At 38.3% G+C, this 144,179-nt stretch overlaps 6 protein-coding genes across 10 annotated transcripts; 3 read left to right on the forward strand and 3 right to left on the reverse strand.

The window, feature by feature from the left end:
• The first annotated feature begins 6,685 nt into the window (after positions 1-6,685).
• On the forward strand, positions 6,686-12,401 carry synpo2b (synaptopodin 2b). Its single transcript, XM_051705037.1, has 3 exons — positions 6,686-6,776; positions 8,277-8,315; positions 9,031-12,401. Exon 3 carries the CDS (start codon positions 9,401-9,403, stop codon positions 11,438-11,440), a length of 2,040 nt encoding a protein of 679 aa, XP_051560997.1. The 5' UTR covers positions 6,686-6,776; positions 8,277-8,315; positions 9,031-9,400; the 3' UTR covers positions 11,441-12,401.
• A 14,873-nt stretch (positions 12,402-27,274) lies between these two features.
• Positions 27,275-44,948, forward strand: myoz2b (myozenin 2b). Its single transcript, XM_051705076.1, has 6 exons — positions 27,275-27,423; positions 30,081-30,193; positions 33,601-33,767; positions 40,679-40,790; positions 41,648-41,831; positions 42,782-44,948. Exons 2-6 carry the CDS (start codon positions 30,109-30,111, stop codon positions 43,005-43,007), a joined length of 774 nt encoding a protein of 257 aa, XP_051561036.1. The 5' UTR covers positions 27,275-27,423; positions 30,081-30,108; the 3' UTR covers positions 43,008-44,948.
• Positions 44,949-46,725: 1,777 nt separating this feature from the next.
• Positions 46,726-80,346, forward strand: usp53b (ubiquitin specific peptidase 53b). 4 transcript variants are annotated; one of them, XM_051705008.1, is made up of 18 exons: positions 46,726-47,052; positions 51,773-52,454; positions 52,743-52,835; positions 53,477-53,611; positions 55,687-55,800; positions 55,983-56,065; positions 57,364-57,469; positions 60,127-60,273; positions 60,889-61,038; positions 61,126-61,294; positions 67,342-67,455; positions 67,590-67,712; positions 70,390-71,041; positions 71,125-71,189; positions 73,265-73,331; positions 74,709-75,520; positions 78,120-78,204; positions 79,279-80,346. In XM_051705008.1, exons 2-17 carry the CDS (start codon positions 52,278-52,280, stop codon positions 78,194-78,196), a joined length of 3,084 nt encoding a protein of 1,027 aa, XP_051560968.1. In that variant the 5' UTR covers positions 46,726-47,052; positions 51,773-52,277; the 3' UTR covers positions 78,197-78,204; positions 79,279-80,346. The 4 variants fall into 4 exon arrangements, with proteins under 4 accessions (XP_051560968.1, XP_051560965.1, XP_051560966.1 ...); XM_051705005.1 differs by having other exon boundaries at positions 79,295-80,346; XM_051705006.1 differs by having other exon boundaries at positions 46,726-47,048; positions 79,295-80,346.
• A 220-nt stretch (positions 80,347-80,566) lies between these two features.
• fabp2 (fatty acid binding protein 2, intestinal) lies at positions 80,567-83,396 on the reverse strand. The gene is made up of 4 exons (XM_051705100.1): positions 83,191-83,396; positions 82,842-83,014; positions 81,012-81,119; positions 80,567-80,830 (listed from the first exon to the last, which is right to left on the reverse strand). The coding sequence occupies exons 1-4, from the start codon at positions 83,255-83,257 to the stop codon at positions 80,780-80,782; spliced, it is 399 nt and encodes a 132-aa protein (XP_051561060.1). The 5' UTR covers positions 83,258-83,396; the 3' UTR covers positions 80,567-80,779.
• Positions 83,397-86,483: 3,087 nt separating this feature from the next.
• On the reverse strand, positions 86,484-121,193 carry gucy1b1 (guanylate cyclase 1 soluble subunit beta 1). Its single transcript, XM_051705036.1, has 13 exons — positions 121,020-121,193; positions 120,535-120,608; positions 119,409-119,509; positions 117,917-118,035; positions 113,885-114,082; positions 110,963-111,193; positions 110,742-110,858; positions 110,474-110,607; positions 108,786-108,983; positions 102,260-102,497; positions 97,208-97,348; positions 87,507-87,661; positions 86,484-87,311 (listed from the first exon to the last, which is right to left on the reverse strand). Exons 1-13 carry the CDS (start codon positions 121,020-121,022, stop codon positions 87,194-87,196), a joined length of 1,827 nt encoding a protein of 608 aa, XP_051560996.1. The 5' UTR covers positions 121,023-121,193; the 3' UTR covers positions 86,484-87,193.
• Positions 121,194-122,577: 1,384 nt separating this feature from the next.
• gucy1a1 (guanylate cyclase 1 soluble subunit alpha 1) lies at positions 122,578-136,744 on the reverse strand. 2 transcript variants are annotated; one of them, XM_051705031.1, is made up of 8 exons: positions 136,104-136,744; positions 135,835-135,893; positions 135,371-135,459; positions 134,554-135,269; positions 130,124-130,609; positions 129,034-129,177; positions 124,027-124,181; positions 122,578-123,839 (listed from the first exon to the last, which is right to left on the reverse strand). In XM_051705031.1, exons 1-8 carry the CDS (start codon positions 136,335-136,337, stop codon positions 123,668-123,670), a joined length of 2,055 nt encoding a protein of 684 aa, XP_051560991.1. In that variant the 5' UTR covers positions 136,338-136,744; the 3' UTR covers positions 122,578-123,667. The 2 variants fall into 2 exon arrangements, with proteins under 2 accessions (XP_051560991.1, XP_051560992.1); XM_051705032.1 differs by having other exon boundaries at positions 135,843-135,893; positions 136,104-136,167.
• Positions 136,745-144,179: the final 7,435 nt, after the last annotated feature.

Here is a 144,179-nt window from a genome sequence, read left to right on the forward strand (position 1 = left end):
GAAGTGTTTCTGTGTTGTTTTGACCAAGCAGCACAAACGTTCCCACTCCGGAAAAGCCGGTCGCTATACGTGACTCAAAGTGATTATTAAACCGTAAAAGGCTGCTATTTATTTAAATAAGTATGTACTCTGTTTGTGCCTTGTGTTACAATGTGAATTTGCACTCTGTTTACTACCATCTGCTACAAACAAAGCACACGATGCTCATGATGATGTTTGAGCCTTGGAGGAGCCTTAAAAGGTACGAGCAGCTGACGTCAGCACAACACTGTCTCCACACATTCACAAGCGCTCACATTTAAATTACATGCAAACTATATATTTATCTCATTAAATCGCAGCTTTTGCGCTTAAATAATCTGGGACATAACGTGATTTTATTTTGTGTTTACGTAATGACATTTGTACGTCAGATGGTACCGGTTTTTGGTATCGGAGCATTTTTACGAGTACGAGTACCAGTACATGAGCGCAGTATCGCACCAGATACCAATACCAGAATTGGGTCCTTCAATAACGTATAACGTGCGAGGAAGGGAAGCTGGTAGAGTTTCTGATGCCCACCTTAGGGTAAGATGGTGCCCCCCTAGGGATTTGGTGCCCAAAGCAGACTGAGTAATATGCATATAGGGAGTGGCATTACTGATAGCAATGTTTTGTTTTTGTTTTTTTGATAATGCCTTCTCTGCCTTGCTGCTGTTCTGAGTGCTGTTCTCACTTTCTCAAAAGTTTATATATATGATATCATTATTTATATTTGTAACACCATGATGTGCAATGTGTACATTTCTGTTGAAAACTCAAATCTGTTTTAGGATTTTTAACATGGACAAATGTCCAACAAATGGTCTGGATACGACTGTAGCCCAGGTTACCTGAGGGAACGAGATGCTGCGTCAGTTGCTGAAGCTATGGGAAACTCCTCCCAGAAGTGCCGATATCTGAAGCCCTTTAAAATCATGCTAATTTACTGACAGACAGCGTTTGATGCCTCTCCCCTGATGCGCACATCACCGTGAGCATATAAACCGGAGAATGACGCCATTTCATCAGGATCTTCTGTTGAAGGGAAAAGAGCGCATATCTCAAACCCTTAACGAGATATTCAGTAGTGCGGCAAGCATACGCAGCATCTCGCTCCTTCCTTTCAGGAAAACAGAGTTACAGTCTTAATGAGACCATACCCATTGCTGGGGGAAGAGCATCATGCGCCATTTGAGAATAAATTGTGTGATTTTAAAGGGCTTCTCCTGGGAGGAGTTTCCCATAGTGTCAGCAACTGACGCAGCATTGAAGTGACCGATTTGAAAGGAACCTGGAGCATTCACTGGAAAAACTTGTGGTCCTGGCTATGTGTGTGTCAATTCATATCAAAATATCAGATAAAATAGGCATTTGGTCAAGCTCGCTACAGGAGGAGTAAATGACTCAATCAGCATATTTACTCCTCTGAGCAAAAGGTCAAAGGGCAGCCTAAAAAAAAGACAGCTACAAAGCTGACTGTCAGAGATAAGAGTAGAATGAAATGTTTTTGTCACATGAGATGAATGGGAATTAAATATCATGTGTCACCCCTGGTTCTTAGAGGCTGTACCTAAGCAATTCTCTATTATTGTAGTATGAAAGACAATGCATAGCATATAACAACACAGCTTTTTATAGAAAATGCTTTGGTCATATTAAGCAAAATGTAGGTGGTGCATGGTGCATACTTATACAAACACTTGGACTTCCATTAATGTCTTTTCATCTCTTCCATGCTTGTGTATGCATAATGGGACATAAATGGTAATGAGACAGGTCCGACTCTGTCAGAACAAACAATGTGGAAAACAGCCACCCCACTGTTTTGTTTGGCTTCCAGGACACAAACTCTAGTTTAATGTTTAGACCCAAACAGTGAATACCATTCCTTCTAGAGAGAGCAGGGGAGCTGAGGACTTTCCATACAGTGTCTACTGTGGACTCCCTATTGAGGAAGAGGAATGAATTCACTCCATTTGTCTCACTGTGCTTTGGTGAACTCAAAGGATATTCTGGAAATCTCCAAGTGTATGTGTGCATGCCCTTGAGTCACTGGATTTTGAACACTCTTTCAGCCATGACCATTTCAAGCTATTGTAGCTTTGAAAACATAAAGTCAATCTATTTATTGCACTGCAGTGGATGATTTGTGTCTTTTAATTTTGGTGAAATCTGTTACAGAAGTATTGTTATAATAATGTTTATTCTCCTGAGACCCCTACGTGACTGCTCTGTGCATTTTCCATTTCTCTTCTTGATTTGTAACTAGTAGCACCTAATAAACAAGCACCAAATAAATAAATAAAAAGAATTCTAGAACAAATAGATTTCATAAAAATTGATGTCCACATATGAGGACAGTGGTACAAAGTTGTGAAATTGTAAATAATACCAAGCTATATAAAGTCAGATTTTTTTCATAAAATAGTTTATTATGTAATAATAAAGTGTTGCTTATTCATGTTTTTGAGACGTCATAGACATTAAGCTGATTTTCTGTAAAGCTGAATAATTAATTCAGATTAAAAGTAATGTCCAGCATCATCCAATCACTGCCAACCATGTTAAAATTAAATTATGCATTATAAATTCTGAATCTAAGTACTGATTATCATTGTCACATGTCTGTCAAACATGTTGAGTGATCCAAATATCATCTGCAGCCTGAAACTGAACTTTTGATCAGATTTTAGGAGTGAATGCACTTAGCTGCATAGTGAGCTATAGGATGCACCCTTGCTCCCTATTTAGTGAATGACTTAACCTCCAGTGTGCTGTCTGTCTGCACTGGTCTCAGAACAGTTTGAAATGCACCTTATTTTCATCCTAACTCCATATAAAGCATCTGAAAGCAACATTTTTCAGCTTTTGGATGAATACATTTATTCTCAATGTGAAAATGTACAGTAAATATATAGGAATGCATTTACTAATGTTAATGAATAGAACTGTATTGTACAGTGATAACAAAATAAAACAATAACAAAATGTGGCAAGGAGGAGGGCGGGGCCGGGACCTGATGACGCATGCCCGGCCCCTAATCAGGCTAATCAAGACTGCGAGAGGGATAAAAGTGGCCGGAGGTGGCAGTTTGGCAGAGAGAGATCTACAGGCAGCTGCCTTGAACGCGTTTGTGTTATATGTCTTTTGCTTTAAGTTAACCATTAAATGATTATTTATATTGTCAAGCCGGTTCTCGCCTCTTCCTTTCCCGTTTACCCCATTACATTGGTGCCGAAACCCGGGAAGGAGGAGGGATGCACCGTAGTAGAGTCCTCGCCACTACCATCCACCCCAAAGGAGCACCCATGGCCATCCGCCGGGGGACTGAGGAGCCTGGCTGCCTGAAAGTGGAGGAACGACCGTCGACCGCTGCCAGGGGGGGTGGAGACTCCTACCGGCTGCTAAAATGCGGCGGGGTCAAAGATAAGACCGCCGTCCGCGAGTGGGGAGGGGCTCACTGCCGACCGCCTGGAACGGGAGAACAGCTGCCAGGGTGGAGGAGACCCCTACCATCCACCAAAACACAGCAGGGCGTTCCGTCCACCAGGGGCCGGAGGACTGCCTCCGATCCTCCGATCCACCCGGGGAGGAGCAGCTGTCATCCACTAGAGGGTGGAGGAGTGACCGAGGACCAGGGGATGTATGTCATGCCATGGGCTCCCTGGCCTGAAGCAAAGGAGGGAGGAGTGTGGCGAGGAGGAGGGCGGGGCCGGGCCGTGATGACATACGCCCGGCCCCTAATCAGGCTAATCAAGACTGCGAGAGGGATAAAGGCAGCCAGAGGTGGCAGTTCCGCAGAGAGAGAGAGCTACAGGCAGCTGCCCTGTACGCATTTGTGTTATATGTCATTTGCTTAAAGTTAACCATTAAATGATTATTTATATTGTCAAGCCGGTTCTCGCCTCTTCCTTTCTCTTTTACCCCGTTACACAAAATGTATATTAAAATGAAGCGAATTGACCCACAGATGTGTTAATGTTGAAAAATATTCAAAATAACTAACATACTAACATAACTAAGACTTTTGAGGGAACGCGGTCTTAATTTCAACATATGTGGACTTGCGTGGAAAAATAAACAGATTTTTTGGAGCAGCATATCAAATTAAACTTGAGATGCTACGCTTTATAACCAAATAGGTTTCAGTCAAAAAACCTAGAGGTTTCTTACCAGAGGCACCAAAACAGTATGCCAATGGAGTAGTATCTCTGAATCCTCGGTATTTATAAAACAGTAAGCGAGAAATACCCAAATGACCTACTATTTCTGGCTAGATTCTAAAGTGCGGATCGACTGGACACTTTACTACCTCATAATCCCTCGGGAGCTGAGGCGATGTCACATTCAAAACGCTTGATTTAAAAGTACAGAGGTGAACCACGAGTCGGATGGCTCTTTTCAGCTGTAAGTGAAATACTGTATATACCAAGAAAGTTGTTCCTTGTGCTTAAATGGTGCTTGTTTAACAAAACCAGAGTAAATTATTTTCACTGTTGTTGTTCTTATGTCATTTATTTGGGTCACGGGTCAATACCTATGTCCCTGAATGAAGTACATCTGGAATCTATTCATACTACTTGCATACATACCTAAAAGAACATACTGTTTTACCGACTGAGAAGTGCATCCTTCATCAAATACAGTACATACTGAGACTGTACGTCATTACTTTTTGGTAAAGCCGCACAACTTGTGTTTCATTGCCGTTCTTTTACATCTAGTGCTTTGAACGTGATATCACCTCAGCTCGCTAAGGATTGTGGGGTATTAAAGTGTCCAGCTGATCCGCACTTCAGAATCTAGCCAGAAATATTAGTACATCCAGGTATTACTCACTTACTGCTTCATGAATCCTGAGGATTCAGACATACTGCTCCATTGGCATGGTGTTTTTGGCATACTGTATGGTAGGGAAGTATGGATATTCGGACGCAGTGAAAGTGTCCGGCTTGACGGCTCTCTTTTCAGCTCTTCCCCCAACTGCAACTTGCAAATTTCGCAGATCAGTAAGGCAGGGCGCAGTTGGGGTGCTTCTCGTTTCTTAAATTGTGCATCTTCATTTCCTCACTCCTCTGTCCTCGAGCCCGTGACCCAGAAACTGATCAAAAACTCTTAATGCAATCAGTTCTCTAAAGGCACCGCGAGGATGCAAGGACTGAGGACAGAGGGAGCTTCCTGAGGAGGCTTGAGCAAGGCTGCGTAGGTGGATCCTATTCAGAAGACTTTTTTTGTCTCAACACCTGACACATGCATAAATCCTCCTCCCCCTTCACATCTGGCACGACAGTTCTATTTCATGTTTCACCTTGGCGGATTATATAAACCATAATTGTCACAAACTTTAACAGTGCATCTTAAATTACTAGGATTTATCATTAATTTATTAATAATAAATCAAGTCAACAACATAACAGTAAGTGCTCTGATGTAATGCAGCTACGCAACGATGGCGCTCTGAAGCAATTCAGTCCACTCTGCGGCCATATTTGGAATGCTCTCGGCCATTCTGGGCGGCTATTTTTCTATGTAAACAAGCGGCATATGAGTGCAGCTCCTATCTGCTTAAATGGGGAAAGACCAAAATCTCCAAAATGGTTGGTCAAGATTACGATCAAAGAACATATTTCAAATCGGCAGTAAAATCTGACAACATTGGTATCGCAATATTGTGCTTCTTTAACTCAGATTACGCTAAAAAACTAAATATTTCTGGCTTGTACAGCTAATACGCATGTGCGTTTTTGAGTTGATTGACAGGCGATGTCTGTATCTAAAAGATGACTGGATCTTTTACCTGTAAGGCAGGACTTCCTTTTCTATATCCATTGACTGTTGGGCGTTCCATTCAATTTAATAGAAGTGGCCTGTCTCTGCTAAATACTCCATGTCTTAAGTGACGCTTGAGTGAGCAAGGACATTCCATTTTACAAATACATCTTCCTTTGATTCTTACATCCTTGTTTCCATTCCTTGCATCCTCTTATGCATGAGGAGCTACTGTAGGAATCGAGGAAAGGATGCAAGGAAATAAGAAGCACCCTTGAACTCGAACACACATATCTTCTATCTAGATATTGCTTATTGAATATCCATGTGTATCTCAGTTACCAGGAATTAATAGATTGAAAGTAGCATACCTTTTTGTGTACAGATTTCCCCAGTAAGACAAAAAAATCTCAAAATTTAAATGTGGCCCAATTGAGGATTCGGATTGACCCTGGTTTGAACTGGCCCACACAATGGCATTCACTCTGCCCTTTTCTAGTATCGAGAACCCTACCAATCAAGCGAGTCTCTCTGTGGTCACTTACAGGATGGTTCACTGACAAGGTGGTTTGTCATGATTCTGATCAGAGAGCAACCTGGAAGCAACTCCCATTCCTGCTTTGAACAGTCTGATCTGGATTTTCAACCCTTCTCAAAGCACCTGTCTCCCCAGTTCTGAGCATGACACAGAATCAAGTGGACTACAGCCCTTCCAAAATGAGTCATTATTCTGTTTCCAGCCACATGTCTTCTTCTGATGTTACCTCACCAAAACCCAGAGAGAACTTGAAGCAGGAATGTTTTGACTCCTTAGTAGGTGGAGAAAGAGGAAGGGGAGAAGGAGGAGAGAATTGTGTGGGACCTCATGTATAAAGTGTGTTGGGTGGAATTCAAGCCCAGGGTGCTGAGCAGGCAGAGTGGTGGGGTGCTGCTTCCTTGTCTAAACTGACCAGACCTAGCAGACACCAAGCAAGACATGCACGTAAGACAAACCTACTCCAATTCTGTTCTCCAGTGATTCTCCTTTTATTTAAGTATTTTTCTCTCTCTATTTTGCTATTTCTTCACCTTGCCTCTCCTCTTAGGGTTTATATTTTGTTGTTATGTTCTAGGCCTATATATTTCTCTCTATATATTTAATTTCTAATGAGAGAAAAAAAAAAATAGATTGGAATACCCATTCTGAAATACATATTACCATATATGTTTATACTGTATAAATAAGAACACATATGCTTCTTTGATGCAATTATCTTTCTGTTTTGTAAAGTATTTGCTTGCATGGGCATGTCTTACCACTTAGAGTAGAGTACCTGGACAGAAATAACCTGGAAAGGGGTTTTGGCCTTCCCTTGCTTTACTAGGCAATGTATCCTCTTGATTAGCATTTCCTGTTGTTGGCATGATGTATACGTACACAAAATATCCTCGACAAATTGAAACACTCAACACTCAAGGATTGTTAATTGTTTGGTCTGGAGCTGTAACTGTATTACAGAAACTTCCTATTTTAAGACTTAAGATTTGACAAGTTAAATATACTATTTATAGATCTTAACTCAAGTCGTCATGCATACTAAAACCCCTAGTGATACTGCCCCTGGTCCCTAATGTGCTATTAAAAGAAGCTACTGAAAGTTACTTTAGATCAGAAGTTAGTTTTGCTTTTTTATCTTAAATTGCTCATCATTGGTCAATACTGGTAATGATTTGGGATGGATGAGGAAAACCTTAAAAACAGCATTTAAGAACTACCTAAATAATAGTGTGTCCCTGCAATAGTCCACAGGACACTGGTTTGACAGGCACCAGCATATGTCAGTAGAGATTTGTCATACGATCCCTTGGCGTGAAGCCCTGACTCAGTTGAATAGTGAACGCCACCTCTCTCTCTCTCTCTCTCTCTCTCTCTCTCTCTCTCTCTCTCTCTCACACACACACACACACACACACACACACACACACACATGTTGGTGCAGCTATCATTATGAGGACTCTCCATATACATAATGATTTTTATACTGTACAAACTATAGATTCTATCCCCTAACCCTAACCCTACCCCTAAACCTAACCCTCACAAAAAACTTTCTGCATTTTTACATTTTCAATAAAACATCATTTAGTATGTTTTTTAAGTGATTTGAATTATGGGGACACTAGAAATGTCCTCATAAACCACATTTATAACATAATACCCTTGTAATTACTAGTTTATAACCTAAAAAAGTCCTTGTAACCCCCCCCCCCCCCCACACGTTCTCTATAACCTGCTCACTCATTCCCTTCACAGTCCTGCCACACCACCATAGTTAGCACTGACACAGTTTGTGCAGATTCCCACTTTAGCCAAAGGGTTTTATGACCTCTTGCAATGTTTGTTCGTCTAAAAAAAGCCTTTAGTAAGTTGGGGTGCATTGGACTGTTAGTAAGCCACGAGTAAGCATGAGAAAATAACATTTTCTTTTCCTTTTTCTTTCAGAGACATGAAGATAAAATAGTAGACTGCCTGGATTTAAGTGTAAGTGTGTGCTTATTTTCTCCTGGATAGCTTAGAGGATTCTCCCATGCGTATTTCTCACTGCTTCTAAAGGCTTCTAAAGAATTATCTTATTAAAAGTTTATATTTTAATAACTTTAATATGCTTCAATTTATCAGTGAGGTATTTATAATATAAACAACTGTATTGTGATAGCTGATAGTGTTTAGCTTTTCAATAGTATTTTATTTGGATACAGCAAACAGTTATTTCAATATTAATGTATATGATTAGTGAAATTATTAAAGAAGGTTAAAGTTTAAGCAGTTTAAGAGAACTCTGTGCTGAGGCTTTTGTGGCAAAGTTTTGATGTTTTGAAGAATTTATTGAGAAATGTACTGAAAGTGACAGTGTGTTAGTAGTAATAACAATGTTGTTGTCTAGACTGTATTTTAAGAAGACATATCCTAAATTATTCAATATCAAAATACTTAATAGCACTTAATTTCATAAATACTTTGTTACTCATAATACTCATAATAACACAGAGAAAATGCATTAACTGTGTTAATTAGAAGATAACCTATGCAAACTGTTAGACTAAATGCACAATATTCCTATGTTGAATTACAAATACATCAAACATGAATCTAGCAAATTTCTGAATAATTTGAATATTAATAATGCCATGATTATACTATATCATGCTCTTCAAGCCATTTCCTCTATTTCCCTTTCCTGAATTCTCTCTCACAGAACTAAGATGAAGTGAGGGACTGCTTGAGAAACATCTGAAAGAAGCCAAGTCTAAATGTAAACATATCGCTTTGCTTTTGACTGCTGCTTCAAACTCCAAAAGCAAGGGGGTGTTGATATTCAAGAAGTGTTGACAAAGGGCCAGGAAGTTCACACTTGCTAGCTACGGTACAGGACATACAATTTCAGAATAAAAATACGATTGTAGACTACAAAGTGAAGACTTAAGATTCTCTGTCTCTGCAACAAGAGATTCTGACTTTGAAGAAGACTGCTTTGTTATTGCTCTGAACAAAGGTAGTGCTTTGAGATTCAATTACAACAGGGTTTCTAGACAAGCAGAGTACCAGCAGAGTGAAACTTGGAAACAATGGAGCATCTCCCACAGACAAAAGGCAAAGGAGTCTTGATGTTTGCAAAGAGGCGCCAAAGGATGGATGATCTTTCTGCAGAACAAGAGGAAATGACACAAAAAGGTACAGCAGTGCATGCATTTCTGGAATCTGAAGTTGAAATTGCAAAGCCTGCTCCACAAGAAGAAAGTAAACCAGCACCACAAGAAGTCTTTGTTAGAAAACAACAGCCGTATCAAGAGCAGCCATATCAGCAACAGATGTTGCCACAGTCAGCAAATGGTATGAATGGTTTGGATCCATTCCACAGTTCAGGTGTTCCCAGACCCATTGTACCCAACAGAACTGCTAAGCCTTTCCTAGGTGGTCATGATCAAGGCTCAGAAACTTTTTTGCCAGTCAGAGGTGTCTCACATCCAGCACCTAAGAAACCTGAAAACATATTTAAGGTTCCTGTTCCAGTAAACACAACTCCACAGGTTTGGTCCCCCACAACAGACATCATTGCTTCACGTGATGAACGTATTGCTATACCTGCAATTAAGACAGGGATCCTGCCTGAAACTAAAAGGAGAGGAGCAAACAAGACAGACTTGAAAGAGATGACCCCTTTTCAAAAGAAAGGTGATCAGAGGTTCATAATAGAGTTTGGTCCAGAAGAGGACTTTCTCAGTCTGGGTGCTGAAGCATGCAATTTCATGCAAGTTCCAACAGTCAAACAGAAAAACCCTCCACCTGTCCTACCCAAACCTGTCATCAACCCAGCTCACCCTCCGTGGTCTGCAGAAGGTTGTGAGTTTCGTAATTCCCTTCCAACATCAAGTTCAGTCCCTGCTATTGTGCACACCAAAGTGCAGGCAGCATCCCCAAAAAGTCCATCACAGCCACAGCCTTCTGGAAAAGCCTGGGCCTCATTGTCATCTCAGCCACTACCACATCAAGCATTGCCTGTTTGGGCTCCAACCCACCCACCAGCTCTACATCAATCTCCAAAACCACATCCAACACAAGTGAGTACTGATACACCAGACTCACTCGATGCTGGTCCTTCCCAAACTAAAACATTATGGACTAAGTCACAAAATGACGGCAAATCTGTTGCTTCCTGTCCACCCCAGCACAGGAGCTCATGCTTTCATACATCTAAGGCTCCCCCAGCTTCTCCTAAAGCACATGCATCAGATGCAGGTGCTTCTGAGGGGCTGAACCTTAAAGGCAAAGGAGCTGAACTGTTTGCCCGGAGACAGTCCCGTATGGAAAAATTTGTTGTGGATGACGAGACTGTGAGAGCGAACAAGGCCAGATACCCATCACCATCACTTTCAATGCCAAGCACCTGGAAATACTCTCCCAATGTCCGTGCCCCACCTCCAGTGTCATACAATCCTATTGTGTCCCCCTTTTATCCCCTTGCAGCTGTTAAACAGCCTCCTTCTTCAACCAGCCCAAAAATTAAGCCTAAAGCAACCGAGGAGAAAAACAAACAACCACCCAAACATCTCAATGTTCTTGATGTCATGAAACACCAGCCTTATCAGCTGGATTCTTCACTTTTCACCTACAACTCCAACCTAGAGGCTAAAGAAACAAGCCTTATGTTGTGTCCTTCTTCCACCCACTCCCCTACAAATTTGCAGGCCCAACCCCCCTCTTTTGAGCAATCTACAATGGCCTCTCCCTCCCAAAACCTTTTCTCCAAAAGTTCTCAGCCAGTTAAACAAAATCCTTCTAAAGCCACTGGACAGGTAAGTGTTCCATACCCCTTTGTCCGTCAGTCTGCATCAAATGTGGCTGGCAGTGCTCTACAGCAATCAAATGGGAAACTTCTAGCTCCACTTGCCATGCGTGATGGCGTTAAAATCAAAGGGCTCTCCGACACCTGCCTGCCTCTTGCTAGCACTAGGGACAATGTCTGTGTGATATCCCCTTCTTATTTCTCCATGAATAATGAAAATATTTCACAGTTTGCATTGCCAATGGCTCCAAGACCAAAGTTTTCAGCCAAAAAGTCAGCCTCTGGAGGCAAGCAATGGAAACCAGTAATTATGCAACATTAATTGGTTAGCTTAATTAACGATTCTTCTTTAAAATACACAAGATAAGAATTTCTTTCATTATATAACAGTTCTACCATATAGCATAAACTGATTTGATCATATAGCAAAGAATATTTTGCATAGTTTGGATCACCCTACCTTACATTCTTTTGAATCATTATAAAGATAAACTTGTTTTTATATGTTTGCAGCAGATACCTTGAAGAACATCAAAAAGGTGTGCCCTGTAAAAATATATAATTAAATCTTATCTTATCTGCTATTACATTTCTCTGCATTTTTTTAGAGACTGTGATAAATGGTTGTTGTTCCTCAATGTTCCCATTCTTGAAATTAGAAGTTTCTACCAAAACACAATATGTTTTATATGAAACATATTCTTTGTGTTTGATATTATCATTGTTTGAAAGGAATGTAAACTTATGTTATGTGCAATCCTTGTTGCCTGGTCAGAAATGCACAAATCAAATGTTTGGTATTTAAAGCATTAGATGCTGGGTTTTGGCCATAGTTTCAGATCAACATACAAGATTTCCATTTGGATTGTGCTGCTTTGTACTTGTAGCTCCTTTAGACCTCCTTCCAAATCAGTTGTTGGTGGGTTAGAATAAACTTTTAGCGGTTCTGCTGCAAAATGGTTTTCTGACATTCAGTTGTATTTTTCTTGTCTGTGTTTTCTCTTGGGCATCTCGAGTCAATTCACGTTAAGATGTAATTCAGAAAACTTTTCATTTCATTATTATTACATACTTTGCAAATTAAACATCTGCATTGTATCACTGTTTAGCAGACACTGCTGTTTAGTTACAGAGCACAATAGTTGTCTGTCCTGTACTGAACACTCCAAGCACATTCATTTGTAATAGCATTCTGAACTTTGTTACTTTCTCTCTGGTTTCCTTTTGTCTTGTTATGTCTAAACTATTGCACTTCTTGAGCCTTCCTTTTAATAAATATTTCCTACTGCTCTGTTTGACCTCCTGTTTTCTGCTTGATTTTCTGTATTTTACTGATGCATGTAACACAGTTCTTTTTATTCATGTTTCTCACATTAATTTTTCTGTTTTCCTTGTCAGGAAACCTATACAGTGAGCCTCATGTGGTAATTCTTTTTTCCAAGTCTGAATTCAAAAGAAATTTAAATCAACCAGAATTAGGTTAGGTTATACCAACGGGTCATTTTAAAGGGTCAGATAAAATGTTGAAGCTTGTGCTTGAGCACAAATTTTTTTTTTTTTTAGCTTTGTTAGAAAGCTCAATTTTAAATAGCTCTCACCCCCCATCTTTGAACAAACCCTATAGATACAGTCAGCAATGTGTCACACACTGGGGGCGTGGTTTAGTGTGGGGGAAATTGATGTGCTGTTACCACAGTTACTCACTTATTCCTATGAGAAAAACGGGGAGCGCTATTCAATAAATTTGGCCAATTTTCTCCCAATTTGGAATGCCCAATTCCCAATGTGCTTTTAAGTCCTCGTGGTCACGTAGTGATTCGCCTCAATCCGGGTGGCGGAGGACGAATCCCAGTTGCCACAGCATCTGAGATCGTCAACCCGCGCATCTTATCACGTGGCTTGTTGAGCGTGTTGCCACGAAGACATAGCGCGTGTGGAGGCTTCACGCCATCCACCGCAGCAACCATGCTCAACTCACCACGTGCCCCACCGAGAACGAACCACATTATAGCGATCACAAGGAGGTTACCCCATGTGACTCTACCCTCCCTAGCAACCGGGCCAATTTGGTTGCTTAGGAGAACTGGCTGGAGTCACTCAGCACGCCCTGGGATTCGAACTCTGGAGCAAACTCCAGGAGTGGTAGCCAGTGGGCTATTTTTTACAATTTCAAAAACATGACAAAAAGCTGTTCAGACAAAGTTAAAAAACCTGGAACTGATTTTTTATCGCCTTCCAAATGACAAATAGAGAAGCCAAAAGAAGAGTGCTGTGGCTGCAATTGGCTACATGCTGGATATGTTTTTTTTTGTGTGTGTGTATGGGAAACATTCAGAGGTGTGTTTCCCGTACACCAGTGCAACGTATGATGCATCGTTGAAGAAAATACCTGGCTAATCACAACTGTATCCTGAAAACATAGTAACTACGTTGCACATGCATCGTTCGAACCAAGTTGGTTGAGCTGTCGTTAATGATGTTACTCAGGGGGTGAAGTAATAACTCCCACAAATATTAAATTATAATAGCTCATTTACACATACACCAGAAAGCGGTTTAATGTGAGAAAGCTACTAAAGACATGAAAGCGGCATGCACTTTGTAATGCGACAGATGCATTACGCTGCAATAGTGGGGTTTCACTCTACATTAGACTTCAATGTTCCCCTGACACACTTGAGCATATACACACATGCACACTCTTCAAAAACATATTAACACCAGTTATGCATTAACATAAACACATAAAAGCCGTGTTCTTCGACAGAAACCGTGTGAGATAAAACGCTTTCTCTTTAATCCCTTAAACGGCCGCACTCGTGTTTACTTGACGTTTTAGAATGCCACTGCAAAACCCTGTAATAAATCGTTTTCTTTAACACATGTAAATGTGGTCAAAGTCTTGACAGAATGAATGATGTATGGAATGAAAGATACAGAAGCCTCAGCGTAATGTGTACACAGCAAACTAATAAGAAACTATGCTTTTAACCAAGGTGGAAAGCTGTAGTTTCAACCACACAACTTACGCTGTTTGCGAATGTTCGTTGGAACTACGGTTTCAGGAAACACCAAATCGTTGAACTGCGTTGGTAACGATGGAACTTGCGACCATTGTTGGCTAACGATGCATTTGGGAAACGCACCTTAATCCGGTGTCGATCATCATATCATCCCAACAGCGGTTCTAACAGAGACATAATGATAAATTAACACTGGAGAATAAGATACCTGAAAAAACATGACATGATCGGAGTGGAGTGCTGCTTATATTGGTGCTTTAATGAATCAAACTTCTCAGGGGATATTGTGCTTACCATTCGGTTTGGCAAAGTGTTTAATTAAAAAGATAAAGTTGTGGTAAAATGCTTAGGTACAGAGTACTGGTTATGAAAGTTTACGCATCTCCATTAGCACGGTATTTACTGCCAAATAAACTGCTTATTAAGTAGAAACGATTAGGAAATCTGCTTATGATTGAAGGATTAATTGTTGTTACAGTATATTGCATATTACTGCATATTTTGACCTTAATTTGTTTTCATCTCTATCATTAACTTCTTTGTTTTTTTATTTACAGTTTTATTTTAGGCCCACTATTTTAACCTTACAAAAGTTTAATCCTACTTGCATTGTCCGCTGAGGCTATAAATTGTTATAAAAATATAATTAAAGGTCCATCTTCCATTCATATCGTGTCAGCCATTTTTCACCTTTTAAATTTGGGCTATTTTATGTGCACAATAATTTCAAAATATCATTAATGTGTGTATAAAACACTTTAATTATCATATTAAAAGATATAAATAAAAGTGTTGATGATGATAAACAAAGCATGTAACAAAGCAGTTAAATGTTTTGATACCAATCGAATTGAACAAAACAGCAATGTGAAATTTGTAAATGTAAACTTCTGTTCTGAGACTGCTGGACTGTATGGCTCGATCTTCTTTCGGCTTCTATATTCTATATATGCTTCTATATATATATATATATATATATATATATATATATATATATATATATATATTTGTCTAATTTTTTCGTCTTGTTTTTTATGTTAAAATAGCCAAATGTATCGGATATTTATCCTCGCTATTCTTATAGGAATGTATGAGTAACTATGGTAACGGGACTTTGCTTTCTCCATGAGTGAGCAGGGCCTTCTTGCTGGCTCTATCTGTTTAGGGATGTCCATTTTGTTAGACATTTTCATAATTGATTGTCAAGAAAATTATCGATAAATTGTTAACTTTAATACTGAAAAACAAACGTGGAGGACTCCAAACACATTTGCTGTGTTACACTCGCTCACTTCAGTCGGAGGTATGACACACTTGCCGATTAAGAATGGTGGAGGGGTGACAAACATACCAACTCACCGCAACTCACTCTCTCTAATTCCCTGTTACATGGAGTTTGCTGAACAGGAGTACCGCGTAAGCATAAACAATTGTAATAGAGTGATTTAGGATGTGATTCGTGAAGTGACTTCTCCTTGTGAAAACATGTGATTGTGTGTTTATCCCCTCGAGGCTTGCTGTAGAAACATTTGACCATATGCAGCTTTCAGTGAGTGAAGAAATTCTGTTCAATGTTGTGCCTCTACTTTGTGATTTCATTAGTTATTTTAGTGTGGAAAAACACTTGGTAAGAGAATCACTATAGATTACAGTCAGCGTTTGTAATGAAAGCATTCAGATCAGCTTGACATCTTGTCAGTTCTTCAGTAAAAGAAGAAGCTCACTGGTCACTTGAAGAGAACACAAGAGCATGCCACGGTGACAGAATGATTTTTTCTGTCATGTTGGATCCTTTTTTTCCCTGTAGCTGGAACCATTAACTAAGCAGGGAGTCCCAGCAGGCAAGGGATTACTACCTCCTGCTGGCAGATGCTAAATGCCCCTGCATACTTCCTACGAAATTGAAGAACGAACGGGTGTGGTGTCATTTAGCACAAAATCTGGCCAAAACTAAGGTGTTTTTGAGTTCATTTGGGTGGTTTGTAAGAGCTCAGCTGGGCAAACTTTCAGGAAAACTTCTTTCCAGCTTCTTATCACCTTCTTGCTCCCATTGGTCCATGTCATCGGTAGGTTAGACCTGGAGCTCCACCAACTTTGAGGCCGATAGCTAATTCTGTTTACACTCTTCAGTCAGTTATGGTCAGTCAACATGAACACACCAGCGTGCAGAGTTACAGTATTAGTGAGCTGGTGCAAACTTACCTGTATGAGAGACATTTTCCAAGATCATGTGATGCGATATATTTTTTTGGTTAATTAGTCTACTCAAAAACTCCTTGCACCATCTGCAGCCGAAAACTATTCTCACATCTGCCGTATTAAGGTATGCCTATCATCATTCTTTTGTCTGTATTTTGCCCATTAACACTTAGTTATACACCCTATCTGTGCAGTAATAACAGGTTCATCATAAATTACAATAACAGAGTGTGATTGAGGCATACTAAGGCTACGTATATTGTGTTAGCTTGTTAGCACCATGAATGTACAATGTAAACTTGACAAATTACACATTATCTAGATAAATAATGATAAGACAGAACAATATCATGAAACAAGAAAGGTGAGTAGGAAAACAAATGCATACAGTATAATGTAATTGTGCTCAGTATATATAGTATAGTTGTACAATAATATTAACAATTTGCTAAACTACTGAAACAGGTGTTGCATTTGTGTTCACGTTACATCTCCTAGTTTGTGGCATTTATTAAAATGATCAGCTACTAAAGAGGAAGTGGGTCTTTCACCAAGTAAGATTTTCAGTTTGTCATTTTCAGGGATGAGCTGCTGTAATTTTGTGCACATTGAATCTCTCATGTGTGAGTACTTTTGGCAGTGAAGGAGGAAGTGCATATCTGTCTCAGCTTCACCTGATGTACAGTGGCAACACATTCGCTCCTCTTTAGGTCGTCATGTCTTATTATGCCTTCCTATTTCAATAGCCAGTTGGTGGTCACCAAGTGTGTATTTAGTTAATATTTGTCTGTGTTTGACATTTCTGACCAAGAACAGATATTCAGCTCTACCCTCTGCTGAGTTGAAGGTAACATTTTTGACGACTTTGGGTTTCTGTTCATTCATTCCAAAGTTCTATGTATGTATCAGTTTTGAGATTCATTATTTCTTTTATTCGTATATGTTTTTTGGAGGCAGTGATTTTGGGAGCTTTGCTTGTGAGTTCTGACACTAGTAGGCAGAGAGGACTTTTCTGTGGATTCAGTTTGTGTGTCTTCAGTGCTTAATGAAGGGTATCTTTAGAACTGGAATTTAAACACTCTTTTTTTAATAATTAAGTTGAGGGGTAGATGCCCTAATTCTACCCTATTTATGTTGTTAGGTGTCTTTCTGTTGACTTGAAGGACACCTCTGCAGAATTCAATGTGAAGACCTTCTATAGGATGTTTGTCCCAAGTGTTATAGCTGTAAATACTTGGTGGGAACCAGACCTCGCTTCCATTTAAGGCAATGGGTAGTATGATGCTATCAAATACCTTTGTCCAAATTTTGATTGGAATGTTTATTTTGAATCATTTCATTTTTATTGCATGCATTGCCCTGTGGGCCTTTGTAAGTAGAGTTTTAATTGCTATATAAAATTTCCAGAGGGGGTTTAAACCAGGCCGAGATAACCATATTGTGAGGTGTGTTGAAGTATTACATCATTTAAAGTAAACATTTTGTTCCAGATTTCTTGTTTTGTTTTTTTTTTTCTTTCTGAAATATCTTAATTATAGCTTTTTGGATATTTATTTCTTGGGCCCAATCTTGGCAGAACTGATTCAGGATATCCAGGCTGTTTTGGAGTCATCAGTGTACAGTAAATATTTGACTTCCGTGTCCTGTAGTTCTAGTCCTGGACTGGCGGATCTGTCCAGCAGGTCTGCTAATTCATTAATATAAATGTTAAATAAAGTCGGGCTGAGGCAGCAGTCTTGTCTGACCCCTCGATGTTGCGAAAAGTGTTCTGTTCTTTTCTGTCCAATTTTTACTACACATTTATTTTGGGTGTACATATTTTTAAGTATGTCATATACCTTACCCCCATGCATGCCACATTGAATTATTTTGTATAATAACCCTTTACGCCAAATGGAGTCAAAAGCCTTCTTGAAATCTACGAAGGATGCAAATATTTTGCCCTCTTTCTTTTGTTTTGTTTTTTGTTTGTTTTTTTGGTGTACATGGTTGTTAATTAATGTGTGTAGTGTATATATATATATATATATATATATATATATATATATATATATGATCAGTGGTTTGATGTTCAGGGACAAAGCCAATCTGACATTTGCTGATGAATTTATGTTATTTAATGAAAGTTGAAACTTGTGAGTTGATAATAGAAGAGAAGGTAACACTTTATTTTGATGGTCCCAAATAGATATTTAACTGACTATAAGTGAGTTATCAACTGGCTTGCTATAGCTAGTAAACAGTGTTTCAACAAACATTCAGTAGACTTTCAGTAGCCTGTATATAGATCTCTATTAATGACCTTTTAATGAACTGATATTCTCAACAATAGTATAAGTACGCCATTAATAGAGATCTATATACAGGCTACTGAAAGTCTACTGAATGTTTGTTGAAACACTGTTTACTAGCTATAGCAAGCCAGTTGATAACTCACTTATAGTCAGTTAAATATCTATTTGGGACCATCAAAATAAAGTGTTACCGAAGAGAAAATTTTTCCCAAGTTACTGGTCACACAGATTCCTGTGTAGTTATTAGGATCTGTTTTGTCTCCACTTTTAAAGGGATAGTTCACCCAAAAGGAAAATTCTCTCATCATTTACTCACTCTCATGCCATCCCAGATGTGTATGACTTTCTTTCTTCTGCAGAACACAAATAAAGATTTTTAGAAGAATATTCCAGCTCTGTAGGTCCATACAATGCAAGTGAATGGTGACCAGAATTTTAAAGCTCCAAAAAGCACATAAAGACATCATAAAAGTAATCCATACAACTCCAGTGGTTTAATCCATGTCTTCTGAAGTGATATGATAGGTGTGGATGAAAAACAGATCAGTATTTAAATACTTTTTTGCTATAAATTCTTCTCCCTTCCCAGTAGGGGGTGATATGCATGAAGAATGTGAATCACCAAAAACACAAGAAGAAGAATGTGGAAGTGAAAGTTAAAGTGGAGATTGACTGAGCAGAGAGGAGAATTTAAAGTAATAAAGGACTTAAATATTGATCTGTTTCTCATCCACACCTATTATATAGCTTTTGAAAACATTGATTTAACCAGTGGAGTCGTAGTTTTGTGCTTTTTGGAGCATCTAAACTTCGGCACCCATTCACTTGAATTGTATGGACCTACAGAGTTGAGATATTTTTCTAAAAATCCTCATTTGAGTTCTGCAGAAGAAAGAAAGTCATACACATCTGGGATGGCATGAGGGTGAGTAAATAATGAGAGAATTTTCATTTTTGGGTGAACTATCCCTTTAAAGATGAGAGAGAAGCCCTGACATCAGAATCACGTTAAAGTTTGAGCAATGCATATCTGTAGTTCAGAAGAGCTGTTTTTTAGCATCTCATTTTGATGATATCTTGAATAAAGCTCGGCTATTGACCAATCTGCATCCAGGACCGGAACCATCCGTTTTATCATTTCCAACTAGCCAATTACTTTTAGTCAGAGGTAAAGTGCTATTACAGCTAATTGTCAACAAGAGTAAAATATACTATGAGACAGTGTCATACAGGCACGCACATTAATGGCAATATATTTTGAGATTTGACAACTATGGAAAAATGGCAATTATATTTTAACCATGATTTTACAGTGAATGAGTGGTTGGTTTTACTATCTTTTTTGTAAATAGGCAGCATGTTCCAGGTGTGACTTGCTCTCACAGACCAACAGTGTCCAAAGGCTGTTCTCCACACAATTTTCACAATCCCAATCACAAAACCTTCAAAATCTTATATCAGTGAAGTTAGTGGGCCTGCTTAATAACAGCAATACAGAGAGGAAGGAGCCAGACAATGCAAGATTTTACATACAGTACAAGCCAATAATTTTGAATTTCATTAAGTTGTCCCTTAGTGAGTTTTGATTTATTTGATGGACATTTTAATCTATCATCTGAAAAAAGAAACTGGTGGAGCATATTGTTTTTCATTTGCAATTAATATTAATAATGTTGACAGCTGTATTTAGATTATGTGTTTATAGTGTTCTCCAAAGAGAATTTGGATTTTTTAGCTACTCTTAAAACGTAAGAATTTCACTGCTTTAGAAGCGAAATATTAAACCAAGTGGTATCCATAAACAAATCATTCTTGACCCTTTTTCAGAACTAGCCTGGTCTCAAGGTAATTAATGGATGTATGAAGTCACACAAGTACACACAGGTGTCCTATAACAGTAACTACAGGGAAGGTACATAAACTGTGACCCTAAGTTCCACAAAGTTTGACAACCAGAAAGTCTGAATACTTCTGGTCTGAATTGTGGAAAAATATATTTGAAAGCAGACTTTATTTTTGTGAAATGAAAAATGTTTTGAAAAGTGTGTTTGTGCTATATTTCAACGGCCATGAAACCCTAAAAATCAGACATTATTTTAAATATTACGGGGAGAGTGGTTAATTATTTGACAGCAACGTCACTGAATGTGGTGTTTTACTGATGTATTACTTCCAACGGTCCAACGGACCAGAGCGAACAGTTTGGCTACCCCAGCCGTGCTCCAAACTGCCATTTAAATTCCACTGGTTTGATATTTTGTTATATACTGTAATGTGAAGACATTAGTACATTTTAAAGTGTGGCTTAAGTGTCCAAATGCTGTGTTTACTCATATTGTAAGGTAGAATAGGTAGAATTCCTATACATATGTACATGTGTCATGTATAAATAAGCAAATCCTATGTCTTGACAGCAATCGGGTTCACTGTCTCTAAAGTGTACGTAGAGATGCAGTCCAGATGAGGGCAGTCTTAATGCATATCCCTTTGATTATCTGATAGATTCATGACTTAGCTAGTCTGTTGACTTGTATACATTGGATCATTTTATCAGTTCTAAAGAAGGTTAATGTCATGTCCATCTTTCATTCTTTGTAGGGACTCAGCAGGACCCGTTCTTCATCTCTTCCCCAGAGACTGTCCTCTGTCTCTTCCTTTTCCCCAGTGTCCACCCCAGATGTCCATCCCATGCATGAATCACTGAACCGGCAGTATCCGTGGGTGGAACATCCCAAAAGATCACTCTCTTCTGGGGAAGCAGTTGCTCAAAGCCCCTTTAGTCTTGATGATGCCAAGCTTTCTACCAGTCATAGAAAATCACTACCAGAAACACCAGCAGCATGGAAACACAGAGTGTCCTATGAGTTTCTTGGTGGTTCACAAGAGATGTCGCCCGTAACAGACGTTACATCCCCCACCAACACTTTTTCTGCAACACCAAAAAGGGCAAACTTATATGGGCCGCCTTTCCGTCCTGCGCAGCCTCTAGGGAGCAGCAACAGGTACAATATGGGTAGTTGTCTGTCCAGGAATCCACAATCGCATAGAGTCAGTTGGAATTTGTGAGGAGTTGTCAAATGATGTGTTATAATTGAATTATACTGTGTATATACATAGGATAAAGTCAGGTAGTCTGGGCCATGAGATCAAATAGGCCAGATAAGATTGGAGTGTCATAGTCCTTTAAGACTTAATAGACAAAGTATTGTATTTTTCAGAATGTCCAAGCTGCTGTTTTGCATACAACGAAAGCAGACAGTAATACATTTCCCAAGGCACTAAGTAGAACATTACTCGCATGTAAATTGTACTTAAACTCTACTGCTCATTTCCCAAAAGCATCACATAAAGTCTCGAGTCTCGGACCACTTACAGTTCCATTATATGCAACTTACACTTATTATCTTTCTCTCATCTTTCACAGTTTATCAGAGGGAAAGGGACATTTATTATTACTGTACTGTTTTATTACTGGCTCAGTGGGTTTGCTTTTATGATAGGCCTGAATTTATATGAGAGAATTTTACATAATGTATAACTTACCATCTATCTATTGCATTAGTTAAGCTAATAAAAGTAGGCCAGCTTTATATGTTCTTATTATTCATGCATTATTTTACAACTTAAAGAAATCGGCATAAATAATTTATTAACAAAATGTTGTTAACAATTGAGATGAAAGTGAAGGTGCCAAATGAGCATTTCCCCCTCTTTTCCTCCTCCTCCTCCTCCTCTTCTTTCTTCCTCCAATGGGTGATCCACATCTGCTCCAGGAGTCTACTCTGTATATATGGCTGTCACAAATCTGATGTTGCATAATCACAGTAAGGCTACAAGTTCATAGTGCTTAGACCTCTAGATAGGTGTGGAGTAGTTCAAAACTGATGCCAGTCATTTTAATCATATTCTGTGTGCATCTGTTAAAGTTTCCAGCCAAAGGAACAAAACTTTAGGCTACCTGAGAGCCCCTGATAATGGTTCACATTGCATGCAATCACATTATATGCATGCATTTTCTTATGTCACTTTCATTAATCACTTTGAAGTTGAGCATCGATACTGAAACCCTGTCTTACTAAAGCCATCATTATTATTTGTTTTTATTAAAACTTTCAGCACCTTTCATGCAATTTCCATGTTTGGCAGTATTTTCACATTATTTTTATGTTTGGAGGACTAACTCTCCCCCTTGGCCTTAATACATAACCGTTACCTAACTTCAAAGTAGGCGTAAACTGATGATGACCAAACTTTCGTCATGGGAACGTAACTGGTTATGTTGTAACAACCGGAAAAATTACATTCCACGAAAAAATATAATTATCGTTATCTGCATAATGTGTTTCATACCGCAACAGAACTTGAGTGCCGCTTCTCATCACAGTATTATTAGACACTGATCTTACACCAGAAACGCAGAAAATAAGTCATAATATATTGCTTTGTGGTTATTTGAGTCTTTGAGACTTACTTTGTTTAACAGATGGCAGAATCAGCGCTTGTGAAAGCATGGCTCATCATGTTTTGTCAGGAATAATCTAGGGAGGGGGCCTGGGTAGCTCAGTGGTAAAGACGCTGGCTATCACCCCTGGAGTTCGCTAGTTCGCTAGTTCAAATCCCAGGGCTGAGTGCCAGGTCTCCTAAGCAACCAAATTGGCCCGGTTGCTAGGGAGGGTAGAGTCACATGGGGTAACCTCCTCATGGTCACTATAATGTGGTTCGTTCTCGGTGGGGCGCGTGGTGAGTTGAGCGTGGATACCGTGGAGAATAGCGTGAAGCCTCCACACGCACTACGTCTCCGTGGCAACGCGCTCAACAAGCCACGTGATAAGATGCACGTGTTGACGGTCTCAGACGGGGAGGCAACTGGGATTCGTCCTCCGCCACCCGGACTGAGGCGAATCACTATGCAACCACAAGGACTTAAAAGCACATTGGGAATTGGGCATTCCAAATTGGGAGGAAAAAAATAAAAAATAAATAAATAAATATACACGGTATATATAAAATGTATAAATAAGATTACTTATTTTAAAAAGGGGCTATAAACACAAAACCTCAATATATACTGAGGTTTTGTGTTTATAGCCCCTTTTTAAAATAAATAATCTTATTTATAAAGTTTTCCCCCCACATTGCTGTAGCTACCTGATTTTCACTGATGTTTCATTTTTTATTCACTTTTGCACATATTCTGGCCAACTTTTTGTTTTCGTTGATTTTGTTGCACTAAATAAACATTTACATTATAGTTTTTTTAAACAGCATTTTGTGTACTGAAATGGGTACCACTTTACTATGTTTTATTTGTTATTATTAGTTAATTATATTAGTTAACATGAATTAACAATGAACAATACTTACTTAATCTTAGTTAATGTTAATTTCTGCATATACTAATGAATTTTTTACATCAAAAGTTGTATGTTACCATTAATTAATACAATATGAACTAACATGAACAAACAATGAACAAATCTATTTGTATAAATTAGCATTAACCAAGATAAATAAATGATGTAAAGTTATATTGTTCATAGTTAGTTCATGATACCTAATGCATTTATTAATATTATCAAATAAAACCTTATTGTAAAGTGTTACCCTGTAATTGTTATGCTTGCAGTGTTTCTATGGATGTCTTAAAGTTATGACAATATTTACAACTATTACATCAATAACTGTGTGTTGGTAAACCTTTTTATTTTATTTTTTTTACTTTGAATGAATATTCTATGGGCGGGCATGCAGTACCCACTGCATTCCTCACGTGCCTACAAATGTAAAGGCTTTTTCAACAACTGTGCATGTGAATGAGGAATGGAGACCCAAAATTAATTAAGTTCATTTATGTTGAAAAATAAAACAAAGTGAAAGTGTTGCAAGTGGGGAAAAAAAAAATGCAACAACAGTATAGGACAAAAAGAACTAGTGGCCCCAGAATTGTAACACAATTATTTCTAAAGGACATGCTCAGAATAATATTAAATTACAAAACAGTATTTAGAAAAGCTTGGCACTTACCTAAAAAAATATTACATTTGTTAAAGCATTACAGTAGGCTGTTGTGTATTTCCCATGCATCACTATACTGCATGTTTAAAAACTATAGTCTGTTCATAGGATGTTAATAACATTTGATTTGGCGAAAAGTAACACATTCTATCTTATCACTGTATTAAAACACCATATGCACAACATGTTAAATATATTTTGACTTGCCAAAAGTATCCATATATCTTAAGGGAGATGTACTTCCTATTTTGCGACTGGAAATGTTTTAAATAGTAAATTCTGGTCATCAGAACACAATAGGAGAATGCAAAGACTTGGTGGATTGGTAATTTAATGTTAATGAAATTACAGGCCTATTGCAGTTATCTTGCTAATATATCATGGAATTACCATAATAATACAAATATCATATATTAGCAAACGTAATGTGAATTGATCATTTAATTTTTAATGATTTTTATTAGGGGCCTGTGATGTTGTGGTTATGTTGCCAATTAGTAAGTCATTATGTTACCTAAAAATATTAATAAATTACACAACTGCTCTGTGGTGAATGTTTTGGCTTTAGTTCAGTACATTTACACCTGACAGCTCCCGTAATGACACACAAGTTCTACTCAGTAACGAGTGGTCTGTGCTGGTCTGGGAAACTCCATCGTAAAATAATGTACGTTAGTTAAAATTATCTTTAGCTTAAGTTGAATTGCTATCAGGAAACCCAGTGTCCAGCGGCTGTCAAACTCCAAAAGGACAAAACAGCACCTAAAATTGGACTTAAAAAGTTGTTTTTGTTAAACGAAGAATGATAGAAGACACCAGATTTAACACAAATAGAGCTCTTTGGGAAATCTGAGCATTATATGCATAAACATTTTAACGCTGGGATAGATGACTTTTGAAAATGTTGTCATTATAGATTCAGATTTTGAGCAGAATTGTACATCTTCATAATACGAATGAACACAAAAGGGTAAAAGTCAAGTTATATTCACTGGAATTAGTACTGTATGTTTTCTAGGAAGTCTTGATATAATGTACACGATCAAGTTTTGGATGGTTTCCTATATAAAGTAAAAGATGTGGCAATTGCAGTCATACCATGGACTACTGATTTAGATCACACAACAAAGACATGAGGGTTAAAGTAAAATACATATTTAGAAAGAAATACAATTTAGAGGACACAGATCCTATTTAAGATTTTTTTTTTCTCCACTTTTCTCCCCAATTTGGAATGCCCAATTCCCAATGTGCTCTAAGTCCTCGTGGTGGCATAGTGACTCGCCTCAATCCGGGTGGCGGAGGACGAATCTCAGTCGCCTCCGCGTCTGAGACCGTCAATCCGTGCATCTTATCACGTGGCTTGTTGAGCATGTTACCGCAGAGACGTAACGTGTGTGGAGGCTTCACGCTATTCTCCGCGGCATCCACGCACAACTCGCCACGTGCCCCACCGAGAGCGAGAACCACATTATAGTGACCACGAGGAGGTTACCCCATGTGATGTGACTCTACTGTCCCTAGCAACCAGGCCAACTTGGTTGCTTAGGAGACCTGGCTGATCTAAATCAATGTGAGTCATTTGGAAAACTGATGGTATAGATGAATTGAAATAGAGTGTTTCTGGTTCATTCTGAGGTTTGCTCAATGGATCTTTTAATTAGCTTAATGTGTTTAACTGTGTACACTTAATTTGACTAAGTTGAAAGCATGGACCAAAATGTTATGGTCACCGTATTGTTCAGAGACAAACACTATAGAATGTTTTCCCCTGAATGTGTAATTTGTGGCACCAATTAACATTTAAAAAAAATAAATAAATAAAATGAATCAACCTTGTCCATCTGTTTATTAAGGGAATAAATAATTACCAAAATCATTCAGTTGTTTAATTGGTTTTACATGTGAAATTTTCCATTACTGCATAGAGTTCAAATAATATATTTATTTTTATTATTTTTAATACTTATTCTAGGAACAGATCTCACAAATATTTATTGTATGCAATTAGGTCTTTTAGAAACAACACAATTATGGACAATTGTGCACATAATGTCTCTCTAGGGACAGACAAACATGTCCATGTCAATACTAATTAGTAATAATGAAAGAGAATGATAATAATGTCACTGTGGAGTGAATCCAGTCTGAGCGCTGCAGGATGATGTGTTGTGTAATAAAGCCTGTCACATCCTCTTCACTGGAACTAGAGACAATAAAGGAGAGCAGAAAGAAAAAGATGTTGAATTATTGCATTACTGCTTGGTTTGAATGAACTCATCATTAAAACTTGAGGAACAGGATTAGTTTTCATTGCCATAATCAAACACAAAATAATGTACTTTTCCGCAGAAACAGAAATAGACCCGTGTGGTACTGATCGAGGACTAGTCTTTTATAAAAGAGCGATATTGAGAAAATCACAATCTCTGGAAGTGTACATAAGCCTACATAGACTTAAAACCCCCTTAACCATTCACTCCCACAAAGTAGGCCTATCAACCCACATACTTGGCACACTGTATTCTCATATACCCCCACCCCCCAACCAACCACCCCAAACTATCTTATAGCATTGTGAGGGGTTTGAGTGCTGAACACAGCTAAAATTAGCCTATTGATGTAAGCTGGCATTCCACTAACTCCCGCACACACCCCCACGCCAGTGTAAGTCAAGAGCAGAGTGCGCGACAAAGACAAATCAGGCCGGATCAAACTACCCAGAGTGACCTCTTCCTTTCAGAAGATACAGGTAGAACCCAAGACACACTGAGGTAAGGACATAGCCTTCCTTGAGAGACTTTGTGTTGTGCGGACATGTGAATATAATGGACATAACAGTTTTAACAGTGTTGGGGGTTGTGTCTTGCAGACAATTCTGACACCTAACTTTGATAACAAAACATATTTTACATGTTAGATATGTATTTTTAGTGGCCACTCTAAATAACTTAAGAGGCTACATTTAAGGTTTCCCCTAAAAGAGTCATTTAGAGAACCGATGATGGGTTGAACTGCACTTATGAGAATGGAATGATAACTAAAACAGAAGACAGATGAACCTTAAAATTATGATTACTTAGGAAATCCCTAAATCTTGTATTGTTCTTTCTTTATATACTCAGTCATACTTAACCATAGTTTATTATGTAAATTAATTTACTGTCACAGCAATATAATTTAGATGGTTCTTTAAGCGACGGTGTATGAGAGGCCATGCTGTATTGTGTGTTTAGACACAGCTGAAGGGCATTGTTAGACATGATGCAAAGCAGAGTGTAAGCTTAGAAAAGAGGTCGTAAAAAGAGAATAAAGCACGGCTATTGACCAATTAGCATCTAGGTCTGCAACTTTTATGGTTCCCACGCATCCTGGTAACCCTGGAAAACCTGGAATTTTGCAATGCAGTTTTCCAGTCATGGAAAAGTCATGGAAAATGAGAAAAATATCTAAATGTCCTGGAAAATAATTATTTGAGCTGGAAATTATTTTAGCATATATATTTTATATATATTTTAATCCCCTTTTCTCCTAATTTGGAATGCCCAATTCCCACTACTTAGTAGGTCCTCGTGGTGGCGCGGTTACTCACCTCAATCCGGGTGGTGGAGGACAAGTCTCAGTTGCCTCCGCGTCTGAGACCGTCAATCCACGCATCGTATCAGGTGACTCGTTGTGCATGACACCGCGGAGACTCACAGAATGTGGAGGCTCATGCTACTCTCCGCAATCCACGCACAACTTACCACACGCCCCATTGAGAGCGAGAACCACTAATCGCGACCACGAGGAGGTTACCCCATGTGACTCTACCCTCCTTAGCAACTGGGCCAATTTGGTCACTCAGCACGCCCTGGATTTGAAATCGTGACGCCAGGGGTGGTAGTCAGCACCAATACTTGCTGAGCTACACAGGCCCCCCATTATTTTAGCATATTAAAACTGTTTGATCTTTTTGCTGATAAGGTTTTTGTTTCATGTATTAGTATAGTGCAATTTTTTCTTTCCAACACTGCTGTAGTGTTAATTACGAAAACATTTGAGTTGTAAACTTTAGACAATGATGAAGGTCACTCACACCCCCTGGTGGTAGCATGGTGATGGCCTTTACAGCTCGTTATGTAAATTAATTTTCAATAATTCAGCAATCAGAGTCTGCTTATACCGACATTACCCTACCATGTAGATTCCCGCAATGTGGAAAATACGGATGGAATCACTGAATGCAGACATAAAAAATTGCATTAGCTATAAAATGCGGAATATCAACTATTGTCAAAAGTACACAGAAATGTCAAAATAAAAGCTTGATTTAAATGGTTGCGTGAAATGAGAAAAAAGATTGTGTTTAATGCAATTAAATAATAATAATAATAATAATGCAATATCTCACATCTGTGATGTTCTGTTGTGCAGCACTTCTTTTGATATAAATAATGCAATGTTATGTTGAAAAATGTAATTAAAATAATTATATTTGCATTTGATTAAAGTTTGAGAAAATTCATTTGATTTGACACTATTTTGATGATGAAATTTAATTAAACTGTCGAATACGGAATTTTGAAAAAAGCAAATCGTTCAATAACCACTATTTTAATGGTCTCTCGTGTGTTTTTGCTTAAATATTACAACCGTGTAGCACATAAAATGTCCTGGAAATTTTGCCTTGAAAAGAGTGGGAACCCTGAACTATCCTTTTTCAAAACTATTTTGTAACTATTGTCAACCAAATGTTTTTTTTTTTTTTTTTTGTGGTTATTTTTTATTAAGATTACCAGTCTACATCAGTTAATTCAAACATTAGTAACAGTGTTGCAAAAGCAAGAATCCAGAGATTTATTTCTTTGAGGTTTTTGATGAGTGCTACAAGTAAATAATGTAATGACATGATCATGTGGACTGTGTTGTGCCATGAAAGTTGATATCAGCAAGATCAGGTTCAGTCCTCAGTACATATTCTACCCCCTGGACACAATGTTCAGTCACCAGCTCATCTGTAGCCAATGATTGATATCACTTCATGACATGTGACATCTTGCTCTGTATAAAGAGTTGGCGTATGTTCAGGTAAGAGTCACATTTACACTATAATGACAGGCAAATCACTCGCCAGTGAAGTCTTACAAATTTATGGATGATTCTAGTGGCTCAGAGAGCCAAAATATTTCATTAAAACTACAGCTAAAAGATTTTCTTCACTTATTGTTATATTAGTCTTCATTGAGGAGTCCACAATACTGTAGTTGTACATGGTTATCTTAATGGAAAGGACAGACATCTTCTCCATTTTATTACCTTGATTTTTCAGACAGGTTCCATATGGACTCCTTTCCAGATTTTGTTAAAATGTATTATCATTGCATTAATATATATTTAGACTTTAGATAGTGCCACTACATGTAGTATCTGTGTCCTTTATGTATTGCAGCACCGCTGGAATTCTCATTTCAGCCATCATGTCACAGTTCAGCACTCTTTCAGTACGTGAGAGGAAGATGCAGGCAGCAGCCCTTTGCCATGAGGTCCATGGTGGTGCCAACGGTATTACCCTGCAAACAACTGCCTTTCGTCAATACCTGCTTTCAGATCAGCACTGATTATAGCACAGAGCATAACTGCCAATCAGGGAGAGAAATGCCAGTATTTAAAGTGTAGTTCAGGGCCAGAGCCTCATCTTAGCCATAAATAAGCTGGTGTGGATGCGCTGCGGCCTGTAGAAGCACATCATTCTGTCAGTGTCACAGGTTATTTCTGCTAAGGCTAAAGTTGGGAGGACGGGGTAAGACAGCTGTGCTAGAGCTGAAACGAGCATAGAAGACAAAGATCATGGACAACAGGGGAGCTTTTCTGGTTTAAACAACCACTGAGCTTTTCATAGTGCTGTTGTAACAGATTTAGTGAAAATGTAATTGTTTTAAATAACATTTAAGCATTCTTAGATTTAAAAAAGCATTAGATTTTTATCAGCATATGCCTAGAATAATTCGGAAAGGTATAGCATATAATGGGGCTAAAGGCTCCTTTGATTAGATTTTCTAAATATCATCAAAAACTGCTACAGCACTTTCCTAAACACCTATTTGTCACTTAACACTGCAAAATATTCCAGATCCATGAGATCACTGCATGTGATGTCTAAAGTTTGATTTTGAGGTCATTTGTTCAAATATTTAATCATTTTAAAAATGTTGTACATTTATGTAGCTAATACATGTCCTGGAAATTATCACACTCAGGCAAAATACTTATTTGTCATTTTAAATTTAGTTTAAGGTGATTAAATCAAAAGTTTTTCAATAACTGTCCAGTAAGTGAAAGGAGCGTATTTTGGGGTAAAAAGCCCCCCTGTTGCAGTGGCTAAAGGCCCCTATTAAACACACTGTTTTTCTTAAGTGGGGTAAATAGATTTGTGATGAAGAATGTTCAAAGTGGGCTCACATTGACTGATCCAATCATAATAGAGATTAATTTGTTTATAGAATACTTGAGATGTTATGAAATGTCAAATGTGATTAAAATTAACAAGAAATGATTCACCCTTTTCTGAAGTGGTTATTTTGAATAAGAAATATATTTATTTATTAAAAAAAGCATCTTGCTGTCTTAAAAGTATTTGCATAAGTTGACAAATTGTGCCCTATAACTATTGCCCCGTTATCTACACTATATCAATATAACCCCCCTGGGAGCCTTTTACCCCAAGTGAGGAAGCCTTTTACCCCAGGTGAGGAAGCCTTTTACCCCAAGTGAAGGAGCCTTTTACCCCAAGTGAGGGAGACTTTTACCCCAAGTGAAGGAGCCTTTTACCCCAAGTGAAGGAGCCTTTTACCCCAAGTGAGGGAGCCTTTTACCCCAAGTAAAGGAGCCTTTTACCCCAAGTGAGGGAGCCTTTTACACCAAGTGAGGGAGTCTTTTACACCAAGTGAAGGAGACTTTTACCCCAAGTGAAGGAGCCTTTTACCCCAAGTGAGGGAGCCTTTTACCCCAATGAAGGAGACTTTTACCCCAAGTGAGGGAGACTTTTACCCCAAGTGAGGGAGCCTTTTACCCCAAGTGAGGGAGACTTTTACCCCAAGTGAAGGAGCCTTTTACCCCAAGTGAGGGAGCCTTTTACCCCAAGTGAAGGAGCCTTTTACCCCAAGTGAGGGAGCCTTTTACCCCAAGTGAAGGAGCCTTTTGCCCCAAGTGAGGGAGCCTTTTACCCCAATGAAGGAGACTTTTACCCCAAGTGAGGGAGCCTTTTACCCCAAGTGAAGGAGCCTTTTACCCCAAGTGAGGGAGCCTTTTACCCCAAGTGAGGGAGCCTTTTACCCCAAGTGAAGGAGCCTTTTACCCCAAGTGAGGGAGCCTTTTACACCAAGTGAGGGAGTCTTTTACACCAAGTGAAGGAGACTTTTACCCCAAGTGAGGGAGCCTTTTACCCCAAGTGAGGGAGCATTTTACCCCAATGAAGGAGACTTTTACCCCAAGTGAGGGAGCCTTTTACCCCAAGTGAGGGAGCCTTTTACCCCAAGTGAGCGATAAAAGGCTCCCTCACCACAAACTTTTTTATTCAAAACAACCTTCTTTTGTTATTTCTTTTTACACAAATTATGTTTCTCCATCATTATTCAATAATAATAAAAAAAGGATTTTCCTGAATCTTGATACATTTTGTGGCCAGAAAAAAAGCTTTTTGTCTTTAATTTTCCTTAAGGTGTGCCTTTAGCCCTCTTGTACCCTAATGCTAATACACTGTAGCGGTGGATAGTTTGTTTTTTTCTACTGTATTTTAAAATCATGAGAGCCAAAATGAAAACCAAATTTAGATTTTAAATGACATAGGAACACAACTGTAAATGAAGTTAAAAGTGCACTTGCAAGGTGTAATTGTTTTGCATGTGTTGCGCTGGCTGATATGACAGCTATCTTGGACATACTGACACCTAAAAGAGGTAACCTGCAAATGATACTTTAAAAGAGCTTTTTAGGTTAACATATTTTTCCCAGTGTAGAAATGCGCTGATTGCAGTGAGAATAATTAATTTATTGCTTGAGTCTGATAATAGGGAGAAGACAATATAAGTAGCCAAATGTTCACTCAGCATTACTGGAGTCTTCATCTTGTGTGAGTGTGCATGATTCTTAACATATTTAAAACAAATAAATAAATTATAGTCCTAATAGATAAGTAGCCTACTTTTAATTTGGCTACTCAAGTTCAGGGTGCAATTTGTCTGGTAAATGGGAGCCATTTCCCTACCTCTGCTTTTAATATCACCAACACTTTATTTGGGCTTTACTTTGAAATAATGTTCACTTTTAGATGGCTTATTACATCTACATAAGAGCCAAGAGCAGTATGTGCTCCCTTTTGTTTAACCTCAATATACGTCATTAAACCAGTTTTAGCACATTTGTACGTTTTCGGTGTAGTGAGGAGCGAAAGAATCTACAGGAAAGATCATGTCAAATGTAAAAGTAATGCATTGTCTCAGAGCACATTATTTGAATACACTATGTTGTAACATTGTTTTATGTCCAATCTTAGAACAGACAATTAATTACTACTTTTGGTTTAGCTAGAGCAACCTTTAAAGCTGATTACAAGTGTCACATTTAATATACAACACTTGTGCATGTATAATGTAAACATATGGATTGAAATATGTCACGTACTGTATGAAGTATCTGTGAAGGTTTAGTTACACTTCATAATAACTTTCATACCTTTCATTAATAAGTCATTATCACTTCAGTATAGTCTACAGTTCTTAACAAAGCAATACTTGATGTGCACTGAAATTACATTTTGCCTTTATTAATAATATTTATTAATATTTCAGTGTAAATTAGCTACAGGCAAGCTGCATATTAGTTAGGAAATATTTAAGTTATTAAAAAGTGTTAAAAATATTTTATAAATGGATTTGCTCAATTAATTTGATTAATAACTGATATTAATACAGGTGTTACTATGGACCTGGGGAAGAAACTTTCTACTCCAAAAGACATCATGCTGGAGGAGCTCTCTCTCCTGTCGAACCGAGGATCTCGCCTTTTTAAGATGCGACAGCGGAGATCAGAGAAATACACGTTTGAAAGTATACAGAATGAAGCCAATGCTGTTTTTCACGTAAGTAGCGTCTAAACACATACAGTACACTCAACATTGCAAGGACAGTGCTTGAAATTACAAGTTTAACCTCTTAAACCTGGAGCGACCCGGTACCGGGCCCTCTAGGAGGCGCTGATCATGGAATTAATATATTACGGTATTATTCAACAACCACTTGCTTGATCTGCACAAATTAGGTGTTGTTTTAAAGCTTAGACACTTATCTTTACAATGAATATAGATGATCTGACCAATTCTAAAATCCATCCATCCATCTTCTATAGCCGCTTGTCCTTTGTAGGGTCGCAGGTAGTGCTGGAGCTTATCCCAGCTGTCTCGGGCTGAAAGCAGGGAAACACCCTGGACAGGTGGCCAGTCCATCACAGGGCAACACACACACTCTCACTCACACCTACGGGCAATTATAGGGTCTCCAATTAACTTAACCTGCATGCCTTTTTGGACACCGGAGCACCCGGAGGAAACCCACACGAACACGGGAAGAACATGCAAACTCCACACAGAATGGCCCAGTTGAGCTGGGACTTGAACCCGGGACCTTCTTGAGGTCCCAATTCTAAAATACTGCTTTTAAATTTGCTGATAAATTAGAACTGTTCCGTTTTTAAAAAATCGCAAATTAGCGATAACAACAATCATATATAAATAAAAAATACAATCAAAAACAGTAAAAAAGATACAAAAAGATCACAGCCATGTGTTATATATCTTTGGAAAGGTCTTGATTAGTAGAAAATCTATCTACTGTCATGTTTATGCCATTATTATGGATGCTATGTCCCTCAATACCCTAGTACTTATAAAATGAAGACAAGTATGACATTTTACAGAGAGTGATGAATAAAAACTTTTTCTAACTCAACCTCTGAACATGATGCCACACAAACATTCCTAATAATTTAATCTCAGCACAAAACACCACTAAGACGTGCACATCCATGTCAAAAAGCTCAAGTAAACCGTGAAAGTAAATCACAAATAGGCAAATCATCAAAGGGTGTGCATATTATCTCACTAACTCAAATGAACAGCATAGCAAAACTAAAAAATGACTGACTCCCAATATTTAGCAGTCATTGTAATATAATACAAACCTATTATGGGGGGCAGTTTTAACTGTTCATGAGGTAGATGGCATGAGGGAATAAACTGTTCCTTTGCTTGGCTATTCTGGTGCTCAGTGCTCTGTAGCGCCGGCCAGAGGGCAACAGTTCGAAGAGGAAGTGTGCTGGGTGAATGGGGTCAAGAGTGATTTTACCAGCCCCTTTTGTCACTCTGGATGTGTACAGTTTTAGCAGGGTGGGTAGGCACACAACACAACACCTCAACGCGATGGCATACAATTCATTGAAATGATGAACGGTGCACTTTAACTAATCCAACCAGCAGCACATTATAATAAAATGAGCTTTTAAAACTTCCAAATGAAGTTCACTACGCAGGTCTACTCTGCACCTGGCAACTTCCGATGCTCATGTCAACAGCTTGACATAAATATGATCAAAGCTTTTGATTGGCTCAGGGGCAAAGGCAAACTAGCCCCTCAGGCCATCGTTGAACGCTCGTTGGACATGTGCACGACGTTCACCAGATCTCTGTTGATTAACATTGAGGATGAATGGCTAGCCCCAATTATAGCAAATGAGAACGATTAAATGGCTTTTATGCAACATACCTTGATAATAATGGAATTTAATCAAAATAATATATACTTTTTTCTTGTAGAATGGACATAAAACACATTTAAGTTACAAAAATATATTATTTCTCAAAATAAAAGTTGATGCCATGCAATTTGCACAACAATGCCACCTCTGGCCGGGCTTAGCCCCACTTGCCCCTAATGTAGAGACGCTGCTGATTGTGAAAGTTAAAAAAAAAAAAGAATGTATACCATGCACTTTACGTTCTTTGCAGTTTTTTTTAAAGTTATACGCTCTTACTTTTGGGTATGCCATTTTAGTGGAAATCTGTCAAAATGCCTTCAGGGTGTAAGGGGTTCATTTGGGGCTAAATGCGTGGAATGACAATATGAAGGTAAAACAGTAGCAAAACTTGAGAGCTTGCAGATTTTAATTTGAGAACATGCACAATAAATATTTGTATTCGTAAGTTGAAATTTACACATTTAGAGCAAACTGTGAATACTTGTAAAATAAAAATCTGATGTTGAATGTTGCAATCTGCACTCACAGACAATAACCAAAACTTTTTTTACTTACTTTTACTTTTGTACTTTAATTCATTTTCACAGTACAACCACAAATCGTCTGTTACGACCACTCAAATCTGGCACTGCAACTTAAAATCTTCCCGCCTTGACTTTTGCAACTACTTTTGCGATAAACCTGCAGCAAAACTCACTTGTGCACTTGTAAACCCAGATGCGAGAGAGCAGAATACTGGTGTTGGGTGGGGGCGGGGCCAATGAAGTCATGACCAATCACAAGAGCTGGAACAACTGATGCTGGACCAATCAAAACGGATCTTCCTAAAATGCGACAATGTTACGCAAATGTGCCAGCACCGTTTTTTTGTAGCAAAACAAGTTCAATGGCTGGTTGATGCAGTGGCAGGATAAGTTAAGTAACTTGACTATTAAATGATTTAGAGTGAATTTATCATGTAACAAATCAAATGACACGATTTCATTAAGTTGATCAAAGCAGAATTCGGCGCAGACAGACCACACATTATTTCTAAGGTTGGCAATGAGAAATTTTCTGAAGAAATGTTTCTGCAGGATGTTTATATTCGGTAAAACTACATGTGATGCGTCAGTCAAGCCAGCTGTCATATGCCACGAGTTCCAAATTTCCATGAATATATTAAATGGAGGTTAGGTACCATTAGGTATAAGAGTGAAGAAATAATCTCAATTATCACCAGAGAACTGTTCCTAAATGTTTTATCTTTTCCAGATAAAATGAGATGAATTATTGATGACAACAGAGACAGCTGACAAATCCTTAAATTGTCAGATTGCAGCGTTCCGCTATATTTCAGTCATTTTATAACATTTATTTATCTTCTGTATTGTTTAATTTTTTATTAAAGTGTTTAAACGGAGCAAAGTCTGGTGTCATGTTGTTCCTTAAGTGCTTGGACGGAAACATGTTTGATTGTTTTGAAGCATTCTCCTCATTTTCATATGAATGGATATTAATCACGCTTGCTAAATATCTATAGAAGATTAAAAATCATGCCTTTATTATTTCATTATTATTATTTCAGTTAGTCGTTTCCCTTATACGCTTTTCTACTTCAATGCTGTAATATTGCATTGTTACAAATTAGCAAGCAAATGTTAAATCTAAATAAGTCATACTGTACTTGCTTAGATGAGCTGTAATGATATTGTAATAACTGTAAGAAGCCCACTTGTGAAATAAAGATAATATTGTACACAGTGTGCATTCTGTTTGAAATGAGACTCTGTTCATATATTTACCCATTCAGAATAAAACTAAGGTAATTTGTCTTTTACATGACAGTAATTCATTACTTACTTCTAGTTAAAAGTCTGTTTAAACTGTTTTATCAGCCTGTGCTGATCAATCCTTAAAATCAAGCAGTAAGAAAGTACACTTTGATGCCTTAAGAATAAGATATATAATTTAGAACTTATTAAAATACATAATTGCCTGACCACGATGACTTGCTTTAATCATGATTATTTGAGATTACCGTGGTCATGTGCACTTTTAATTTAAATCACATATTGAAATCTAAATAAGGGAAATTAGCGAATACTAAAAACACCAGAAAATGCACATTTCTATATCTCTAGGTCAGATGTAGCCATCACGCAGATCCATTTTGATTGGTCCGGCATCAGTTGTTCCAGCTCTTGTGATTGGTCATGACTTCATTGGCCCCGCCCCCGCCCAACACCAGTATTCTGCTCTCTTGCATCTGGGTTTACAGGTGCACAAGTGAGTTTCGCTGCAGGTTTATCGCAACAGTAGTTGCAAAAGTCAAGGCGGGGAGATTTTAAGTTGCAGTGCCAGATTTGAGTGGGCGTAACAGACGATTTGTGGTTGTATTGCGAAAATGAATTAAAGTACAAAAGTAAATATGTAATACATGATTGTGTCTGTCGTTGTATTTATGTGAATGCCATTTTACACATTTGTGACTATTTGTCTACAACTTTGAATTCGAAACACAGGTATTTTGGTTATTGTCTGTGAGTGCAGATTGCAACATTCAACTTCAGATTTTTATTTTACAAGTATTCACATCGTTACGAATACAAATATATGTTGTGCAAGTTCTCAAATTAAATCTACAAGGTCTCAAGTTTTGCTACTGGTTTACCTTCATATAACAAAGAGTATTTGCTGTTCAGTCTAACAAATCATTTTATGACAGATACAAATCAATTCACTGCATATTGTAGCACTGATAATAATAATAATAATGAACTCTAACCAGATGTCTAATTTGTCACTACATCATTGTAAACCTTGTAATCTTGGGGTATCTAAGGTTTTTCTATGTCTGTTCTTTCCATCAGCAGTGTGATATATTGTAATATAATTGTAATTCACTTGTTTGAACGGCTGTAAGTATGATTACTCTGTACATTGGTGAAGCTTGCATGTGCACAGCTGAATGAATGGCAGCCACACATGGAAGAAAGCAAATGCCACGTGCACCATGTCCTTCCAAATGTTCCTCCTTTAGGGTCAGCACTGCCATGCATTCCTGATGACCTACTTCACTTATCACTGTTCAAGTGTGTGTGTGTGTGTGTGTGTGTGTGTGTGTGTGTGTGTTCCTAGTTTGCCAAAATGCATTTACTGTATATATTAGATGATTTTGTGTGTTTTTGTTGGGGCTAAAAACAGTTCAAGGAATGAAAATGAAAACAATTGTCTCCACAGTAATCAAAATACTTTTATTAACTTAAACTAACTTAAACTGTAAATGTAGTGGACTACAGTTACTAATATTTTGTATTTTAAATGCGTAATTGCATTACATGTATTCCGTTTCTCCCCTACCCTGCATGCTCCTATCTGGTTGATCCAGAAACAAGGAAAAATATGAGCCTTTATTAGATCCTGAAGAACATTGTGTGTGTGTGTGCTCTCTGTTGATACACCAAGGTTTAAAAAAATAAATAAAAACAACTCGGCCCACAAGAGGTGTATTTAGTCCAAACACACCCATTCAGTGTGTGCATGCATGCAGGTGAGAGAGATTTAGGCTATTACTGTAATTGATTTTAGATGGCCAGATGCACAGTATACCTGAAATATGTTGAACATTTTTGGGGATATATTTAATATGATCAGTTTGCGTTGGGGTCTTGTATCACCCTAAAGGGGTTTATTTTGCTATAACAACCTGGCTGACTGTACATTATCCCACTTATTACATGGCTACTAACCATATAATAAATACATGGACATATAATATTGATTTGCAATGAAATTGTGTAATTATGTGAGAAGAAATAAATTGCTAAACAGCTGATATCCACCTCCGGTTTGCGTCGGAGTTCTGTTAGTATTTATTTAATAAGCAATGAATGCCTGACTCCTCATTATTCAGCTCATTACAAGACTACTAGCCAGATAAATAAATGCACATGAAACATTGATTTGAGTTGAAATAATTGAATTAGCTTACTTGCACAGTGATCCGACAAGTAATAAAGATGGCTTGCAATACCCGGATAAGTGATATGTGGATGTGCGGTTGTTACTCAAAGATATCAGACCACTAGATGGCGCCATTGACCAATCAGAATTAAGTATCCCAGAGAGCATTGTAATAAGAATTAATATATGGTTTTAGCTTTATTTAGTGTTTTGAATGATGTCTTGCTGTAAAAAGTTGCGTTTTTAAGATACCATCAGAGTGATTCGTTTTCGCTTTGGTGAAGTTTATTCAGTTTTTCAGTTGACTTAATTTTAAGTTATTAGTGGTGATCACTTTCTCTGCTTTTTAAGTCAGCCCTACTAATCTGGTGGGGCTGACCCATGATTTTTAGTGGATGAAAAACATTTGAGCTTTAGTCCCATATTTTTGAGCAATATATTTATTTTACATGCCATGTGAGAACATACATTATGTGGCCTTATGACTAACCACTGGGCTGCGTCATGATGATCCTAATTGACGCTGGACTATTTTCTGCTTCTGGTCTCCATAAAATACAACCAATATGAGCAAGCATTCCAGATGGAGAACAACAATCATTTTAAGTGCTAGTTTGAGTAAAAATTAGTTCAGGTTCAACTTGTGCAGTTGTTGGCTGTCATAACAACTCAAAGTAGTTAATGATATCAACGTAACCAACCTCAGTTCATAGCTTCACATCATCTCCCCACTCCTTAAAGGTGCTGTAAGTGATCATTTTGGCTGTTCTACAATTTCCACAAGCTGAGCCGTTGGATTAGCCACGCCCCCTCTTTCCAAAGATACCAAACAAGCTTTATTGAGACCGACACGAGCAGAAACAACAGCAGCAAAATAGCGCCCTCAGCTGACAACTGTTATGAGCAACATGCCATAACAATGGCATTAAGCCTCAATAATTCGCTGCAACTACAACATTATGAGAACACGAAAAATGATTGACAGACAGAAAGCATCAGAGATTTTACTTGCTGTTTATAAAGTCTACAGCTATCACAGAGACCGGTGAGATATCTCAGGACACTTATTTCATTAATATCTTTCAGGTATATATTTGTACGACGAAAAAAAATACTGCTGAGATTTGCAATACAACGTAATGATTTTATCAAAAAGTTTAACTGGGCTGTTTTACCTGCACACAGTGGTGTTGACATTTCATTCATTTTCTGTTTCTATATTCTTGCTACATACAGGACGCATAATGAGCCACTCTTTTGAACATTCAAGTTGATAAAACTGACAATTCATTTCAGAATGAAAATCAAGCCAATGCTGAAAACTCTGCAAGTAAAGGAGTAGCATCAAAAACACCACCAAACACACCAGATCCCAGAAACCCTGCGAATCCTGAGGACATTGCACCTGGTATGTCAAAACCATCCATGTTTATAATGTACATTCTAATGTTCATAATGCACAGACTACATCCTTCTATAGACAATATGACAATGTGGTAGCAAGAACAAGAATTGTGTCTTACAGCTAATTTTAGTTCAAACTAATGATTTTAACACTGTGAAAAATGAATCCTGTTTGAATGAATTGTTTATGGGTACACACTCACTCAAGCGTGTAAGATGTGAAGAGAGAGCGAAGAAGAGAGAATATGATAGTGACCCCCCCCCCCCCCCCCACCACACACACCTCTATTTCTATTTCCAGCTGAGTGAGTCAGACTCAGAGTGACTTTAAAAGCGTTAAAAGGGTTATGTATGTCTGTTTCATTAAATGCATTGTGTTCTTGCTACATTTGAGCTTTTCTAACTATTTTACTTCATGAGTTTATGTAACTCTGATTTTTGAACAATAAACTCTCAAGTGTCTTCTCTTAAAATAGACCACAATTATTCCTATAGTCCAAAGGCTTGAACTGCAACCATTTTAGTTGGGGTATATCATTTTTTGGACTTCAAAATGGGGGTGCTGGTTAACATGTTCCTGATTTATAAAAATATAGACCATTTGTGTTGTGCTAAATACAGGGTTGGTAAATCCAGATGAGATTTTTAATAGTTTTTTTTTTTTTTACAAGTAGTTTTTACTTCCATTCATTCATTTCAGTTCAGTTCTTTTCAGGCATTTAACTCTAAATTCTACATGAGATATTTTTTTTACAGAGGACTGCACTTTATCCAGAACTTCAGATAAAGTTTTGCCCTCATGAACATACAACATGAAGTCTATGCACAAATCATAATAGCAGAAACTGTCGCTTCACCCAGGATATGGAGGCCCCTTGACAAACATACCTCCAGAGAAGTTCAATGCCACAGCCACGCCCAAATCCTACCACTCACCCTGGGAAGAGGCCATCATCAATGATCCTACACTTGCCGACTCAATCAAAATTCACATGCCTGTGCCTGAGCCTAAACCAGAGATGCCTGACTACAAAAGCTTTAATAGGTATTGCAATCCCTCTTTTGGCCCATGTCATCAGGCAACATGTCTATACTGATGCATGAACATAAACAGTTGTGCTATAATTTGATTCTTTTTAATATTGTGATTACAATATCTGATTACAGTGTTTAAGAAGATTATGTTGGTTTATGTAGAAAAATAACATTTTATGTATGACACTGTGGAAATCTTACAATAGCTTTAGTGGAATTAATATCATGTGATGCGCAACACAGCACCATCTTGAGGAGAGGATCAGTATGTGCAGCCTCAGTATCCAATTCATACACATTTGAAAAATGTGATCATGCCCTTTACATTTTATTAGTACTGCCCCGATGAAGCTATTTGACATAGCAGATATTCACATGTATTCCACAAGACTAAATAATAACTGGATTAACACAAATGATCCTGTCCAAAGGTTTACGTCTCCTTGGTTCTTAATATGGTGTGTTGCTTCCTCGATGATCAATGACTGTTTGTGTCTTTTGTGATAGTTGTGTATGAGTCTCTGCTTTGTCCTGAGCAGTCAAGCTGCCCACTGTTCTTAAGAAAAAGTCCTCCATGCTGCACATTCTTTGGTTTTCCAGCATCATCTGCGCATTTGAGTTCTTCCCAACAGTGACTATATGATGTTGAGCTCCAGCGTTTGACACTCAGGACAACTGCGGGACTCATACACAACTATTATAAAAGATGCAAACATTCATTTATGCTCAAGAAGGCAACACACTACATTAAGAGCCATGGGGATGTAAGCTTTTGATCAGTTATGATTTAGTCTTGTGGAATAAATGTATCTGCTACGTCATATAGCTTCATCAAACTCAATGTTCATGGCTTGAACACATATTGAGACTGCACATACTGATCCTCTCAGGAAAAGAAAGGAAAAAAGTAGCAATAGAGGAACAGAAATATGCCTCAGTTGTTAAATCTCTGTTTCTCAGGGTGGCTACACCATTTGGTGGTTTTGAAAAAGCCCCACGAGGGATCACTTTTAAGCTTCCAGAGGTGGACTTGAATGCCCCCAGATACCCAGAGCTCCAGGATCCTACAGCCAAGCGGCCCACTTTCAACAGGACCGCCCAGGGGTGGATCTCAGAAGGCCTGCCTCTTATTTTACCCACTGTCTCTCTGGAGCCTTTCGAGATACCTGAGTCTGACGATCTGTAACATGGATTCCACACCATCCTTTCTCCTAATCCCAAACTGCCTGATTGTAGTAGAGGGTATGGTAGTTGTCATCCAAAGCTACTGATTGTAGAACAGCTTTGTGTTTTATTTCTTTTCTTTGTATGTTAAAGTAAATTTGCGACTGCTGTTCTTGGAACAGCACTTTCCACATATCATTTTAGAGTGGATGCCTCTGAGAATCAGAAATTAGAGGGATAGTTCAGCCAAAAATGAAAATTCTCTCATTTTTTACTCACCCTCATGCCATCCCAGATGTGTATGACTTTCTTTCTTCTGCAGAACACAAATTAAGATTTTTAGAAGAATATTTCAGCTCTGTATTTTGAAGTTTGAAAAAGCACATAAAGGCAGCACAGAAGTAATCCATACGACTCCAGTGGTTTAATCCATGTCTTCAGAAATGATATGATAGGTGTGAGTGAGAAACAGATCAATATTTAAGTCCGTTATATACTATAAATCTCCACTTTCACTTTCACATTCTTCTTCTTGTGTTTTTGCCGATTCAGATCTTTGTGCATATCGCCACCAACTGGGCAGGGAGGAGAATTTAATATTAAATACTGACACCTACTGTATCATAACTTCTGAAGACATGGATTAAAAAAGAAGGGGGCAGTGGTGGCTCAGCAGTTAAGGCTCTGGGTTACTGATCAGAAGGTGAGGGGTTCAAGCCCCAGCACTGCCAAGATGCCACTGTTGGGCCCTTGAGCAAGGCCCTTGACCCTATCTGCTCCAGGGGCACCATATCATGGCTGACCCTGTGCTCTGACCCCAGCTTAGCTGGGATATGTGAAAAAAAGAATTTCACTGTATATGTGCAAAATGTGTGATAAATAAATACAGTTAAATATAATAAACCACTGGAGTCATATGGGTTACCTTTATGTGCTTTTTGGAGTTTCAAAGTTCTGGTCACCATTCACTTGCATTGTATGGACCTACAGAGCTGAAATATTCTTCTAAAAATCTTCATTTGTGTTCTGCAGAAGAAAGAAAGTCATACACATCTGGGATGGCATGAGGGTGAGCAAATGATGAATTTTTATTTTAGGGTGAACTATCCCTTTAAGGATCAAGAGGGTATTAAACAAAACCTTATGTGAGGCACCATTCATAATCATCATCAGAATTAATAAAAACATAGCATTGTAATTGATTGGTAACATAGTTCTGTTTAAGAATATCACCAAACAATCATGACAACATTATGTGTAATTGTTTCATAATTTAAGTAACAGACTTAGAGTAATACAATGCTGATTAACATCAAAAGCAAAAGCATAAATTAATTATGAATATGCAACCTTAATTAATAAATTATTTATTTTTGGCCTAGACTCTAACCTTACATTATTTGCAACATGCATCTAAAACAGTAAGCATATAGAGAGTATAAGGATATACTGTAGGTGTGTTTTGTTTTTTTTGTTTTTGTTTTTTTTGGAGTGCAATGATTTAATTTTTTGATACATCCAGGGTGTGGCAGAGGTTTGTTTTATGCATGGTCATACTGTGAAACATAACCAGTTTCCTAAGGTTGTCTTGATCTTTATCAGTAATATGTTCAGTACAGTATCAAATAATACTGAGGTTATAATTCTTCACTTTGTGATGAAACGATTTTGCGCTCTTCACTACAGTTAAGGCTCCATCACAAAAACTCACAAACTTTTATATATTTACAGTAAAATCTGAAATCAAATTTATAAGGATCGATCAAACAGTGGAAACAGCCATGTGAATATAATGTGACGAGTGCCTGAAATCCTGTTTGTACCGTAAAAATATTAATTGTATTTTTTCTCTTTTGGCAAATGTTTAACATTATATTCATATTGTTTGAACCTTTCATTTAATTGTAGTCACAATAAGTAGTGTACTATCAAAACTGTGCAAATAAAATGCATATTTATGTCAGACAGTTTCTACCATTCAGCAGCATAAACATTGTGTTTCCTTTTTAATGAAAACTATTTAATTAGAAAGATGCTAAATAAACGCCTTAAATGGTTCAATTCCATAAAGAGATGAACAATGCAAAATAACTGCAGAATTTAGAAAAAAAAAAAGAAAAAAAAAAAGAGAGGTGTTTTTGCCACAGTCTGCAGCTTTCAGCATACACAATCATCATCCAAAACAGTCTCTGAAATAAACTGTATCAGTTACACTCTGAGATGTAGCACACAAACAGGTTCTCTGACACTGGCTATATTTACAGGAGCCTTGAATTTGACACTTTCTGTGCTACAGTCTCAACAAACACAGAGACTTCCAGACAGTCAGCAAATGGTTCCACTGGTTGCTTCCTTTGAGCTCTTTGTTATAATGTTCATTAATGAGCTGTTTTACAGTAATTACTAACATGAGAAGGCAATAAAACACCTAATAGCATTTCTGGAAAAAAATAAGAAAATTAAAAAAACATAACAACTACATGTACTGTCCCTTAAACAACTTAAATCGCTTAATTGCTAACTAATCACTAATCTGTGATCAAAAGTTATCAAAATATGATCTCTGGATTACTTCCATGACTTAGCCATGACTTAAAAGCTGAATACCTTATTGAAATGAAAGATCCATCTGTAAACTTCAGCTAATGCTTTTTTTTCTCTGGGGTGATGTGATGTCATAATGGAAGCGTGCTAACTGCTGTGCATTATACTTTGTTTTAAAGCTGATGGAATATTCTGATATTCTTATGTATTCTTGGTGACAGAAATGTTCACAGATCAGATGTTCAGGCAGTTCATGCATGCAGCATGGATCCACCTTATTATTCACAAAACAATGTTCAGCAAAAGCTAATTATAGCCAGTAAAATATAGATCAGTCAGGCTCATATAAGATTAGGGGGTACATTAACTAAGAGTACTGTACTGTTCTTCAAAACACAAAAAGGAAATGGTAAAAAGTATCTGTCTATGTCTATTACAGTCACACAGTCACAGGTCAATGAACAACAGTACCGGAAGCACTATATTTTAAAGGGGGAAAAATCCTGGTAACTAATCATCTTTACAAAGAATGTTTCAGTGGTATCCAGTTCTATATTACTGATGTTGTTCCTAAATAGCAAAATGAGCTTTAGATGTGAACTTTTAGTTCTGTATAGCTCTCTTAGAGCAAAGTAACACATTTTGTCATCTTTGAGTCATATTTTGCATGTGTTATTTTGTTGCAGATTCGAGTAGAAAATAAATGATGATTAATTGTTGCATGAGTTCTCAGAGATCATACATGTCCTGGTCTAGTGTAAAGACAATTTGCCAAGCATTTCTATCATTATTGGTAGCCTACTAGTAAAATATGATATAATTATAAAGTTTAATAGTAATATTAATATAGCCTAACAATAACATAATATTTGAATATGAATTAAATATCTGTTACAAATCTTTGTAATATGTCCTATTGGGTATGGAGTTACATATGTGCCACAATTCTGCATGCGCAAAATTATATTTTGAGTGCACAAAAATGTTCTGCACGTGCAAGATTAAATTTTGAGTGCACAGAAAATGATTTTGCACGCGCTTGAACTAAATTCATTTTGTGCGCTCAAAATCTAATTTAGTGCGCGCACAATTGTGACACAAATATAACTCCATATATTAGCAGCAAGCATAATGCACAAACATGCTAAATCGGTCGTGAGGATATGACTGAATCCACGCCCTCTAAGCACGCGGATTGTTTCTGTGGAGTGTAGCAGTATATGAGGGGCGGAGACTTCAGATCCATCACAATAATCTCTCGCTCAGGATCTGAAAGGATAAATCCTCATGTCGGTGAATGTGGAGCTGGAATACAGACACACGGACTCGGTGCTGCTGTCTTGTTGTTTTTAGGCCTGTAGGAGGATCTTTAATCATATGGATTTACTGTGCTTGATGACACAATGAGCAATGAAGGATTCCAACAGCAAGTAACCTGAGAATCAACTCTCAGCTTTCAGTGTATATGGATGAACACCCTTACAAAAGCAGGATTTGATCACCAGTATACTACACACGTGTAGGTGAGCTGTGTTTGATTATTGATGAATGTGTCTCAAAACCTAGTGAGCTGTCTGCATAGACAGCATTTACCCGTAGGCTCTTAATTCGAACGCGCATAATGATGCCCAAAACTGCGGCATAGCGGATCACCGGATGCGCTTGCGCAGTGACAGGTGTAACGGCACGCTGAGGAGCGCATTTCTGCTTTTGTTTATCATCTCGTTTGATCCAAATACCGATAAATGACAATATCAGAATGACTTCTATTGCATACTTATTAAAGGGAGTTTCTCACAGGCTATATAGGCTATCAGAAAGTGAAGAATTGATAGCACATTCTGCTGCGATCTGATATTTATGTTAACATTATAACAAGTCTGTTTTGACTGTTGGAAAAAGTTGCTTCAGTGTTTAATTGTTTTTAGAACATATGTGTATATATATATATATATATATATATATACACACACACACAGATCAGCCACAACATTAAAACCACCTGCCTAATATTGTGTAGGTTCCCCTCGTGCCGCCAAAACAGTGCCAACCTGCATCTCAGTGTGATTATCTAATCAGCCAATCATGTGGCAGCAGTGCAGTGCATATAGTCATGCAGATACGGGTCAGGAGCTTCAGTTAATGTTCACATCAACCATCAGAATGGGGAAAAAATGTGATCTCAGTGATTTGGAGCGTGGCATGATTGTTGGTGCCAGATGGGCTGGTTTGAGTATTTCTGGGATTTTCACACACAACAGTCTCTAGAATTTACTCAGAATGGTACAAAAAACATCCAGTGAGCGGCAGTTCTGTGGATAGAAACGCCTTGATTGATGAGAGAGGTCAACAGAGAATGTCCAGACTGATTTGAACTGACAAAGTCTACAGTAACTCAGATAACCACTCTGTACAATTGTGGTGAGAAGAATATAATCTCTGAATGCTGTTCTTGTTTTGGTGGCACGAGTGGGACCTACACAACATAGGCAGGTGGTTTTAATGTTGTGGCTGATCAGTGTATGTATATATATATATATATACACACTTTAACTACAAGTACAACAATTAGATATTGTCCTACGTGCTCTAATGTTTCATGATTTATTGCTGCAATGCAGTTTGATAAGCCTGTGCTGTTGAAACATACATGTCAATGCTTTATGCAAGAACAAGCTACACTATAGTACATCATTCAAGTACTTGTCAGAACCAGACAGATTTGCCAGAAACATCTTTCTTCTTTTGTTGCAATGTGAATAGTCTTTTGTTTCATGCTGTTACAAATGCCACACATTTCCACTGATGAAGGCAGGTATTCAGCATCATTGCTGCAGCTGCCTATAGCCCATAATCGTCATGCGGTAGCCATGGCAATGGTCCAGCATTTATAGTAATATACTGCGACACTGCGGTAACAAGTTCCACATTCATCCTGACCCTGGACACGTAGGCTGTAGGCAGAGGACTGTGTAGGATCTATGTAATTTTGAACTTTTATCAGGTTAGGTAATTTGTGTCAGGACTGAAATGTCAAGCATCGTCCATGTTTAATGATTTGGAACAATGTAACGGTACAAGCAGTACATCAGTATTTATGTTTTGTCTCTTGAACATTTGCCTACTTTAGAAACTTATTCAAAAATACTGCATTTTCTAAACACAGATTTTCTGTATGGATTTAGTATAAATCTGTAATATATAATTCTATCACCAAAAATGTTACATTTTGTTGTTGTCTGTCATTTAGCTTTGTTCTTGCTTATTCCAAGTAGTCCTTAATTAAAAATCATACATTCTCACATCTGTCTGAATACAAACATTTCTCTTCCAATATGTTACTTAGGATATTAGAGAAGGAACAAGGAACCAGAGAAATTTCTTGTGAGCATCTGTGAGAGGGGAACAGTGCTGGGTAGATTGAATTAAATTGTAATCTTGTACTGATTAAAAATTACTTGACTAAAAAATTGTATTTGGTTAATCTCTTAAATTACAGGTTTTAATATAATCTCAGTACTTTCTGATTAATTTTGATTTAACTCCTTTATTTGATGTCACATGCCTTGACGTAGAATAGTAAAAATGGAATACAAAGATAAAGAAAATATGTTTCATTCTTTGTCACCAACAAAAAGAAGATTTGAGGACTTACCAAACATACAGTATGTCAGCGTTAGGCTGATTCAGAATGAAACATTTTAAAATATCTTAACAAATATATTTTTTAAAGATTGAAAAAGGAGAAGAAAGTTGAACAATTAACTGTTGTTGCCTGATTAATGTGCAAATATGTAATTGATAAAAAGTAACTAATCTGATTACAATTGTTTAATTAAGTTTGGATAAAATGTAATGTAATTTAAGTACAAGTACTTGATTTTTGTAATCTGATTTCATAATCTCGATTGCATGTAATCTGTTACTTCCCAGGACTGTGTGTAATTTTTTCGATGTTAAAATGCTTTGAATTTTTGCCATTCTGTGGTGCTTGTGGTGAAGAAATGACACATTTCATATTTAAGCATGGCTCTTTCACATTTGATGAACAACATTAAAGGAATAGTTCACCCAAAAATGAAAATTCTCTCATCATTTACTCACCCTCATGCCATCCCAGATGTGTATGACTTTCTTTCTTCTGATGAACACAAATGAAGATCTTCAGAAGAATATTTCAGCTCTGTAGGTCCATACAATGCAAGTGAATGGTGACCAGAACTTTGAAGCTCCAAAAAGCACATAAAGGCAGCATAAAAGTAATCCATATGACTCCAGTGGTTTATCCATGTCTTCAGAAGTAATACGATAGGTGTGGGTGAGAAACAGATCAATATTTAAGTCCTTTTTTACTATAAATTCTTCTCCCTGCCCAGTAGGAGGCGATATGCATTAAGAATGTGAATCACCAAAAACATAAGAAGAAGAATGTGAAAGTGGTCTGTTTCTCACCCACACCTATCATATCACTTCTGAAGACATGGATTAAACCACTGGAGTCATACGGATTACTTTTATGCTGCCTTTATGTGCTTTTTTGAGCTTCAAAGTTCTGGTCACCATTCACTTGCATTGTATGGACCTACAGAGCTGAAATATTCTTCTATAAATATTCATTTGTGTTCTGCAGAAGAAAGAAAGTCATACACATCTGGGACGGCATGAGGGTGAGTAAATAATGAGAGAATTTTCATTTTTGGGTGAACTATCCCTTTAATTTCCACATTCATACCTGAAACGTGACTTTTGAAGATGATGTGTTTTTTTTTTTTTTGCAAACAAATTAAGGAGTCAAGCTACTACAAAGATGTGTGTTTACCTGTTGGATGAATTGAAAAACCGTTGTAATCCTCATGCAGCAATTTGTTAGCAGCGTATGTTTTTAAAAAAAATATTAAAGCACAGCAGCTTCAAATTTTTACATTTGAGGAATGATTGGAAATTCCAGAGGGAACCAATGGCGAATTAGCCTTCTGGGTCATGCTACAAATTGACATCATGACTGAACAGCTCTATAGTGCCAAGTATGATCTAAAACACAAGAAATGGGTATAATCTGTAAATCTTGCTTTCCATTTAAAAGTTGCTGTTCCACAAGACTTAGCCGTTGAACAGACATGCCCCCTCTTTCTAAAGACACACACACACACACACATATACGCTTGGAGACCGTTATAATCAGAGATGTAGCTGGGAAGCACCCAAACAGTTAATCTGACCTTGCACAGACACTAGGACTCTAGTTGTCAAAAGCAACGGTAGCAAGACAGCATCACTCGACAAATGGACAACTCTCAAACTGATGCTATCAGCTTCCTTTTGCCCATATTTGGGCTGGCCTGTGAACACGCAGATTGATTGACAAGCAGAAAGTGCTACAAAGCCTTCTAATTGGCTAAATAAAGAATCTGACTGTAGCCCTCTGTAAAAAATTTTCCAGCTGCTTACACAGCCTAGCATAATCTATTTCAGTGATATCTGTCAGGTAATATTGACGTTTTCTGTGTCATTTCATAAAAACAAAAAAATTCTCTTGCAGCACCTTTAAAGGAATATTCCAGATTCAACACAAGTTAAGGTCAATCGACAGCATTTGTGATATAATGTTTATAACAACACACACAAAAAAAAATATTTGACTCATCCCTCCTTTTCTTTAAAAAAGCACAAATTTATGTTCCAGTGAGACACTTACAATGGAAGTCAATGGGGCCAATTTTTGGAGGGTTTAAAAGCTTATAATTTTATAAAAGCACTTACATTAATTCCTCTGTTAAAGCTCATGTGTTATTTGAGCTGTAAAGTTGTTTAAATAATAATTTTTAGAATTTCAGGGGTTGCTGACATTACATCGTCATAGCAACGAAGTTGTAAAATTGTCTATAACTTTCCACAGATGTGGTTAGTAAGTGATTTTATCACAGTAAAATCATGTTAACACACATATTGTTTATGTCTTGAGTCTATACTTTTGAAACAGTGAGTATTTTAATGTTTACAGACTGACCCATTGACTTCCATTGTAAGTGCCTCACTGTAACATCCATTTTTGCTTTTTAAAGAAAAGGAGGGATGAGTCAAAATACATTTTTGTGGTAATCAATATTATGCCACAAATGCTGTCGATTGAGCTTAACTGGTACTGAACCCGGAATATTCCTTTAACGACATTGATTTTCTCTTTTCATATCTCTCACCGTCTACACCGCCAACCCATCTCTCTGTTTGTCTGTTTCTCTGTAGGTCTTCCAGTGTTTGCTGCAGTGCCTATCCTGAGAAGTCCATATGGATGGCCCCCTTTAATGACCTCCATTGAAATGCTGAGAAGAGTAATGGATTTACTCTCCTATCTGCATCCCTCCTCTTATTGCCAGTGTGCCTGGATGCCGATGAATTTTCACAAACAGAAGAGACAGAGTGTGATCATCGTCATAGTAACTGCAGGACTGATGAAGCAATGTGGCTAGATGTCACATGTTCACATTAAATGAAGAGCCACTGTTTTGATGATTCAATCATATCCCAATGTTGTGCTGTGAAATCCTGCACATTGAAAAAAATCCAGTGAATTATAATAATTTTGCTCAGTTTGTCTTGCCCGTAAACAGCTGTGAGGTTGGTCTCTTTGTCAGGTACAAGGACTGCTGGGCACTAATGTTGCCAAAGACATAAACATCGACCTCAAGTTGCTTGAGTAATTGACTCTGGCTGCTTGCTGGAGTGCTGGAGAGGGCCAGGCTTCAACCTCATGGCATGGGTCAAACTGTTTAAAAAGCCTGGAGGCCACATGGCTGGTACCGGTGCCTGGAGTGGGACGGGGCTGGGCAAGTCCTACCAGCCGGGCAGCATGATATCTCTCGCCCTAACCAAAGGTCTTCTGAATGAGCCAGGCCAAAATAGCTGTTTCCTTAACAGTGCTGTGCAGGTGAGTGAGATCATATTAACAAAATATGTGGGTGGACAAAACATGGAACATAAAAAAACTGTTATGTAATGGAGTGGTTGGTAGGTACAAGTAAAAGCATTTGAATCCAAATAGAATGATGATGAGATTTCTGAAAGCAATAAGGTGGAAAAGGCCAGAGAAGTACATTATTTGATTATTTGTTTTCTTATTGAAGAGGTTTTAAAGGATACAGAACGTTGCAGATGACAGAAATAGGTGCACTGTGGTAGGCTTACTAGATACAAACTAAAGACCAGTTTCTTACAGGTTCTTTGGCAGCTTGACATCTTCAGGAGGAGCCTACGACACCTCTCTGGCCATTTCTGCCTGGGTGATGCCTGTATTTTCTGTGCTTTAAAGGTGTGTACATAAAGGTTATGTCTAGTGAGCTTCCAACCTAGTCAACATTATTTGGCATCATTGGCACACTCCCAAAATGAAAGGAGTCTCACATTTTGGATATACAGTAGCAAAATTACGGTTTTACCTCATTTTGACCAAAATTTGAAGCATCGATCATTGCATGTGGTATTTTAGATAGGAATAGGAATCAGCACTATCTAATTAAAATGTGTTCCTTTGCCCAATATTTTTGTGTGCTACATATTTTTTTGGTGCTTATTAGAGTATCGACTTATTATCTTAGCTATGTGACAGTGTTTGAATGAACTTTTAGCATTAGTTGAGTCTCGTGCAGTTCACATGAAGAGCACTATTCGTGTGCTGTGTATGATTGGCTCTTAACTAAGTTGCTGCCCATGAGGAGCATCTCAAATCAGTTATGAGGTTCCAGTATGGTCAGGATGTTGTCTTCATATACAGCTGCCCATGTAGACAGTAAACGGTGTCATCTTACTAGGTTTAGAGGCAACCAAACGTACAAAATCTGTGCATATGATATGCTTTCTCTATATTGCATTTATGAGCTACTGAATTTCCAGTAGTTTGAAGTCTGTGCATGTGAGGTTTTAGGCACTATTTGTCTCTGTTTCTTTTTGCAGAGCATCTTCTGTCAGTTCCAGCAGAGTCGAGAGCGTGCTCTGCCGTCAGACACCCTGCGTCATGCTCTGGCCGAGACCTTTAAAGATGAGCAGCGCTTTCAGCTGGGCCTCATGGATGATGCTGCAGAGTGTTTTGTATGTCTGTCTGGCTTGTCTGTTAGTTTCCCCACCAGAGACTACTGGACCATTAGACATATTGTTTTAAGGGTCTAATGCAAGTGTTTCTCTTTTCAAAAGGGCCTGATTTCTAATGTGAATGTGTTTTTATAAGAATTGGAGTTCAAAGGTTGTACTTAAAGGAATATTCTGGGTTCAATACAAGTTAAGCTCAATTGACAGCATTTGCTGCATAATGTTGATTACCACAATTTATTTTGACTCGTTCCTCCTTTTCTTTAAAAAAAAGCACAAACGTGTGTTCCAGTGAGACACTAAATACAACATTAAAATACTCACTGTTTCAAAAGTATAGACTCAAGACATAAACAATATGTGTGTTAACATGATTTTACTGTGATAAAATCACTTACTAACCACATCTGTGGAAAGTTATAGACAATTTTACAACTTCGTTGCTATGACGATGTAATGTCAGCAACCCCTGAAACTCTAAAACGACTGTAAAAATGTCAATTTAAACAACTTTACAGCTCAAATAATACATGAGTTTTAACAGAAGAATTAAATGTAAGTGCTTTAATAAAATGATAAGCTTTTAAACCCTCCAAAAATTGGCCCCATTGACTTCCATTGTAAGTGTCTCACTGGAACACAGATTTTTACTTTTTTTAAAGAAAAGGAGGAACGTGGGGGCTTGGGTAGCTCTGCGAGTAAAGACGCTGACTACCACCTCTGAAGTCGCGAGTTCGAATCCAGGGTGTGCTGAGTGACTCCAGTCAGGTCTCCTTAGCAACCAAATTGGCCCGGTTGCTAGGGAGGGTAGAGTCACATGGGGTAACCTCCTCGTGGTCGCTATAATGTGGTTCTCGCTCTCGGTGGGGCGCGTGGTGAGTTGTGCGTGGATGCCACGTAGAATAGCGTGAAGCCTCCACACGTGCTACGTCTCCGCGGTAACACACTCAAGTCACGTGATAAGATGCATGGATTGACAGTCTCAGACGTGGAGGCAACTGAGATTCGTCCTCCACCACCCGGATTGAGTTGAGTCATTACGCCACCACGAGCACCTAGAGCGCATTGGGAATAGGGCATTCCAAATTAGGGAGAAAAAGGGAGAAAAAAGAAAAAAGTAAGGGACGGACGAGTCGAAATGAATTTTTGTGGTAATCAACATTATGCCACAAATTCTGTCAATTGAGCTGAACTTGTATTGAACCCGGAATATTCCTTTAAAGTCATACAGTGGTCATGAAAAACCTCGAAATATCAGTGGATTTAAAAATTATGATTATGAATTAATAAAATCTTCTAAAGTCATAGAAAAATCATGGAAATTTATATAGTGAGTTTTTCTAGTTATATTTAACTGTAAAGTATTTCATCAGCTAGAGGTTGCTCTGCAAGAGCAATCTCTATAAATGATATTTAAAAGTCCTTATACAGTAATCTCAAATCACTGGAAAAGTCCTGGAAATGTATTGGTCAAAAGGCATGCCTGGCAGTCCTTTAAAAGTGCTGCAAGAGATTGGTTTGATGAAATCAGGGAATGTAAATTTGGGAGGTTAAAGTGGTGTATGTATACATCATCAGTGTGTCAACTGGTCTCACTCTTAAGTTAATTGTTTGCGTTTTATTGTGAAAATTGTAGAAGGAAAAAAATGAATATTAATCTTTACTAAAGTAATCAACCGTTTCAGGGATTGGATGTGAATACTTGGATGTGCATTTTTATATTTATTTCTTATTGATGCTGTGATACTGTCCTTATCACCATATATGTACAGTATTGATGTTGTATGTGTATTGAGCTGCCCAGCTGCTTATTTTATGAGCAATCAAACATAATTGTAAATGGCAGTATGTTCATTTGCTGTGCATTATTTTAATTTATATGATGCCATTAATTTGCTTTATTTTTTGTTGTTGTTTTGTGTTCTTTTGCCCACTTTCTTTGGGATATGTTGATATTGCTAATAATAACAATGATTATGTTAAAAATAACATGAAGTATGAGGCTAGTTCTAAGAATAACTCTAGACAGCAGTCAAGGGTCAACATAATCTCATTTATAATTGTTTTTTGGGAGACAGGAGAACATTCTCGAAAGAATACACCTGCACCTCGTTTCTGACTTGGCCTCAGAAATGTGTACTTCCAAATCATGCATCACCCACCAGAAGTTTGCCATGACTCTCTATGAGCAGGTACTGTGACTCGCTCATGCCTTTTTTCATTATCAGTGGAACTTACTCGGCTAGAGCTTAAAATAATTGTCTCAGTGCTGTTTCTGCTAATCTTTGTAAGGTGGTCCATTACAATTCATGTAATGTTTGGTGGGTTGGTTAGACGTCACTCCATCCTCACGGTAGTTTCTTTCCCTGTGTAGTTTGTTTGTCGTAGTTGTGGAGCATCATCCGACCCTCTCCCCTTCACTGAGCTTGTGCACTACGTGTCCTCCACGGCCCTCTGGTGAGTGACATCATCTAGTAATTCTTGTCCTGGAGAGGAAGTCTTCAATCTAGATGTTCTTTCGTTTCTTTATATGAATCGTGTCATTGTGAGGATCCAACTGACCCATTTTAAACATCCCATATAAAAACATTACGTAATGCATTACGGTCACACTTTATTTTACAGTGTTCTTGTTACTGTGTATTTACATAGGTAATTACTGATTAATACTGATCTATTACATGTATTTGCTCTGTAATTACTGTATTTTGTAGAGCTGCTTGTACCCACATATTGTTATTGTTATTACTATAGAAATGAATAATAGTAAAGTAAAATGTGGAACACGGACGCTGTAAAATAAGGTGTTACGTTCTATACAATTAGCATAAACATTATGCTAATTACATTAATGTAACGTTAATGCATTTTACAGCATTTATTAATCTTGTTTAATGTTCATTTATAAATGTGTTATTGATTATTGTTTAGTCATGGTAGTTCATAATACATTAACTAATATTGACATACTGTATACAACATTTAATATTAAATATTTATTAATGTAAGGCCCTATTAATACTCAAAGTCTTCTCCTTATCTCACTACTTAGACAGCACAGTCTAAAACATTTACACAAATAGGACTACATGGCAGCGAGTTGGTACAAGAGGCTTTACAGCATGTGCAAACAATTGTCTCATGTGCAAATGTGCAACGACTTGGGAATGATAATTAAAATAGTGACATACAGGCCAGCAAACCACTGTTAATAAACAGTGAGGCAACATACCACAGTACATTCAAAATTAAATCGCTTCAATGTTAGAAACCCTCATGTTAAACACTATTAAGATCAGCTTTACCAGTACAACTCATCAAAATAAATTTACATGCACACAACTTACCTGGTTTCGGCTTCTCTCTTTCCCCCAGGCCATCAGTTGTAACTACCGTCTGCACACATCATTTAATTACAGATAAGTATAAAGAGTACAGCCACACTCATAACATTAGTATACTGTATGTAGAAATTAACATTAACCAAGATTAATAAATGCTGTAAACCTTTGCATTAACTGATGTTTACGTATAAAATCTTATTGTAAATTGTTACCAAACTTAGAATGCAGTCTTTGGCAGGGACAGGCTGACTGATTTAGTATCTGAAAACAGCATTGACAGTTTAATATAAACTAAGAGGAATCCAGCAATGTGTGCAAAACCCTTACTGTCTACTATCACAACTCTCTAGAATAGTTCTCAATTTTAGTGACAGAAATGACTCTTCTTTGTCCTCTTTGCTCCTCTATCAGTCAACAAGTGGAGCGCATCCTGGAGAAGACAGACAGACTGCGCTCTGACATGTTTGGTGAACTGCTGCAGGCGGCCAACACCATTGGAGATCTGCGCAATTGCCCTGTATTTCAGATTTTGTCTTCTAACTAGTTGATTTTAGAAAAAAATTCAATGTTCAACATACAGTGCATCCGGAAATATTCACAGCGCTTCACTTTTTCCACATTTTGTTATGTTACAGCCTTATTCCAAAATGGATTAAATTCATTATTTTCCTCAAAATTCTACAAACAATACCCCATAATGACAACGTGAAAGAAGGTTGTTTGAAATCTTTGCAAAAGTATTAAAAATAAAAAATGGAAAAAAATCACATGTACATAAGTATTCACAGCCTTTGCCATGACACTCAAAATTGAGCTCAGGTGCATCCTGTTTCCACTGATCATCCTTGAGATGTTTCTACAACTTGATTGGAGTCCACCTGTGGTAAATTCAGTTGATTGGACATGATTTGGAAAGGCACACACCTGTCTATATAAGGTCCCACAGTTAACAGTGCATGTCAGAGCACAAACCAAGCCATGAAGTCCAAGGAATTGTCTGTAGACCTCCGAGACAGGATTGTACCGAGGTACAGATCTGGGGAAGGGTACAGAAAAATTTCTGCAGCATTGAAGGTCCCAATGAGCACAGTGGCCTCCATCATCCGTAAATGGAAGAAGTTTGGAACCACCATGACTCTTCCTAGAGCTGGCCGCCCGGCCAAATGAGCGATCGGGGGAGAAGGGCCTTAGTCAGGGAGGTGACCAAGAACCCGATGGTCACTCTGACAGAGCTCCAGCATTTCTCTGTGGACCTTCCAGAAGAACAACCATCTCTGCAGCACTCCACCAATCAGGCCTGTATGGTAGAGTGGCCAGACGGAAGCCACTCCTCAGTAAAAGGCACATGACAGCCTGCCTGGAGTTTGCCCAAAGGCACCTGAAGGACTCTCAGACCATGAGAAACTAAGATTGAACTCTTTGGCCTGAATGGCAAGCGTCATGTCTGGAGGAAACCAGGCACCGCTCATCACCTGATCAATACCATCTCTACAGTGAAGCATGGTGGTGGCAGCATCATGCTGTGGGGATGTTTTTCAGCAGCAGGAACTGGGAGACTAGTCAGGATCGAGGGAAAGATGAATGCAGCAATGTACAGAGACATCCTTGATGAAAACCTGCTCCAGAGCGCTCTGGACCTCAGACTGGGGCGAAGGTTCATCTTCCAACAGGACAATGACCCTAAGCACACAGCCAAGATAACAAAGGAGTGGCTCCGGGACATCTCTGAGAATGTCCTTGAGTGGCCCAGCCAGAGCCCAGACTTGAACCCAATTGAACATCTCTGGAGAGATCTGAAAATGGCTGTGCACCGACGCTCCCCATCCAACCTGATGGAGCTTGAGAGGTCCTGCAAAGAAGAATGGGAGAAACTGCCCGAAAATAGATGTGCCAAGCTTGTAGCATCATACTCAAAAAGACTTGAGGCTGTAATTGGTGCCAAAGGTGCTTCAACAAAGTATTGAGCAAAGGCTGTGAATACTTATTTCGTTTTTTATTTTTAATAAATTTGCAAAGATTTCAAACAAACTTCTTTCATGTTGTCATTATGGGGTATTGTTTGTAGAATTTTGAGGAAAATAATGAATCTAATCCATTTTGGAATAAGGCTGTAAAATAACAAAATGTGGAAAAAGTGAAGCGCTGTGAATACTTTCCGGATGCACTGTATGACACCACATTGTGCACTTGTTTTTTGTTTTTTTTTACCTGTTTAATGTGTCAATTAGCCTACCAAGTGACCTGTAGGTGTCAGATCTGATTAACCCTAAATGCATATGTGGATCAATATTTAACCCTTGCATCCAGTGGATTGGCTATATTTTCACATGAAGTGGCCTTTTCATCTGACATTTGAGAAATGCCTCAATTAATGTGTCTTTGGTCATTTGTTTTCACATTTAATTTAGCCCCTTGTGACGAGGAGGAGGGCGGGGCCAGGCTGTGACTATGCACGCCCAGCCCCCAATCGAGCTAATCAGCCGAGGAGCGGGATAAGTGCAGTGGGATGTGGCAGTTCTGGAGAGAGAGAGCCACACGCAGCTGCAGTGTGTGCATTTGTGTTTATATGTTATGGTTTGCCTCCTCCTTTCCAGGCTTCGGCACCAAGGTAACAAAGGGTAAAATGGAAAGGAGGAGGCAGGAACCGGACGAACCATCAAAATAATGTTTAATGAGAAATTAAAGCATAAAGGCAATACATAAACACAAACGCACACACTGCAGCTGCATGTGGCTCTCTCTCTCCTGAACTGCCATGTCCCGCTGCATTTATCCCTCTCCTCGGCTAATAGCCCGATTGGGGGCCGGGCGTTTGTAGTCATGGCCCGGCCCCGCCCTCCTCCTCGTCACATTCCTTTTTCTATTAAAGTAGATTTTTTTTTTATAATACTCCTAGTTTACATACACTAGACCAATCCCATTGTTTACAAACATTGGGTACACTATTGGTAGTTACACCCAAGGGCGTAGATTTGGCTTGAACATTAGGGGGCGGGGTTTGCAGTGTGAAGCATTTACATGTTTCCATTGATCATGTTGTACTTGCTTGTTTTGATTATTGGGGGTATTTGATTATATATCATATACATTGTAGGGTTGATATCAACTCAACCTTTGTTGTACAGTTTAGCATTTTTCTTAATGTAACATAATCTGTGCTCTTGTGGATTGCAGAGTAACTGTGGTCAGAGTATCAAAATCAGACGTGTTTTGATGAACTGTCCAGAGATTGTCACCATTGGCTTTGTTTGGGACGCTGAACAGTCTGACCTGACTGAAGATGTCATTCGCTCTCTGGGCCCAAACCTCAATCTCTCGGGGGTAAGGTTCAAATCTCTCTGCACAACTCTAACTAAGTGATGGATTGTCATAACAAAGCTTTCATGATATTATTCTATATTAGTTTTTGCATTTATTCCATGCAACATGCTTGTTATACTGTATCATTATATTGCATGTCCTTTTTTTAAAACAAAACAATGCTTGAACATTTGGGGAGAGATGCATATACGCAGTACCAAATTGAAACATTTAATATGCATTTTCACCCAAGTTAACATCGTCATTAAGCATCTGGAAAAATACATTTCAGTAATGCACACATAACATGACTTTAAATGTCACGTTGCTGCTTGCTAGTATGTGTTGCTGAAGTCAGTCATCTCTCACAGATTCCCCTCTGTTAGACCTCAGTTTCCTCTTCAGCAGTCATTTGAGTGCTGGAGGCCAATATCACATAATGTCTGACTCACTACACTAGAGGAGACCATGGCACACCATGGCAAAGCCATCCAGTATATCAATTTGAACTCCCTGAACTAAAGTAGTTTCTACAAATACTAAAATATATTGCATACGTTCTGCTGTAGATTAATGGTGTCACTAGTTAAACACATGCTTCAAAATATCTCTGACTTCTTTTTATTCTTTCTTCAGCTATTCTATAAAGTCACTGATGAAAATGCCAAGAAAAGAGATCTCCACCTGGTGGGAATGATCTGCTACTCTAATCGACATTATCTTGCATTCGCTTATCACAGCAAGTCTTCCAAATGGATCTTTTTCGATGATGCGACTGTGAAAGAGGTATAACACTTGCATAATTGTAATATTTGTAAACAGTGTTTTCAACCTCTTGTTCTGGACTGACATATGTTTGTATCAAATATCTAGATTGGCTCCAAGTGGAAGGATGTGGCATCTAAATGTATCCGGGGTCATTTTCAGCCACTTCTCCTGTTCTATGCCAACCCGGATGGAACTGCAGTGTCCAATGAGGATGCCCCCAGACAGACCACCATGTGGTCCCATCATAACTTTCCCTTCAATGGAAATGGAACAGGTGAGGCAGGTCCACATGATTATGTTGGATTCAGATCAGTTTAAACAAAGGAGATGCCCTCGAAAAACATTTTTACTCTCTTAAAGGGATAGTTCACCCAAAATGAAAATTCTCATATCATTTACACACCCTCATGCCATCCCAGGTGTGTGTGACTTTCTTTTTCCATCTCTTTCCTAAATCTCCACTTTCACTTTTACATCTGAAAGTCACATGTGGTGCCTGTTTAGTTTTACTTTTTCATCTAAAAGTGAAAGATAAAGTGGAGATTTACAATAAAAAAGGACCCACACCTATCATATCTCTTCAGAAGACATGGATTAAACCACTGGAGTCTTATGGATTACTTCTATTCGTTTCCTTTATGTGATTTTTGGAGCTTCAAAGTTCTAGTCACCATTCACTTGCATTGTATGGACCTACAGAGCTGAAATATTCTTCTAAAATCTTTATTTGTGTTCTGCTGAAGAAAGAAAGTCATACACATCTGGGATGGCATGAGGGTGAGTAAATGATGAGAGAATTTTCATTTTGGGGTGAACTATCCCTTTAAATAAATTGTTGTTTTTATTATGCTAATACTTGAAAATACATTCTATAGTTTTATGCATGTATAAAGTTTGTGGCTGTGCACTTTGTGCTCTTGTTGAATCTTGAGAGTTTCCCACAGTTTACAAAAAATATTTGAATCAAGCCATTTTTCTTCTAATCGCTATTCTATTGTATTAGAGTTTAAGAGGGAACTTCTTATACATAATGATAATATTTAAAGCTTATAACAATATAAGAGATTTTTCATTTTCTGAACAATTATTGTATGAAAAATAGTCATAGACCACCATTCAACTAGGGACAGTTACATAAATTGTGCTTTTATCCATTACGATTTTCCATTTGTGCTCTAAATCAACTCTGAGCACAAATCCCAGTTTTCTGGTGAGCATTTGCTGGTTGAATGAGTTGATTTCTGCACGGATCTGAACTCCTACTGAGGACAGGGATTATCACCCACGCTCTTTCTCTCTCTCTCTCTCTGTCTTTTACTCCATCTCACCTAATCCTTTCCCTCTGGCCTCTTCATTGCATGCTTATTCTCTTGTCCCCTCTACCAATTGTCCCTCCATTTTTGCTTTCCTCTGACTGATGTGCTAAATGGATGTTCTCCCTAGGCTGTCATACTCACAGACCCCTAGTGGAATGGGAAAGCATTCTTATTTTCCCATGAATATCTGTAAGTAGTGTTTTTTTTCTTTCCTTTCCTTTTTGTCCCATCACTTTCATTTTATTTCATGCTATTTGTGTAAATAGCTAACCACGGAAGGGACGGTTGTTCCCCTTTTTAGTTTTAGCATGTACAGTGTGATACAGCACAGAGCAGTTTTATGCATGAGTAACTATTGCAGTTATGCAGCAAATTTTCATTGGTACTCTTGAATAAATATGTTCACTCAAAAACCTTTGTGGGTCTCTTGAAGACAGTTCTTTTTGAGTTTGTTCCGCTGGTGCACCAGGAAACTAATTGCACCAGTGGATCACCGGGAAACTGCATAATGCAGAAAAATGGGGATGTTCAATGTGGGATCTGTGCCAGCTTGTTCCTCTGGTCTCTGCTGAGCTCTGTGCTTTATACTGTGTTGGCAACACTTCTGCTGACCAGAACACTGATGCTCTCTCTGCAGTGATAAACTGCTCACATTTCAGAGATTTTATGAATTTTTCAATGTCCTCAAATGCTGCCCACATTCCCTTTTGTTTGGCTTTGGAAAGAATGCTTTTCCAGCTGTATATCAGTGAATAGAACATCAACTTTAATGGTCATAACAATTACTAGTGCTCTTTTGTATGTTTATATATTAAACAGAGACTTTGACACAATATTAATAAACAGTAACAGCACTCTAGTTTTCGTCTGATGTCTCTTCACTTATACATGTTGGGTCATGACTCTCATGTGGGCACTGTTTGAATCTGGCTTCTGATCCTTTTCCCATTTTATTTGAATTAAAAAATGACCGTCTATCACAGTGATCATAAACATAGTTGTCTTTTGTTCCAAATGTTATATAGACTCTCTGCGTATAATACATACAGTTTTACCATTAGCTATGTGGCAGATATTAAAATTCATATTCAAATATTAGTATTTTTTCTGTAAAAAACATCACCATATTGTGGGATATCCTAAAAATAGTCTGTGTTGTGAAATATTTATTTTTACACTGTAATTCATGTTGGTATTTATTTCATAACTAGTTCATTCAATGTGGGACTTCTCATTAAAAAAAAAAAAAAGATGAATGAATGAATATCAGAGGGTATGTTGAAAGATACAGTGGACTTACTGAAATGTGTCTTCTCTCATGTAATCGGCCCATCTGTTGATTATTGAAATAACACTGGAGAAAATGAAAGGGGAAAATCTGGAGCCCCGGAGCACACACGGGATCGGTGCATATGCACACTACACACGTGACAATCGTGCACCCGGATCTGCTAACATATTAAAATCACTCCGTTATCCGAGCCCTTGCCATATGCATATCGCGATATGCACGTTTGCAATATTTCGATAAATTGGATATAGCGTGCAGCCCTAACCATAAGTATAAAAATAAGATGGCAAAAAATCCAACAATTACAAGATTTTTTTATTACTGTAATTTTTTTTTAAAGAAGTTTGCATTGGTATTGGGGTGTTAAGGTCAGTTCATATTTTGTTTTCTTCAGGTTGTTTATGATTAGGGAGAGAATGCATCTACTGTTTTAAGGTAAAGCTGCCTGTTTTGTTTTGGAGAAAGATTAATGATGACAATCTTCCTGTAGCCTGTAACAAGTGTGGTAGAGCATGGCACCATCAATGCCAAGGTCATGGGTTCTGTACTTTAATGATAAAGTGTATAGCTTGAATGCACTGTTAGTTTCTTGGGAGAAAAGCGTCTGGCTAATGTAAAATATTGATTTAAATTCAATGAATTTTCTATTTTGTTTTGGTTGTTTTGATTTGATATATCTGTGTGTACTATGTGGCAGATCCATTTTGTTCTCCATCTGTGGGTGTGCTGTAATCCATGCGCTTGTTTATTTCCCTCTGCAAACATCTGGGGCCGCTCAGAGCGTGTCCTACAGTATATACGCAGATAGCACATAATAAGCATGTGTGTCCTTTCTCTCTCCCAGCAGAGGTTTGCAGATGCAGAAGAGATTTAATGTAGTTTAGGAGGCTCTACCCAAAGCTGTTTATTCAGTTACAGATTGCATTGGTTTATCAGATTACTTAACTCGTTGTCCTCTGGATGCAATAGAGAATTTATTTGCAATGGAATTTCTCAGCAAATACAGTGTGGACAGACACGGTTTAAATGTAGTGCATTATGACACTAATCATATGTCTCTTGAATCATGTGTCGGCATGAGGTTAGCAAATACAGTGCTTTGCAAAAGATTACACCAGTCAACACTGGTATGAACTTGCTACATATCCCAAAAGACTTAATTTGAATTTTTGTGTAAACTATTCCCTTATGTCATCATTAACTCATCCTCATGCCACTCCAAATATCTGTGGCTCACAGATTGTTGTCACTGCTTGTTTCCTTATAGTGAAAGCATACAGTTAATGAGACATAAACACCTATAGTTTTTTCAGGTTTGACTTAAATTTTAGGGGAAAAGTTGCAGGCATCAGTGCTCACCAGATTTTTAAATCAAAGTTGTCTGCTAAGTCCACAAGAGGGCACAACGAATAAGTTCGTGAACAAAACAGCACTGTGCTATATTGTTTTATTGCAAAGAACATACCCATTTCAAACTGTATTGCATCAAATTTAAGGCTGTCAATCGATTACAATTTTTTATCAAATTATGCCGATTAATTAATCGAATTAATCACATAAATAGTTGCCCCTCAAATAACAATAATTCAATATCTAATGATCAAATAATTATAAATACATTTTATACAGTAATAATAATAAAACAGATAATTAAAATGCATTACATTATTTTAAAGCATTAAAAAAGACAATGCAAAAGTGGCTTTAGAATGCAGTATATTGTTTATTTGCATATTATTGAACATAAGCCTATCATAAGTTCATAGCAATCCATTTTGCATTTGAATTCGTCAATCAGTCCGAGATTTATTATGAGGGCTTGACGCATCATTGACATCACTTTTGGAGCGTCTCGGTTGCATCGCGTCATAAACGTACTGTTTTTAGGTCACTGTGTCAAGTGAAACAAAACTTTAAACTTGGTAAAAATACGTCTTGAGATCCCTGCATTTGGATTTGTGCTCCATCAAGCTGTTTGAACGCAAGAACGTGTTCTCATCTTGTGTTGTCTGCTGACAGTAGGTGTGTTTCACTTACTGCCCCCTGGAGAAAACAGGATGTACTCCAAGCTTGAACTGCTCAGATATAAGGAATATTCCTAGTTAAGGTCTGGGGACATGATTAATTGCGTACATTTTTTTAATGCATTATTTAAGTTAAGGAAACGCTTCAATATACGGTTCTATGTTAACTTAGTGTTGCGCGGTATACCCGTGCCACGGTATTCAAGCTTCAAAATAGTGGCGGTACCACAGTGTTTTTCATTAATTGCAGTTGTATGAACGGTAATGATAAACTCAGCCAAAAAAGAATCGTCCTCTCTCTTTCAACTGCTTTTATTTTCAGCAAACTTTACATGTATAAATATTTGTATGAACATAAAAAGATTCAACATTTAAGACATAAACTGAACACGTTTCACAGACATGTGACAAACAGAAATGGAATAATGTGTCCCTGAACAAAGGGGGGGTCAAAATCAAAAGTAAGTCAGTATCTGGTTTGGTCACCAGCTTCATTAAGTACTGCAGTGCATCTCCTCCTCATGGACTGCACCAGATTTGCCAGTTCTTGCTGTGAGATGTTACCCCACATCTTCCACCAAGGCACCTGCAAGTTCCCGGACATTTCTGGGGGGAATGGCCCTAGCCCTCACCCTCCGATCCATCAGGTCCCAGACGTGCTCAATGAGATTGAGATCCGGGCACTTCGCTGGTCATGGCAGAACACTGACGTTCCTGGTGGCATTGTCATGCTGGAGGGTCATGTCAGGATGAGCCTGCAGGAAGGGTACCACATGAGGGAGGAGGATGTCTTCACTGAAACGCACAGCACTGAGATTGCCTGCAGTGACAACAAGCTCAGTCCGATGATGCTGTGACACACCGCCACAGACCATGACGGACCCTCCACCTCCAAATCGATCCCGCTCCAGAGTACAGGCCTCGGTGTAACACTCATTCCTTCGACGATAAACACGAGTCCGACCATCACCCCTGGTGAGACAAAACCACGACCCATCAGAGAAGAGCACTTTTTGCCAGTCCTGTCTGATCCAGCGAAGGTGGGTTTGTGCCCATTTGTGCAAGACGCAACAAACAAAGACCTCCATTAAGTCATTGTCAATGCTTGGCACATATTCGGCGGATATTCAAATTTCCAATTTTAATGTAACAGCCTTAGTGTGAATGATATTCCAGAGCTATGGCAGAGGGAAAGATTTGCAGTGAATAATTATTCTGTGGCTTCAGGAATATAGCACATATTGTAAGTATGCCCTACTTTTTATTGTGCTTTTTTGGAGCTCAACAGAAAAGAGCAGATTGGACATTCTGCCAAATTTCTCCTTTTGTATTTGACTGAAGCAAATGCTGTCATGATTTCCATTTTTGGGTGAACTATTCCTTTAAAACTGCCACTGCTGCAAAAATACTTCTTCACATTATTGCCATGTGGAGATTGAATACTTGTGCATAGTTGGCACTATTCAAATGTATACATATATTCTGTCATAAATCAATGTAGCATTAAATATTTTTACATTTTTAGTGCTTTGAAACAAAACATAACTGAACAAAACTTCGGTGTAATTCTTTTAAATCAGTAAATTGATTAGAACTAATGCAAGGCAGTGTGTTGATGGGTATGCTTCTACAAAATGAAAACTTTGAATTTAGTTTGTCACCTGTGATTACTTCTGTCTCTCTGTGACAGACACTCATCTGTCAGGCTGTAAGAATCTTGACAGTGTGAGGGATGTGAGTCCTGGTTCCCAACGAACAAATCAGGGATCCCACAAAACAACAATGCCGTCATCAGCCAGTCGATGTAAGTTCTCACCAGTTCATTTTATGCTTTCACACAATGGTGAACACTGCAATTGCATTGAAAGCTATTCATATGACGAGAGTAAGAACTCTTGAGTATTGATCCCACCAGTATTTTTCTTCTGAATGTCCCAGTTAAAGTGCTTCCAGAGAATTCCAGGTTCCGAGAGTCTTTCAGAGAAGTTTCTCACCGAGGAGGAGGGCAAAGGAGAGAGACTGAAAGAAGTTACCAAAGATCAGACTCTCTTCAACACAAAGGTACATTCATAGAAAACACATAATAATAATGAAACACTGGAGTATCTCAATGCAAAAACTAAATGTTCATATTTATCTATTTAATAAATGAGAATGAGAAGTTTATTTAATGCTTCCTATTCTCACTAAATAAGTTTCATCTCTATCTTAAATATTTGTACATGCTGTAAGGTGGGTTTTCACTACAGTGGTTCAGCTGTAGGAAGGCCGAAATGACTGAAACAATTATAAAAGGAAGGTTGAATAAAACTATGCATTTCTTGACTATTACCACCTGCTGCTACTTATACCAACAACAGAAATGAGCAAAGTTAGAATAGCGCTGGAGCTCTTTTAGCAAAAACTAAAAGACCATAAACAGAACATACACTTTTATGTTTGCTACACCATGTTTCTCAGATGAGATTTGGTGTGAGAATCCATGTGCATTTACACATCTCTTGTTATGAATGTGAAGCAGTATAAAAGCATATATTTATATATGTATATATTCGTAAATACCGTATAAATTACAATGTGTTATTTAGTAAATTTGGTGATGTTGATCAGCCCAGACACTTTGGCAGAATCAGCTCTAAATATTATTAATTATTTTTAGTCCAAAGACAATTTAATCAAGTTAATAAAAAAATAGCATTAGCCACGTGTAAGTGCTCCTAATTAATTCAGTTGTGATAAAAATCTGATCAACTTTGATTTAATGCTTTTGAAAAATCTGAAAATTCTCTTAATTGGAGCTTTTTTTATTTGATTTCTTTTCTCCCAATTTGGAATGCCCAATTCCCACTACTTAGCAGGTCGTCGTGATGGCACGGTTACTCACCTCAATCCAGGTGGCGGAGGACAAGCCTCAGTTGCCTCCGCTTCTGAGACCGTCAATCCGTGCATCTTATCACGTGACTCGTTGTGTATGACACCGCGGAGACTCACAGCATGTGGAGGCTCATGCTACTCTCCACGATCCACACACAACTTACCACACGCCCCATTGAGAGCGAGAACCACTAATCGCGACCACGAGGAGGTTACCCCTTGTGACTCTACCCTCCCTAGCAACCGGGCCAATTTGGTTGCTGAGGAGACCTCGCTGGAGTCACTCAGCACACCCTGGATTTGAACTCGTGACTCCAGGGGTGGTAGTCAGCGTCAATACTTCACCCGGTTGCTAGGGAGGGTAGAGTCACATGGGGTAACCTCCTCGTGGTCGCTATAATGTGGTTCTCACTCTCGGTGGGGCGTGTGGTGAGTTGTGCGTGGATGCTGCGGAGAATACTGTAAAGCCTCCACACGCACTAGGTCTCTGCGGTAAAGCGCTCAACAAGTCACGTGATAAGATGCGCGGATTGACGTCTCGGACACGGAGGCAACTGAGATTCATCCTCCGCCACCCGGATTGAGGCGAGTCACTATGCCACCACGAGGACTTAGAGCGCATTGGGAATTGGGCATTCCAAATAAAAATAAAAAATAAAATAAAAAAAAAACATAAAACTATAAAACGGTTGCTGTGCGCGTGCATTCACTCAATGTAATTTTCCTATCACTTGGTCTTCTGAAGCAAGAGAACGGCCGAGCATAAGCAAAAACTCAAGCAGCATAAGGTTGGCATTAATGATTGATTTACTGCAGCTGATAATTAATTTATAAATTTACTTCGAAACAACCCTCCTCAAATGGACGCCCCACAATCACGAAAAAAACCAACAACGGATCTGCATGAATTCATTAGTGACTTTTTTTTAAAATTCAGAACAGCGTATTAAGAGAAAAGGTAAGCAGTTTCCAAACAGCTAGTGTCCTCTCCACCTTGTCGGCAATGCCTTTCTCCAGTGCAGCGATTATTTATAAACAAATTAAAAATAACATGTATTGTATACATAGTCCATACCTTGGCTTTTCTCTGTCTATGTTTTTAATCCCGCTTTTGAAGCGTCTGTCTCTATAAATAGCCTAGTCACGTTGCACAACAAACTCCACGCAGAGTCAGTGATTGTTTTTATTTATCCTCTAGAGGGCGCCGTTCAGATTGTAGAACCCTCCAGCACCGGCCACGGAGAAATTAAACCAAAAATAACTATTGGAAACTATCGAAGCTGATTTTCGACCCCAGTTAATCGGTAAATCAGATATATTGTTCGACCTCTACCAGAGATGACCTCTCAGACAAAGCATATCTTCTCTATTTTCAGCTGAATGTGCACTTACTCTGACAGACGGAGCTTCTAAGGGGTACTAACACACAAAAAGATCATTTGTACTGGCTAACCTCCAGATTAACAGCAAACCATCTGTCTGAATAGAAAGAGGTTGCAGCAAGTGTACAGTATATCTATTGAAGGAAAAAATTATCTTAAAATGTTAAAATCAGTGTTTACCTTTTGAATAATTGATTTCACTTGGTTTCAATTCGTTTTTTACTTATATTAAAATAAAAATAAGTCCTGTGTAAGTCCCCTTTGGTGTGCAGGAATTGTAGGCCTGTCTTCAATGATCAAGTCCTAAAGTTATGTATGAACTAACTTTGAACTAGCTTTTCTATTATTAATTTATTTTCAATTAGAAAAGTTAATTGCAAGTCCATTGGAGAATTGTGTACAGTGACAATAACTGTTTGTAGAATAGAATTTGTTAAAACCATTAAGTCTGAAAATATAAAATCTAATGTTCTTTTTTTTAGATTTAACATATCCTTGTTCATCATCTCCCCCTGAGAATGATCTGAGGTCTCATTCTGACCAGAGGCAGAGAACTCTGTCCTCACGAGCCTCTAGACCTGAGAATTCCTCAGTGCACCCTCGTGGATCACTCCAGGACTCTCGTTCAAACCACGGAACGGCCAACAGCGCCAGCCGCCACATCGAATCTTCATGCCTGACCCATCGGGGGTCCACAAATCTCCCAGAACGTAGCAAATCCAAGCCTTCATGGAGACCAGTGCGAGAAGTCCTCAATGTAGACAGCGTGCTGAGTGAACTGGAACGACGTCAGCAACAACAGTGCGGGAGTCCTCGATGTGTCCGCCGCTTCGGCCAGGAGAGAGGGCTGATGAAGGAGAAACAAAAAGGTCTGATGACTATTTATGAGGATGATGCACGGTTGGAGACGGAAAGTCAAAGCTCCCAGGAGTCTCAGCGACAGATGATGGTGACAAGCTCTAAAAGCGGTGCTCATGTAGCACAGCGGAGTGAAAACTGGATGATCCAGAGGACAGAGTCAGGGTACGAGAGCAGTGATAGGTTAAGCAGTGGCTCCACCAATCCTGACTCTCCAGGTGTGGAGAACTTCACAGGCAAAGAACTCAGACAAAATCAAGACACACAGCACCTCAGGTAAAGGAAATTTCAAGCAAAGCTACATATGCAATTTTTCTAACTTGGGATTCATTGGTATTGAACGAGTTCTATTTCCACAGGGATCATGGTCGTAATAATCAAGGTGACTCAAAAATGGAGGCAGTGCGTTCTCCAGTGTACCACAGTGAGTACTACCCATAAACACATCCCAATGGCATGACATCAAAAACAAAGGACAGCTCTGGATCTGATCTCTGGTTACGTTAAATGGGCCTCATTCAAGAAACTTTCGGAAATATATGAGTAAATTCAGGGTTGTTTGCAGACATTCCCGAAAACTTTTCACCGGATTCACAAACGCTTCATACTCCCCAGATTTGTTTGCAAAGCGTGTGTATGTTACTGTGCTGTCATCAGAGGTTCTTTTGATGAATCAAACAGTTCAAGAAGTCAGTAAAAATGATTTGGCATCAGTGTAAAAAATGTTCAGTTCACCATTAACCTACTCTGGTTCAGTTTGCAGCCTATTGTCAGCATCATTTGTGAAACTTCTCGAGTAAATCATGATGGTTGCAACTGGAAGAATCTTCAGAGAAATTAATAGAATGCCTGAAGAAGATCTTTGACCGAAACGCTGTAAGATATTACAGATTTGCAAGCTACACAACAGTGTGCAGGCTTTTTTTTTAGCCCACTACACCACCACCACTCCATATTGGTTCTGTTCTCAAAATCAAGAACCTAAAATCAATAGTTTGATATGCAGTATTCCCATCGCAATGCTCTTTCGCAATGCTTCATGGGATTGTAGCTTGTGCCCTCATGAAAGGCGGTAAGTACACAGCCTTGTACTTTTGTCTTTTCGTCCAATTTTCAAATCAAATTTTCAAAGTTCATGATGTTGTGATTTACCTCGGAGCTGGTTGGTTTGGTTAATGGCTTATAACTCTTTTATGAAGGATTTTATGAAAAGCCTATGCAAAAAAAATGAATGGGGAAAATACTTCCGGAACCCAGATGATGAATAAGTGGGCGTGGCACTGTTGTGCTTAATTGTGTAAAAATAAGCAAAATTTCATGAATCCGAAAATTTACGGCAGAATCTTTTTACCAATGTGACTAATGTGGAATGATGTTTCAATCAAAAAATCGTAAAACCAACCATTTTGTTGCAACCTTGACTATGGTTAGCACAGATGCTTTAGCTATGTTGAGCCATTGTGCTGTTGAGGAGATCCCCCAAGGGATTCATTCCCCCTCTTTCTTCCTGAAATTTCCCGTCCTGACTTTCCTGAAAAGCCCAAAAAACAACGAGTGCTTTGGAAAATGTCAGGTTAGTTTAGCATGTGCACAAAGGGGTGTCATAAGTTAAGCTACAGCTGAAACAAAGCTCCATCAAACTTAAGGAAAACAGTGCAGCAGAGCTGACAGGTTTCACATCTCTCTAAAAGACTGCTTCATCCATGAATTCTTTGTGTCATTTTGTGCAACCATAATTCTCACTAATTCCACAGCACATGGTAGCAAGCCAAAAAACTGAGAAAATCCCTCTCTCTCCTCCTCCTCCTCCTCCTCCTCCTATGCAGTAAAAAGAGACAAATGCAGCTTAAAATGTAAAATACTTCACCCCACTAAAGAGTGATGCATTATAATGGAACATAGGGATGGAGGAGGATGAGAAAGAGATAAAGCAAAGCCTACAGTTGCAGTGATTTTGGTTAATCAGACATGACTTGCAAAATCACCCCCCTTGATCTGTACTATTAATGAACCACCTCAGTTTCCCAGAAGTCATGGAATTTTAAAGCCCTTCTTAGCAAAGAGGAAAAATACAAGAAGCTTAAGAGCCAGAAGTGGGCACACATTTAGAAGAGAAAGACTGGAGGCCAGTGAGAGATAAAATGCAAAAGCATAATCAGTTGTAAAATGTTTTCTATAGGCTTACTAAAGCCTAAATCTTAGACATAGCATGTTGTATCATGTGGCTTTCTCCTCACGTAAAGCTCAGCAGGGCGACAGGAAAGAGATAAATCGACTTTCTATTTATAAATAAGTGAGTAGGATGTGTCCTAGTGAGTGTGTCTGTGCCTGCTGCGATCCAGCTGTGGGGGATTTCAGCAGTTCTTATGTCACTGCACACCCAAGAGGTGCAAAAATACAAATATTGGTCTTTACTGTTTGTTGTTTACATTCATCATTTCAGTCTCAGAAAATAATTATTGTGCATATGCTTATTTTGTTGCTTCCTGTTTCCTTCAGGTAAACATCTGGTTAAAATTCAGGGAAAGAACTCAGAACATCTCATGAAAGGCAGCCCAAGTTCAAGGTATCTGCAGGCTTTATCTGTACATTACAGTAGCAAAATATGTCACGAAAAATTGGTCATTTTTAAGAGCATTCCAGTTGGGATTATCTCTGCATATCTCTGGTGATCAAAGATTGCTGGTCTATTCAGCTGGCAGCCTGCGGGCAAATCCGGCCCATCTGAAATTTTCATTGGCCCGTGTGAGGTTGTCAGTTGTCTAAGGGGCTGTTCACACCAAACATGTTTTGCATCTGTTCGCGCTGTTTTGAATTGTTTTCCTAGGTAAACTTGCGCTAGATGGACGTCTCGATGTTTTTGCTTTGTCTCGTGCCGTGCAGGAGCGCTGCATATTTGAGATGCTTTCAGAGGTTGCGCTACAGTTTATAAAATTGCACCTTTTAGTTGACTTTTTATCAAGTTACCTGTACTTTTCATAATTTTCTGCTAAGTGGAAATATTTCTCATGATTACTAAATTAAAGCTATAAACAAGGATGTTTTGTTTTGATAGTGAACAAATATTATAGGCCCACTATAACACGATAACTGTAGAAAGAAGCTTTTTTTTCACGATCAAAATATTCTGGCTTGGCCCACATGGCCCAAAGATTTCTTCCATTTGGCCCACTCGTTGATGAAGTTGAACAGCCCTGTCTTAACCCTTAAATGCATGGAAATGTCCCCAAACGCTCTTACATATTCGGGTCTTTAGAGACCCGGCACTTATATATATCAAAAATGGATGTACAAATAATAAAATGAAATATATTTTGATATATTTTGTTGTTTTAATTTGCATAAAGAGATAATGCAACATATTAGGACAAATCTAGAGCGCAAAAATATCCTGACACTCTAATCGTGTCTCCAAAGAGCCTATGCACTTTTGGTACCAAAACCCATATATATATATATATATAATTTTTTTTTGTGTGTGTGTGTGTGTGTGTGTGTGTGTGTTACACTATTTATAAGAGATAGATTGAGCAATGCTAAAAAGGTGACGGCACAACTCCAAAAAATGTATGAGCTACAGGCGTGGAATGAGGTCCTGGGTCTCTAAAGACCCAAAGTATGCATTTAAGGGTTAAATGAATACTGTGTATTAAATACAAGTTAAGCTCTACATTCGATGTTGTTGCAATGTTGATTACCACAGAAAAATGGTTTCGACTCAAATCTCAGTTTGTAGAAACAAACAAAAATTGTGTTGTCATTTACCCACCTACAAATGGAATGCAAGCGTACAATAGTTGTCCTTTTGCTTCCATTGTAAGTGCATTTCTAGTACGAGGTATGAGTCGATGAGAGGAGAATTTTGAAGAAAACATAATAAGAAAATAACTTCTACATATGTTGAAGTATCTAACAGCTAAATAAGAGCATTTGTGTTTTACAGAAGGAAGCTTAGATATTCGTCCTGTGGCTCCAGGAAAGGGAGCAGCACAGAGAAGGACCCGTCACCCACTGAACTTCAAGCAGAGCAACAGGAAGTTTCTATGCGATGGCACCACAACCCAGAAAGCCCTGTACTGCACCGTCTGGGCAGGATAAGCAGTTCAGAGTGTAACAGTTCTGATGAACTCACTAACCCTCTTTCAGAGCAGGAAGACAGCGCTTACCGTTCCAGCACCAGTGAAGCCCCTCCACGTGAATCACCTGGTCTGAATCGCTCTAGTTACCCCTTGCAGCCAAGGGAAGAGTCAGCCATAGCTACATCGATGCCAGCTCACTCCAAATACGCACAACGGCCGATTGAGATCAAGACTCCACCCTTCCGTCCTAGAATCTTACAGGAGCTGTCACAGACAAGTTGCAGAACATCCAATCGAGGCGTTCCATCATCACACACTACTGCAGTATGCAAAAGGATGGAAATCAATGGCACATGCCCAAGCTCAGCAGATGTGATTTCAAAATCAGGTTTTGACCAGGAGAGAGGGGATCAGGTGTCCAGCGAGCCTGGAGAAAGATCTTGTGGTTGGGATAAGCCATCTACTGCAGTGTCTTCAGGATCTGGAGTAGCACTGACCACTTATTTCTCTGTGGATAATTGTATGACAGACACGTACAGACTAAAATATCACCACCAGAGGCCGCTGGTCCTCTCCCTGCCTGAGCCGAGAGGAGCTGTTAGAGATGGGAGAGACACAGGACACTTGAGCCGCATTGAGAAACAATCTGAGCGTGCCAAAAATAAGCCTGACTCTGGTATGTTAAACATTAACTGAGCTGTTCATTTATTAATTGATTTATCCACCTACAGGTTTTAGGGATTTATTTGTTTTACACAAAGAAGGATCAGCCTGATCTCATGAAAATTACATTTCCATGGCAACATTTTTGCTAAATGAAATGACGTGCTTTGTAACACGTTTGGCTGCAGTTTCCCAGTGAAATGTCCAGCAGGGGGCGCCAAAGGCGAGTGAAATGGTATTATAATCACACTAGGTTTTAAAGGACAATGTTAGATTGAGTCTTTAATGAGTAAAAAGTACTACTGAACCTAAATCTTTACCCTATACCTAACCAAAAGTGATCTAAAATCAAATGAGAGGTGAACAAAACAGACATCCTTACCCTTAACCAACAACTAAACCTAACCGAAAGTGTCCTAAAAGCAAATGCAACAATAAAAGCAAATTTTCTGTAGCAACCACATAATTTTGTTTAGCTTCTATGAGACTTTGGTCTCATGTGTCGGTTTGCATGCTTGGCTGGGCTTGAACCATGGTCTCCAGAGTTGTGAGTCCAACACTCTATCAGGTGAGTTAACCCCCAAAGCCAAAGATGTATGAATAAGTATGTATTTATAGGTGGGTCTGTAACCCTTAAAAAGGTTTTAAAAACATTTAAGAGGTTGAGGAATGGAGTAACGAGTGAGTCTGTAAAAAGATTTTTGAAAAATATTGAAAAGAGGGACCCTGCAAGTACTGAGGACATGCAACTTTGTATATAAAGTCTGGCATTAACTCTGTCCAAAAGTTAAAAAGGCAGGATTTTTTTGAGAAGGCGGCTGACCTAGAGTTTCTATCTTTTCAATGTAATTTTTTTATCATTTCTACAAGCTAGAAAATTGAAAATAAAAGCAATATTGTAGAAAAAACATGGGAATGTATTATGTGGGCCCTTATGTATTGGAAAATACCAATGAATTAATTTTCAGATGTACCTTTACAGTATATGCTTGCCCTTTTTTAGGGGTAATACAATAGTGAAAATGCATTATTTTTCAAATGATGTGTTACACTAAAGGTGTCTCGATATCACAACATAGCAGTGTGTGAGTAATAAAGTGAAAAATAAGTGTTTATAAAGTCATAATCAGCAGTTGTACTCATGATTTGTGTGAAAGTGAGTAAAAAGAACAATTGACCCTTCGCTAAGCCCCGCCTTAAAAGCGTTTCTGACCAATCCTGTTTAGCAACTGTTGCCCCTCCGCCATTAATCTGACAAGCATTTGGCTTTTTACCTTCTTCACGCTAGTGCCATTTTTTTTTCTCCCCTTTTCTCCCCAATTTGGAATGCCGAAATCCCAATTCCCTTAAGTCCTCGTGGTGGCGTAGTGACTCACTTCAATCCGGGTGGCGGAGGACAAATCTCAGTTGCCTCCGCGTCTGAGACCGTCAATCCGTGCATCTTATCACGTGACTTGTTGAGCGCGTTACCGCGGAGACGTAGCACACGTGGAGGCTTCATGCTATTCTCTGCGGCATCCACGCACAACTCACCACACAGAGAGAGAACCACATTATAGTGACCACGAGGAGGTTACCCCATGTGACTCTACCTTCCCTAGCAACCGGACCAATTTGGTTGCTTAGGAGAACTGGCTGGAGTTACTCAGCACGCCCTGGATTCGAACTCACGACTCCTGATGCTAGTGCCATCTTTGATACGTGAATACGTTCAACTTACAGTCTCACGAACGGTATAAAGCTGTTTAAAGCTCCAAGATCACATCTGATGTTCCACAGCTCATGTTGTCTGGAGTTCTTTGTCTACTGAATGTTCTTGAACAGATATTTTATCAATGTTTTATCACTTTAAACTGCAGCACAGCCCATCGAAGAGACTGTAAGTCAATCCCTCACAGCCTTGTTTTCATTCATTCAAAGATGGCACTAGCGTGAATAAGGTCTATGGAAGTAATGTGTGTTTGAGTAGTTTTAAGCGTGATTTTTGCGAAATGACCCCAAAAATTTAGAAAACTTTGTTGTTGGGTCATTTTTAATAGTGGCACGAGGTACCTAGAGAGGATACATGCAGTGTTTTTTCTTTCTTTATTAAAAAATATTACAATAAATATTGAGAAGAGCATGCTATGGATTAAAGTGTGTCATTCCTCATTCCCAAATGAGCATGTATAACATCAGCGATAAGCATTTACATGTTTCCATTGATCATGGTATAAATAATGGGGGGGGTTGTACTTGCTTGTTTTGATTATTGGGGGGATTACCTCTCCCCATCCTCCCCCGGTTCATTTCACACGGTAACTGCGGCGAAACACAGAACACGGCAAGTAAAATTCAGTTTGCAAAACTGTAATTATATTAACGTTCATTCTATAAGACTGGATTATTAAGGATAGTCTTGTTCATTGTGCAACTGGTATCAACTTGTTCGGGTTGTTGTTTGAGCCCTACTGTATATCAATGACTTGAGAATTCTTCAGAAAATCTCAGTACTAACACAAAGGTGCAGCATTACTGAACATCACTTGAGAACTGAATCTGTGGCAATTAGTGTACAGTCATTTGCTTTTTATGAAAATGTCTAACTAACTTAACTAAACTAACCTTTACAGGCAATAGCAGCAATAAGCCCACTGCAAAATGGCATCCTGTCGCTTCAAAAGGGCTGGATGAACATGGATATTTGTGAAGGTTATGGTAAGTTCTTCTCTTGTTTGAAACATTGTAATTCTCACTAAATATTCAGACATTGTTTTCTCTATTGGTAAAAAAAAAAACTAAATAAAAACAGAACAGTTAAATCTACACTGTAAAAAAAAATCCTGTTAAATTTACGGTAAAAAACTGGCAGCTGTGGTTGCCAGAAATTCACTGTAAAAAATACGGTAACCACATTTCAGGCTTTGTGGGATGTAATTTTGATGCCTGTATATTTTACGGTGTATTACTGTTGTTTATATTATTAAATGATAAACTTGATTAATTAACCTTCTGAAACTGTAAAAATCTGTTTTGCACTTTATAATGTATTGTTAATCACTGTAGTAATAACAGATGGTCACATGATCACATGATTCATCAATAGTGGCCCGTCCAGGAGCCATGACCAATAAACATGTAGAGTGCTCAGTGTCACTCACACAAACACTAAACACCATCAGGATAACACGTGACATTTAAATAATACAATAAACATTAACTAAACTACATCAAATATAACACAGAACACCCCGAAGTACATAACTGATATTAAAAATAAGAAGAATCAGAACTATTCCCATAAAATATAATGAAATATGATGGAATTCTGGGTTATTTTGTTTTTTTAACGAAATTTTAACAATAATTTACTGTAAAAAGTACATGTACTGTCTTGTTAAACATAATATAAAATGTTACCATTAATTATACAGGAAAATCATACTTTTTTTTTTTTTTTTTTACAACATTGTACTGTAAAATTACATGTATTGTCTTTTTAAATATATTATAATTTTTACCATATATTTTAAGGTAACTGCCCGTTTACCAATTAACGTTTTTTTCACTGTAGCATTTTTGCAGTCTTTTACTGTTAATTTTACGGACATTTTTTACAGTGTAGTATTGATCATTTTTGTACTACCAAAATATCCATAATAAGATATCATTTCAAAAATCATTGAATTCATTATAGCTATGCTAAAAAAGTATCCTCTACCTAACTGTAAAACATTGTTTCCAATAAAACCCTTTTCTTAAAATTGTAATGTTTTTCTCATAATCATAAAGACCTTTTCATCTTAAGGCAGTGGCGTAACTACCGGTGATGTGAGCCCGCAGTGTGACGCTTCAGTCTCTTAAAAGAGCCATCCACAGGAGGGCAGAATGCACTTTGGCTTGAATCAGTATTTGCTTGTGAACATGAATGACCATTTTATGCTGAATATTGAATTTCTTCAGTTGTAACAGGTAATATGTAAAATAATAATAATAATAATAATAATAATAATAATGAAATTTTCCTAGTCTTAAAGGCTGAGTCTTAAAGGAATATTCCGGGTTCAATACAAGTGAAGCTCAGTCGACAGCATTTGTGACATGATGTTGATTGCCAAAAAGGTTGTTTTGACTCGTCCCACCTTTTCTTTAAGATAAGCAAAAATGTGTGTTCCAGTGAGACACTTACAATGGAAGTCAATGGGGTCAATCTGTTTAACTGTTTCAAAAGTATAGACACAAGATGTAAACAATATGTGTGTTAACATGATTTTACGGTGATAAAATCACTTACTAACCACATCTGTGGAAAGATATAGACAATTTTACTACTTCGTTGCCATGACGATGTAATGTAAACAAACCCTAAAATGACTAAAAATGACAATTTAAACAACTTTACAGCTCAAATAATACATGAGCTATAACAGAAGAATTAATGTGTTTTTATAAAATTATAAGTGTCACATTTCTGCCTTTAAACCCTCCAAAGATTGACCCCATTGACTTCCATTGTAAGTGACTCACTGTAACCTCAATTTTTGCTTTTTTTAATAAGAGGAGGGGTGAATCAAAATTAATTTTTGTGGTAATCAACATTACGCCACACATGCTGCTGATTGAGCTTTAAAGACAAACATAGTGATTGTGTCCTTGGCTTTAATTTCATTGCAAATGTACCTTTGTACATACTCCCTAGAGGTTGTTTGTGCAGTGCCTTCCTGCGATTTTTTTCATGCAAAATATTGACATGATGATTCAAAGTAGAGGAATAATGTAAAATTATATCAACTATATATTTTTGGAAATGTCTATGCATTTATTTTTATTCTTTGTTTAATAAACTTCAAATGTTCAAGCGTTAATGTGATTTATTTGCTTGCTTGCTTGTTTTTGGTTTGACATATTTCTAAAAAAAAAAAAATCTAAATAATAAGTACTATCTTATTTGAAAGTCCAGTCGTGCTATACCTCATCAGAGTGATGCGCTGACCCAATGCACTTCTGTTGGAAATTAAATCATACAGCAGGAGCTGAACACGACACATTCATCATATGATCAACAAAGTGTTCACAACAGTTGTAGAAATGACTTTATTATCTTAAATATCAAAACTCACAGTGCAAATGAGACATGGTTTACATGCATTATTTGTAAACTTTCAATCTAGTGCTGCCAGTTGTTAAAGTCAAGTAATATACTTGTACTCAGGTTGAATGCCCATGTTTAAAACACTGAGCATATTGTGCCACTACAGTTATGGTTGTGGATTGTGTGAACGCTGATGATATTTTAACCCCTCTTGAAAATCCTCTTAGCGTCAACACCATCATAGCTATAGCTCTGTGGGAAAATTAAAAGATTGGAAAAGTGAGACAACACAAGTTTCATCCGAGCATTAGGTAACTTTGAGGATACATCATCATTTGACCTACTAGTCTACTGAAATCTGTTCTGAGTCAAGGAGTGTGTTCATTGTAGCATATTACATCCAGTGGTGCCTGAACCTCTTTACAGCACTTACCTGTACAAGTTCATCGCCAATAATCTTCCTGGTTGTTGTCAGCACCTTTCCATTGTCTTTGCGATTGAAGGTTCCCTTCAGCATGTCACCTTCCATGACCCAGGTTCCCTGCATTCAGAAAGTCAAAGATCAAGCTTACTTTGAACTGAGCAGTGACAGGGACTAGACATATGTACTCTAGTGGACATGTTAGGGACTGTTGTCTTGGGAGGCTTGTGTAGTGTTTGCTTGTGGTGGGGCAAGAGTGTCATGCAAGCTACATATTCTGCTTGTAAACATTTGTTGGTTTCCTTCCCATCAGAAAGGCACAATTTTAGATTCTACAGGAAACAATATATACAGCTCTGGAAAAAAACTAAGAGACCACTGCAAAATGATCGGTTTCTCTGGATTTACTATTTATAGGTATGTGTTTGAGTAAAATGAACATTTTTGTTTTATTCTATAAAGTACTGACAACATTTCTCCCAAATTCCAAATAAAAATATTGTCATTTAGAGCATTTATTTGCAGAAAATGACAACTGGTCAACATAACAAAAAAGATGCAATGTTTTCAGACCTCAAATAATGCAAAGAAAACAAGTTCATATTCATTATTAAACAACACAATACTAATATTTTAACTTAGGAAGAGTTCAGAAATCAATATTTGGTGGAATAACACTGATTTTCAGTCACAGCTTTCATGTGTCTTGGCATGCTCTCTACCAGTCTTTCACATTGCTGTTGAGTGACTTTATGCCACTCCTTTATCCACTCCTGGTGCAAAAATTCAAGCAGCTCTGCCCGATTCCAGCCTTGCTGAAGCACCCCCAGATCATCACCAGTCCTCCATCTGGTCATCTAATGGTTAGATGGAGACCTGAAGAGGCCTTCAAGCCGCAGTGTCTCTCACCCACTGTGAAATTTGGATGTGAGGATCGGTGACGATCTGGGGGTGCTTCAGCTGAAATCGTGCAGATTCGTCTTTGTGAAAGACGCATGAATCAAGTCATGTACAAGGTTATCCTGGAAGAAAACTTGCTTTCTTCTGCTCTGACAATGTTCCCCAACTCTGAGGATTGGTTTTTTCAGCAGGACAATGCTCCATGCCACACAGACAGCTCAATCAAGATGTGGATGGAGGACCACCGGATCAAGACCCTGTCATGGCCAGCCCAATCTCCAGACCTGAACCCCATTGAAAACCTCTGGAATGTGATCAAGAGGAAGATGAATGGCCACAAGCCATCAAACAAAGCATGAGATGCTTGAATATTTGCACCAGGAGTGGATAAAGGAGTGGCATAAAGTCACCCAACAGCAATGTGAAAGACTGGCAGAGAGCATGCCAAGACACATGAAAGCTGTGATTGAAAATCAGGGTTATTCCAGCAAATATTGATTTCTGAACTCTTCCTAAGTTAAAACATTAATATTGTGTTGTTTAATAATGAATATGAACTTGTTTTCTTTGCATTATTCGAGGTCTGAAAACACGGCATCTTTTTTGTTATGTTGACCAGTTGTCATTTTCTGCAAATAAATGCTCTAAATGACAATATTTTTATTTGAAATTTGGGAGAAATGTTGTCAGTACTTTATAGAATAAAACAAAAATGTTCATTTTACTCAAACACATACCTATAAATAGTAAATCCAGAGAAACTGATCATTTTGCAGTGGTCTCTTAATTTTTTCCAAAGCTGTATATATACCGATAGTTCAGAAAATAAACAGCTGATGAGTATTTCAGTATGTTATGAGGTTTATATGGCCCTCATTCTTGAACCAAACTCTGCACTTCCAAATTACAAGCTTGATTTCCCATGAAATTAGACATGCTTACTGAGAGATCAGTGCCATCTGCCATAGAATACTCGAAGGTGACTCCTAGTGTAAATTCGATGTCCAACGTGCGAAAAGCGCTGACTTCCTTCACTACGAACTTATCTCCATTCTGCTCGAAGGTGACCTTCAGGTTGTCATGAGCTGCCAGTTTCCTCTTTACCATGTTGATGCCTGTTGTAGACATCCAGTACACATACACACACACACATTATATATAAATAATGGCATACTGAATCGCTCATCAATGTGAAGAATGTTGCAGCATTGGCTCTTGGAACCAACCAGATATCTGTATACATTCAGACACAGCTATCTTCACTCTGCTATACTACCCAAATGGTTCTTACCCATTTGTTCCATGAACTTCTCATAGTTCTCATTGCGATCCACTTTCCATGTGCCGTTGAAGGTCATGATGACAGATTGCTGTGATGCTAACGTCGGCCTAACTTAGCCCCTTGTCTGCCTTTTATACGAGTGACAGCACGATGTCTTATCTGAGTATTATCTTCATGCTGATGTGGCCGAGTAAAGCTCGCAGAGTATAAACCTCACCCTCCCTTCAGGCTATACATTACACACCCCATCATACATCACTCTTTCATTGATTGTGCAAAAGAGGGGAGGCTTCAAGTAATTCTAATGGAACAAGTGCTCTCTTGTATGGGACAGTCAAATGCTCACATCATTAGTAGCTCTGTTGTTCTCACATAAAGTCCTTTTGTTTAAATTGTTTGCTGTTTAAACCGTGTAGTTACAGTGGCTGTGGTTTATAAGGAAAGAAGTGCTGTGACTCTTTGAATGGCGTATCTACGCAATGACTTGTAAAAATTATGTTTTGCAAGCATATTAGACTTCATCTGTTCTAAACTGCACATTGTAAAAGAAGAAACTTTTGAAAGGCTAAACTTTTATACTGGTTGGGTTACAGATGAACTACAGTCTGCTGCCTTTTGAAATATTTATGATTTTATTCTTCAGATTATAAAAATGTAAATACTTATTGAATGTGAAATACTGTTATTGCCTACATTGTCTCAGATGTTAAAGGGATAGTTCATCCAAAAATGAAAATTCTCTCATCATTTACTCACCCTCATGTCATCCCAAATGTGTGTGACTTTCTTTCTTCAGCAGAACACAATTGAAGATTTATAGAAGAATATTTCAGCTCTGTAGGTCCATACAATGCAAGTGAATGGTGACCAAAATGTTGACGCTCCAGAATGCACATAAAGGCATCAAAAAAGTAATCCATAAGACTCCAGTGGTTTAATCCATGTCTTCAGAAGTTAAATGATAGGTGAGGGTAAGACACAGATACATTTTTAAGTACTCTTTTGCATGAAGTTTTTCTCATTGCCCAATACAGCGTGATATGCATGAAGAATGTGAATCACCAAAAACAGAAGAAGAAGAATGTGAAAGTGATCTGTTTCTCACCCACACTGATTTAACAAGACATGGATTAAACCACTGGAGTCATATGGATTACTTTTATGCTGCCTTTATGTGGATTTTGGAGCTACAAAGTTCTGGTCACCATTCACTTGCATTGTATGGACCTACAGAGCTGAAAAATTCTTCTAAAAATCTTCATTTGTGTTCTGCAAAAGAAAGAAAGTCACACACATCTGGGACGGCATGAGGGTGAGTAAATGATGAGAGAATTTTCATTTTTGGGTGAACTATTCATTTAATGAAAAAGCCACCAAAGTGAGTACAGCTGTGTTTGGATTTACAGTATTATACATTTGACAAATTTATTGGCATGTTTGGTACTAAATTATATTAAACATTTAATATAGGTCTATAATATAGGTCAAAGCCTGTCAAATATCATATTCAAGCAATATGCAGCACATTCACATGAAAGAAGTTCCATCTGAGAATAAGATAACCTCATAACAAAAAGAATGGTTATCAGTATCTGATTTCATGTGCACACATTTACAGATCTATAAACCCGAGGATTGATAATCTCCTGTTTTATTTCATCATACCTCATCCCTAATCTCTCAGTAGCTCAATAAAATAAGACCTTTGAAGCTGTATTGTCCGTCTTATTAAATCCCAAGATAAGGAAATATAAAAAGATGAATTGTTATTATGGTCTATGCATGTTCATATCTTTATTGCAACACATCATGTTGAACTGCAGAATCTTCAAATGAACATGCAACACTAGTTCTTACTAATCTGTATTTATTTATTTATTTTAACTTTTTTTTGCAAACTTCTACAATGAAAAATGAAACTAGGTTAAATAATCAGGATTTTAAAGTCTTGCTCTGTTATTGTAATCCAATAGTCTTTTTGCATTTGCACTCTGTCCCTCTATGGCACGAAAAAAATCTTTCCTTTGACTTCTAGTTCAGACACAATTCAACATGATCTGTTACTATGATGTTTTAATCTTTTTTTGGCATCTCTCTGCACCTGACTTGGTGATGTATTTTAGTGCACAGGGGAAATCTGCTAATGCAGTTTATTTTAAGGAGTTAATGATTAACAGGCAAGTAAATATTTATTTCTTTAAGTTGAAAGTCTAAGTATTGAAACTATTGATGTCATTTAAAAAAGGTTTCAAAGTCCAAGCTGAACATAAAAATTGTGGTAATTATAAAAAAAAAAATAAAAATAAAAAATATATATATATATATATAAGCATAAGGAAGGCTTAATTTAGCATGCATTTGGTATTATGACAATTTTTGATAACATTCTTTTGCAATGTAGTTACATGTGTGCACGAAGAGGAGACAGTTGCACTAATATTAGCAAATTAAGCCCTAAAAAACTGGACAGAGTGACTCAGAGGCCCATTTACACAGTGGGAGCAGAAGGGCTATTATGTCAGAAGAAATCTTCATGTTGCATTAAGCATTATTGCAATTACAAACCATTCTTTATTATTTAAATATAGTCAGTCCATACACTCCTATATTTCTGTTAATCTGAACACTCCTAACATTGATATTTCCATGTTTCCATTAGAACCACACTGCCTATGAAGCACAATCATAAAGAGATTTGTTTTATAGCATGATCATCTGTATTTGAGCGTGACTGATTTTAAATTTGACTATATTAATGTTTACTTCATTTACAAGCAACTAGAAAGACCGATGAGTATGTTGAGGCATAGTAGAATGAACAGCAGAAAGGACAATTTTTAAAACAGGATATTTTTTTTTATTTTGTGAATTTTCTTTTTTTAGCAAGATGATGCAACTAGCTGCAATGTGTCATATTTTCAAAACACAATACAAGCAAAACAGACTATGTAACTCTTTTTATAGTTTCAACAGATGATTTAAGCATATGCTGCATGCTGCGGTGTAAGTGAGAAGCATAGTGTCATGGGTAGATTTCCATAAAGAGACTTATCTGTAAAACTTAATGAACTCTCACGCCAATTAAATATATGTACTTTATAAATAGTAAATATTTACTTTTTTAAAATCTACTCAGTGACTCATACCTGTAACTACTCATAGTAATTACACAGCAACATTAGCTGTACACTGTCTGATGCAATGTAACATGGTGCAAGTATGACTTCAGTGTGCAGGCATTACTATTATGTACAACATGCACACTGCCTTCGGAAACATGAAAAATAAAGTTGGTCTAGTGAATTTTATTGTGGTTACGCTTTAATAATTGAATATAATACATTGATACAGTAACAGTGTTGTGTTTACTGAACGTCTACCGGTTATTCCTCAATTAATATGTGCAATTAAAAGAAATATGAATCACCTACTTTTTGCTTTAGTTATAATTAGTGCTCTTAACTTTCAAATTTAATCACACAGATAAAATGGAATATAGAAAACTAGACAAAGTGACAAAAACAAAAAACAAAAAAAAAGGTTACTGGTGTTTCTCAGTGATGAAAGTGTTTGGTAGGGAGCTAAATACTGTCAAATCCTCGACAAAAACAAAAACTAAAATAAATAATAATAATAATAATAAAAAACATAATGGATACAGAAAAACTTAACGTGTATGTTGCATAGCCCATTTGCACCAAGTTCCAGTTGTACTGTATTTGTTCAAATGTTCCATCTTAAATTGATTAAATACTTGGCACTTAAAATAGTATCAAACTGATATTTCCATATTTCAGCACGTTTCATCATCAGCTCTAAACCCTTTTTCCATAATCTGTGAATAACAGATAATTGGCACTTCAATGGCAGGGGTTAGGGGTTAACTGCCTGTGTCTTTAGATTTGACTCGTTAGAGGAGAAGGATAAAATGATTATGATCAAGAAAATAAGAAGTAACACAATAGCTGAGAACAGAAATAAATGGCGTTGCTGTGGTTTCACTGTAAGTCTGTTAGGTCTTGCGGGAGAGAAACCACACTTTCATTGGCTCTTTTTTCCCTTTCATGGTTACAGGTCCTCTGTATTCCAAATGAAACTGAGGATCAGCGTTTTCCACTGACTGCAAACACCTGAGACAAAAACAATACCAACATTCAGTTTATTCTTACATGAAATATTAACTGTCTATCACCTTGGTTGCATCATAACATAAATACACTGTTTCATAACCGTTAGTTAGATACTGTCTATTTCATTAAAAGACAAACTGATGCAGTAAAGCCATTTTCAAACTGTGTTCTTCAGGTCTGATTTGGTTCTCTAACCTGTATGTGTACTCAGACACATTTATCTTTCCTTTCTCTCCTGTGGTCTCTGTACGGCTCGTCAGGTTGACAGTGTTCCCAAACAGGCAGTAGCGGGGCATTCTTTGACCTATTACCCCAGTAACCACCTCTCCAGTATGGATTCCAATGGTGATCTGCTCCAGAACATGACAGTTAGGCACAGGGCAAATGTGTAAAGCTTGTAAACACATAACCTTTAATACTAACCTAGGGCCCTATTTTAAGACCGCTACATCTTAAGTGCAAAATCAGCAGGCATAGCCATGAAGTTTTGGTATTTTTAGTCTAGGATGAAGTGGATGGCGTAGTCATGCATTCAAAGTGCAACCTATATAAATGAAGACAGCCCATTTGTGAGAAGTTGGCAGCTACTCTAAATGCAACCTGGTCTCATAGTGAAAACGTGACCTTTCTATATATATTTTAGCAAAACTTGGTATACGTGTCTCCAGGTGCAATTCTCTGCAGTTTCCAGGTGAAATGAACACTAGAGGCGCTACAACAACTGTGTGTTTTATTCACGTTCACTCAAATCGTGACTTTTAATGGCTGATTATGACTTTATAAATACTTATTTTTCTCTCTATTACTCAGACCCTGCTATTTTATGATACTGACACGCTTTTCTTCAAACGCATCTTTTGAAAAACAATACATTTTAATGCTTGTACTACAGACCCACCTTCATATATACACTAATTCCAATATGATTACCTTGCATGATAGCTCACCTGATAAGGTGTTGGACGTAGAGTTGGAGGACCGCTGTTCAAGTCCAGCCAGAACTCAAACTAACAGGTGACATTACAGAGTCATAGAAGCGACTAGAAATGATGTGGTTGCTTCAGAAATTATGCTTTTTAGGCACTGATAAGGTAAGGATGCCTTTTTTAACATCTCGTATATATTTTAAAACACTAATGGTTAGGTTCAGGCGAAAGTTTTATGTTAGGGAGGTGATGTAAAAAAAAAAAAATGATCCAAAATTCACCTAAAACCTCGTCTGAATACGACACCATTTCGCTTTTGGCGCCCCCAGCTGGACATTTCACTGGAAACCTGCAGCCAAACGTGTTATACAGCACGTACATTTTGAATTGCAAAAATGTTGTCATGTTCACGTAAATTTCATGAGATCAGACAGTCTAAATTGTTTTTTAATAAATACATTAGAAGACAATATAAATATAGAACATTTGTGTCTTGCGTTTGCATTGCCTCTTTATAAAGGCATGGATAAAGGTGGTGCTCATCAAAACTAATTGAATGTAGGCTTTGCTATACAGAATGTAATTGTACAATTAATCATATGCAGGCCCGGTTCTACAGGGGTGCTAAGCACCCTCAAAAGAATGTTAGAGCACCGTCAATTGAATATGTACGCCTAATAATACTGTATATTAGCAAAGCAGATTTCCACACACAGAAAAAAATCCACAAACATTATTTTTATGGACCTTCCATATATTTATGCAAATACACACACTGTTTGCACGCTTATGCCCACAGAGTGTGAACAATCCCATCCAAGCCCAGTTGTGCATTGCCTAGGCATGAAAACTGCACTTTGATTTAGCACAGAAATTGGATAATAACCAATAGCCTTGCTCCTAATGCAGGTACAAAAATAAGCCTATAATTTGTAACAATTCTGCCATTATTATATGTTAGCATCATTGTTTGTGTAACTACTTCATTCCATCATTGATTTAAAGGAAATATGTACTATACTGATTGTCCATGGTTGTTTATTTGTAACTATGTATTTTAAGCAGTCAGCCTATATTATGAATTATATATAGTTATTTACTGCATATTGCTAGTGCAGTTTATATATTGCTTATATTACCATCCAGTATATTTCATGTTATCTATGTTTGGTCTGACTTGCATAAGAGTGTTAAAAAGAAGGAAGGCATCATCTTTGCCTTTATTCTCCAGCAAATGCACACAACACTTACAGAAATTATCCTGGCAAACTCTGCCATGTTAAAGTAGTGTGAGAGTGTGCCAGAGGAGCAAAGCACTAAATGTTCAGGATAAAGTCAACGTGGGTTTATTTTTAACACTAAAAGTATGATCTGACGGTGTCTCCCTTTGCCAGACTATGTTTACAAGAACACAATGCATGTGTGTGTGTGTTTGAGTCTCTTTTTTTTTTTTATAAGTGTCCATGCCATCCACCTAATACAGCAGATTGCCTCAGTTACATGCTGTAGATGCTTAGTGTTCCTTTGGCAACTATTCAACAGTCACACAATTAATAACAAATTTCACATCTAATAGCCTATTTTTGTCTGGTTATACAAAAGACCCTGCTGAAACCCTTCTTTACTGCAGACACATCTTACACCTTTCAGAAGATCTGATACACTCTCACTAGGTAAAACATAACAGCAGGTGGTATGATGAAAGGTTTAACGTGACGACATCAGCTGGGTACGCGAAAGTTGAACATCATACCTCTCAAATGAAGTAGGCCTGTCGTGATGATTAAATAACCGTCTGATTGCACTTATTTGATTATTGGGCATTCTAATTCCAACCACATTTTAATGCCCAAATAAGGGCATTTTTAAAGCGAATATACTGTATAAGTGTCATGAACGGCACGTTTGTGTGTCATTCAGTTGAACTGAATGCTCAGTTGAGCATCACTGAGCCACACCGTGGACGTCAACCAGCTCATGTCCGGAACAGCGTGTGAAACATTCTGATGCGCACGCTGTCAACAGAGCAATAGCGGTTCCAGCTTGTATGGCGCCCAGGGCAAAACCTGCTTCAGCACGCCTGCTTCTGTGTGGGCGCCTCGTGCTGCCACAAGCAAGATGCCGCCCTGGGTGGCTGCCCATGTCGCCCATGTCTAAATCCGGCACTGCAGCAGAGGGTCGCGCCAAACCCTCACAAAAATATAAATGAACAAGTATAAACAGTGACAGTGAATGAACAGCGATACCATTGTCAAAATGGTTAGAATGTAATGGACATGCTGAGTGAATCCAGTCAGGCTTCCTAAGCAACCAATTGGCCCGGTTGCTAGGGTGGGTAGAGTCATGTTGGGTTAACCTCCTCGTGGTCGATATATTGTGGTGCTCACTCTCGGTGGGGCGCGTGGTGAGTTGTGCAGGATGCCGCGGAGAACAGCGTGAAGCCTCCACACGCGCTCGATCTCCGCGGTAACGCACTCAGCAAGCCATGCAGATTGACGGTCTCGGACGCGGAGGCAACTGAGATTTGTCCTCCGCCACCCGGATTGAGGCGAGCCACTACACCACCATGAGGACTTAGAATTGGGCATGCCAAATTGGGGAGAATAGAAAGTAATGGACAGGTTATTTTTCATGAACAGAAGTTAATGAAAACAGAATTAATATTGATTTATTTTTATTAGTACTAATAGTAGTAGTAGTAGTATTACAGTAAATATGACAAAACTATACAGTAGTGTTAGATTTCTGTTGTATTTTTTCCATTTAAATTAAGCTTTTATTTAGGCAGAAATCTAAGTGAAGCCATTTCAGTTTCTGTGTTGTTAAAGAGGAAAGAAACAGAAAAAGCAAGTCACTAACCCAGTGTGATTATTAAACCACAAAAGGCTGAAATTTAATCAAATTAATGTAGTCCATATGTGCTGCATGCATCAAAGTGAATAAGTGCTCTGCTCTCTGTCATCTACACATAATGGGCCTCATTCATGAAACACGAGCAGAACAAATTTTTGTGTAAATCACTGGATTCATGAAAGTTTTCATATTTTTAAAGTGTTAGTTGGTACGAACAAAATTTCCACCTGCTCCTGACCATGTGTAAATCGTGTGAAAGACATCCGACCGTTTTGTGTTCATTCAGAAAATCTGCCATGACTATAGTTTGATAGAAGTGCAATTAAATAAGTAACTAAAAAAAATAACTCATTATTAAACAAGTAAATTTAACCTTAAGAAATAAAAAGCGGTTTGTTGTTTTCTTTTTAAACCATGGGCCTATACTTAATTGAAAATGTTTCTTTGATGCTTTTGATGCAATTATGTCTTCAAAGTATAGTTTATTTCCAAATCTGCTTCTTAAATTTTGTTGTTTTTCCAGCATAATTGCATTTTCTTAAAAAAAAAAAAAAAAAAAAGAATGTCCACTAATGTGACTGGTTGAACAGTTTTGGGTTAGGGTTAGGGTTAGTTTTTTTTTTTTTTTATGAGCTCTGTAATTTAGGCATTATTCAGTACAGGCATTGATAAACTGCGTTCAGTTGATAACATATGGTCAATGTTAATGCTGTTAAACCTATAAATAAACACATATCGCAGGTGCGTTCACAATACAATGCGAAGAATAAAATAAAAAAGCCAGAACAATGTCATAGTTTGCAAAGCATTTCGGTCATTCATTTCTCTAAAGATTCTTCCAGTTGCAAGGGAAGTATCACTGTTACCATCATAATTTACCCTACCTGAGAAGTTTCGCCAAAGATGCTGGTGATGCACTCAACTGAACCAGATAAGGTTAATTCCTGCCGGCGTGAACTGGACATTTTTTTTACACTAAAGCTTCATGTCAAACATTTATTTGTTTTGACCTCTTGGACTATTCAATTCACAAAAGAACCTCCGATGGCAGCCAGAACATGCGATGACAGTAAGTTCCTCACTTTCTTTGTGACCACACCAACACCAGTGTGTTTGCTTAATAAAAATTTTGTGATTTCAATGCACTTCATTTTAAAACCCAATCATTACTGTTCTGCTTATCCCTATTCATATTTACTAGCGTGTCTTATGCCTTCCTTATAGGGTGAGGATCATGATAATTGTGAATGAACACGCACACGCACTGTAACATGCACGTTTAACTAACAAATCTGAGGGTACGAAGTACATTTTACGTGCAAATTACTCCGAATTTACTCATGTATTTACACAAGTGTCATGAATAAGGCCCAGAGTATATGTGATGCTTATGATGTGTGTTTTCAGTGTATATAAAAACACAGCTGGCTTTACACATTCATTTGAAGCACCCAGCACATGCAGACTATATATTTATTTCATTAAATCGCAGCCTTTGTGGTTTAATAATTACACTAGGACACGTGCAATTTAAATTTGTGTGCTGATGTTTACGCAATGACATTTGTATGTCATATGAATTGCTTTTTGGTATCAGAGTATTTTTTACGAGTACTACAAGAACATTAGAGAAGTTTTGGACATCCCCGACATCGGACATCTCTACTGCTCAACGCTGTTAAGAATGGTCCACACACCTAAACCAATGCTACGGTCATTTTACAGCATTTATTTCAGCCAACATTTCCCTTATCTTTTCTATGTGGGTAAAATGGTCAAAATTGTCAATGTTTTGGTTGGTTGGTTTAGTAGAGTTAACAAGAAATCTCTTATTGCACCGAACTCAGCCATAGTTGCAGTGTGGAAAAAAAAACACACCTAAACTCACTAACCAGAAAGTCCAAAGAAATCGATTTTTAAAGGTGATGCCCACTGTCATTGAGTGATGTGCTAATAACCATAACCCTGAAAATGAAAAGACACGAAGATCAAAAAATCAGCCCATCGTTATAGCTAAAATGAAAATGGATGCAAACTATTATTAAGATGAAATAGTACAAGGAATATTTAATTATTTATTTATTAATTTAATGATTTATCTAATGATTTATTGAATTATTTAGATTTAGTTTTTTTGTTGTTTTTTTTTTTGGGGGGGGGGATTTTTCCCCCTTTTCTCCCAATTTGGAATGCCCAATTCCCAATGTGCAAGTCCTCGTGGTCGCATAGTGATTCGCCTCAGTCCAGGTGGCCGAAGACGAATCCCAGTTGCCTCCGCATCTGAGACAGTCAACCCACGCATCTTATCACGTGGTTTGTTGAGCGCGTTGCCACGGAGACATAGCACGTGTGGAGGCTTCACGCCATCCACCGCGGCAACCACGCTCAATTCACCATGCGCCCCACTGAGAACAAACCACATTATAGTGACCACGAGGAGGTTACCCCATGTGACTCTACCCTCCCTAGCAACCGGGCCAATTTGGTTGCTTACGAGACCTGGCTGGAGTCACTCAGCACGCCCTGGGATTCGAACTAGTGAACTAGTGAACTCCAGGGGTGGTAGCCAGCGTATTTGACCACTGAGCTACCCAGGCCCAAATTATTTAATTTTTAGTAATTTGGCCCTCCATACAAGATTGTCATTATTAAAATGAAAAGGCAAAAGGTTTTTTTTCCCCTCAGTGTTAAAGCTACACTACATGACTTTCGGCCCTCTAGCGGTTTAAGCAAAGAACTGCAAGTTACTTGCGGAGGAACATTGTTTTGGTAATTATGTGAGTCGGGCTTCGGCTCTGTCCTTCTGCACAGATGAATCTAATGGTTTGAGGAGTACTGGTGTAACCATAGTAACAGGTGATCAACTTATCAGAGCAAATGTCACTAACAATAACAAAACTCTCTCCGTCCCATCAAATTAATAAATAAATAAAGAAAGAAAGAAAGAAAAATATGTCTTATTAGCAGGTAAGTAGCACATCATCCGCTGTTGTTCTGACTTATTGAAAACAACTGTTTCAAAATAAATAGCATTACAAAAGTTTGTCAGATTCATCAGCCAATCAGATTGATTTATTTGTTCTTGGTGGGTGTGGTCTTTAGTATATGTCCCGGTCAAGGCCTTCTAGCTGGGCTTGAGTGACGCAATCACGCTTTAAGTGATGTAATTTGAAAGCGAAGAGCGCGAGATCTTGCTGACGAGTCGGCTGTCACTGCTGGTATTGCCGTTGAGAAAGAGATCCTTATGGATTTAAAAACACAAGATGTTCTGCATGACCGTGTGATGGCTTAATTTATTAATCAGGAAAGGAGAACTGATTTTCACTTCAAGCAAATTGGTAAGTGCTTTTTGCATTGTTATTAGCAACATCAGGAGTTTTCTAAGTGTAAATTAGGCTGCTTGAGCATTCAGTGTCAGTTTTGAAAAGTAGTGTTGCATTCCGTTCAACTCGGAAAGTCAGATTTTACAACTTCCTACAAGGAAAAGTGCAATGGAATGCATCTTGAAGTCAGAATTACAACTTGTAGGCTCATGCAGAAATTCGCACAATTTCGCCGAGATGCAGGGGCATGATGTCACATAAACATGTCGACACTCAGGGAGATATACAAAGTAAGTGATAAACATTCACTTTATTAAGTAATATTGATAAATGAGTTCGTTTCCACGTTACATGATATTAAAGCGTGTTTAACAAATGCCTGCAGAAACAGGTGTATAAAACATTATAATCTCTTTTGATAATCGTACACCTGAAGCACAAATGCTAGCGCTGCAGCATTGTTTATCAGTTGGGTTGCAAGGAGACATCTCTAATGAGAGTCAAACCCCTGCTAAGCGAACGGGAGCGTCGCAGTTCCGAATATCGGGGAATGGAATGCATTCATGGTCGGAGATATCAAGTGGGAATATCCCTCATCTAACTTGAATGGAATGCAGCATAATCGTGTACCCTGATGAAACGAAATTTATTGCAAGCAACATTTAAATCGCAAATATTATTAGATAGATTTTTCCAGGTATTATAAACCTCCTTTGTGGATTCATATGAAAAATTATGATTTTTGAATGTCTGTTGACTCTTCACTCCTCACAAAGAGTCATGCTGCAGTTAAAATTAGGCTTGCTTGAGCATTAAGTGTTGTTTCAAGTTCTGGCTTTCGTGCATGGACGTGTTAAAAAAACCAATTAAAATGTCAATTGGTATTATTAGTTAGCTGTGACATAATTTATGATGCCCAAAGGCATAGGGTGTCTTATTCATTGTGAAACTGTGTTTTCTTAATGGCATGAATCACACTGAAGGCCTAGACTTTTAATGCACGGCCCACCACTGGTAGTAACTGGTTTAGAGATTGGTGTTGTTACCAGCATAAAGTTTTCCCATTGTCCTTCCTTGAAAATGAAATCAAGCACTGCAGTACCACAATCCATAATAAAATACCCCATTAGAGTGGCTAACACTATCTAACGAACTACCACGCTCTCTGGGTCGGTTTTAATCCTTTCTCGGAGTTGTCGTCACCTCTGAAAAAGCCAAGCCGATGTTGACTCGTGTTTTATTATTATTACGAGCTCTTTCGCTTTCCATTTTTGCTTGTGGACTCTTCTCGGTTCGAGGTTTCTTTATTTTGATTCCCCAGACTGGTTGCCTTTTTGAATGATTCATGGTCAATGTTGCTCATGTGTTGTGACATACACACGTGCTGTAGTAACTCCAAACCTTCCTTTCTTTATTTACAGACATGACGTAAACACGCACCGATGACTGATGGAAGTACGCGATTTACCACTAAATCCGTCCCGACAGCTCTTAAATATAAATCATTATTATAAACTTACCGTAGTGAATCGGGGTACGGCAAAAACATGGTTTGGAAGACGGATTGTTGGTGTACTTGCTCATTAATGAGATTTTGCTCATTTCTAACAAAAAAACCTTACATAGTGTAGCTTTAAAGCAATAACAGATGAAGAATTCAAATTTAAATGCAAAGTTCAGTTTAAATTGTATTTTTTATTTTATATTTTATTTTACAATTTCAACTTTCACGATCAAAGTCAACATGTAAATTATGTTATTAATGTTAATGAGTGTTTGGTGCTCAAGAGAGGACACTTTAATACAGTGGTTCTCAAACTAGGGGGCGCTGAGAGGTTGCAAGGGAGATAGATGTGAATATTAGGGTATTTACTGATTAAACGAGCATTCCTTAATTGCTGTTAGCAGTTTAATCGATCAAAAATACTCATTAAACAAAACAGATGTGAAAGATCTAAAGCATCAACTACACTGAGGATCTTATTTCAGTGAGAGGAACACAACATATAGTTGAGAGTCAATAAGACCCAAGCCGACTTCTTTTAGCAACTCCATCACTTTATATAACTCCAAGAGGATTAAGGTTTGGGGCACCAGCATTACAGCGTAATTTTCTCACAGGCAGAGCAAGTTCCTGTTAATGCATCCAGTTCCTTTTTAACAAAAATATGTGTTTAGTCAGTTGCAAGTTAAAATGCTCATTCTGATAAATACTTGACGTCATTATTCATATACACCATTTCTTAATAGCAACAATTTGTACGCTTTTCATTAGCAGTATTTCCTTTGCTGATAACAACAATGTGTATTTTCACTAGTAGTAATGTTGCTAGTATAGATTTAAGTATATAAAAAAATAATTTACAATAATAGAAAACTGGCTATTTTATAAAAAATGTCTGTGTCATGTATATTTATGCTCATTACACTATTGCATTGAAAGCAATTACAAGCCTAGTCTCCCGTGCATCTGAAGAGCACTATTTGTGTGCCGCATGGAGTTGCAGCCTATGTAGAGAGTTCCAAATCGTTCACTCGTGAGGTTTCATGATCGCTAGATTGAGGCAGCTCACTATGTTTTAGAACAGTCCCTATATTACCCTTCAGCTGGAGATGTTCTAAAACTAAAGACTTAAAAAAAGAACCACTATGGCAATACACAAAAATGTTTAAGAAATCAAAGAAACTTGAAGCTAGGTCTAAAAAAAAAAAAGGATTTCATAGAAGCATTGTTTCATTTTGAGCTTTTATATGCTGATTACAAAAAGAAAGAAACTGTACTTTCAGTGCTCACCTGCACAGGGTCCTCATCCACTTTTACCTGTCCAGCGATCTCCATCATGTCCAGGGCCAGGTGACAGATGGATTTTGCGTGGTGGGTGCAGGGCTCTGGGAGGCCACTTACAGTCATGTACTTATCACCAACAGTCTCCACCTGTCAAAGCATACAGAGACATTTTAAACTGAGGGTTTCAAGTGAAAGACTGCAATAAATAATGTATGTGCCTGTGCTATAATGAACCGCAAAGGCAAGGTTGATAAAGGACTTTGCATTGGTTAGGCTTGGTTATCTTTAAGTTGTGCAGTCCAATTTTTTTCTTAATCACATCTACCAGTTAACACTATCAAGCCAAGACAATCAATCCATGTAACAGAGTAGAGTTGGGGTACTTTTAATGGACTTGGACTTGTCATGGACTCTTTTACTCAGACTCGAGCCTTTGGGACTTTGGAATTTTTTTTTTTTTAATAATGAAACAGAAACGAATGAACACAACTTTGAAGCTGTAGCACCCCCTAATGTCCTAGACATAGCCAGAGTTTGTTTCACCATGTTTAAGCAAACACACGCACACACACATACGCATGCTTACAGGCACACTCATCAGTCAACCAATTTGCTTGATTGTTACTACGGAGAATACTGTATAACCGATTACAGAGGTGGCTGGCATAACGAAAACAAAAAGACTGGTAAGTAGCCAATGCACTAGAAACTAAACTTGGCAGTTTTGCATGGCATGAGACCTGACAACTGGTCAAATCACATGTGGCATTTATGCAGCCAAGGCGGTGCTCGCGTCGCTTTTTCATCGTGGTTAAAAACTTCAAATCAAGAACTTCATTTTGTCAAGTCACCCACATCATGTCTCTCATAGTTTACTAAAAACAACATATCGAAATAAAATAGTGTTAATATTGGATATTAAGTCTTTGTAATGAGGAGGAGAGCGGGGCTGGGCCGTGCCTACGCATGCCGGGCCCCCAATCGGGCTAATCAGCCGAGGAGGGGGATAAGTGCAGCGGGATGCGGCAGTTCGGGAGAGAGAGAGCCGCATGCAGCTGCCGTGTGTGTTTATGTTTGTCTTTTTGTTTCATTAAACATTATGTTGACTGTTCAGCCAGTTCCCGCCTCCTGCTTTCCCATCCTTAACCTTTTTACATTGGTGCCGAAACCCGGGACGGAGGAGGGATATGCTGCCGTGGAGTCCTCACCACTGTTGTCCACCCAAAGGAGCAGCCGCAGCCATCTGCCGGGGGACGGAGGAGTCACTGCCGGCTGCCTGGACACGGAGGAATTGCCGCCGTCCACGAGGGGAGGAGGGGCTCGCTGCCGGCCACCTGGAGCGGTGGAGCTGCTGCCAGGTGCAGAGTGGCTCCCTACTGGCCGCCAGAACGCAGAGGGGCGTTCCATCCGCCAGGGGTCGGAGGACTTGCTCTGGTCTGCCCGGGGAGGAGCGGCTGTCGTCCGCCAGAGCGTGGAGGAGTGATCGAGGACCAGGCGACGGCGTGGCTGGGAACCGGCGAGCAAGTTTTTTTCTCCCTCTCCTCTCTCTCTCTCTCGCTCCGCCTTGCCCTTTTCATCTCCTCTTTTTTTTTGTTTTTCCCTCCCCTTGTCCCCCTCCCCAGCTCTAGAGAGGCAGGGAAAAGTCTGCCAGCAGGTAGGGCCAGAAGGGCAGCGCACCCCCCCCCACCCCACCCAGAAAGGAGGGGGGGGATGTACATCATGCCGGGGGTTCCCCGGCCTGAGGCAAAGGAGGGAGGGGTGAGATGAGGAAGAGGGCGGGGCCAGACCGTGACTACGCACGCCTGGCCCCCAATCGGGCTAATCAGCCGAGGAGGGGGATAAGTGCAGCGGGATGCGGCAGTTCGGGAGAGAGAGAGCCACATGCAGATGCCGTGTGTGTTTATGTTTGACTTTTTGTTTCATTAAACATTATTTTGACTGTTCAGCTGGTTCCCGCCTCCTCCTTTCCCATCCTTAACCTTGTTACAGTCTTTTTAGGTGTAATGTATCTACACTTATAGGCTTCTATAGTCTCTTGTGGTCCACACAGTGTTGTCAGCTTGAACTGGTCCATAATAATAGCTTGATGAATTAACTGTGTATGTTTTCAAATAGTCTGGGAAAAAATCATAATTGTTAAAGCAGACAGCAACTCTAAACAAATAAACAGCACCTATTTATTATTGATTGACTATTTTCAAAGCATTGACGAGCGTCTTAAAAAGCATTCTTTTACAGCATTTGTCCACCATTCACAACATTCAACCACTTCGCACAATAAAATATTAGGATATTTAGGGCAGCAAAATATTTTGTTTATAATTTAATTACAGACTATAACATTTATTATATGATGAGTTTGTGTATGAAGCTAAACTTCATGGAACATGTTGAATTTATTTGGTTATGACGTTTTTATTTTACATTATTATTTTATTTTTATTGTAAACCACTGGATAACTTATGCCTGTCTTTATTCAGCCTGTATGTCTGACACTTTTGAAGGACAATTCTGTAAAATGTATGACTCAATATTATTGTTCTCCATGTTTTTGCAGTTAAAGAAGAGCTCAGTGAAATTTTCTTTGGTTGGTATTTAAAGATTTCAAACTGATTGCAGACCAACGCGGCTGCCGCTCAAGCAAATATATTTTTTATATTCGGTGTCAGCTGCTGCGAGACGCACACGGACACATCAGGGATTTAGATACACGAGCAGCATGCAGAACTGCCCTGCATTGTGCCGTTTCCAGCAAATTAACAAGAAAATCATATCCGTGACGACATGGCCCTAATATTATCAGTGTTTATGGATGTAGCATTTGCAGTCAAATCATGAGATGCAACTACTGTGTTGACTCATTTGTACAGTATGTATTTTCCCAAATCAGAGACTCAAAATGAAATCTCAGTATAGACTATTAATTCTGTAGATAGGGATAATTTTAGATAAAACTAAACTAAATTGAAAGGACAAAATAAATAAATGAAGTAGAAATAAAAACTAAATTAAAATTTGAAATAATAATAACTCTGGTTGTAATAACTAACGCAGCTTTCACTTTCTTTAGTCTATGTTTGAGTGGAGGGGAAAAGCAACAAATAATTGAAATGTCAACAGAATGCAATAAGAAGTGTGTTGAAGGACAGTTTTGTCTTCAAACACCTACAAACCACTTTGAAGTTTGTTCAGCAGGATACTAATCATAAAATATAGACTGTATATATGAAATGCAACAGAGGTGTTTTTGTTACATTTATATAGACAAATTGTTTTTCTTAGTTGTGAATGATAAAATAAGCTTAAAATATTGAAAATATTGAGTTTACGGTTACAGTTTTAATTCAGATTCATGAACAGATTAATTCAGACTCCACTCAGACTCAGCCTGTTATGGACTCGGTCTTGAGTCCAACTCGGCCCCTGTTGGACACGGACTCGATTGTTTGAAGACTCAGACTCATATTGACGCTGACTACCACCCCTGGAGTCGCAAGTTCAAATCCAGGGTGTGCTGAGTGACTCCAGCCAGGTCTCCTAAGCAACCAAATTGGAGGGTAGAGTCACATGGAGTAACCTCCTCGTGGTTGCGATTAGTGGTTCTCGCTCTCAATGGGGCGTGTGGTAAGTTGTGTGTGGATTGTGGAGAGTAGCATGACCCTCCACATGCTGTGAGTCTCCGCGGTGTCATGCACAATGAGTCACGTGATAAGATGCGTGGATTGACGGTCTCAGAAGCGGAGGCAACCGAGACTTGTCCTCCGCCACCCGGATTGAGGTGAGTAACCGTGCCACCACGAGGACCTACTAAGTAGTGGGAATTGGGCATTCCAAATTGGGAGAAAAGGGGATAAAAAATAAATAAATAAAAAAGTCCACTAAAGTGGACTCGAACACTATAACAGGGTGATTAAACCCTTTAAAGGTATTTTAAGGTCTTGCTTGTACAAGTAAAACTGGCTTAGATGTAGAAACCAGGTCAAATAAAAACAGCAGTAGAAAATATTCCACTTTCATCCAACCAAATATAGTCAGTTAAACTCAGTGTTCTAATTGAGAGGGACTGGAGGGTCCCGGATCCCCATAAGAATCAAAGGACCCCTCACAAGGCCAGGTTTCATCAAACTAAAACCAGACTTTATTTTCTTCAAATTATTGCCCTGACACAACGCAGCATTGTCCATTGTCTGTCCCAGTTTTCACAAGTAATTTAAATTCGAGACACTTTGAAGTGTGCCACGCACTGTTTTCTAAAGGAATTCACAGATGCCAATTGAGTGACACTGGCAGAGTGGATCCTCATTTTTACCACACATTAATGGTAAGATAGAATTCTTTTTTGATTTATGATTGTTGGTATATCTAAACATTAAATCATCTTTTATTTTAGAACTGAAGAGTCACTAGGTTAATTAATATGCACACAGTTAATATACACATAGACAGTATTTATCAAACGCAACACCATCAATCAGCTGTAAAGTTATTACATGCATGCTATGTGGAGAGATATTTTTTTCCATCTATTAAGCTATGCCTGTGACGAGCGTGCCCTCCCTCATTCTCTTTAAATACTTTAATTATTATTTAAATATATTATTATGAAGCTATGTCTTTTTTTATAGCTTTATCATACACTATGCATGTCATCTATGGTGGGAGCCCCCAAGAGCTCGGACACAATTCAAACACCGGTTAAACTCCCTTACATATACTGACAAACTCTAAAATGCATGTTCAGAGACAGCCCAGTCGCCCAAGAGACCTTTGGACCACATAGACACTGTTGGCTTTAAGTAAATATTGCTTTTTTTGGTGAGCCAGCCTTGAAAATCCACCCGCTGGCTTTGTTTGGTTAGCTAAGCTACATGAAGTACATTCTTTTCTGTAGGCCTAGGATGTAAATCAAGGACATCTTCTCATGCCCTTGCTTTACAAGAGAATTGTACATGATGTGTATTTGGGAAAAGTGCATGCAATTAGGCGCAGAAAGATTTTGTTCCACTATATCAAAATGACAAACGAACACATACGATTTTCAGGCCACTTCTCCTCACCTTGTACACATACGGGTTCTTCCGAGAATCGGTGAGAATGTCAAATCTGGTGTAGATGTCGTTGAGCAGGTTGACAATCTTAATGGCTCCCTCTGCAGATGCATGTTTGCTGCAGAATGCGTTGAACCCAACGATGCCGCTGAAAAGAATTGTCACATTGTCGTATCGTTTAGCAGGTACGGGCCGTTTGTGCCGCAGTTCATTGGCCACAGAAGGAGGCAGAACTGAATACAGCAACCTAAAACAAAGAGAGGTTCATTATTATCATGAGCCACTATTCAGTGTCAATAATAAAAAGAAAAGTTGTGCTCATTTTGGGTCATTTGAATCATATAGTCTTATTTTAGTGTTGTGTAGCCATTGAAAACAATTCAGTTGTTTACTGCAGTTTGTTATAAAGGTTGTTTGGCAAGACATAAAGGACTCATTCAAATGAATCCTGTTGTGAAATTCACTTGAACCAACCATAAAAATGTGCAACATTGTATTCTTTTAGGCACAGTACTTCCTCTGAAGGTTGAGTGCTACTCATCCACAGAGCTGTTTTGTTGGCTCCCTACATTTAGACATTCATCCATCTGTTCTGTTCTAATTACTTACTGCCAATTGGAAAACACATATATTAACCTCTATAATCAAGAGGAAATGTGAAACTCTCACTTATGCAACACTTATGCAAGAAATGTTAAAACTTTACAAGCTTTAAAAATGCATGATCATTTATCATTGGATTATGTTTTTAGATACAAATTTTCAGATTCAATACAAGTTAAGCTCAATCAACTGCATCTGTGGCATAATATTGATAACCACAAAACAATTATTATTATTTTTTTAAATTAGAAAGAAAAGCACAAATCTGGGTTACAGTGGCTAAAATACTCACTGTTTCAAAAGTATAGCCACACGACATAAACACTATTCATGTTAACGTGATTTTAGTGTAATAAAATCACTTATTAACCACATCTGTGGAAAGTTATAGACAATTTTACAACTTCGTTACCATGACAATGTTATGTCAACACCTCTAAAATGACTGTAAAAATGACAATTTAAACAACTTTATTAAATAACACGAGTTTTAACAGAAGAATTAATGTAAGTGCTTTTATAAAATTATAAGCGTCACATTTCTGCCTTTAAACCCTCCAAAAATTGACCCCATTGACTTCCATTGTAAGTGTCTCTCTGGAACACATATTTTTGCTTTATTTTAAAGAAAAGGAGGGACGAGTCAAAATAAATTTTTGTGGTAATCAACATTATGCCACAAATGCTGTTGATTGAGTTTAACTTGTATTAAACCCAGAAAATTCCTTTAAAAGGCCTACGATATGCACAAAATCTTAATTTTACTGCTTATTACAGGGATTTTGGTAGCACAATAAACTGCTTTTGGGATTTTACAACTTTTTGGACTCTTGTAGCCTGCATGTCATGTTAAGGAAAGACTCATAATAAAGTACATTTATTATCATTCTATAAATCAATTTTAAAAAACTATCGGCTGATTAATCAGTTATCGGCCTTTTCCACCACCTTAGTTATCGTATCGGCAAAATCCACTATCAGTCGACCTTTATTTCAATAATGTGAATTTCACATAATTTTTCAGGCATCCTCAATATTAGAAGTTATGCAGACCAAGCTTACTCTGATTTTAGTCAAAAATAAATAAATAAATAAACAGTTCACAGTTAATAACAACTGGAACAAACAGCTACTTTCTGTGAGGCAAGAGTAACTAGCACAGAATTACCTGCATATAAAAACTGTGTCCTAAAATCACATGCACAAATCTCAAAGAAAATGGCTTAGTCACATTTCAGTGTTCTAAACTGACCAAGTGCACATGTTTCAGTGCAGGACACCTGCTAGTGAAGATAAGGCCAGACTATTTAGGACCTTCAGAATACGACTTATTTGTCCACCTGTTATCAACAAGTCACATACATCCATGTTTCCAACAAAATGAATGTGCACCTAATGCTACAGACTAAGTACAGAAGATAACCAGAAAAAGGTTTATATTTAGAAGGAATTTAGACTTACTCTGGAGAAGCCATAATCACACATCAGCTACTCACAGCAATACTCACTCATATAACTAGTAATTTGTTACAGATCATTTCTAACAACCTACTGCATATTAAAATTTCTATGAAGATTTACCAAACCCTACCCAGGAACAGTTTCAAATTCAGGTTTTTCTGGATTTTGTCAACTTTTACACAGGCACTGTGAAGCTCTAGTCAGTGTTTACTGTCTGGGTGGATGGGAGATACAGGGTCTGATGATGTTAAGCTTCTCCACCAGATTTAATAAACAAACACAGTTCACAGACTGAGGCAGACTGGCTCCCCACTGACAGCACAAATAAAGCCACATTTTTGAAGTAGGAAAACAAGATGGCTTTAAAAAAGCTGTTCATGTGGGAACCAAAGTGAGTGGCGTGACCGTAGATACGTTGGCTACATTCACACCGCAGCTGAAACAAATCAGATTTTTTTCACCCACATGTGACACAGATCTGTTAATTGGATGACCATGTGAACAGCCAAAAGCGCTCTGAATCTGACATTTTCAAATAAAATCTGGGCCACTTTCATATGTGAAAATAAATCGGATATGTATCTGTTCAGTGTGAACAGCCAAGTCAGATTTAATGTGATTTTAACATCAATCTAACACAACATTCATCATTTGTGCACTTGATGTTCAGCATATATAGGTATGTTATGGTTTAAAACGTTTAATTGTGAATCATATATTTTCTAGATAATTGTGGTGGAATGATCCACCCCTGCCTCTCGTCATCTTCCCCACCTCTGAGGAACGTCATTCATCCAGGCTCAAGACAGGAGTGGGCAGGAGAGAGAATAAGCCTCGGTTGGGCAGCAGGGGGAATGTGGCATCATCACCGCTGCCAAATAAACACAGAGTGCACCTCTTCTCGGGAAGCCGGCTTCTATTCTCCATGTGTGCACAAACTGGCATCCTTGCTGGTCCAGGAGCAGAGCGGGGAGGGTACTGGCCACCCATCGTGACCTAGATGCGATGTTGGGGGAATTGGAGCATGCGTCGTGGCCGACGGGCATGGTTGCCGGACCGCCTCTCCTCTCACACACCGTGACCCCAGGGAAGATAGGCCGTCACAGAAGCCACCGCCCCTCGTGCCCCAGAACTTAAGGGGAGCACGTGTGGCCGTCGGACCCCGCTGATTCCTGGATCATCCTGTGAACACTCCCCTTCCTTCACAAAGCCCCCTTCACTGCAAGGAAGCCAGATTCCCCCTTTATTTTGAACATTTACCCTCCATGGACACTTTATTCACCTTTTATGAACATTTTATGTTTATTATTGTTTCTAATAAACACTTCTGCGAGGCTTGACGCCACACCCACTGTGTCCTGCTCACCCCACCACAGTGGTGGGAAATTTGTGGACAGAGACGGCGCATTTGTGCCCCAACGGTTAGAAGGAAAGCCTGTAGTGGGACAGAGAAGACACAGGGATGGCCTCCCAGCCACAGCAAAGGGTAAGTGACATTTAATAAGCATTTACCCTGCGGCTGGTTGAGGCTGTCATATTAATTTGTGTTCTTCTCTGTTCCCACCTGGGTGTGAGTGAGAGAGAGAGCTGGCCTGGAGAGGTATCCCTTACACGTGCACTCCGACCATAGGGCCTTGCTGAGGAAGTAGCATTCCCATGTGGGTGGCGAGGAGGATGCACCTCCGGCTCTGGATTCTGTGTTCGGATAGGAGCACGGGAGGAGGTGCCACCAGGGCGACGCCTGAGGGAAGCATTAAGGTGCACCTCCCTCTCGTCATCATCAACCCATCTCTGAGGGCCATCCTTCAGCCAGGCTCACGAAGTGAGTGGGCTGGAGAGAAAAGAGGGGCATAGTTAATAAGCCTCGTTTGGGAAGCAGGGGGGAACGAAGCACACCTGACATTCTGAGAGATATGCTCAATCAGTTTGTCTTTGTGTACCTGGCCGACATTCTCATTTTCTTTTCCTCTCTCCAGGTACACATCCGGCACATCTGAAATGTGTTGCAAAGGCTGCTGGAGCATCAGTTGTTTGTCAAGGTAGATGTCATGCCTTCCACATCCAGGCTGTTCGGTTCCTGGAGCATGTCATCTCAACGTAGGATTCACATGGATACTTCTAGGGTCGGGCCATTTCCGACTGAATGGTTCCTGACTCTCAGACAGTGTCGCCGACTGGCCTGTCTCAATTTCAATGTTGTTGTGGTTATCAGCCTCCTTTGTTTCCTTAGCAGGAGCAAGAGGCTGCGGTGGTGTCGGCGCACCTTGAGGAGGGCCAGGCAGATGGTTCTTCGGGCCGCGGGTTGGGTGTACCAAGGCTGACCATAGTCAGACTGTGGCACCTGCAGTAGGTTGTGGGCAGAGGGTATGGCTCTACAACAGGGACCTTCCTATGAAGGTGCCAAGGTTCATTGGGCAATACCCTATTTTCAAGGTCTTCAGTCTGGCGGAGGTGCAGCTCTGGCTTCCAGCATCTTTATGTAGGGTTCATCCTGTGGTTCATGTCTCCCGCGTCAAACCTGTTTGTCATAATTTGCTTTATCCCCTGTGTCTTCCTCTCCGCTTCCTCCTTGTTTTGTCAAGGGTTCCCCTGTCTACACTGTCAGGGTCTGTTGGATGCCAGGCGACGGGGATGGAGATTTCAATATCTGTTGAATTGGGAAGGGTATGGTCCTGAGGGGAGGAGTTGTGTTATGTTGTCTTTCTGTTTGTTTATTTTTTTTAATCTCTACGTTTTTTTGACCTATGCCTGTTGTCTCGACGCCACTTGGTCTCTCTGCTGTTTGAATTGTTGGCTTGCCCTGTCTGCTCTCCTGGTTTATGGACTCTGGCCTGACTTGGATTACTCTCACTTCTATGCCCATAAGATTGATCAGGCTCAGCTCTCTGATTTTTTTTTTTTTTTTGGTTCTTCACTTTGCTGTTTGCATTGTTACAATAAAGACACTGAACGTTTTTGAACGAACTGCATCTGAGTCTTCCATACCTGACACATAAGCCTATCATTGGCCTACAGTGCACAGCAATACATTTTGCAATTGATTTTGTCAATCTGTCCGAAACAAATTTATTAGAAGGGCTTTTCTAAGAACACATCTATGTACACACGTGTCAAATAGATGTCTTTGGAGCTTTTCGCTTCAGTTGTGTTGCAAGTTATACATACTGTAGTCTGAAACTTAGAAAACACATCTCGAGATGTAATTGTGCTCCATCCAGCTGTGTTTTCGAACGCAAGAACACATTCTAATCTTGTGCTATCTTTAGTGTCAAGCGAGCCTTAGTTAGGCTTTGTTATCTGTACAGTTACAGTATGTGTTGCCTATACAGATGAGGTTTCGCTTACTGCCCCCTGCTGAAAACAGGTGGCACTTCAAGCTAGTTTTTTCCTGATGTTAGGAATATTCCTTATAACATCCCAGGGACATGTTTAATTGTGTTAATGGTTTTATAAAATTAATCGTACTGAATTAATGCATTAAATTGACAGCCCTATATATTATACTTTAAGCTACCAATATGAGTGTAGTACTCTCAGCTTCATTTTATCACATTTTACCCTCTTTAAATCTATTCCACTGAATTCTGCACTTTGTGCAAAGGTCTTTAGACCACTCTGGGCCTGTGTCTTCATCCATATCTTAAACATATTTTACACACACAGTTGATTTCACGTGAGAACTCGCATTGTTTACTGCTAAACTGTGAACAAGCTTCTCACACGTACTCATGAATGCACAACGGACATCAAGATTTTCACTGAAAATCAACTTACATTTGTGTTTTTCTTTTTTCACAAAAACCTATCGAATGCCTTGAGAAGATTTGGTAAATGATGAGTTGCAGGGATTACTTTTATGATACTTTCACATCCTTTTTGAAGCTTGAAAGCCAGTCACTATCCACTGTCATTGCATCGAGAAGACAAACTGGGATATTTATTAAAATATTTAATTTTGTGTCCCATAGAAGAAAGTCATATGATTTTAGAAATGACATGGGGGTGAGCAAATTGAGACAGAATTTTTAATTTTGGATTAACTATTTCTTTAAGATTGAGGATCAGTGACTTTAACTCATGGATTAAAATAATCATGGCTGACTGTGAAAAGTGAATTTCTATGATGGCATTGGTCCCTGAAAACTATTGTGTTTGAATAGTGCTGCATCCAGGCCCCTTAGTGTCAATTACTGAGTGCACCTTTAAGCAGAGTTTAGAGCTATTCCAGAGTTTGTTGATCTAGGTTTTTGTTCTCAAGTTGTGTTTCACCACTTAATTTTTAACATTTTAAAACAATCCTAAATACTGAAAAACAGAGAACTGTTTGAATAATGGTGTATAAATGTTCCAAATGGATCCAGAACAGAGCCATGAGATACTCCTGCATGCACTGCTTTTATTCTAATTTCAGTCTTTAAAATCAATTAAAATGCAAAGTTTGTGTGTGATTGTGACATGCTGGAGGACTGACCTGTCTGTCTTCTTCTTCTCGTCCTCCAGGGCTCGGAGCGTGTGCTGAAGACGGTCAGTCAGGATCTCCAACTCCTGAGTCAACTTGTACTCTTCACGAAACTGTTCCCCCAGCAGCACAAGGTCACGGGTGGCATCATGAAGAGGAATATCACTCAGGTACAGACCTCTCCTCGTCAGATCATCGAGATTCATAACGCTGGAATACGCAAGTAACAAAATGAAAACTCAATACAACAGTCCCATAAGAAAATGTCCACAACTCAAAAGTGTGTTCCATTATAAGTTATCAAAGCCTCTGCATGTTTTGAATAGAAATAGGACACAGTTCAATCTAAACCAGAGGGATGGACACAGATTATTCCAGTAGCTGTGTTTGCAACTGAAAGAGTATCTGAACCAAGTGATCTGCTCATATTAAGTGGACTTTCCTTATGAGGTATAAACACACATAGGGCTCTATTTTCGTGACCACTCTGGGTGCAGCACTACGCGCAACACGCACTGCATCTTATCCAATTTTCGTGAGAACGCTAATTCTAAGCTCACTTTCTGAGCCAGTGCAAAGTGCAAGTAGGCGTGGGTGGGAGTGCTTGCACTATCTGTGGGTGTATGCACGCAAACCATACGTATACTGTATATTAATGAATCTGTGCAAAGTGCAATTTGCTATTTTCTTGAGAAATAGGAGAACCAATAGAGAACTGTGTCTATTTTCAGTGCAAAGTATAAACTTCCTGCATTTGCAGTTTGGAGATTCCACCAGCACGTGGTAATAAAGTTCATGTCCAAACTCTGAAAATATAGTGGAACATCAAATGATGCCTCTGACAATCACTGTTAATACTAGCCATAATTTGTGTGTCATTAGATCAATCTGATTAATTATACTTACATTCTTTACATCCAATTAGTTCAATAAGGAGCATGTCAATGTCACAGAAATATGCCTGACATTCAACAAGGACCCTGTTAATGTGCAAAAGAGCGCAAATCCATATTTCTATTCTTCTAATTAATTGCATACAGTCCATTAATGCAACCGACCTCTTATGAAAGTTATCAATGCTTGACAAGGAATGGAATATATAATTGGATGCAGATGGTGCAATAACCAAAGAAGACCCTTTGAATTAAATTGCATTTGACCCAACCCTTAAGCGTTATGCGTGCGCGATTTCACCAACCCACTTGCGCCTAAACTTAGCGCATTCTTTGCACCAAAATACCAAGACTTTATGGCCATACCCACTGACTTTGCACATATGACATATCGTATTGCGCTGCACTTAAAACGTAGCATTTTTCAAATATGGCCCATAATGATTAAAATGAAAAATCCTTTGCTATTAGGATTTGGCTCACAGGAGAATCTAAAATGTGAAACTTTTTTGAGTATTGGCCCACTTTTCAACTCTATCATGCCTAACCGTTAGATAAGCACTTACTGCATACTATAAATAGCAAACACTAGTGTTAACGCTTTATTTCATGCTATTTACCATGTTATGCTATTTCCATCATACAATGTAGTATACATGAATGAAGATAGAGGTTCATGATGCCATCAGACTGTCCATTTTCTCTTCTTCAAGAGCAGGAAAATACTTTCAAAACCAGAATGCAATTAGTGTGGCCAACCAAGACCTTATGGTTCATCTGTAATATTTCACAGGGTTGTCCATGTACCTTGGTGAGCACAGGAAAAGGATGTTCTCAGTCTCAGGAAGTGAGATCATCTGGCCCTTCAGTCTGAGGCAGCTGATCTCTGTGCCTGTGAGTTCATCTTCACTCTCTGCAGTCTCTACATTCAACAGGCCCTCCTACAAGAAGCCACAAACAACCCTTGTGTCATGTAGTTTTCCTGCAAGCAGTACACGCTTAAGAAAAGTCAAAAGCAACATGCAGCATAATTTTTGTTTTCAAACACAATTTATGTTATTTAGGTCAGGCAGACCTTACTCCTCAACACAAAGACAGTGTTGATGTGGGACAAGATGCCATGGAAACTGAAGTCTATATGTGGCCGCACCAGAGAGAACACAGAAGACAGGTTACAGATGCCAGGCTGCAGCTGGAAGATGACACAGATTTTTTTTCCACCTCACAATTTATACATACTTTATATCTTTCACTTGTACATTTCCAAACTAAACAATGATTCTTGAGCAGACGGACCTGTGGCAGAACTCTGAAGATGGCATTGCCACACTGTGTGAGCATGAGGTCCTTGTCAAACATCAGGTGGAATGGGAAAGCCTTGCAGAAGGTGTATGGACTAATTCGTGTCTCTTGAGTTCCGTTCTCCTCAAAACCATCCAGGTCTTCATAAAAAGCCTCTTCCTCCGAATCCTTTTCCTCAATCAAGAACTTAATGTGATCACACTCTTCACTCTTCTGCTGAATGACCTGGTGCACACCCAAAAATACCACATTTAGAGTCTTATTTGGGTACTGCATGGTACATTACAACATAAAGGTAACAGTATAAAATTCTCACTGCATTCGTAACTAGGTAAATGAGGAAGGGTTGAAGGTTTCGATTGACCGATAAATCGGCTAGGCCGGTTAATCCTACAATATTTAGCCTTTTTAAGATAATCTGTATGTGCCCATTTTGAGTGAATATTATGTAAAATAAGTGCTCCTAAAAGCTCATCTGCCATTGAACCATTCGTGCATTAAAACTGTTTAATGCACAAGTAATTCCAGTCAGTGTTAATGCACCTACTCTGCTGTCCACCATAATGAGACATTGCAAGAGTTTTATGACACTGTTCAAACAAACTCCGGACGCCAATATAGTCTCAGAGCTGGGATTAACCATCACATCACAAAAAAACATCATCAAGTCATGCAATGCCATTTTTATATCAACTGTGAAGTGCTACTGGAAATGCGGAAAATACAACAGTGTTCGTCAGTCCCACTTTACTCACCCTAAGCGCTTGTAAGGAAAGCATGGTTTGACATTCAGCTGTTTTGCACGGAGGGGGGAGAACATAATCTGGATTTATTAAATGCGTCTTTCGCTGTACGGCAAGATAAAACATCATCTAAAATTGCTGCCCTGCTCAACATGTGCGCTAGAGGGCGCCCCATGATCACACATCGCTGACTGAAGCTCTGAATAGAGACTGTTTCAACATGCAGCCTTTTCCGGTGTTGTAACCGTGCAAGGTCACATCGCGATTTCATTCTTAATTCAATCAATCGTGCAGCCTTAATGGATACCATATTGATGTTTCAGAGGTCAAAGTCTGCAGGTTTAGAATATTTTGGATGGTTTTCTCCTCATCATGTACAAGTACAGTAAGTGCTACTTTTACAACTCTCACATCAGTAACGCCAGTTTTTCCTCATTAATGTAAAAATGACAAAGAATGGAATTAAATATTACATGTTCTGAGGAGTGCCAACCCTTCTACATTATGTGGCTATTATTATTTCTGGATTGAGTATTTAAATTCACAGTTTTTAAAGAGTGTAACTCATGTCCATTTTTCCAATTATTCATACAGATTTTTATTTTTTATAAGTCCTTTTTTACTCTAAATCTCCACTTTCACATTCAGATGTGAAAGTGAAAGTGGAGATTTAGAGTAAAAAAGGACATAAATATTGATCTGTTTGTCACCCACAACTATCATATTACTTCTGAAGACATGGATTAAACCACTGGAGTCTTACGGATTACTTTTATGCTGCCTTTATGTGATTTTTGGAGCTTCAAAGTTCTGGCCACCATTCACTTGTATTGTATGGATCTACAGAGCTGAAATATTCTTCTAGAAATCTTCATTTGTGTTCTGCTGAAGAAAGTAAGTCATTCACATCTGGGATGGCATGAGGGTGAGTAAATGATGACAGAATTTTCATTTTTGGGTGAACTATCCCTTTAATTAATTCAAAATAATTGATGACAAATTAAGGTAAGTGGCAAAATATCTGTATCAGCCTATAGCTTTTTTTTTTTTTTTTTTTAATTGGTATTGGCCTAACATTTTCATATCGGGCAGCCCTAGTCTCTATTCCAAACAATATCACTTATCTTAGCACAAAATATGTGCTAAGAGTCCAAGGTCAGTGAAGTCATTCCTGCTGATTCCCAAAAATGTTCATCTTGATCTGAATGTAGACTAAGCAAAGTATGAGCCATTTACAGGAGAATTCTTTCAAACTTGGGGATTATATGATGAAGGAACTCTTTGCAAAGGTCTCTCATTTTTCTTTTCAGTAATATCACTGAAAATATTCCTAAATGTTTTTCTTTATTACATCATATCAGGCAGTTCTGAATGCAGAGAAGCTGTTGTTTTATCTCTGTCAGCTTGAAGTTGAGCCCATTTCACTGACGTCAAACCAAGGGTTTTTTTGCCCTGCTGTCACCATGACAACGACAGCTAACATTTTTTTTTTTTTTTTTAACAAGTCAGGTGTTACATTTGGAGGGTCTGTCGATTGAACTCTCTCATTTCACACAAAGCCCAGATGGAGAGAGAGAGAGCGAGAGAGAGAGAAAGAGCAGTCTGCCGTCTGGGAGATGATTAGCTCTTATATAGTGTAGAGAGGATTTATTTGGAAAATAAGTTGGAGACTACAGTGCAGTGACAAAGGATAATCCGTAGGGAGTTCATCTTAATGTTGAGTATCAATGGGGCCTCTAAGTGAGACAGGGACAAAATCTATCTCTGGTCTTGCTCCAGTCATGTACAAATGAATTTATTGTTTAGCACGTGTTCATGCACCATGCGGTTCCTTCATTTACAGTGATCAATGAAGTGTTTACAGTGATGTCAGACTTTTGAGGAGATAAATGCATTTTAACTTATGCACTAATTTTTGGTGTCATTGTGGATATCTATTTTTTATTTATTATTATTTTATTTATTTTTTTGTATGGGGGTGGGGACGGCTGTGTGTGTTTTTTTTTGTTTGTTTGTTTGTTTTTTGAGAACTAAACAAAAAACCTCTCTTCTGCTGTGTTATTCATTACTGGATGTCCAGTGGCTGATCACATGATCACACTCATTTGTGACCAATCAGACACAGCAAAATGCACATACAGGAGAACAAAAAAGGACAAAAGCACAAGCCGACCTTCATCTCAATCTCGGTTCCATGAATCTGTTGCGCAACCGTCTTGATGATCCCTATGACGATGTCCTGTAGACCCTCTCTTTCAGAGTAATAGTGTAGAATAAGGTTGTTCCCTTTCTCTGCATCTGTACAGCGGAACGACGGCGCTCGCATGCCTGGGTAGATGGTGCCCAGATGGTCATGTAATGCGTCCAGATTCTGAAGGAGGGAACAAGCTGATCTTAATGTACATGGTGATGAAAAGAGCATGCTTTTTGGTCAGGATGAAAACAGGGTATCTTGTTTGGAGCGTTATAGAAGTGACTTTGAATCTGTGAAGTCTTGTGTTCTGCTTTTAATAATGTAAAATAGAGAAACCAGTCAATCTACCCTTTTGAAAAAGTAGTTGCACTGCACTGCTACTTGGGGGAAAAACTGCTTATTACTGGAAAAAAAACATACACGTTTTTGAAAGCAAATAAGCTGCTGAAAATTGTTATTAAGTTACAGTAGTAGTGTCTATATTTTTAGTTAGTTTACTGATAGCTTTAGTAATGACAATCTTTGTCTCAGTAAGTTTTGGCTGATTTGACCATCTAAGCTGTACATGTTAAAAGGGGATGTTGCTCCCTGACAGATGGCAAAAAATCAGTGCAGTGCAGGTAAAACACTTTCCCGGACTTTCGGCTTCATCATACCACGTTGGTGGAACGACCTTCCCAACTCCATCCGTGAAGCTGACTCACTCTCTGTCTTCAAAAAACGACTAAAAACATCTTTTCCATGAGCACTTAACCAGTCATTAAAAAAAAATAAAAAAAATTCTGTTGCACTTTATTCTGTTTTGAATACTATTATGATGCTAGTGATACTTTGTAATATGGCACTTTTCATAACACTGTCTCCTAAGATGATTCACTTATGTTTTCCTCTCTTGTAAGTCGCTTTGGATAAAAGAATCAGTGTGTCGGGGGGTCTGGTTAGCTCAGTGAGTAAAGACGCTGACTACTAACCCTAGAGTCGTGAGTTCAAATCCAGGGCGTGCTGAGTGACTCCAGCCAGGTCTCCTAAACGAACAAATTGGCCCGGTTGCTAGGGAGGGTAGAGTCACATGGGGTAACCTCCTCGTGGTCGCTATAATGTGGTTTGCTTTCGGTGGGGCGCGTGGTGAGTTGAGCGTGGATCGCAGAGAGTAGCATGAAGCCTCCACACATGCTACGTCTCCGCGGTAATGCACTCAACAAGCCACGTGATAAAATGACGGTCTCAGACGTGGAAGCAACTGAGATTCGCCCTCCACCACACGGATCGAGGCGAGTCACTACACCACCACGAGGACTTAGAGCGCACTGGGAATTGGGCATTCTAAATTTGGGTGAAAAAAAAGAATCAGTGTGTCGGGAAAGCCACAGAGACTGAATCAAAGCTAAATGTTCCAACTGAAGTCCATACGAATATCTGTTGATTTTTGAGAAACAAGGTTGGAAATATGCAGCACTAATACCTTTGTGAAAGGATTATTATATTGCCAAATGTAACACGAGTCACAAGCACTCCTGGTAAATGCGATAATGTGGCTGTGCGCATGAACGGAGAAAAGCACTTCATGGTCATAATGCCGTCCTGCGAGTCTTTAATGTAAACAGGTTAAATCTTGCGTGACTGCAAACAGGTGCAACGAAAAATCAGGTGTGTTAAAATCAGTGCAGACCTTACAGTGTAAATATACATGCTACTGTCTATGTTGTTAACATTAATCAAACAACAACATTAAAAAGTTATTTTAATATTATATAAAAATAACAACAGTATCAAAAGCTAATGTTATTATATACTTTATTAAAGGGGTCATGACATGCCTTTTTTATTATTTTAACATGTTCCTTGAGGATCAATTATATTATTAGTAAAGATTTTGCACAAAAAAATTATTTGTAAAGCATTTTCATTTTCCACCCTCATTGTGAGCCTCTGTCAGAAATGATCGGTTTTGGTGCTGCTTCTCCTTTAAGACTTGACAGTAAACGCCCACTGTTCTGATTGGCTCTCTCCTTGTCATCTCACTGCTCACCGCTACTGGGTGGGGCTACGGAAGTGATAAGGTAAAGTAGGTGTTGATCTGCTGTTGTGGAGGCGGTCAGATGCAAATGTCTAGTGTGACATCACAATGTGGAGGAAGTAGAGAATGTGTCATTTTGGCAGCTTGCTTTCAACAAATGCTCTTTATATAGTGAGGAGGAAGTTTTGAGTTGCATAAAACACCTTAAGTTTTTCCCCTATGTATAACACTTAAAGCATGGTTTCTCCTTGAGGGAATGACTTGAGGGAGTTGCATAAAATCCCTTAGACACTTCTCGTAAGTTAGGGAAACCGTTAAGGGGTTTACAACAGTGAGGGAGGTTTTACTGTAATAAAATAACAGCATGTCTCTACCAACCGTCAGAAGATCGAAAATGTCTCGACCAACACTTGGGCAATTTTACCCTATAGAAAATACTTTAACTGTATGTTTTTATTTTAATTTTAAAGACTATTAAAGTTTTTCATTATCATTATTAATGTGTAAATTATTGTCCGACCTCTTCTAAACAGCATTGTCACATGGCACCTGTTACCTATACTTAAGGTGAAGTTTTCCTAATCTTAAGAAATAGCAGTTAAGGGGCTTTATGCAACACTTAATGGTTTTTAAGGGTGTACTTAAATAAAAAATAAATCATAAACGCTTGTGACGTTTTACCTATAAAAACCTTTAAGTAACACATTAAGTTTAAGGGAAACTTTAGAGTGATCTTTAGGGAAAATTACACTTAAGGAGCTTTATGCAACCGGGCACTGAAATTTATGTTTTTATAGTACAATTAACTCTTATATGTCAAAAAGATAAAGGGAAATTTAATTCCTCATGTCACGACCCCTTTAAACTGCATAACATCCTAGTTACAACACTGTTATAACTATTTATCTGAGTGATTAAAAAAAAGATAACGCAATGTTAACTTAATTGAGAAACACTTGAAGGCAACATGCAATACAGTTTTAATTTAATGTTAATATTTCAGCGTGCTGAGTGACTCCAGCCAGGTCTCCTAAGCAACCAAATTGGCCCGGTTGCTAGGGAGGGTAGAGTCACATGGGGTAACCTCCTCGTGGTCGCTATAATGTGGTTCTCGCTCTCGGTGAGGCGTGTGGTAAGTTGTGCGTGGATGCCGCGGAGAATAGCATGAAGCCTCCACATGCACTGTCTCCGTGGTAACGAGCTCAACGAGCCACGTGATAAGATGCATGGGATGACGGTCTCAGACGCGGAGGCAACTGAGATTCGTCCTCCGCCACCCGGATTGAGGCGAGTCACTACACCACCACGAGGACTTAGAGCGCATTATTTTTAAGTAAAGGAGTGTTCAGCAGCAAATGCAATATTGCTTGATAGTAATATTCATTTCTGTGGTATTGAAATTGGTATCAAGAATTGTAACATTTCACAGTTATTGATACAGACATTACTGAAATATTTACATTTGATAAAATAACATTTTATTTACATTATATATTCTGCTCAGGTGACTGAAGGGTCCGCCCAGTAGAAATAGGTTTTGCTCAGCAAGAACAAAATTAGGGAACACTGGACACGGCCCCTCCACCAATTTTTCACATAGTAAACCAAAGAAGTCACATTTTCTGAAAAACATGCTCTGTAATACACATTTTCACTACTCTAAGCAGTAACTACAAAGGTAGCAAAACGTTGTGTAACAAGCTTACACTGCAAGAGCGAAAAGCTTAACTAAAGAGCTATTATATTATATATTACTCATTTATGGCTCATGTTATTGTCAATACTTATCAGCAATGACACATGCTAAAGTTTCTATTGCACAATAGCAAACCTGTCCCTTTATATATATATATATATACGTATATTTTCCAAAAATCATACTTTGAAAAGTTACAGAACATGCAATGCCTTAAATAGAGAACAGACAGTATTTTGCATGCATCACTTTCTCTGCTGCTGCTGATTTTTGGGTGATATTAAAAGTAGCCTCTTACTTGTAAGAATTCACGAACATTGGAGCCCAACACTCGGAGGATGGTGTCATAACCAGATTCCTGACAAAACTCAAAGAACATTTTCCCAAACATTTGCAAGATGTGTCCTGCATCCATTTCTGTTGGCGAATAAACCAGATTGACAGGGAAAATGAAAATTAATTAAAGGGATAGTTCCCCCAAAATGACATTCTGTAATCATTTACTCACCCTGATGTTGTTCTGAACATGTATGACTGACTATCTATCTTCCATTGAACACAAAAGTAGATCTCAGGCAGAATGATACCTCAGTCACCATCCACTTAAATCGTATGGAAAAAAGATGTGATAAAAGTGAATGGTGAATCAGATTAACATACTGCTGAACATCTCTGTTTGTGTGCTATAGAAGAGAGAAAGTTATATGGTTTTGGAACAACAAAAGCGTGAGCAAATGATGACATAATTTTCATACTGGGATGAATTATCCCTTTAGATGTCAAAAGTTAAAAGAATAGTTCATCCCAAAATGAAAATTCTCTCATCATTTACTCACCCTCATGCCGTCCCAGATGTGTATGACTTTCTTTCTTCAGCAGAACACAAATTAAGATTTTTAGAAGAATATTTCAGCTCTGTAGGTCCATACAATGCAAGTGAATGGTGACCAGAACTTTGAAGCTGTAAAAAGCACATAAAGGCAGCATAAAAGTAATCCATAAGACTCCAGTGGTTTAATCCATGTCTATAGAAGTGATATGATAGGTGTGGATGAGGAACAGATCAATATTTAAGTCCTTTTTTACTGTAAATCTACACTTTCACTTTCACATTCACATTCAGCTATCTACTTGGCTGGTAAAAGGTGGAGTTTGATAGTAAAAAAAAAGGACTATTGATCTGTTTCTCACCCACATCTATCATATCACTTCTGAAGACATGGATTAATCCACTGGAGTCTTATGGATTACTTTTATGCTGCATTTATGTCTCTTTTGGACCTTTAAAGTTCTGGTCACCATTCACTTGCATTGTATGGACCTACAGAGGTGAAATATTCTTCTAGAAATCTTCATTTGTGTTCTGCTGAAGAAAGAAAGTCACACACATCTGGGATGGCATGAGGGTGAGTAAATGATGAGAGAATTTACATTTTCTGTCACAACAAGAACTACACTGAAAAAGTGATAACCTGCAATTGTTGCCACAAGAATCTATTTCTACTTCATTTAACCTAAAAAAATACAATAAATAAAAAACATTTGCTAAGTAAATTTAGCATTTTAATTTCATGTTTGAATCGAACCAAACTAGTTAATTTAGATGTTATCAAATGAAACCTCAAATATATACAGATTTATTTTTATTTATTTTTTCAGTTTAACAGAGCTTTGTAATAAACCACTTGTAATGTAATAAATCACTTAATAAACAAAACAGATTTTTTTAAAGGTTTTGTTAAATGATGATCTCCATCCATCCACAACAAACAACAAAAATAAACCCTTACTTAGTACTTTACTTGCAGCAGCCACAAGGTCGTATGTTTTGGAATCTTCGTAGATAATTCTGACGAGAAACTGTCCCTCTACATCAACCTGAGCTTCTCTTCTGTAAGAATATTTAATTGTGAAGATAAAGACGTTTGTAGGATTGTTAAGTATAGGAAGTTATAGGAAAATGTACTGTATATTCAGAATGTCAATGCACTTTATTTTGGAAACAGTCCAAGTTAATTTACTACTTTTGAATTGTATCTGTATCCCAAATTGATTAAAATTAAAAGGAACATTTGCTATACACATAAAGACTGTTAGAGTCAAGTCAAAATGAGAACTGCTTGACCTTATTACTAAAGTGAACTGAAAAAAGGGCCAAGAATGATGACAATCAAACAACATTAAGTGGGACTCAAACTCGCAACCTGAGCTTAAACAGGCTCTAAAATATATATTTAGTCTTTAACATTACATACAGCTGTGACTTGAAAAGGCTACTCTTAAACGTCACATAAAAAGAGGAAGTTAAATCAAGATTCACTGTTTGTTTAAGAGGAAAAAGTTGTACGCAAGTGACTGAAAGCTCACATGTTATGCCATGATTTCTCATGCTCTGAATTCATGAAAAAGAGCATCTGGTATCAAAGACAGGACTGTCACAATAAACCGGACTATAGACTACAGAAGGGGGAAATTGAAAGAATAAGGTCTTTATAAGGAACTACTTTTTCTCATTAGTGCTGAAAATATATCTGATTACTGTATTTATATATAAATACATATATAACATATTTTCTTGATATATACCTCTCAATGTACTGTATATGTCATGTACTATAGTCTTGGATGTGCTGAAATGATATTTGATAGATTTTAAATCCACCAAATCATTTTCAATATGACATATCAATCACACATTGATGCTCAGAAGTAACATACACACATGCACCACTCTTTATTACTCCTAACCTAAGTCACTTGCATTTACACAGAGATCTAAACATCACACATCAGATGTGCACAAATGAATTCATTAACAATATATTGTGTGCATAATTGACAATTGACATGCATAAAAAAACATTTAAAAAAATAAAAATGCAAGTTTGCTCATACAGAGATCAAAATTAAACTTACTTGATGTCCTCCCAAATATCTGGTCCATAATTTCTCAGCACCAGAAGTTCCAGTGCGTGGTTGACAAAACCGTACTGCAAACCAGACAAATATGCAATTAATGTATAATATGCATATGCATGCATATATTATAATAATAATACATTTAAAAAATGCAATTACTATATATGCATGTGCATATATAATAATTTGCCTTTTCATTTTGGCCATTGTTTGTTTACATATTCAACATGCATTAATACGTTGTGCTGCATACGTGCAAATGAAAAACATGAGCTGTGTGTCCCTGACAGATTAAATACAGAATTAATAGAACAGCAATAACATACCTATAATACAGATTGCCAAATTCAGTAATGCCTTTTTATCGCTTATGATCGTAAGCTACAGAGCATATAATATTTTCAGGAACAGGAATTAAGGTATAAATATAAGGAATGTTTAAAAAAAAAAAAAAAAAAACGCTTGTAATTAAAGCTACATACCATGTTTCGACAAATTCGCCAATTGCCTGTTTCCGATAGATTGAATATCTAAACACCAGCACTGATACACCGTACAGCTATTACGAGTGAAACCACCATTCCTGAAATGAGCTCAATGTTATTGACAGAGGATGCAGCCAACAGCAGCGCAGGGATCCTAGAATTACATACAATTTCGTGATATCACACCCAGAATGGTTAGCTAATGAATATTAATTACGTAACGTTACGTAACGTTTCTGATTTGCTGCAAGGCAGACGTTGATAGGTGGGCTTTAGCAAAGTCTCTCCAATAAAGTCAGTCCACTGTCGGTCATCTCTGGAACACTCTCGGGAGGATATTTCCAGCCATGACAGTGCAGCTCCTATCTACTTGAATGGGGGAACACCGAAAGCTCAAAAACGGTTTGTCAAGATTACGATCAAAGAAGATATTTCAAACCAGCAGTAAAATCTGACATCACTGGAATCATAAATTGTGATTCTTTACCTCATATTACGCTAAAAAAACGCCATTTTCCCGGCTTATATAGTTAATGTGCATGTACTTCCTAGAGTTGATTGACAGGCCAAGTCTGTATCTAAAAGGTGATTGGCTCTTTTACCTGTAAGGCGGGACTTCCGTTCTACAGCCGTTGACCGTTGGGCGTTCCAATTTCTTCCATTCATTTTAATAGAAGTGGCCCCGTGTCTGCTAAACACTCTCTGACTTTAGTCAGCTATTGGTCAGGCGAATTAACGAATCCTTCAATGATTGAAAGCTTAGTTCATGAATTTTAATTAGGTTACGTGATAGTACGCTCCAGGAAGGTTACCAAGCAACGTCAGCATGTCCTTGTTAATATTCATGCTCAGGTCCTCTGCAGATTTCATCTTTATAGTAATATGTATTATTATAGAGTAAATCCCAAGATATTTAAATTGTGTAAAAAGACACTGATATTTTGTGTTGCTTCCAAAGCATGTGTGGTAACCTCATCATTTGAGAACGCAACACCAATCAGCCACAACATTAAAAACCACCTGCCTAATATTGTGTAGGTCCATAGAACTGCCGCTCACTGGATGTTTTTTGTTTTTGGCACCATTCTGAGTAAATTCTAGAGACTGTTGTGTGTGAAAATCCCAGAAATACTCAAACCAGCCCATCTGGCACCAACAATCATGCCACGCTCCAAATCATTGAGATCACATTTTTTCCCCATTCTGATGGTTGATGTGAACATTAACTGAAGCTCATGACCCGTATCTGCATGATTGTATGCACTGCTGCCACACGATTGGCTGATTAGATAATAGCATGATTGATTGATGAGTATTTGGCGGCACGAGGGGGGCCTACACAATATTTTATACAGGTGGTATTAATGTTGTGACTGATCGGTGTATGAGGAATTACCACTAATGACACATTTTGTCTTTAGCAGTAATGTGATGTCTTGTGATGTAAAGTACAAATGTGTTACTTTATGAGTTTTTTGTGGCATCTCTTTCACTTCTTTTATGAAAAGATGGGGTTGCATGCACACACATTTAAACACACCAAACTGTGAGTAAAGCATGTTTATTACTGATATATATATATATATATATAAAATTAAAAAAAAGTCACAATTAAATATTATAAATGTTCACTTTAGGATGACTGTGGTCAAGATATACTGAGGTGAAGCTGTTAGTCCAACAGGGATCCATTTATTAACATTAGCTAACTACATTTGTTAACGTGAATAACAATGAACCATACTTTTACAGCATTTGTGGTAGCACATTATAATAAGGTTGCATTTGTTTTTAAAATATAATTGTTCATTGTTAGTTCATATTAATTCATAATATATTAACTAATGTTAGCACATATAATAAATAAGTATTAGTATACAGTATGTTGCAATTAACATTAACCAAGATTAAAAAATGCAGTAAAAGTATCGTTTATTGTAAGTGCATGTTAACTAATGTCGTTAACAAATGGAACCTTAACTTTAACACTTGTAAATATGAGTTCTATAAAGATGCGAACGTTTTAATCTCATAGTTACAAACGCACCAGTCATTTCAACATTTACTAATACATTTTTTAAAATTAAAAGTTGCATATGTTAACATCAGTTGAACTAACATGAGCTAACAATGACTAATTATGCTTTTAGCAATTACCATGAATAAAGATGAATAAAAATATTGCTCATTGTTAGTTCATGATAGCCTAATGCATTAACTAATGTTAACAAATGAAACATTATTGTAAAGTGTTACAGCTTTTATTTCACTGTGTGGTGTAGTCAACTACAACGACATGACCCATGTGCATGGTGCTTTATTCAGACTATTTAAATGATAATTATTGTCCTTATACGTTACATATGACTCACTCTCTTGACTCTAGCAAAAATCATCAGTCAATACGGAAACAAATGTGGATGCTGTTCTCATCTGTTTAGATTTTTGGTTTGCAGTTACAAAACGTAAAAGAAACTAATCACTTTACCAAACTAAAACAAGAGGTTCAGTCATTTAAAGTCTCAGACGACACAGAGCTGATGCCACTGTGAAACCTTCTACCTCTGGCTCAACTAAAAACAAGACTGACGGGCAATATTAGCCCACTGTTTCCAGCGTTCATTGTCTGAGAGCGTGTTCACGTTTCATCCACTGGGCTGAGCCTCCTCTGTAGCACAACCTCTGGAAGCAACACTTTTCTTTTGATCGCAGGCCTGGAGGAAGTAACAAACACCAGGGATGTCGGCGGGGAAGTTGGGAGGAAGATCCTCTCTCGTCCGGGGGATGAGCGTGAACTCTGGACGATCTTTTAACAATCTGGAATGGGAAAGAGTACTGTAACAAATAGTCTTAAATCCCAGATGCAGGTACACTTTAAAACTGCTAGTGTTAAATCAGCTGTAACACAATGGAATCACTCTGTTCCATAGAAACGAGTTAAACTGCCAAAACATGCCAATTTGTATTTACAGAGAAACAAGCGGGACAGTTGTCTTTTTTATACCTGTAGGTGGTGGGACTGACGTTTATCTTTCTTGGTAGGCTACAGGACTCAAATTTATTGGCTAACGTGACGTTGTTGCCAAAAAGGCAGTAGCGAGGCATTTTAACTCCGACTACACCAGCCAGAACCGAGCCTGAGTGGATCCCAATACGCATCTGAGAATAAAACAAATAGTCAGCAGATAGTCAATTAAGCAAATTGTCATTTAAAAGAACAGTTTTACTCGCCATCTTTCTTCTCAACTTTTCTTTTTAAAGGAATAGTTCAACCAAAAATGTCAATTCGGTCATAGTTTACCCTCACCCTCGCCCTCATGTCATTCCAAACCTGTGGCCTATGACTTTCTTTCTTTTGCAGAACACAAAAGGAAACGGATGAATGAATGTCCCTGTCCGTCTTCTCAACACAATGATAGCTGACAATGGCTCCTACACAGAGCTGGGTAGCTTACTTCAGAAATGTAATCCGGTACTGATTACAGATTACACGACTTAAATTACAACAAATAATCAGTAATGCAGTCTTTCACATTACACTTTTAAGAAATACAATCGGATTACATTTGGAATGCTTTTAGATTACTCATTGCATATTTTAATTAAAATCTAATCATGCCTTTAAAACAGCCCCAATTCTCCTAGATACACCTGGACACAGTTTCTCTTGGTTGTCGGCAGATAGGATGTTCCAAGCTTCTTGGAGAATTCACCACAGTTCTTCTATCTATTTCGGCTGTCTCAATTGCTTCTGTCTCTTTATGTAATCCCAGACTGACTCGATGTTCAGTGGGGGCCATGACATCTGTTGCAGGGCTCCCTGTTCTTCTGTTCTATTCTATTTGCAAAAGTAATGTTTGGGAGTCTAACATTTATATTTCCTATTGACACACTAAAGCTGAAGAGATAAATAACCATCTTAAAACAAATGTTTTTGTGAAGCATCTTATGTGCCTTAAACTTTTGCACAGTACTGTATATCATATACATTTTATAAACATTTTGTGGCAGGGCGGAGGGCGGTGCCCATATTTCTGCACACCTGGCCCCTAATCAGGCTGATCAAGCCCGAGAGGGATAAAGGCGACTGGAGGCGGCAGTTCGACAGAGAGAGAGTTACGGGCAGCTGCCCGGCATATCTTTGTGTTTGTCTTTTTGTTTAAGTTAATCATTAAACTATTATTTACATTGTTAAGCCGGTTCTTGCCTCCTCCTTTCCGGGTTTCGGCACAAGTGTAGGACAGTACAGTGGAAGTTCAGCTGCTCGTAACTCTCTCTGTGTCGAATTGCCACCTCCGGTCGCCGTTATCCCTCTCGGGTTTGATCAGCCTGATTAGGGGCCGGGTGCGCAGAATCATGGCCCCGCCCTCCGCCCTGCCACACATATATACAGAACATCCAAGTGCTTCTTAAGATTGGAGGTGAGGGTCTTTTTCAATGGAGATAACTTTTGTAAGGCGTTGATCAGTTACTTTCCCTCTGTGTCTCTTTGAAAGTCAAGTTATTTCTGTGGTCCAGTGAGGAACGGGACTGTACTGTCTTTGATGTGCTGTATATAGTGCTACCTGATTAGGCCTATCACACATACTTCAGGCTCAGTGGCTCCGAACGCTCTTTTAAAATGTAGGAACATAATAAGTAAATTACACACGAGATATTCCACTGGTTGATTGGTATTGTAATCAAGAATGTAATCATGTAATCCATAAAAAGCAACTGCAATCTGATTATGCACATTTTAAAATGTAATGTAATCTAATTACAAGTACTCAGTTTTTGTAATCTGATTTGTAATCCAGATTCGTTGCTGCCCAGTTTTGCTCTTAATTCGCTAAGAAAGTCTAAATAAGTACCCAAAAAGTGGTCCATGCAGCTTATATTGCAAGTGTGCAAGTGCATCATGACTTGGCCATCCCACTATGGCAGGGTTTGGAATGGCATACTACCATACTACTTTTTAGATATTTAATGATATCTTTAAATGGCAAAAACAGTAAGAGTACTATGGTCATGTGCCATTCCAAGCTCAGCCTATAACAGAGTTATAAATGCTCCTGACTGATATATATCAGCTCTAACGGAGCTACTTAGAAATCTTACTGAGCCAGTATCGTGCATCTGACGTAATTTATAATTCCAAACAGAATGTCAGATTTTTTTATTTTTCTGATTCCCGAATTCGTTTCTCGGTCATCTCTCCCCTGCATTAATGTGAGTACAGAGCTGCCGAGCAGGGATGCAGTGACATGGCCAGAGAGAATGAGAATATAATGAACATAATGAGTGACAGCAGAGAATTGCGCTAAGAAAGAGCGTGAAGCAACAGTTAAACATGGGCATCTCTAGCACGAAAGTTCAGCTGAATCAAAGGAAAAAGTGGTGCCCTCTCATTTTGTTCAAGAAACCCAAGAGAAAGGTGATGGTAGTGTGATAAAGAGACTGGCAGCAAATTAATCTGTGATTAAAGAAGTGTCTATGATTAGCTGGTATATAAATTTGTTCATTTTAAATGTAGCTTTATTAAGTCAGATGTAGCCTTCCAGAATAAACAAATAGAATATATTAAATTCATGAAATGAAGCAGAGACAAAAAAGACATTAAATTTGTCATATTTTGCGAAAAGGATCAACTTCATTGTGACAAATAGCAGCAATATTGAGTAAACAAAAAAATGTAAATATATTCTCATGTATTTTAAGTTTATTTTTGTGGGTCCCCATCACGTGTTTTTGCACTGAGGCCCATAAGAGCGTCATTACGCCACTGCCATGAAGTCCAATTAGTCCATGTGGCTTGTGCGTCATTTTGCATGTCTTCTAAATACACACAATAGGTTTTGTTGAGAAACAACCTGAAATGTAAGTCACATTTAATTGAAAATCTTGACATCCATTGCACGTTCATGAGCACGTTCAAGAACACAACACTGTGGCTTCAGAAGACCCGTATGCCACATGGACTACTTTTGTGCAACACTCTCATAATGATAAGTCATTATCGACATTTTGTGACTTTTTGCCTGCACCACCAATACGTCACCCTTGGTCGGTTTTTTTTTTTTTTTCTCCCCTTTTCTCCCAATTTGGAATGTCCAATTCCCACTACTTAGTAGGTCCTCGTGGTGGCGCGGTTACTCGCCTGAATCCGGGTGGCAGAGGACAAGTCTCAGTTGCCTCCACTTCTGAGACCATCAATCCACGCATCGTATCACGTGACTCGTTGTGCATGACACCGCGGAGACTCACAGCATGTGGAGACTCATGCTACTCTCCACGATCCACGCACAACTTACCACACGCCCCATTGAGAGTGAGAACCACTAATCGTGACCACGAGGAGGTTACCCCATGTGACTCTGCCCTCCCTAGCAACTGGGCCAATTTGGTTGCTTAGGAGACCTGGCCACCCTTGGTCCGTTTTTTTTAAATGTATCATTGATTTACCATTTCATGTTTATTTTGATTCCCGTGGGACACAAAGGATTTTATGAATGTCTGAGCTGCAGCTCAAATAAGTAGAAGAGCACAGAAAAAATTTTCATAAAAGTAATCCTTTTATATTCCAGGTCTTCCAATGTTTGCTTTGTTTGCACATGATAAATCCGAAGATTGCCAAGCCTGTGACAGAATCCTCTGAACTGAGGTGGAAACGGAATGACAAGGAAGTTTTCATGATGCAGGCAAAAAGTAGCTAGTGTGACGTCTTCATCATGAGACTGCATGTTTAATGATGTTTTTAGATGCTTTTTAAGCATTAAAGGGATAGTTCACCCAAAAATGAAAATGTTCTCATCATTTACTCACCCTCATGCCATATCCGTCTGTTTTTCTTTTGGTTTCCTTGCTAAATGTAGAGCAGTAGCAGGTCATCTATATCCATGTTCTTGACTGTGAACATACATGCAGCGCGCGCTTAGAATAAACTGTATGTTATCATCTGTTGGTGTGGACGCTAATATATAGTTATCTTTATAGTTATTGTTATAGTTATCATTCTTGGTGTGAACAGGCCTTTATGGATTACACATAAGCTGCCTTATGTGATTTTTTGAGCTTAAAAATGTTGGCACCCATTCACTTGCATTGTATGGACCTACAGAGCTGAAATATTCTTCTGAAAATCTTCATTTGTGTTCTGGTGAAGAAAGAAAGTCACACACATCTGGGATGGCATGAGGATGAGTAAATGATGAGAGAATTTACATTTTTGGGTGAACTATCCATTTCAAGTGAGTAATAATTGCCTTGATACTGAAAAGACGGACCAGAATGTACTTTAAATGTTTTCCATTTTGTTCTGCATAAGAAAGAAAGTCGTATTTGGCATGACGTGAGGGTAAGTAATTTTTAATTTGTGGGTAAACTATTTCTTTAAATGCTTTAAAGTTCAAGTTAATTCTTCATTTCAAGTCATATGCATTTTGAAGACAATTTTAATCCCATAAAGTGCATTGTTTACCAGTTTAATACAGATGAAAATGCAGGAGATCAAACCCAATATCTAAACCAAACATAAACATAAGATGGTGAGAGATGTGCCTTAAAATAAAGAATGTTCTTAGTTTTGTATCTACAAATTCTATTTTTGGCAACTAACACACACACACACACACACACACAAAAACACAATTGCCTTGTTATGAATAATCTGAATGTGCAATATTTCAATTTTTAACCTAAAGAAAGAAAATGTATGTGTTCTTCAAATGTTTCTCTTCCTTGTATTGGGATTGTGAGGCGTCAAGTGTCTGCATACAGTATTTAGATATGTCTATAATTTTTTATAAAATGCATATAAACGTATAAGTACGCTGTGTAACGAGTATGTACTGCATATGTCACACATCGTTTTTAAATTGAGATTTCCTTTATTACACTAACCAACAAAATGCTGAAACAGTTGCATGATTTGTGTTCTCATTTTTTTGTTGATGTTTATATGGTATGGAACATCAACATTCATGGTCTGAGTGTGTACCCATCATGTAGAAAAACATGACAAAATGCTGACCTTGATGACCTCCCCCATGGGAGTCGTGACCTCATCCGACAATTCCATCATCTTCAGAGCCATGAGAGCAATCTGGACAGCATGGGTCGGACACTCTTTGTGTAACCCTCCAGCTACACAGTACGCATCGCCGATGGTTTCCACCTTGAATGCACAAATTAGGACACATGAAAGGTTACGGGAGCAGAGTGCTAAATATTTCATAACACACCTCTGGTTATGTTCAATGTTAATAGATCTGAGCTGCTATAATTCTCATTTGCCCATCAGCTTGTGGCATCTGTGTTACCCATAACCAATTAACAAAACTGTCCTGCAGTCCAACAACAATTTCAAGATTTTAAGCTCACCAGTGCATTCCACATAAATGCACCAAATTAGAATAACTTGACCTTTTCTATCAAAGTTCTACGCAATTTCTGTCAGCAGTTCTGGCCACCACTAATTTGCTAGCGTCTTACAAAGTGAACACAGAAGACTCAGTGAGCTATTTTGAAACCAACTATAACAAACCAACTTTACGTTAACAAACTGGCACATCTTGACAGCTTGAGAGACATTCATTCCCTGTTATTGCCAATCCAGTAAGGAGATGTTTGAGACACACATCAAGAACCAGCTGAGAGATGTGGGGAGAAGACAAGAGGGGAATCTATTTTAGGATATAGCTGTCTGCAAGAATGTAAGCAAAGCCAGACACTAAACTAAACTTTGCCTGCACTGTCTTTTACAAGAGATTCATCTCTGCTGTGCATGGGAAATTTTGCTTTGTAGAGCCACTACAGATTACATTAGCTAACCTCCCAGCAGTTTATGAGGTTGCCTGTCTGAAATTATGCAAGTTTGGTTGAGAGGTTTCGGGTGAACGATTGCCTTAACCGTAACCCCAGAGGCCAAGATAAAGTTGAAGGAATAGATTTTGCTATCTGTGAGAAAACAACCACATTTCCCACTAGTTTGGAGATAAAACACCTAAAAAGGAAAACTGTTATAACAAAAGCAGTCACACTAAAGCACTATTCATCTGTGAGGAATTCAACACATATTAATACTGAGTGGCAATAAATAAACTCAGGGCTGCATCACCTACCTTATACACATCCAGCTCCCCGCAGTGGTGATCAAATCTAGTGTAGAGCTCACTAAGCATGTTCACCACCTGCATGGGTGTACATCGCGAGCAGGTCGCAGTGAAGCCCACAATATCTGAGAACAGCACTGTAACATGATCAAACTTTTTGGCTTGCACGGGAAGTCCCTGCCACAGACGCTGGGCAACGTTCCCCGGGAATATTGTGATGAGCAGCTCTACAGTCCGCCTCTTCTCTTCTTCAAGGGCCTGGTGTGCATATTCCAGGGCAGCTTTGGCTTTGCCCAGACGTTTTTTAAGACCATCCTGGGCCTTGGTCTGCTCTCCTACCAGAACAACGTCTCGTAATGCGTTGTGAATTGGAATGTCAGAGAGGTAGAGGCCCCGGCCTGTCAACTCCTCTAGCTTATCCACACACGGAGAGCCAAGGAAGAGGAGAGCACTCATCTCTGACATGAAGATCATCTGCCCTTTTAGGTCCATATGCTATAAGGAGAGGGTTTAGTGGATGAGGGCATTAATACAATTTACTAAACAGTATAAAATGTTGAAGTTTTTCTACTTTACTGTATATAATTAATTCTAGAGAAAACAAATAGAGTTTGATTTGCAAATATTGCTTGAAAAGTAAATATGGATAATTGCATACAACCTCAAATCCAAAAAAGTTGGGACAGTATGCAAAATGGCAAATAAAGCAAAAATAATTAAAATAATAAAAGTTATTTGTAAATGTACTTTGACTTGTTTTCATACAAAAACAGTTTAAAAACAAGGTGCTTCATGTTTCGCCTAATCAACTGCATTGCTTTTGAGGATACACGTTTTTTCTGAAATGATAACAATCTGTCGAGTTTAAATAACAAGGTCATATGAAACAAACGATGTTAAACAGGTGAGGCAATAATGTTTATAGTATATAAGGAGCCTCCTAAAAAAGCCTAGTCTTTCAAGAGCAAGGATGGGATGAGGCTCGCCAATTTGCCAACAGATGCATTAGCAAATAGTCCAGCGCTTTGAGAACAATGTTCCCCAATACAAATTAGAGGGATTTTGGGCATTTCACGCTCTGCAGTGACCAATATAGTTAAAAGATTCAAGGAAGGGGGCCTGGGTAGCTCAGTGGTAAAATACGCTGGCTACCACCCCTGGAGTTCGCTAGTTCGCTAGTTCGAATCCCAGGGCGTGCTGAGTGACTCCAGCCAGGTCTCGTAAGCAACCAAATTGGCCCGGTTGCTAGGGAAGGTAAAGTCACATGGGGTAACCTCCTCGTGGTCGCTATAATGTGGTTTGTTCTCGGTGGGGCACATGGTGAATTGAGCGTGGTTGCCGTGGTGGATGGTGGATGGCTTGAAGCCTCCACACGTGCTGTGTCTCCGTGGCAACGCGCTCAACAAGCCACGTGATAAGATGCGTGGGTTGACTGTCTCAGACGCGGAGGCAACTGGGATTCGTCCTCCGCCACCTGGACTGAGGCGAATCACTATGCGACCATGAGGACTTAGAGTGCATTGGGAATTGGGTATTCCAAATTGGGAGAAAAAGGGGAAAAATCCCCCAAAAAAAAAAAAAAGATTCAAGGAATCCGGTTAAATCATGGTGCATAAAGGGCAAGGCTGAAAACTACTTCTGAATGCATGTGATCTCTGATCCCTCAGACGTCACTGTCTTAAAAACCGCCAGTCATCTGTAAAGGATGTCATGACATTTGGTAAACCTGTGTCAGTTAACACCACTCGCCGCTGCATCCACAGATGCAAGTTAATGCTTTACTCTGTAAAGGAGAAGCCATACATCAACACTGTCCAGAAAACTGTCCGACTTCTCTGGGTCTCATCTGAGATGGAAAGTAGAGTGTTTTGTGGTCCGACGAGTTCACATTTCAAATAGTTTTTGAAAAACACAGCCGTCATGTTCTGAAAGAGGAAAAGGACCATCTGTTATCAGCGTCAGGTACAAAAGCCAGTGTCTGTCATGGCATGGGGATGTGTAACTTACACATCTGTGAGGGCACCATTAATGCAAAAACGTATGTAAAAATGTTAGAGTAACAAATGCTGCCATCCAGCACCATCTTTTCCAGGGATGTCCCTGCATTTTCCAGCAGTACAACTCCAAACCACATACTGCCCGGATTACAAGTGCATGGATTGGCCTGCCTGCAGTCCTGACCTGTCTCCAACTGAGAATGTGTGGTGCATTATGAAGCGCACAATACAGCAACGAAGACCCCATACACCTGTGCAGCTGAAGACCTACATAATGGATGAATGGGGTAAAATTCCACTTGCTGAATTTAACAAACTTGTCTTCAGTGCCCAAACACTTGAAGGGATAGTTCACCCAAAAATGAAAATTCTCTCATCATTTACTCACCCTCATGCCATCCCAGATGTGTATGACTTTCTTTCTGCTGCAGAACACAAATGAAGATTTTTAAGAAGAATATTTCAGCTCTGTAGGTCCATACAATGCAAGTGAATGGGTGCCAAAAATTTTAAGCTAAAAAAAAATTGGAATTTTGAAAGAAATTTGATGCTCCAAAAAGCACATAAAGGCAGCATAAAAGTAACCCATAAGACTCCAGTGGTTTAATCCATGTCTTCAGAAGTGATAAGATAGGTATGGGTGAGAAACAGATCAATATTTAAGTCCTTTTTTGCAAGAAATTCTTCTCCCTGCCCAGTAGGTGGCGATATGCAGGATATTGATCTGTTTCTCACCCACACCTATCATATCACTTCTGAAGACATGGATTAAACCACTGGAGTCTTATGGGTTACTTTTATGCTGCCTCTATGTGCTTTTTGGAGCATCAAACTTCTGGTCACCATTCACTTGCATTGTATGGACCTACAGAGCTGAAATTTTCTAAAAATCTTCATTTGTGTTCTGCTGAAGAAAGAAAGTCATACACATCTGGGATGGCATGAGGGTGAATAAATGATTAGAGAATTTACATCCCTTGTGTTATTAGAAGACATGGTGATGTTGCACAGTGTTAAACACTCGACGGTCCCAACTTTTTTGGAGCATGTTGCAATCATCCGATTTGAAATTAGTGTATATTTAAAAAAATGTACAATTAAATTCACATAAAAAAAAACATCAAATAATGTGTTATTTTAGTGCTTTCGATATATCACAGCATTTACAAATCACTCCTTTCTGTCTGTATTAGCATTTTCCATACTGTTCCAACTTTTTTGTAATTGGGGTTGTAGTTCCATAATGTCAAGTCACACTAAATTAATTTCCGTTTGCCAACTGATTTTTCTTGGTAAAATCTAAAAGTGTATACTAATATTTATATTGTACCCAAAATATCTGATCCATATGAATATGAAATGGTGTAATGAAAACTAATATTCCGTCAACATACAGAAAATGAATGTACCACTCTTATAATTCAGTGGAATAATGTGCTTTTTTTTAGTGGATTTAGTTTACGTAAATGATGTCTGGTGATTAAGTAGCCATTGAATAATACTGGATGTTGCAGTCAACAATCAAATTTACATTGTTTTTGTTTTAAAAAAATATATACCATATGATATACAGATCAGTGTGATTTGATATAGAGCACATTGAGAACTACAAGAAGTTACTGTAGTTAATGAAGCAAAGCACACAGTCTAACCTTGAGGGGAAAATAACAGTACATAAACCATAATACACTAAGTATTAGATTAGATGCGCAAATTCCTAACAACGTCTCTGTACCATCAATGTATATATGTAGCCTTAAATGAATGTAGATATGATGTATCAGTTGCTGTGCTATTCTTTTCCTGTAAGTATAAATAGGGTAGATCTCATTATTAGAGGCTTTGAAGGGCAAACATTTTTTTTTTTTTTACCCATCTTGACATTTGTGCCATGTTCATTTCATCATCTGCGTGATGCAGGGCTTTATTGCATTGCCCTTATTATACTCATCTACTGCAACCCAAGAAGCTAAAACCTGCCAATAAAAAATCGGGCCCTCAACCATCTCATAAAAAACCTCTAAACTCACCTCAGATCAGAATGAAGATATGAGAACCTATGAGAAAAATCCCACTAATTACTGTGCACTGATCAGTAGACTCACGTTGAGCTCATCAACATGAAACCTATGACTTCTTTGATTCCTCTTTCTCTTTGATGCCAGTATGATAAAATGACGCAGACCTTGAAAAAGTTCACATTTCTAACTCGATCTAAAAGCATCAGCACAGAATATGAATGCATTCAAAGCTGCAAACATAGATGTTTTTTCCTCACTCTGTTTGACTTGTCTTAGCTAAGCAATAAGCTTGGTGTTTTACAAATTCCCTGGTTAGCAGTTTCACGTGCAACGGTTGGCCAATTGTTCGCATCAGCGTTTAGAAAAATAGGATACAAGGGCACCCTCATTGCAGAGAGAGGAATCTGAGAACACAAAATACCTTTCCAGGGCTGTCTGTTGAGCTTGCTGCATGCTGTTTCACCCGTAGTACAAACTGGGTGTTCAGCATGGTCAAAATATCCTGGAAGCTGGCTCGTATCTCTGGTGAAACAATGGCAAAGTGTTCGTTGAAAACAGGTCTCCTCATGCCATCTCTGCAGCGCCCAAGTCTCCTCCTCAACCCATCTCCAATCTGCATCAGGCCCATTTCTCGATCTAAGAGAATGTGGAAAGGGAAGGTGGAATAAAGCAGCGAGAGGGGAATGTCTCCGGTCGAGTGTGACCTCATGGGGCTTGGTGTGAGGCTCCTGCCATCTCTCACCACCACTGAGTACAGCAGATGGGGCTGATGATTGGCTTGTAGAGCACCACAGTCTTTACTCCCAACATCCATCCTAACCTCCACCTGTGAGCAATAGAGCAAACACGCTGCCGCCTGTATGATGCCTGGGAAGAAGAGCTCAGTGGTGGGGAGAGGATTAAAGTAATAGACGGTCAGGAGTCCTGGATCTTTGTCCAGGCAGAGGATCGAGGCTTGGTGGACATAACGCTGTATCTCAGGAGTGGGTGGCGTGCTCTGCTTTAAGAGAACATTGAAGCTGTTCAAAAAATCATGGAGAGCTCCCCCCACCACTCGGAGAACATGGCCGTCCTCTTCATAACAGTCCCGAAACACCTCCATACCCAGATAAATCTTTAATGCGTCCATGTGGATACCTGGGATTTATTGTGAAACATGAAATTCATTAGAAATTATGCTGCCAGAATGTATACTTTAATTGTATGGAATTTTAATAAGTAGCATGTCCTTTCATTACCTGTTTTAAGGGAGTAGTTTTTCATGACGTCTGATAATTGTGCAGGCGTCTCAAGTATTGGAGATATGTCAGAGCTGCATGCCACATGGCTTTGAATACATAAATTACGCCATAGAATTAAAAGTAAATAAGTAAGGTGTAGGCCTACTATGAAACAAAGATATAGGCCAATTTGCACCATATGAAGATCATCTAATCCGAAATACATTTTAAATGCATATTTATAACCATTTAACATTGCAATTATGATATAGCCTACTGATAAAACTGTAGACATCCCCAGTTATTCTAACAACCCACAGTTTTTTTGTTTTTGAGCAAAGTAAGCGAAATGTTCATTCAAATTTAAAATGATCGTCCAGAATTTGAAATAATGTCATAAAATGACAATTATAATATTTCATGTTAGATCATAACAGATCACAGGCAACATAAAGGCCTAATAATATAAAAGAATATCTTACCAACTCACGTCTGATTGCTCTTTCATGACTCTGATAATTGCATTTCGTAATTTCTCGAACTAAAAGAAACACACATTTATTTGATAAAGATTATTGGGTATGTTTCATTTTATAATTAAAAACAGTTAACATGTATTTTATTTGCGCGCATGCATGTTTATTTTTGGGCATAAAACAGACCATTTCAATAGCCTATATATATATATATTATCAAGCAGTAATCAGTAATATCATTTGGTGAATTACACACATCGGACACATGAATTTACCTCCGGGCACACCAGTTTTCGGATGCTCTCGCCAAGTGAATGCAGATTAACTTTGCTCCGGCTTATTTTACGTCTGGGCAGAATGTTTGTGTTATTGCCCCGCACGTCTTTGGACACGGGCAGAACACCCACAGCGTTGCTTTCTTCAAGATCTGCAGGTTCCTCATTTCCCACGGCCACAGAAAAGGGACATTCCCCCGCAATCTTAAGATCCTTCAATTTAGCGCAAAACATTCTTTGCGTAATAGTCCTCTCCAAACATGCAGCAGAAATATCTACATTCTAAATATCCAACTGTAACCATTCTCAAACATCCGATTCCAGGAGAAAAGCATTCCTGATACAGATTGAAAGATGTCAGCCAGGGCATATAATTTAGACTGCTCACACGCGTACGATTTACCCAAGACTAAGCTATTTCAAACTTATCAGCACCTATTCCGCCAGCATACAATATTCATAGTAAATTACAGGGGCAAATGATGAGCCAAGGATCATTAAGTATGGCCAATCACAGGCACCAATGGAGCTTCCAGCTGACCAATGGAAGCTTTGGCATGCAGATCTGCTTTAAGATGTATTATGCTCGTCTGGAGAGATGCGTGATTTTCATCTGGAGATGCATGGTTCTCTCCTGGAGATGCTGTGCATCATGCGTATCCCTAAAAGAGTTGTCTGGACGTCTTAGATAACTGCCGTTCTGCACAAAGTGTTTGCATGAGATGCAGCTCAGAAGAGATGACGTCTGGCGAATATTTAAGAGGCACACCGTTGGATACTTATGCAACATTGTGTCTTGTTTAAATCCGATTGCGCAAATAGAAACGCGTTTAACATTTTGCATTTTGATCTGTCATTTAGCATCTCAGAGAAAAGAAATCTGGCCGTGCATATGTCTGCCCAGTGTCATGCAAACATTAATTGCCATCTCATCTCATTACAGGCGCGTTATGTAAGGGTCTCAAGGCATGCAGGTTGGCTTCACCATTATGTACTTGTAGCAGTAAATGTATGACAGGACTACCAGGCTAATGAAGAGTAGCCTATAGAGCAGTTATACACGCTTTAATGCAAGTTGGGTATCAAATCCTTTAATTTATTATTTGGAGGGGAAAACAACAACATCAACAACAACAAAGTAAAACAAGCATGTGCCTTTTTATACTACAAATGGCATAATTCCACACTATAGCATACATACTGTACATTTATACGGCTATTGGTGTTATTTTGTTTGTTCTGTACTGTTATTGAAGATTGCATTCATGTGCTGCAGACATTGCAAGAGGTGAGAAGAGTCTAGGTAGTGCATGCACAGATCAATGAAAACTTGAAATCACTTACTAGTCAAATATAATGGTTCTTTACTGCGATTTTATGAAGCACAAACAATGATTCACGACATGCTGAAATTATACTGAGATGTGGCGATATGAAAGATCACCTGTACATTGCTGTTGCCATTGCATAATGGTTTTTTCTAGCACTAAATTAGCTTGTTTGTGTATAGGAAAGAAGAATCAGAAATGAGGACTCTATAACATCTCAGTTGTTTCTCCTAGACAGTAATGAGATTATGTTAGATTTAAGATTTTTTTTTTTTTTCTGCTGAGAATAAGAACCTAAAGAGATCTCAACAATGGCACAAACTGTACTCATATTTTCTAAGGTACCAAAATCTGCTAACAAAAGTCAGCAATTTTAATTAGCTCATCAAATGCTTCCAAGACCTAATTATCATTATTATACATTTTTGTAGCTCTGAACACATCCTGCATGTCAACAATTGTCCCATTGGTTTCAATTTTAATTTCTCTTGAATAATTTTAGAAGTAACATCTGAGATGTAAATGTAACATAACTGAAAACTCCCATTATGTCTCCTGAGCTACGAAAGAGCAACCTCTGAGCAAATAAATGTTCATGTTGGTAGTCACAAACTGCAAACCATGTTTTCCTATGCTATGGGAAAAAATACATCTGTGACGTCAATGCTGAGGAATCAGCTAAAATGATAGTATGGTGATATGATATATAAAACAGAGACCTTTGCATAGAAAATTATTATTATTATTTTCATTCAAAATGAATTTACCGGGATATTTAAGATGTAAAATTAAGGCATGGTGAAAAAGAAGTCTCAACTGTCCTAGCAAGGTTTTTAATTAACAGTGACTTTTATAACATTACCTCACTTTGATATGCACTGCGATTAAGATAAAATAAGGATGCAATGTTTGCCAAAGACAGTATGTTCACATTGATGATTGCATGTACAAATGATGCAAATGCAAATAAATACTGAAATGATCTGTTGGGTGTGAGATGCTGAAATATGGGACTATAATAACTGTGTCCGGTATGGATTTCATACTGTAGGCACGGTTGGCAACCTTACAGAGCTAATGCCAGTATTGTTCATCTAACTTTGATGACATATACATGCAGTACTTTCACTGGTGCAACTATATGCTCTTACTTGTTTTCTTATATGGTTTGTGGGTTTTCCGTGTGTATTCCGTATATGTATGTGCATCACATTTGATCTATGTCATCATCATACAAACACTAGCAACTCATCAGTATTTAAATTCTAAGACTTTTGCTTCGTCAGCTACTCTGACGAACACATAGAAAAAGAGTGGGAGAAAGACAGAAAGGGAAAAAGAGAGATGAGACAAACAGTATGTTTCCTTCTTAGTTTACTATCCTCATCCTCATTTGTCTTCTGTGATGCTTCTTGGTTGTCTGATGTCATGCGCTGACTCTTTCTGTGCTCACACACTTTAAAAACCATACAGCACCAGCAACAGTATGCAAATCATCTCAATCAGCTCTCTCTCTCTCTCTCTCTCTCTCTCTCTCTCTCTCTCTGTCTCTCTCACTCACTCACTCACACTCTCACTCTCTCTCTTTCTCACTCACTCTCTCTCTCTCTCTCTCTCTCTCTCTCTCTCTCTCTCTCTCTCACTCTCTCTTTCTCTCTCACTCTCTCTCTCTCTCTCTCACTCTCACTCTCACTCACTCACTCTTTCTCTCTCTCTCTCTCTCTCTCTCTCTCTCTCTCTCACTCACTCTCTCTTTCTCTCTCACTCACTCTCACTCACACTCACTCACTCTCTCTCTCTCTTTCTCTCTCTCTCTGACCATGCATGTACCTGATAAATACACAACCTACCCATGCTAAAAAAAAAAAAAAAAGCACTCCATTAAGAATTAATTCATTGCTTTTAAAACCATTACAATTTTGGCACAAACTGTCATTTTTGTAATCCTGGCAATGCACACCAGCAAATATTTACAGATTTGACCTAATTTAATTGTCCTTGTTTACTGTGTGTTTTCACCTTTCTTGTCAATAAATGTCAATGCAGCTGCAGCTAATATGGAGGTCTTGGAGTGTATTTAAAAGAATAGTTCACCCAAAAATGAAAATTCTCTCATTTACTCACCCTCATGCCATCCCAGATGTGTATGACTTTCTTTCTTCTGCAGAACACAAATGAAGATTTTTAGAAAAATATCTCAGCTCTGTAGGTCCATACAATGCAAGTGAATGGTGACCAGACATTTGTAGCTCCAAAAAGCACATAAAGGCAGCATAAAATTAATCCATAAGACTCCAGTGGTTTAATCCATGTCTTCAGAAGTGATATGATAGGTGTGGGTGATATCACTTCATATATCATTTCTAAAGATATTGATTTAACCACTGGAGTCGTATGGATTATTTTTATGCTGCCTTTATGTGCTTTTTGGAGCTTTACAATTTCGGTCACCATTCACTTGCATTGTATGGACCTACAGAGCTGAAATATTCTTCTAAAAATCTTCATTTGTGTTCTGCAGAAGAAAGAAAGTCATACATATCTGGGATGGCATGAGGGTGAATAAATGATGAGAGGATTTTCATTTTTGGGTGAACTGTTCCTTTAATAAGCGAATTACAAAGAACACTGACACATAAATACAAATATTTTACCACCGTTTGTCCCTAGATAAATTAACTCTTGTATCGCCATGTCACAAGCATGACTCGTTTAATCTTGCCATCAATTCATTACCTTTTATCATGTTTAGTACAAGTTTCTTATTTTCTCAGTGGTGCCAGGCATGAATAATTCAGATTCAACGTGTGCTGTGAGACATGTGCAGAGCCAGAATCACTGCTACTGTAGACGTGTGCCTAAAAAGAGCAATGGAATTAATTTTGAAGTTTGTGAGAATCAGCCCTCAGGGAGTCTGCTGATTGGCTGGGTGGCTTCCAAACGAAATCTTGTGTAAGGTGGTGTGACTCATTCCTCAGAGGTGGTGCTGGTGAAAACAGCACTGGGCTGAGATATGGTCAACAGAACAATGAGAGCACTTGTCCATTCTCAGTCACATCAAATAAATCAATTTCCAAGTCCAGGGAATATAAATGAATCTTGAAAAATGGAAGACCTTCACTTTTGTGAGTACATACAGCTTCTAATAGAGCCTTGCAAAGAGTAGAAATCAAGCATATCACTAAGTGTTTTATGGTTCTGTGTGTACAGACACTAACAAATTATAATTATATCAGTCCCTTGAACCTGTTTTCCTCCCACCCCAGACGAGGGACCTCATAGCTGTGATGGACGTTTGTTCTGACTGTTTGTCAATCTCATAATCTCATAATCCAAAGACGTGTGGTCGGCTGAGCACAATAAATGTTGAATGGAAGTTTGAGATCAAGAGCCACGTATGAAAAAATTTGTGAAACACGATAAATGATATTCCAAGCACATGCAGTATGTTTATTCAATCGTTTCATCCTTTCGTTCTTCAGAATGGGCTACAAATTGAACGGCAGATTTTGCAGGCAGGGACATGATTATGTGTGACAGCATGGTATAACATAAAATCCATTGTGGCATGAAACAATATTAAGTGCTCTTCTGTTAGGGTGAAATGATTGCAGAGATATCATATCATTCTGAACAGAAAGCTACTTTTACTACAACAAAACAATATATTCCTGGATGTCAAATGTTTTAAGAGTGTGAGCGTTGCATAAATCTTATTGAGTATGGTTCCATTTGTGTGTCGATATTTTTGAGCATATACACCAACAAATCTCAGAATTTGTGTACAGAGGGTGAATTCTTATTTTGCAGTCTCCCACTCCCCCAGAATATTACTCTCTGCAATATCCAGGGAGAGAGCCTAAACCATTATGTAAAATTGTCACGCTTTTAGGAGCGCAGTGATGGTTTCGAGCAGCACTGGGAGCTTGTGTATGTGCGTGTGACTAGAATGTCATAGCTCAATGCCATAGCAACTCACCATCCACCAGGAGAAATCTTTAACTCCAATAATGAGATAAAAATAATTATTTTGCTGAGGAAATATTCTCTCTCCAACTGTCTTCCTTCTAATATACTTTCATGATCACAGCCATGTCAACATAATCACACGGGGAAGTCGCCATGTTGCTTCTGATTGTTCCAGACCACTCTGATGTAGAACAAGAGCATGGAGTGACCACATCTTTGAAAATGCACATTAATGTTAAGCACAATTACATATCACACATCACAGTTTTGAAAGCACTCATTAAAATCGTCCTTTACCTCAAAGGATTGTGATCCTGTTTATGTGCCCCTTGCTGCTCCAACAGTTTTGCGGGAACTCATTTATTCTCCAGAGCAGCAAAACAGCGTGATGAGCAGTTTAATTAATGTGCTGTAGGCAGTCTGGCCCATAACAGCACAGTTTATTACAACACCACTGTGATTTAAGCACTAGTAGTCGTGGTAATAGTAGCTCAGTTTGAGCTCACACTTAAAAAGTAAAGTAAACAGGAAAATGTAGCCAAGTGGAGAATTTTCATGTAGTTTAACTCTAGTTGTTAATTGGACGTTGCCCTTTTAATAACCGTAGTTTTGCGACACCCGCTTTCCGGCACTCTCTCGTGTAACACACATGTGTGCTGGTTAGAAACGTGAGAACATGTATTGTGCAAGATAGCTCCTGGTTTTGTTCATCGTTTGAGAGTTCTTTGGGTAAATATCAAATTTTACACAAAATGCTCATGAATTGAATTAAATATGTGTTCAGAAGTGTTGTATGATAAAATTGAGTGTTTGTTATGGGTTATTTTTGAAGGATGCATATGGATTGCATGTGTGGAGTTTGGTCACATTTTGGTGCACGTGCAAGGACGGGGTATGTAAATTTAGTATTAATCATATCTTATTTAATGATTTACAGCACATAGTGTTTTCCACTTTAGTGAATAAGTGTAATCCTTTTTATATGTGAAAATATGTTTAATGAGAATTTTATTGTTTAAACTGTTATATATGTATTTGGGGCCTGGTTGGAAATGCATAAAATGCTTTGAAAGATTTAAGCATGTGTTTAATGCATAAAATAATTTGAGTGTTTAAGCATGCGTTAAATGCATAAAATACTGTGAGTGTTTAAGCATGAATTAAATGCATAAAATACTGTGAGTGTTTAAGCATGCGTTAAATGCATAAAATACTGTGAATGTTTAAGCATGCGTTAAATGCATAAAATGTTTAAGCATGCGTTAAATGCATAAAATACTGTGAGTGTTTAAGCATGAATTAAATGCATAAAATACTGTGAGTGTTTAAGCATGAATTAAATGCATAAAATACTGTGAGTGTTTAAGCATGTGTTAAATGCATAAAATACTGTGAGTGTATAAGCATGCGTTAAATGCATAAAATACTGTGAGTGTTTAAGCATGGTTTAAATGCATAAAATACTGTGAGTGTTTAAGCATACGTTAAATGCATAAGATGCTTTGAGTGGTTTGTGCAAGTACTTAAGTGCATAGGGTGTTGTGAATGATACAATATAAGCATGTATTAAGTGTGTTGAGGCATGTGGGTAGGCTAATGCCCTGTTTGTGTTTTCATTTAACATTAGCCTCAACTGTATTTCAGTTTAGGTGTTTTCTTTATTCGTTTTTTTTTCTTCATATATGGTGCAATCGACCACTGTTTTTTATTTTAGTTTTATTTGTTTTTGTTTTTTATTCTATAACAGCCATTAGAATGAAAACCCAAAATATCTTTTTTTATCCTGTGGTGATCATTTTCAACCCATCGGCTTCAAAAATAAATAAAATTATCTACTTTTGTTTGTGACAAAATCCATTTCTCCAAAAAACAAAACAAAAAACATTTATAAATGAATAAGTAACTGATAATAATAATAATAATAATAATAATAATAATAATAATATAAAAGAAAATAATTTGCACAATAACTTTTGCAATCCAAATCCAAAAAGCTAATTATGTATATCAATTTAAACGCATGCACAGAACTCATATCCATAGATAACTTGAGGGCACTTGGCAGTGGACGAGGCAGGAGACCTTCCTCTGGAGCGTCATCACACTGAAACATCAAAACACATTTAAAAGCTTAAATAATAGAGAGAGTTGAGTAAGGGGGCTGGTGTGGCTCTTTTTCACAAGAGCGTTTCAGGTCTTCTTAAGAAAGCCTTGTGCTAGAAAAACAATCTGTCCTAAAAAAAAAAAAAACACTTTATTTACCGCTAACACATCCATGAATCACCCATATGTACATCTAGAAATGTATAGAAATGTCAAACCATTCTCAAGTGTTTTTATTTCCTTTTGTTATGTCACAGTCCTGAGCTTTGGCATATGAACATTTTGTGCTGATTCTCTAAATTAATTATAGTGCTTTTTTAGACTTCAAGCGACCATTAGAGGCTTGGCAATGGGTTCAGGAGTAAAAATGTTCATCTAGTTTTAGTTTGTTTGTTTATTTTTACTGTATTGGGGTTTTTCAAATATGTTCAGTGAGGTTTAAATAATGATTTGAACAAGGAATGAACCACATTGTTTCATTTGGTCCTAAAAGCATCCTAATATGGTCATTGTGAGTTCAGTGTGTAAGAATGTGCGAAGCAATGAAGAGGAATATCAATATATCAGATGATGCTTACCTTACCACACATTTTTCCCTAACAAATCGGCTACACTGATTAACCCAAGGTAGCACAAACTGGGAGCAACACATATTAAACATAAACCAAATCAGCCA

This window comes from Myxocyprinus asiaticus, chromosome 8, assembly GCF_019703515.2.
Source record: "Myxocyprinus asiaticus isolate MX2 ecotype Aquarium Trade chromosome 8, UBuf_Myxa_2, whole genome shotgun sequence".
Lineage (NCBI taxonomy): Eukaryota > Metazoa > Chordata > Actinopteri > Cypriniformes > Catostomidae > Myxocyprinus > Myxocyprinus asiaticus.

Bases quoted from the DNA above. Each gene is read 5' to 3' on its own strand.
- synpo2b (XM_051705037.1), top strand. From the start codon at position 9,401: ATGGAGCATCTCCCACAGACAAAAGGCAAAGGAGTCTTGATGTTTGCA.
- myoz2b (XM_051705076.1), top strand. From the start codon at position 30,109: ATGTCACAGTTCAGCACTCTTTCAGTACGTGAGAGGAAGATGCAGGCA. The intron at 33,768-40,678 runs GTAAGTAGCGTC...AATTCATTTCAG, and splicing joins AAGCCAATGCTGTTTTTCAC to AATGAAAATCAAGCCAATGC. The intron at 41,832-42,781 runs GTATTGCAATCC...TCTGTTTCTCAG, and splicing joins GACTACAAAAGCTTTAATAG to GGTGGCTACACCATTTGGTG.
- usp53b (XM_051705008.1), top strand. From the start codon at position 52,278: ATGGCATGGGTCAAACTGTTTAAAAAGCCTGGAGGCCACATGGCTGGT. The intron at 52,836-53,476 runs GTGTGTACATAA...TTCTTTTTGCAG, and splicing joins GTATTTTCTGTGCTTTAAAG to AGCATCTTCTGTCAGTTCCA. The intron at 75,521-78,119 runs GTATGTTAAACA...TAACCTTTACAG, and splicing joins CAAAAATAAGCCTGACTCTG to GCAATAGCAGCAATAAGCCC.
- fabp2 (XM_051705100.1), bottom strand. From the start codon at position 83,257: ATGACCTTCAACGGCACATGGAAAGTGGATCGCAATGAGAACTATGAG. The intron at 83,015-83,190 runs GTAAGAACCATT...TGTCTACAACAG, and splicing joins GAAGTTCATGGAACAAATGG to GCATCAACATGGTAAAGAGG. The intron at 80,831-81,011 runs GTAAGTGCTGTA...ATTTTCCCACAG, and splicing joins TTGGCGATGAACTTGTACAG to AGCTATAGCTATGATGGTGT.
- gucy1b1 (XM_051705036.1), bottom strand. The intron at 110,859-110,962 runs GTCCGTCTGCTC...GTCATCTTCCAG, and splicing joins TCTTCAGAGTTCTGCCACAG to CTGCAGCCTGGCATCTGTAA. The intron at 108,984-110,473 runs GTACATGGACAA...TGCGTATTCCAG, and splicing joins CTTTTCCTGTGCTCACCAAG to CGTTATGAATCTCGATGATC.
- gucy1a1 (XM_051705031.1), bottom strand. From the start codon at position 136,337: ATGTTTTGCGCTAAATTGAAGGATCTTAAGATTGCGGGGGAATGTCCC. The intron at 135,460-135,834 runs GTAAGATATTCT...ATGTATTCAAAG, and splicing joins GAGCAATCAGACGTGAGTTG to CCATGTGGCATGCAGCTCTG. The intron at 130,610-134,553 runs GTATTTTGTGTT...CTCTCCTTATAG, and splicing joins CAACAGACAGCCCTGGAAAG to CATATGGACCTAAAAGGGCA.